Source organism: Salvelinus fontinalis, chromosome 3 (assembly GCF_029448725.1).
Source record: "Salvelinus fontinalis isolate EN_2023a chromosome 3, ASM2944872v1, whole genome shotgun sequence".
Lineage (NCBI taxonomy): Eukaryota > Metazoa > Chordata > Actinopteri > Salmoniformes > Salmonidae > Salvelinus > Salvelinus fontinalis.
In genome coordinates, this window is record NC_074667.1 from 10,434,409 (window position 1) to 10,536,408 (window position 102,000).

At 44.4% G+C, this 102,000-nt stretch overlaps 4 protein-coding genes and 4 non-coding genes across 10 annotated transcripts; 4 read left to right on the forward strand and 4 right to left on the reverse strand.

Annotated features, from left to right (window-relative positions):
* Positions 1–1,546: 1,546 nt before the first annotated feature.
* trnas-aga (transfer RNA serine (anticodon AGA)) lies at positions 1,547–1,628 on the reverse strand. The gene has a single exon. It is a non-coding gene; the product is annotated as a tRNA-Ser (tRNA).
* An 893-nt stretch (positions 1,629–2,521) lies between these two features.
* On the forward strand, positions 2,522–61,282 carry LOC129838356 (nucleosome-remodeling factor subunit BPTF-like). Of its 3 annotated transcripts, none has more exons than XM_055905296.1 (32): positions 2,522–3,407; positions 5,760–6,582; positions 15,769–15,989; positions 24,008–24,253; positions 24,786–24,977; positions 28,438–28,787; positions 29,023–29,241; positions 29,860–30,008; positions 31,263–31,394; positions 38,907–39,036; positions 39,552–39,687; positions 40,048–40,374; positions 40,622–42,524; positions 43,443–43,567; positions 45,592–45,744; positions 45,973–46,123; positions 46,373–46,412; positions 46,494–46,719; positions 47,003–47,146; positions 49,520–49,650; positions 49,984–50,098; positions 50,296–50,516; positions 50,902–51,127; positions 51,459–52,039; positions 52,757–52,839; positions 53,749–53,974; positions 54,116–54,375; positions 54,905–55,078; positions 55,874–56,066; positions 56,438–56,522; positions 57,517–57,703; positions 58,927–61,282. In XM_055905296.1, the coding sequence occupies exons 1-32, from the start codon at positions 2,891–2,893 to the stop codon at positions 58,961–58,963; spliced, it is 8,703 nt and encodes a 2,900-aa protein (XP_055761271.1). In that variant the 5' UTR covers positions 2,522–2,890; the 3' UTR covers positions 58,964–61,282. The 3 variants fall into 3 exon arrangements, with proteins under 3 accessions (XP_055761271.1, XP_055761276.1, XP_055761279.1); XM_055905301.1 differs by having other exon boundaries at positions 46,497–46,719; XM_055905304.1 differs by having other exon boundaries at positions 45,616–45,744.
* Positions 61,283–62,761: 1,479 nt separating this feature from the next.
* On the reverse strand, positions 62,762–71,654 carry LOC129838380 (UPF0450 protein C17orf58-like). Its single transcript, XM_055905308.1, has 5 exons — positions 71,567–71,654; positions 68,745–69,377; positions 68,222–68,308; positions 67,550–67,741; positions 62,762–66,282 (listed from the first exon to the last, which is right to left on the reverse strand). Exons 1-5 carry the CDS (start codon positions 71,628–71,630, stop codon positions 66,095–66,097), a joined length of 1,164 nt encoding a protein of 387 aa, XP_055761283.1. The 5' UTR covers positions 71,631–71,654; the 3' UTR covers positions 62,762–66,094.
* A 2,682-nt stretch (positions 71,655–74,336) lies between these two features.
* trnar-ccg (transfer RNA arginine (anticodon CCG)) lies at positions 74,337–74,409 on the reverse strand. The gene has a single exon. It is a non-coding gene; the product is annotated as a tRNA-Arg (tRNA).
* Positions 74,410–74,942: 533 nt separating this feature from the next.
* LOC129838388 (importin subunit alpha-1-like) lies at positions 74,943–81,194 on the forward strand. Its single transcript, XM_055905319.1, has 10 exons — positions 74,943–75,342; positions 75,458–75,598; positions 75,882–75,970; positions 76,081–76,349; positions 76,746–76,840; positions 77,100–77,363; positions 79,098–79,331; positions 79,935–80,117; positions 80,522–80,671; positions 80,973–81,194. Exons 1-10 carry the CDS (start codon positions 75,277–75,279, stop codon positions 81,060–81,062), a joined length of 1,581 nt encoding a protein of 526 aa, XP_055761294.1. The 5' UTR covers positions 74,943–75,276; the 3' UTR covers positions 81,063–81,194.
* On the forward strand, positions 76,370–76,497 carry LOC129851654 (small nucleolar RNA SNORA71). Its single transcript, XR_008759023.1, has one exon. It is a non-coding gene; the product is annotated as a small nucleolar RNA SNORA71 (small nucleolar RNA).
* LOC129851617 (small nucleolar RNA SNORA84) lies at positions 80,268–80,401 on the forward strand. Its single transcript, XR_008758993.1, has one exon. It is a non-coding gene; the product is annotated as a small nucleolar RNA SNORA84 (small nucleolar RNA).
* Positions 81,195–91,355: 10,161 nt separating the features above from the next.
* Positions 91,356–94,058, reverse strand: LOC129835156 (YTH domain-containing protein 1-like). Its single transcript, XM_055900579.1, has 4 exons — positions 93,792–94,058; positions 92,335–93,126; positions 91,722–91,782; positions 91,356–91,422 (listed from the first exon to the last, which is right to left on the reverse strand). The coding sequence occupies exons 1-4, from the start codon at positions 94,027–94,029 to the stop codon at positions 91,356–91,358; spliced, it is 1,158 nt and encodes a 385-aa protein (XP_055756554.1). The 5' UTR covers positions 94,030–94,058.
* Between the last annotated feature and the right edge of the window lie 7,942 nt (positions 94,059–102,000).

A 102,000-nucleotide genomic window follows, 5' to 3' on the forward strand; every position in this document is an offset into this window, starting at 1 on the left:
AGCGAGGCTAAACAGGGGGTACCGGTATGTTGAGGTAATTGAGGTAATATGTACATGTAGGTAGAGTTAAAGTGACTTTACATAGATAATAAACGGAGGGTAGCAGTAGCATAAAAGTCTGGGTAGCCATTTGATTAGCTGTTCAGGAGTCTTATGGCTTGGGGGTAGAAGCTGTTCAGAAGTCTTTTGGACCTAGACTTGGTGCTCCGGCACCACTTGCCGTGAGGTAGCAGAGAGAACAGTCTATAAATACAATGACATTCTAGACGATTCTGTGCTTTTCACTTTGTGGCAACAGTTTGGGGAATGGCCTTTCATTTTTCAGCACGAAAATGCCCCCGTGCACAAAACGAGGTCCATACAGAAATGGTTTGTCGAGATCGGTGGGGAAGAACTTGACTGACCTGCGCAGCACACCGACTTCAAGCCCATCGAACACCTTTGGGATGAATTGGAACGCATATTGCAAACCAGGCCTAATCTCCCAACATCAGTGCCCAACCTCATTAGTTGGATATTCAACGGATATTCGCGCTTTCAAACCTCAATAGCTTTCAAACCACTTGAGCCACAGACTCCAAATAAGTGTCATGATGTTGGAAAAAATTGCGCACAACATTGCACAGGTCTTATTTTCACAATTTGGACATTAATTCACTTTCCAAAGCTAATAAACGTGTTGAAATGTGAGCAGCATTTTGGATTCTTAGTTGAATTAGTTAGGGAGCGTAAACAAAGTACAAATGTCAAAAGCTCCTTGGTCATCTAACCTACTTGACTCAAACAAGGTTCAGAATGTCCACTCAGTGGGCCTACAAATTGTATACCCTTTAGTTTGTCCATTTTCATCTCACATGTTTTTACATACATTTTTCAAACTTTAAATTTTCAATAGCTCCTTGGTCATGTGACCTACTGACTTCGAACAAGGTTCAGAATCTACATTCAGTGGCCCTACACATTGCACACCCTTTAGTTTGTCAATTTGATGCAGTTTGTCAATTAGCTAGAACCACTTTTGAACATTTTAGGAGTAATTGAAATTTGAAAATGTTTATTTGTCACTATGTTAACGGTCCCTGACTGCTGTTGGTGGATGTAAGGAAAACTACAGGGGAATATCCGTCGAATATCCTACGTGAAACTGATTTTACCTCGGTGAGTGGAGGCTGTTATAGCAGCAAAGGGGGGACAAACTCCATATTAATGCTCATGATTTTGGATTGAGATGTTCGACGAGAAGGTGTCCACATACTTTTGGTCATGTAGTGTATGTAATTTAGATATTCACATCAATATTTTTTGCAATACTGCTAAAGTCTACTTGGAACATGCAACCAGAAAATGAAGTATTTATTTTTGAACACTTGGAGGTGCCCTTTTCCATTGTGTTGTACCACCTTTTGCATGAAGACCGTAGGTAATATAAAGACATTAACTACATTCAAATTTACGTAACAAATGTATAGTTGAATGATTTGGGGATTAGAAGTACAACCCTTTAAAGTGAAACTTCCCATTAACTAATTACATCGTCAAAAGATATCGTTGTCGGCAGGATTCGAACCTGCGCGGGAAGATCCCAATGGATTTCTAGTCCATCGCCTTAACCACTCGGCCACGACAACTTGATATTTATATATGAAATAATTCCCAATTTAACCCATATCAATTTAAACCTGCTACTATTTATCATTTTAAGACTATTAGCTACTCCTTAAACTACCATTCACTGTGCTGGCTGCTTCTATTGAAAAATGTAGCTATAACATCGAAATAATTAGACTTCTGTCTGCTAGAGTTAATAAAGCAATGTGCTTGCTTTAAAGAGAAAAGCCTTGGCATAGACATACTACAGAGAGCAGGCACCAACCAGTACACTGGACATACTAGGCCTTATCTAAATAGGCTACATTTGAGAACATAAACCACAGACTGTAATTAAACATAATGTAGCTAGGCCCTATCATAAGAGAGGTATTTAGGAAACATTGTAGCAACAAAGAGGAAAAAAAGAAACAGTGTTACACCACAACTGCTACATTGGTAGGTTATGTCACCATCATTCATTCCATGGTGATGGAACTATTCTGATGTTCTTCGTTCTGATCCAGAATGTTGAATGACCTCTTCATAATATCCACTGTGTGCATTAATAAGTCAACACAATGTTTGAATGTATAAATGCATACAATTATCCAATGCAATACACAGTATCTTATGAGTATTTTTTGGCCATTAAAATAAGTTAATCTAATAACTACATCAACATTACAATTGGAGTCTCTTTGATAACAACAAATTAACTACCAATAGCTACATTAATTAAATGTTGACACATAGTGAACTTCTGCCTAATATGTGATCATATTTGCTCTAACTCTGAAACAACAACTTGGTTTCAGTATTCTGATCTTTCCTGTGGCCGACTACGTATGCTTGCTTACATTCTGGCTAGAATGACGACGTCAGCTGCAAATTGACGACGCTGTTACATTGTAATAAATCGATATTTTCTTGATTTGTATGAATTGACATGACAAGTGAACGTAAATAAACAATCGTGGGGGCATCACGTTTGCATGGATAACACATTTTATGAACTAACTGCGTCTACTGTAGAATAGTAGTCACGTGACCTCCATACAGGGCCTGCTGTCTGTTTTCAGTGGAGGGAGATATCCGAAGAAAAATGGCGACTGCAGGCGAGCTAAAGCGGGACGCCGGCCATTCTATTTGAACATTCTACTAAAAATTGAGCCCGGGGCTTGGTGGGGCTAATTGAGACTATCGCAACGTTGGTTAGGGTTTCCGAGGTTGCCCGTTTTCTCGGGTTTGTGTGGACTAGTCGCGCGCTAAAATTGAAATTAAAAATAATACATCTGCTACAATGCGAGGGAGAAGAGGAAGGCCGCCCAAACAGACAGCGGAGATGCAGGAGGTTTCCCCTGGGCCAGTTCGCGGTTCAAGAGGGAGAGGGAGAGGTAGCCGTGGTAGGGGAAGGGGCCGAGGACGTGGCCGCGGACGGGGTTCGGTGGTGGATACCGGTGATACAGAAATTCATCGGAGAGAAAACTACCATTCGTCCAGGGGCCGGAGGAAAGTTGGAGCAACGACGACATCGCGGGGCAGAGGAAGAGGCAGGGGTTCGAGAGGTGGTCGCGGCAGCAGGGGGAGACGGCCACTGTGCAAGGTGGTCTACGATGACAACAGCGACGAGGAAGAGGATAATATTAGTTTGAGGTCGGAGGAAGACGAACTTTTACACGAGAATCCCTCAGACTACGAAGAGGAGGCCGTGGACAATGAGTCCGATTTTCTGGAAGAATTACCAGATGAGGATGATGCTAGCTACTGTACAGATAGCAGCTTTCGGAGCCATGATAGCACGCACGGCAGCACTCCAGGTACGTGCAAATGCAATTTAGAAGCATTTTTCAAATGCATGCCAAAGTGTTAGTTTTTATTTAGCACATTTGGGAAGTAAGCTGCATTGTTCAAAATGGAGATTGCACTCATAAACAGGCCTTTGTTTAGGAGCTCTGGTGATCGTTTGCTAGTTCGCGCACAGTGAACAATACTGTCACCTCGCATGTTTTCTGTTATAAAAAAAATCTGCAAAAATGAACACGAATTTGACGATGGGGATTATTGTAATGTAGAATTGTTCATTTGCATAATTGCACCATTTTGCATGCAACATATTAGGCGTTAGTTCCAGATAAACATTTACCTACTTTCCATTCATTCATTTAGCAATTATCGTCAACAAGCATGCCATGCTGCACTATCTGGCTACAAAATATCATGATAAGATGTATACCTTTTGTTTTAGAACTGCGCGTGCGTTTTTGATACTTTGTCGCCTTGCATGGCATGAATATACAGTTCCTGTAGTAGATGTAAACAATTAAGGGTCAGTTTCATCAACTAGTTGTAATTTATCCCCCCTCCCTTAGTTTAAAACATTTTTTCCTTCAGAAAATCAAGTGTTGCGATATATTTCGTGAGATTGTGGTCAAATCAGTTTGACAGGACATCATCGCGCGGCCCTTTGTTTTGAAAAGAGGCGCTCTAATTTCACCTGTTGCAGCTTGAACTCATTATAATATCACGTACTAAATTGTACGGTAACCATAGCAAAGCCAATCTATCAATGTAAACGAAGAGCACAGGTAACCTTCTTTGAAAAATAATTATTGAACTGTAAAGTCAATAGTTTTGATCTTGTATAATGTCAAAACATTAGTGAAAGTGACATTGATGTCATTCATGTACTTTGGTCTTCATGTAGTCCATTTTTAAGCCATGTATGCAATATAAGGAACCATTTTGTATTTTTCAGGATTATGTATAAGATTAGTATAAATTATTGTACATTTTCTGATATCATATGGTGGTCACTAAAATCTTAAATTATCATAATTCCACATGTTCCTGTAGACCTGGAATGGATCTGCTGATTCATAATGCAAGGCAGAATAATATTTCCATAAAATTATAGATTTATTGATATGGTATGCATCCTAAAATGTCTGTGAATGTGTTTCATAACTTGCCCCACATCTCATAAGCACAGATGTGTACAGCCTGGACAACATGGTATTTCTTGAATCATAATTCTATCTCTCCATTGCACCCCAGTGACTGATTACGCAAATAACCTCCTACCCCAAATAGGCCCGATTAACTTGTGAATATGGTTGAATTGTTCAATGAGTGGTTTATGTGCCTTTCATATGACCTATAATCACACACACTCATTTTATCACACTGAGTCACAAATACATGCTTACACATACACAGAGACTCTGTGCATAGGGCGGGAGGAATGAAGGCAGAGGTGTTTGTACACAGCCCTCACTGGGGGCACACGCTCAGGGGAGAGGTGCTTGTTGGTCATTTTTAATGTCTCCTCATCTATGCCTACACCCTGTCTAATGTTTGAAATCTAATTTAAAACTATAGTATGTTAGTTGTTATACCTACCTACTCTAGCTGATATCAGAGGGTGTGGATCCCTGGCTTTATGTTTCAGACTCTGAACTTGATCAGTGCCCATATTCATAAAAAGTGCTGATCTAAGATCAGTTAAGCCTTTTCGATCATAATGAATAAGATTACATGGACAGGGGGAGCTGACCCTAGATCAGCACCCATACTCTGGCCCAGGGTAGAGTGAGTGAAGGAAGGCCAAATTCTCCACTGCACAGTGAATACTCAAGTACCAGGTGCTAGGTCAGCTTATTTACACTTTTAAGACCTGATTTTTTTTTAAATGTACTGAGTAAATCAAAAGTTCTCTTTCCAAAGGGAGAAATTCTGTTTGTAGAAGAGATTCAGACTTTATATAAACCGTGGGATTTATGGAAGGGTAAAAAATACGAGTTGGTTATAACCAATACGCTGTGCTTAAAAGTTGATACAGCGAAAGTAATGCACACATTCACAGAGCTGTTATCAATAAACAGTAACAAAATAGTTACACACTCAAATGTGTTGAATAAGAAGCCCTGCCTGTTTGATAGAAACATCGACAGCTGTTATGGTTGATGGAAATTGTGCTGCCTGCTTTGGCTCATTCGGTATGTATCTAGTTTTGTCTTTGTTTCTTCACCTGTTTTTGTTGTGTTTCTCAGAGTCCAGCACTCAGTGTTGAAGGGCCTTTTTTTCCTGACCCCGTTTTATGTCTCTTGATTGATTTTAATTATTTACATAATTTATAGCCCTCTCTCTCTCTTCATCCCTCTCTGTCTCAGGCCGGAGGGGCAGACACCCGCACCGGCCCCGCTCACCCATCTTCGAGGCCAAGGAGGTGCCCTCCCTGGAGCTGCCCAAGTCCTCAGAGGACCTGCTGGTGCCGGCCAATCAGCTCCTCAACATCTCGGCCGTCTATGAGGTGCTGCGCAACTTCGGCTCGGTCCTGCGCCTCTCGCCGTTCCGCTTCGAGGACTTTTGTGCGGCGCTGGCGGGCCAGGAGCAGTGCACCTTGCTGGCTGAGACCCACACCGCCCTGCTCAAGGCCATCCTGCGCGAGGAGGACACGTCCAACACCACGTTCGGTCCTGCCGACCTCAAGGACAGCGTCAACTCCACACTCTACTTCATCGACGGCATGACCTGGCCCGAGATGGTGCGCGCCTACTGCGAGAGTGACCCAGAGTACCGCCAGGTGCTCCCTTTACTGGAGGGCGAGGAGTACCCCTACGAGCCCCTCGAGAGCAAAATTAAGGTCCTTCAATTCCTTGTGGACCAGTTCTTGGCCACCAACTTGGCTAGAGAAGAGTTAATGTCGGAGGGGGTGGTGGCGTACGACGACCACTGCAGGGTGTGCCACCGGCTGGGGGACCTTCTCTGCTGTGAGACGTGCTCGGCCGTCTACCACCTGGAGTGCGTGAAGCCGCCGCTGGTGGAGGTACCCGAGGACGAGTGGCAGTGTGAGGTCTGCGTGGCACACAAGGTGCCCGGCGTAGTGGACTGTGTGACGGAGGCGCAGAAGAGCCGGCCATACATCCGCCAGCTGCCAATCGGCTATGACCGCCACCGCCGCAAGTACTGGTTCCTGGACCGCCGCATCGTGGTGTAAGTAGACAACCACAAACAAACGTTCACTCACTACAAAATTATACTCAACAAAAATTTTAACGCAACATGCAATAATTTCACAGATTTTACTGAGTTACAGTTTATATAAGGAAATCAGTCATTTTAAATAAGGTCATTAGGCCCTAATCTATTGATTTCACATGACTTTGCAGGGGCGCAGCCGTGGGTGGGCCTGGCAGTGCATAGGCCCACCCACTGGGGAGCCGGGCCCAGCCAATCAAATGTGTTTTTTCCCACAAAAGGTCTTTATTACAGACAGAAATACTCCTCAGCTGTCTGGGTGACTGGTCTCAGACGATCCCGCAGGTGAAGAAGCCAGATGTGGAGGTTCTGAGGTTGGGTTGTGAGGCCTTTTGGACGTACTGCCAAATTCTCAAAAATGATGTTGGAGGTGGCTTATGGTAGAGAAATTAACATAAAATTGTCTGTCAATAGCTCTGGGGGACATTCCTGCAGTTATCATGACAATTGCACGCTCCCTCAAAACTGGAGACATCTGTTGCATTGTGTTGTGTGACACAACTTCACATTTTAGAGGCCTTTTATTGTCCCCAGCCCAAGGTGCACCTGTGTAATTACCATCCCGTTTAATCAGCTTCTTGATATGCCACACCTGTCAGGTGGATGAATTATTTTGGCAAAGGAGAAATGCTCACTTTTATTTATTTATTTTATTTCACCTTTATTTAACCAGGTAGGCAAATTGAGAACACGTTCTCATTTACAATTGCGACCTGGCCAAGATAAAGCAAAGCAGTTCGACACATACAACAACACATAGTTACACATGGAGTAGAACAAGCATACAGTCAATAATACAGTGAAAAATAAGTCTATATACAATGTGAGCAAGTGAGGTGAGATAGGGGAGGTGAAGGCAAATAAAATATATTAATAAATAAAAATATAAAAAAGGCCATGGTGGCGAAGTAAATACAATATAGCAAGTAAAAAAAACACTGGAATGGTTGGTTTGCAGTGGAAGAAGGTGCAAAGTAGAGATAGAAATAATGGGGTGCAAAGGAGCAAAATAAATAAACACAGTAGGTAAAGAGGTAGTTGTTGGGCTAAATTATAGATGGGCTATGTACAGGTCCAGTAATATATGAGCTGCTCTGACAGCTGGTGCTTAAAGCTAGTGAGGGAGATAAGTGTTTCCAGTTTCAGAGATTTTTGTAGTTCGTTCCAGTCATTGGCAGCAGAGAACTGGAAGGAGAGGCGGCCAAAGGAAGAATTGGTTTTGGGGGTGACCAGAGAGATATACCTGCTGGAGCGTGTGCTACGGGTGGGCGTTGCTATGGTGACCAGCGAGCTGAGATAAGGGGGGACTTTACCTAGCAGGGTCTTGTAGATGACCTGGAGCCAGTGGGTTTGGCGACGCGTGTGAAGCGAGGGCCAGCCAACAAGAGCGTACAGGTCGCAGTAGTGGGTAGTATATGGGGCTTTGGTGACAAAACGGATGGCACTGTGATAGACTGCATCCAATTTATTGAGTAGGGTTTTGGAGGCTATTTTGTAAATGACATCACCGAAGTCGAGGATTGGTAGGATGGTCAGTTTTACAAGGGTATGTTTGGCAGCATGAGTGAAGGATGCTTTGTTGCGGAATAGGAAGCCGATTCTAGATTTAACTTTGGATTGGAGATGCTTGATGTGAGTCTGGAAGGAGAGTTTACAGTCTAACCAGACACCTAGGTATTTGTAGTTGTCCACATATTCTAAGTCAGAGCCGTCCAGAGTAGTGATGTTGGACAGGCGGGCAGGTGCAGGCAGCGATCGGTTGAAGAGCATGCATTTCGTTTTACTTGTATTTAAGAGCAATTGGAGGCCACGGAAGGAGAGTTGTATGGCATTGAAGCTCGCCTGGAGGGTTGTTAACACAGTGTCAAAAGAAGGGCCAGAAGTATACAGAATAGTGTCGTCTGCGTAGAGGTGGATCAGAGACTCACCAGCAGCAAGAGCGACATCATTGATGTATACAGAGAAGAGAGTCGGTCCAAGAATTGAACCCTGTGGCACCCCCATAGAGACTGCCAGAGGTCCGGACAACAGACCCTCCGATTTGACACACTGAACTCGATCAGAGAAGTAGTTGGTGAACCAGGCGAGGCAATCATTAGAGAAACCAAGGCTGTCGAGTCTGCCGATGAGGATGTGGTGATTGACAGAGTCAAAAGCCTTGGCCAGGTCAATGAATATGGCTGCACAGTACTGTTTCCTATCGATAGCGGTTAAGATATCGTTTATGACCTTGAGCGTGGCTGAGGTGCACCCATGACCAGCTCTGAAACCAGATTGCATAGCGGAGAAGGTATGGTGGGATTCGAGATGGTCGGTAATCTGTTTGTTGACTTGGCTTTCGAAGACCTTAGAAAGGCAGGGTAGGATAGATATAGGTCTGTAGCAGTTTGGGTCTAGAGTGTCTCCCCCTTTGAAGAGGGGGATAACCGCAGCTGCTTTCCAATCTTTGGGAATCTCAGACGACACGAAAGAGAGGTTGAAAAGGCTGGTAATAGGGGTGGCAACAATTTCAGCAGATAGTTTTAGAAAGAAAGGGTCCAGATTATCTAGCCCGGCTGATTTGTAAGGGTCCAGATTTTGCAGCTCTTTCAGAACATCAGCTGACTGTATTTGGGAGAAAGAGAAATGGGGAAGGCTTGGGCGAGTAGCAGAGGGGAGGGCAGTGCTGTTGACCGGGGTAGGGGTAGCCAGGTGGAAAGCATGGCCAGCCGTAGAAAAATGCTTATTGAAATTCTCAATTATAATGGATTTGTCGGTGGTGACAGTATTTCCTATCTTCAGTGCAGTTGGAAGCTGGGAGGAGGTGTTCTTATTCTCCATGGACTTTACAGTGTCCCAGAACTTTTTTGAGTTTGTGTTGCAGGAAGCAAATTTCTGCTTGAAAAAGCTAGCCTTGGCTTTTCTAACTGCCTGTGTATACTGGTTTCTAGCTTCCCTGAAAAGTTGCATATCACGGGGGCTGTTCGATGCTAATGCAGAACGCCATAGGATGTTTTTCTGTTGGTTAAGGGCAGTCAGGTCAGGAGAGAACCAAGGGCTATATCTGTTCCTGGTTCTAAATTTCTTGAATGGGGCATGCTTATTCAAGATGGTGAGGAAGGCATTTAAAAAAAATATCCAGGCATCCTCTACTGACGGGATGAGATCAATATCCTTCCAGGATACCTCGGCCAGGTCGATTAGAAAGGCCTGCTTGCTGAAGTGGTTCAGGGAGCGTTTGACAGTGATGAGTGGAGGTCGTTTGATCGCTGACCCATTACGGATACAGGCAATGAGGCAGTGATCGCTGAGATCTTGGTTGAGGTGTATTTGGAGGGCAAGTTGGTTAGGATGATGTCTATGAGGGTACCCGTGTTTACGGAATTGGGGTGATACCTGGTAGGTTCATTGATAATTTGTGTGAGATTGAGGGCATCAAGCTTAGATTGTAGGATGGCTGGGGTGTTAAGCATGTTCCAATTTAGGTCGCCTAGCAGCACAAGCTCTGAAGATAGATGGGGGGCAATCAGTTCACATATGGTGTCCAGAGCACAGCTGGGGGCAGAGGGTGGTCTATAGCAGGCGGCAACAGTGAGCGACTTGTTTTTAGAGAGGTGGATTTTTAAAAGTAGGAGTTCAAATTGTTTCGGAACAGACCTGGATAGTAAAACAGAACTCTGCAGGCAATCCTTGCAGTAGATTGCAACACCGCCCCCTTTGGCCGTTCTATCTTGTCTGAAAATCTTGTAGTTAGGGATGAAAAGGTCAGAATTTTTGGTGGTCTTCCTAAGCCAGGATTCAGACACGGCTAAAACATCTGGGTTGGCAGAGTGTGCTAAAGCAGTGAACAAAACAAACTTAGGGAGGAGGCTTCTAATGTTAACATGCATGAAACCAAGGCTATTACGGTTACAGAAGTCATCAAAAAAGAGCGCCTGGGGAATAGGAGTGGAGCTAGGTACTGCAGGGCCTGGATTCACCTCTACATCACCAGAGGAACAGAGGAGGAGTAGGATAAGGGTACGGCTAAAAGCTATGAGAATTGGTCGTTTGGAACGTCTAGAACAGAGAGTAAAAGGAAGTTTCTGGGGGCGATAAAATAGCTTCAAGGAATAATGTACAGACAAACGTATGGTAGGATGTGAATACAGTGGAGGTAAACCTAGGTAATGGGTGATGATGAGAGAGATATAGTCTCTAGAAACATCATTGAAACCAGGTGATGTCATCGCATATGTGGGTGGTGGAACTGAGAGGTTGGATATATAGTGAGCAGGGCTAGAGGCTCTACAGTGAAATAAGCCAATAAACACTAACCAGAACAGCAATGGACAAGGCATATTTACATTAAGGAGAGGCATGCTTAATCGAGTGATCATAAGGGTCCAGTGAGTAGAGGTTGGTTGGGGTCACGGCGATCCAGACAGCTGGCCGGGTAGCTGGCTATCGGTAGCAAGATAACATAGGATGGAGGTCTGTTTTTTTTTTTTTGTCACCTCGTTCGTTTCCGTCGGTAGATTAGTGGGGTTCCGTGTGGTAGAGGGGATCGATCCAATTGGAAAAATAGATATAGTGACCCAAGAAAAAAAAGAAGAAGAAAAAATTGTCCGGTGTACTTATTTAGATAGCAGCCGATAAGACAGCTAATAATTAGCAGATGGGTATTCAGAAACGTCGCAATGGAAAAGCCTGTTGAAACCACCTCGGACAATTACGTCGGCAGACCAGTCGTGATGGATCGGCGGGGCTCCGTGTCGGCAATAAAGGGTCCAGTCCAATTGGCAAAAGAGGTATTGTAGCCCAAGAATTCGCTGGTAGACCTCTTCGGCTAGCCGGCTAGCACTAATAGGGATGTAAACAAATTTGTGTTCAACATTTGATAGAAATAAGCTTTTTGTGCTTATGTAAAATTTCTGGGATCTTTTATTTCAGCTCATGAAACATGAAACTAACACTTTACATATGGGAGATTTAGTTCCCAGTTTCAGCTGTACCGGGCAAATGGCAGACAGTGTGAATGTTTCAGCATGATAATGCGCGGCCTCATGTCGCAAGGATCTGTACACAATTCCTGGAAGCTGAAAATGTCCCAGCCTGCATACTCATCAGACATGTTTGGGATACTCTGGATCGACATGTACGTCATTGTGTTCCAGTTCCTACCAATATCCATCAACTTCGCACAGCTGTTGAAGAGGAGTGGTGATCACACCAGTTACTGACTGGCTTTCTGATCCACGCCTCTACCTTTTTTTGAAGGTATCTGTGACCAACAGATGCATATCTGTATTCCCAGTCATGTGAAATCTATAGATTAGGGCCTTTCAACTGCCCCGAGAGGAATCCCTTTGACAGTTATATCTGCCCTACAATCAATAGGGCCTTTCAATTGACTGATTTCCTTATGTAACGCAGTAAAATCTTTGAAATTCTTGCATGTTGCGTTTATATCTTTGTTCAGTGTAATAAATAGTTATTTCAACTTCCTATTCTACCTGGCAGATAATTGTGTCTGTTCTAGACGATACATTTATATCTGAGTATTCTGTAATGTTATATCCCCCTGGACATCCCTTCTCAAGCAATTGATTAGTTGGATCAGGTGTGATAGGACAAAAATTGCTAGGGGCCTTGGAGGAACGGATTGGGAAACACGGGGTTAGGGTGGAGGGATGGGATGATGGGCTAGGGCTGTTGTCTGACCTGGGGCTGTTGTGCAGGATTGGGCCTGGTCTATCATGTCCCTGCCTAAAACACCTCAGTCTTTGAAGGGATGCTGCTGTGTTAACCGTTTGCTGTCCTGACACTAGGAGGAACATGAAAACCGTTGTCATCACAATGTGAAATGAAGACCACGATACTAAACTGAGTAATGTCCAAACTCCTTTTTAAAAGGAAAGGATGAGTGTTGAAGGCCACTGCTAATGGCTATCCTGGTCTTTCTATAGAAAGGTCCTTTGGAGGAAGAATGTGGGGCATGTATTTGACACTTTTGTCTAAACCAGTGTTTCTTAGGTAGCCTAACGGTTAGAGGGTTGAGCCACTAACTGAAGGGTTCCTGGTTTGAATACCTGAGCCGGCAAGGTGAAAAATCTGTCTGTGCCCTTTGAGCAAGGCACTTAACCCTAATTTGGTCCAGGCGTGACGTACTACTATGGTTGACCCTTTACCTGGTTCTGGGGACATTTTTGTTTTTGGCCTTGCACTACACAGCTGATTCAAAGGATCAACTCATCAAGCTTTGATGATTTCAATCAGATGTGTAGTGCTAAGGAAAAAACTAAAATGTGCACCCCTTTGGGCCCCCAAGAACAGGGAACACTGATCTAAACATTATTTACAAATTATACATGTTGTTGTTGTTTACCTTCTGGGTATCTCAGCCTCTCGTACCTCCAACAGTGCTCTTAGGTCAGCTACAGGATAAAAACATTTTTGGAGAGAAGACGTGCAACATGTACATATATAATGGCAATATGAAGACTAATACATTTGGCAGTGCTGACAAAGATTGGGCCAGGATCGATTCGCCTTGCTACCCTATAGGCATGCAACAGTGATTTGAATTTGATGCACACTGCTCATGGGAGCCAGTGGAGAGTGTGAAGGAGATTTATACAGTCTGGTAAGGGGCCATAATGGAGTTGTTAACTGTGACAGAGGTATTGGAGCAGGCAGGCTCTTCCAGGGAGGAAGAGCAGCTTCTCTTGTCAATGTTGAGCTTTGAGGTCGTGGGCTAGCATCCAATAACTCTGTGTGATTGGGAAAGTCAGGTCTCAAACCACTCCGTACACCTCCCCTTGTCCCTAACCATTTGTTTTTGCAGATCTGTACGGTGTGAGATCCATCATTGCACTGCTTATAGCCTACCTACCCAGACCATACAGGTCTGCAAACATCGAGGGGTTAGGGCCATAGGGGACGGAGCAATTTAGGACTGGCTTTTTTACAAAGCATTTAGATCTAACTTTCTTGCCTGGTCTTTGAGATGTCAATTCAGTGGACAATGATATAATGCACATTGCTCTGACATAACTATAAAGTACATGTTAGGACTAGTCCACAAAATATGTTGACATGTAGTAAATTAACTGCTAGTTGGTAGCTACAAAGATGATCTTTAGCTGACTCAAAGGTGTCTTCATTTTAGCAAATAAATTTCCCGCTGACAAATGTAGCTGGCTAGCTAGCTAGGATCATTCTATTATCTTAGCTAACATTGCATTAATTAAATAAACTTTCTTTATCCAACTTGCAAGCTAGGTGAAAGAGTTGTTTATATGTTGGCAAAAAAACAGCTTTTACATTAGTTCATTTAGCTATACAAGCAAGCTAAAACTGCACAGCTCTGAGAATAAGCCATGTCGATCATTTCCCAATTTAATTTCCCAATAATCATGTTTTCCTTGATTGCAGCTAAGTCAATGTTAAAACTTAAAGTGCAATTCCACCGACAGCTTATTATGCTAGCTAGCTGATTCAAGGGGGAGTGAGGGTGAGCCGAGAGACATCCGCACGAGTGCAGCAGTCTACACAGGAGTGTTCACAACTAGCTAACAGGCTCGCGGCTAATGCAGCAATCGCTATGCTAACATATAAACAGCTAACTCTTGCCATTCCACCCTGTTGCTAAAGCTACCCGACACTAGCTAGCTAGCCAGCCCCGACAGAAGTGCCAAACAATCAGTAATATATTATACGTGATCATTACTTATTTATTCACGTTTACAGTGTCAATTTCAATCAGGCACTGACGTTATACACGCAATAATCACTGTTAACCCAGAATCAGAATTGAAGCAAAAGTGCAAGCAATTGACCCGTGATCATGTTCAAACTGAGCTTTTTTTACATGACAGATGGCACTCTTCAATCTTCGCTTTTATCCAGAGCGGCTTACATCACTTTTTTAGCTTCTCTGGTAAGGTATAGAAAGGCCAATGCCTCGCTTGTTTGAAGGATAATGACAATGTAAACACACAAATATTATTACGCGATAGCATATACGCCAGCTATTAAGCACTAGTCACAGATGGTGTGGTAGCAGACTCCTTTAACCTGAGAGGAGAGTGTCACACACTCATGTACACGAGCACAGACACACACACCTGAACAGAGGGATTCGGGGGTAGCCTTCACTGTCTCATTGCCGCTCCCACTCAAGAAGGTGGCCTTCACTGGGAGCAGTGTAAACGATTTTCACCATCCCCTTAGAGAGAGAGAGAGTGTGTGTGTGTCTCGAGTGGGTGGTTGCATCCTGAGAGGATGCTGACTAGATTGTTGGAATACTGCCTAAGGCTAGTGAGACCCAGGCCTAGACCCTGCTGTGCACAAAGCTGTCCATTTTGTTGATATTTGATGTGGGCCTATGTGTTATGCATGCCTAGAGCGCTCAAAGGTCTTACAACTTTAATTTCCCAATAATCATGTTTTCCTTGATTGCAGCTAAGTCAATGTTAAAACTTAAAGTGCAATTCCACCGCTTCTCAACCTCATTTTCATTGTCTCCAGCACAGTACCAGTGTCTACATACAGTGTATGTGAAAAATGCGCATTTTCTGCGTTCTACCCGATGACGTAATCAAAAGTTAAAACATTTTAAAGACGGTGATTTTTCAAACACATTGAGATTCACGGTGACGTGGAGCAATAAAATACCCTCCCTCTGGCTTGAAACTCGTTTCAGGTTTTGAAAATCCCAGTTTTTCTTACTTTTAATCCTACCTTGTGATGTCACAGAGAAGCATTTAGGACCTTCTTATCTTTGCAACCACAGATCATAGAAACACAGCCTTTTCACATATCTAGACACCCATATGGTGCTGGAGATAATGAATATGAGTTTGTAAAGTGGCTGAATGGCCCTTTTAAGGAAAACTGGCACCATAGAAGACACGTGTATTAAATAGTTGTCAGTACTATGTCCTTACAATGGACAATTTCCAATGGCAGGTGTCTGCTTAAATGTTCTTCATTCTACTGCTTGTCATTTGATGATGGCATCAATTAATCAAAGACATTGATCTCTTTCTCCATCCTCTCTCTCTTATTCTATCCCTCTCTGTCTCCCATATTCTCTCCTTCCCTGTCCCCTCCATCTCCCTCTTATCTCGCTCCCCTCCTTTTTTTCCACCGGTGTCTCGCTCACTTCCTCCACCCCAGTGAGGAGGACGGCGAGCAGGAGGACAAGACCATCTGGTACTACAGCACCAAGGTGCAGCTGGCTGAGCTGATCGACTGCCTGGACAAGGGCTACTGGGAGGCCCACCTGTATGCCACGCTGGAGGAGATCAGGGACGAGGTGCACACTCACATGGACATCACCGAGGAGCTCACCAACAAGGCCCGCGGCGTCAACAAGTGCTTCCTCACCGCTGCTAACGGTAAGAGATGTGGACACGTTCAGATAGGGCATGTTTGTTTACATTTACATTTAAGTCATTTAGCAGACGCTCTTATCCAGAGCAACTTACAAATTGGAAAGTTCATACATATTCATCCTGGTCCCCCCGTGGGGAATGAACCCACAACCCTGGCGTTGCAAGCGCCATGCTCTACCAACTGAGCCACACGGGACCACATAACCACATTGTTCTACATAACCTACATCTATCTGACATGTTGAATAAGGTAGAATAAAAATCTCTATTAATTGCATTTCTGCAACGTTTACCTACTGAACGAGGCCTAGGTTACACACACACAGGTTTTGGGATTTTTTTTCTTGTTTATTCTAGAACTAGTTTTGTCATTTCCAGTCATTTCAGAATAAAGTTTTACCAGTTGTTTGCGTAGTTATTTACTATTAAACTACCGGTATTACACACTGACAACATGCCTATTGAATACAGCTCTCTGTACGTTGTTAGATAACTAACCTTACATTCCCCATAGTACACATCCTATTGTTTCCTTCCTTTTGAAGTCTGTCATTGTGTTACTATCATTGGATGGGTGAAAGCTTTACATTGAATCTATTGAGACCCCAGTGAATTTTGAGCACAGTTTGGTAGGGTAAAGCTGTTATGTATTTGTTTTTACATTATAAAGTAAGGTTAGGCTTTTTCTTCAAATAAGACAGTTTGTTGTGTCCTAAATGGCACCCTATTCCCTATGTATTGCACTATAAAGAGAATATGATGCCATTTGGGATGCACACTTAGTCAAGAGTGGGTACTTCCAGTAATTAGCGTTTGACTCTGACAAATAAAATCAATGAATGGTTGTTTGGCTGTTGCCCGTCTGAGGGAAAGGAGCACAATTACAGCAATGCCTGCCTCAATGGAATATATTATCAGTCTCTCTGAATTGGCCCACTCTGTCATTTCCATCAGTCATTGGTTTTGCCTCTTGACAATGCTCAGTGCTTTGAAGAGAACTACTAGTCTATTACTCTATTCCCCTTTCAGTTCTCCCCCTATGGTGAATGAATGGTGTTAAGTGATGAGCAAACACTTACTCTGGCTGTGTCCCAAAATGGCAAATGTAGTGCACTACTTTTGACCGGGTGCCTTTTGGGACGCAGATACGCTCTGTCTTTTGTTGATATTCATCATTGGCATCATTTTCTCTGTTCGGTTGGTTCCAACGAGGCGGCAGATTGCCTCCTGCCCACGGCTGCACCTCTTAATGTCTCTGTGTTGGTAATGTGAGGGCGCTGATCGGCACGGCAGCATACACACACACACACACACACACACACACACACACACACACACACACACACACACACACACACACACACACACACACACACACACACACACACACACACACACACACACACACTTACTCAGTTCAGATCCATGGTATTGGGTGTGTGTGTATGGGTTTTACAGTTATAACTCATGCAAGTTGGGCACATTAGCATTGTGTGTGTGTGTGTGCATGTTTGTTAGGAGGGATGTGCACATGCCACTCATGTAAGGCTCTAGATATAGTAGTCCATATTAGAGGTCGACCGATTATGATTTTTCAACGCCGATACTGATTTATTGGAGGACCAAAAAAGCCGATACCGATTAATCTTCTTTTTTTATATATATATATATATTTTTTTTATTGCATGATGTGAAATAAGTTATTGCAAACATAATTTGTAATATATATTTTTTGTTGGATTGATGCTGTTACTGTTTAGTTTCTACAGACTTATTTTTTAACATCTCTTGGTTTGAACAGAACCGACTGTTGTCAAATTGGTAGAAAGCCATAAAACATTATTTGTTGAGGTATATATATATATATATAAAAAGAAGATTAATCGGTATCGGCTTTATATATATATATAAAGCTAATATATATATATATCATGACAATTACAACAATACTGAATGAACACTTATTTTAACTTAATATAATACATCAATAAAATCAATTTAGCCTCAAATAAATTTGGTTTAAATAATGCAAAAACAAAGTGTTGGAGAAGAAAGTAAAAGTGCAATATGTGCCATGTAAGAAAGCTAACGTTTAAGTTCCTTGCTCAGAACATGAGAACATATGAAAGCTGGTGGTTTCTTTTAACATGAATCTTCAATATTCCCAGGTAAGAAGTTTTAGGCTGTAGTTATTATAGGAATTATATGACTATTTCTCTCTATACCATTTGTATTTCATTAACCTTTGACTATTGGATGTTCTAATAGGCACTTTAGTATTGCCAGTGTAACAGTATAGCTTCCGTCCCTCTCCTCGCTTAGGGTGTAGGATGACCTGAAATATTCTGCTTTTACAAAATGTGATGCTGTTTTCAAATGAAACACAATACCTTGCTCTTGTTAAAGCTTTTAGAATTTGGGCTCGAACCAGGAACACAACGACAACAGCCACCCTCGAAGCAGCGTTACCCATGCAGAGCAAGGGGAACAACCACTCCAAGTCTCAGAGCTAGTGACGTTTGAAACGCTATTAGCGCGCACCCCGCTAACTAGCTAGCCATTTCACATCGGTTACATGAGCCTAATCTCGGGAGTTGATAGGCTTGAAGTCATAAACAGCGCAATGCCTGACGCACAACGAAGAGCTCCTGGCAAAATGCACGAAAGTGCTGTTTGAATGAATGCTTACGATCCTGCCGCTGTCTACCACCGCTCAGTCAGGCTGCTCTATCAAATCATAGACTTAGTTATAACATAATAAGACACGGAAATACGAGCCTTGGGTCGTATTAATATGGTCGAATCCAGAAACTATCATCTCGAAAACAAGACGTTTCTTCTTTCAGTGAAGAACCGTTCCGTATTTTATCTAAGGGGTGGCATCCATTAGTCTAAATATTCCTGTTACATTGCACAACCTTCAATGTTATGTCATAATTACGTACAATTCTGGCAAATTAGGCTGCCCAACTGTTGCATATACACTGACTCTGCGTGCAATGAACGCAAGAGAAGTGACACAATTTCACCTGGTTAATATTGCCTGCTAACCTGGATTTCTTTAGCTAAATATGCAGGTTTAAAAAGATATACTTCTGTGTATTGATTTTAAGAAAGGCATTGATGTTCATGGTTAGGTACACATTGGAGCAACGATACGCACCGCATCGATTATATGCATCTCGGGACACGCTAGATAAACTAGTAATATCATCAACCATGTGTAGTTAACTAGTGATTATGATTGATTGATTGATTGATTGATTGTTTTTTATAAGATAAGTTTAATGCTAGCTAGCAACTTACCTTGGCTTACTGCATTCGCGTAACAGGCAGTCTCCTCGTGGAGTGCAATGAGAGGCAAGTGGTTAGAGCTTGGGACTAGTTAACTGTAAGGTTGCAAGATTGAATCCCCCGAGCTGACAAGGTGAAAATCTGTCGTTCTGCCCCTGAACGAGGCAGTTAACCCACCGTTCCTAGGCCGTCATTGAAAATAAGAATGTGTTCTTAACTGACTTGCCTTGTTAAATAAAGATTAAATAAATACCGATTTCCGATTGTTATGAAAACTTGAAATCGGCCCTAATTAATCGGCCATTCCGATTAATTGGTCGACCTCTAGTCCATATATGGTACTGTTGTGGGTAATTATTATTTATTTTTTACAACTAATTCACCATATCAGTTCCATTATTTGAATTCCAATTTGTTCAGTTTTTTTCTGTGAGCTCAATGTGCACATTGCGCTGCAGTTTCTCTAGAGATAAATCGCATCATGCCCGAACTGTGCGATGGGGTAGGGAGTTGTAGTTTCCAACAGGCCAATGTTCTACATATTTTAGCGCAGAAAAAGTTATAATTAACTACGATGACCATAATCCATTGCACAACTACTTGTCCTGTCTGTTTCTTTTACCGCATGCTACGGAAGAGACAGAAGAAAATACATGATCTAAGTGATTGATAGTTGGTATTGAAGAACTACTCAAATAATGATTTTGTCAGACCGCATAGGTAGCAGTTTTATAGAGATGAGATGATGACTGTATTAAATAATAAAGTTGTAATATACATAACAACAGAAATATTTTATTAAAGTAAAGTAATGTGAACAGCTGATGGTTAATAAGTAATTGGCAGTCACTTGCATCGTGGGACTTTATTCGTTGTTTTATTCTGTTGTTACAGCATTTAACCCACATAGTGCATTTAATGTTTAAAAAAATAATTGAAATAAATAAATGTGATAATTGAACCGACCTCGAAATGCACTAATCACTCAGGACTAATGTATATGACTAGCATACTGCTGTCCCTCTCCCACCCGCCTCTGTCAGATTATCATAGTGGATTTTCCACTGCCGTCCCAAAGCAATATCCTAAATATGTCCAAACCCCTCCTATTTGGGTAAGTAGGCCTTAATCAGTGGGGCAGTGGCAGGTTGGCTGGCTGGTTGTGTTTGAGTGCCTCTATCTCCTCCTGTGCTGGCTTGGCCTGGCTGTAGGCTCTGGGGGCTGTGGCACTGCTCCAGCAGGCTTCACTGGGAGGAGGTCCAAGATAGCAGGACTGAATGCCTCTGAGGCAGAGAGAGAGAGAGATGGTTGGATAGAGAGGCAATAGTCATTGGTGGGGTGAGGTTGAGGAACTGTGGAAGAATATGGAGGCAAAAGGTCAAGAAAGGGGAGGAAAGAGATGGCGATAGAGGAGAGAGAAAGGTGACAAAGAAAGAGAGGGAGATGGAAGACGAGGAGGGACATGGCTGTGCTGGGTGTCCTCCTGTCTTCTATACGTAGCCAAGTTAGCCAAGACAGTCCAGCTGAGCCAAAGGTCCCTGGCTCTGAGAGTGTGAGGAGCTCCATTGTCTAACACCAGAGAGCCTGCCAATGACTCATCCTCTGCCCAGTCTGTCTCCCTTTCCATCCATCTCTCTTTATCCTGCTTGCTCTCTTTCTCTCTGCCCCTCTTTCTCTCACCTCCCATCTCTTCTCCCTCGATCTCTCTTGCTCTCTCTCTCTCTCTCTCTCTTTCCCCCCTTCCTCCCTCTCGCCCTCCCGCCAGTTACGTGAATAGTACTCAGTCATGTTGAAGGGCCATAGGAACCAGTACAGCCATTCCATGACAACTTTACTCTCCAGTCCCAGTTTGGCTGGGCTCCAAACAGTTTCCTCCTATCCTTCATGACAACTGATCTGATGAAAGAACAAATGGGATGGTTGAATGTGATATGGTGTTAAGGCTAGGACTGTGTTAGAGAGTATAAACAGATCTGGGACCAGGCTATTGTAACTGTGCAATTGTGATGGACTCGGATACAGACTGAGATCCAGTTCTCTGTTGGTGTGCCTCCCATTGAGAATCAATGGTTTGAAATCTCCCCAGTGAGTCTACTTACGACTGGCTCCTGCACTGTGGAAATCACATTATGTCTGAAAGAGCATTTTACACACTTTCTCTCTCACATGCACATAGACAAACACACCACACACACACACTCCATAAGACACTGGCATTGGGAGAGCGATCCCAGACTGGGCCCCCTAGGAAGACACTTTAGGCTGCTGTCAAGGCTTCTCCACCACCCACACATACATGCTGTCCAGTGACAATTGACAGAGAAAGTAGGCTATCATTGATGCCTGAAACAACCCGTTTTTCTTTGTCACCATTCCATCCTTCCCCCCGAAATATGAAATAACCTGCTTCATTACAGAGTACGACTTAAATTTCTCCGCATGTGGTCCTGCCATAGAGTGGAAGTCACACATTAATACAGGCTAATTTCTTTGTTTTTACCGCATTGAGCAGTTGTATAAGCCGTGACAATTTTTCGCTATGCGGCTATCATTTCAGATAAGTCTCATTTTGAGGCGGTGTTCAATTCAAAGCACAGCTGGGTGCTAATGTGCTCATTCCCAGACAGACTACATGGCCATTCTTATAGTATAACCCAGAGAAAAGCACAGTCAGTAGCAAGCTTTCAAGCATAGGTTTGAGAGTTTGATTTAGAGGTCGACCGATTAATCGGAATGGCCGATTTAATTAGGGCCAATTTCAAGTTTTCATAACAATCGGTAATCTGTATTTTTGGACACCGAATATGGCCGATTACATTGCACTCCGCGAGGAGACTGCGTGGCAGGCTGACTACCTGTTACGCGAGTGCAGCAAGAAGCCAAGGTAAGTTGCTAGCTAGCATTAAACTTATCTTATAAAAAACAATCAATCTTAACATAATCACTAGTTAACTACACATGGTTGATGATATTACTAGTTTATCTAGCTTGTCCTGCGTTGCATATAATCGATGCGGTGCCTGTTAATTTATCATCGAATCACAGCCTACTTCACAATCACAGCGCATTCACGAAAAAAGCACTGTCGTTGCACCAATATGTACCTAACCATAAACATTAATGCCTTTCTTAAAATCAATACACGAGTATATATTTTTACATCTGCATATTTAGTTAATATTGCCTGCTAACATGAATTTATTTTAACTAGGGAGATTGTGTCACTTCTCTTGCGTTCTGTGCAGCAGAGTCATGGTATATTAAGCAGTTTGGGTTGCCTGGCTCGTTGCGAACTGTGTGAAGACCATTTCTTCCTAACAAAGACCGTTATTAATTTGCCAGAATTATACATAATTATGACTTAACATTGAAGGTTGTGCAATGTAACAGCAATATTTAGACTTAGGGATGCCACCCGTTCGATAAAATACGGAACGGTTCCGTATTTCACTGAAAGAATAAACGTTTTGTTTTCGAAATGATAGTTTCCGGATTTGACCATATTAATGACCTAAGGCTCGTATTGCTGTGTGTTATTATAATTATATGATTTGATAGAGCAGTCTGACTGAGCGGTGGTAGGCAGCAGCAGGCTCGTAAGCATTCATTCAAACAGCACTTTCCTGCATTTGCCAGCAGCTCTTCGCTGTGCTTCAAGCATTGCGCTGTTTATGACTTCAAGCCTATCAACTCCCGAGATTAGGCTGGCAATACTAACGTGCCTATAAGAACATCCAATAGTCAAAGGTTATGAAATACAAATACAAATCGTATAGAGAGAAATAGTCCTATAATTCCTATAATAACTACAACCTAAAACTTCTTACCTGGGAATATTAAAGACTCATGTTAAAAGGAACCACCAGCTTTCATATGTTCTGAGCAACCACCAGCTTTCATATGTTCTCATGTTCTGAGCAAGGAACTTAAACGTTAGCTTTCTTACATGGCACATATTGCACTTTTACTTTCTTCTCCAACACTTTGTTTTTGCATTATTTAAACCAAATTAAAAATGTTTCATTATTTGTTTGAGACTAAATACATTTTATTGATGTATTATATTAAGTTAAAATAAGTGTTCATTCAGTATTGTTGTAATTGTCATTATTACAAATATATATATATATATATAGAAATCATGTGATTAATCGGTATCGGGTTTTTTTTTGGTCCTCCAATAATCGGTATCGGCGTTGAAAAATCATATTCGTTCGCCCTCTAGTTTGATTCTTATGGCAGAATTGCGCCGTGATCAAATCAGAAGATATATCGATTTTAGCGTTCTCTGTCAGTGTGGGATGAAGCTATAGCGAATGCATAGGCTGACTGACTCTACTCACTATCGCTTGCTGGCGAGAATATGAAAAATGCTTTGAGTTATAACTGTTTTATAGGCTAGTCAATAAACCGTAGTTTATGCTCAGACCGTATATGAGACCGCCAAGGTGTAGCTCAGAGGTGCATAACTCAGCGCCTTGATTTCTGCTGTTCTGCTGGTTTCAAATTCTACTTGACTGATCACCATTCTCTATAACTCAGATTTTTTTGTGTTGTTCTTGATAGTGTTTAGTCTATATACTGCTCGTTATTTGATATTTTTGGCTGAACGTTTTAAAGATGTTTAGTTTTGCTATAATTTAAAAAAAATAGACATACATAATATGTATTTTAATTATCTAATCAATTAAATGAATCAATCAATCTGTGTCCTCTCCCTTCTCCAGAGGAGATCCTGGACCGGCTGAGGGCCAAGCAGGAGGAGGAGCTGGAGGAGGTGAAGCGCCGGGCGGCCGAGGAGAGGGAGAAGGCGGAAGCTCAGAAAACTCTCCGGAAGGAGGAGGAGACGGAGGGGGGAGAGCCCAAGGAGAAGACTGATGAACTCGAGAAGAAGGGAGACGAGGAGGGAGCAAGGGAGGGTAAGGCTGAGAAGGACAATGACCAGGCGACCAAGGAGGGGACCACCATTACAGGTAAGAGACACACACACACCATCTAACTACAGCTACATCGTGGTCCTACAGGCTCTACGGTCTGTTTGATATTACTATGTCTTGATATAGAGCAACGAAGACCTAATTAATTATTGATCCGTTTCCCACAGCTCTCTTCTCTTTCTGAGCCAATTAGAAATCCCTTATGTTGCTTGTCATCACATCGGAGACCACTTTGTCATCTTAAAACAATACCTTCAGCAATACTGCTGATAACCCCTCTGTAATAAGCGTACTCACAAGTTTTACACAATGCCTGCTAGTCTTATTACAATACAGCATCTTCTATATACACACGCTGGAAGTGCTTGTTGTGCATATTCCACACAGTCTGATACATACACTTTGACCAACTCTGTTTGAAATGTGTAATTTTATTGGCCGCCATCATGGCACTAAAAGTTCAAAGATAATTACGTTCTAGTGAGAATGCACATTTGAATGGAGTTAGAATGTTTTCAACATGTAGCATAGTTTGCCAAATTCTGAATATCTGCGACTCTGATTCTAGCTGAGCTGGCTCCCTCTACTGGTGAGGGCTCCATCCCTGAGGGAAGTAAGCCTGATCTTCTGGCTCCACAACCCACCCTCCCCGCAACAGAGGCCACCAGCCCTGCCGTGGGGGGGCAAGACCTCCTTACTGGGGCCCAAGAGCCTGGGGACGAGGCCCTAACCAACATGGAGGGAATGCAGGAGGCTGAAGGTACCAAGGGGGTGGTGTCACTGTGAACTTTGAACCCCATTCATCAACCCCCTCCATTAACTTCCTGTGCTTGGGTTGTTCCTCTCCTCACATCCCGCCTTCCCCTTGTCGGACCACTCTACCATTGGTCGCTGTCCCTCTTGCATCCCTCATTTCATTGGCTGTCAATCACCTCAATAATTTATCCCGCAAACTGCAGGATTTTTCATCTCTTTCATACACCTGAATTTCAGCCTCGTTATTGAACACTTGTCGCAACTCTGCTGGATACCTGCTTTTATTTCATTCCAAAATAACGCTTAAAGCTAATTTATTTGATATGCAATCAGACTGAATAGCTTGGCATGAATCACAATGACTTTCAGACATAGCATTTGATTCTGAGCCTTGCGGGCGCTATTTAACCAGTCAGCAGAAGTGCATTGCTTCTGGCTCGCCGGCTTGTTATCATTATCATCAGTGTGCCCACTGTTGGATGCATTGTGAAGTTTAACCGTCATGGCTGCAATGATTCAATATCCATCTTCATGCGTTGCATTTGAATAAAGAGCTTTACCTTTACTGTACTACTGGTGTAAAACAGGGTGTGTTGGGTTTGGCCATATGTTGCATTCCTGTCATGTTGACACTGTACCTTCAATCTTTCATTGGATTGGTGTCTTATCTGTTGACATCCATATTCACCTCTGTGTAGACGTTGACCTTAGGCTCAGATCTACAATCAGCCTTACCCCTCCCTCACCATTTTTGGAGGGAAACTCAGAACTGACCTTGGATCAATGTCTAGGGGAAACGTCATCCTACTCCCCCATGCTCATCCCCTAAAGGGGTGATTGGTCATGCCTTTAATGCATGGGTCCAGATCATTACTTTGAATCATCATACCTCTATTCACTGTGTAAAAGGCTGTGTGTCTGCGCTACAGGAATGTCACGCATGCTGCTTCATGACACTAGAGGGAGCTATTTCATGTCATTTGAACTTTGAAGGGACTGTCTGTTGGGTCTTCTCTTGAGAAGTCCACATCCCAGGCAGACAAAAATATGTACATTTGATTACGTGCCACAATCCAAAATGAATGAGAAGGGTAGGCACCGTATAATTTCCTAATTCTCTGGTGTTTATTCGTTCGTTGGGTCGAGGCATATAGCTGGATCTATATACATTATTTTATTTTTTATTTATTTTATTTCACCTTTATTTAACCAGGTAGGCAAGTTGAGAACAAGTTCTCATTTACAATTGCGACCTGGCCAAGATAAAGCAAAGCAGTTCGACACATACAACAACACAGAGTTACACATGGAATAAAACAAACATGCAGTCAATAATACAGTAGAAAAATAAGTCTATATACAATGTGAGCAAATGAGGTGAGATAAGGGAGGTAAAGGCAATAAATAGGCCGTGGTGGCGAAGTAAATACAATATAGCAATTAAAACACTGGAATGGTAGATTTGACAGTAGATGAGTGTGCAAAGTAGAAATACTGAGGTGCAAAGGAGCAAAATAAATAAATAAATACAGTAGGGGAAGAGGTAGTTGTTTGGGCTATTTATAGATGGACTATGTACAGGTGCAGTGATCTCTGAGCTGCTGTGACAGCTGGTGCTTAAAGCTAGTGAGGGAGATAAGTGTTTCCAGTTTCAGAAATTTTTGTAGTTCGTTCCAGTCAATGGCAGCAGAGAACTGGAAGGAGAAGTGGCCAAAGGAAGAATTGGCTTTGGGGGTGAGAAGTGAGATATACCTGCTGGAACGCGTGCTACGGGTGGGTGCTGCTATGGTGACCAGCGAGCAGAGATAAGGCGGGCTTTACCTAGCAGGGTCTTGTAGATGACCTGGAGCCAGTGGGTTTGGCGACGAGTATGAAGCGAGGGCCAGCCAACGAGAGCGTACAGGTCACAGTGGTGGGTAGTATATGGGGCTTTGGTGCCAAAACGGATGGCACTGTGATAGACTGCATCAAATTAGTTGAGTTGGGTGTTGGAGGCTATTTTGTAAATGACATCGCCGAAATCGAGGATCGGTAAGATGGTCAGTTTTACGAGGGTATGTTTGGCAGCATGAGTGAAGGATGCTTTGTTGCGAAATAGGAAGCCAATTCTAGATTTAACTTTGGATTGGAGATGTTTTATGTGAGTCTGGAAGGAGAGTTTACAGTCTAACCAGACACCTAGGTATTTGTAGTTGTCCACATATTCTAAGTCAGAACTGTCCAGAGTAGTGATGCTGGGATGATTGAGTGGGATGTGGACTCATCTTGACATATGACTAACTTTGACGTCGGGAAAATATGTGTCAAACTTGGATTTTGCAGTATAACATCCCTTTAAAGCAGGGGTGTCAAACTCATTTCGCATCGTGGGCCACATACGGCCTAGGGAGATGTCAAGTGGGCCGGACCATTAAAATTATACCATACTCTGCTATAAATAACCAAAATATCATGTCTTTCCTTTGTTTTGGTGTAAAGAAGCACAAGAACATTAGAAAAATATTGAAATTTAATGAACTATCCTTTTACAAAACATTTCATGAAACACCTCATATTTCCTTAGACAAATGTGCAATTTACTTTTATCATTCACAAATATGCATTGCAACTGATCCCACTGATTGTACAAAGGCACAAAACTTTAATTGGTACTGAAAAATATAGTAATGCACTTTAAGATTAAATGAGACTTTTAAAGAAAGGAATTTTTAAACCACTTACACATACGCATATAAAATCTAAATGTAATCCCTGCGTACACCTTACAAACTAAGGAGAGTGATTTTAAATGTGTAATGAAGAAAGTGTTCGCCTGTCCTGTAAATCTGTAAACTTCATACATGAAACATACATACACATACAATACATACTGAAAATGTATGGAGTTGTATGAACAGTAGAATTCCATCACACAACTTTTGTTTTGAAGCTGCTGACTAACATTAAAGTGCACATTTTTTAAATCACCACAGTAAGGATTCATCCGCTGGCTTTTACCGCTGCTTCACTGACTTCTCGGCTCTGGATGAAAGGTGACTGCTGTTTCCTCAGACCCGCCAGCAATTCGTTAATCTTATCTCTTCTCAGTTGTCCTTGCAAGCCGTCATATTTTTCGCTGTGATGAGTCTCGTAGTGGCATCGAATATTATATTCCTTCAATACCGAAACTTGTTGCAAACACACCAAGCACGAAGGTTTTCCGTGCATCTCTGTAAATAAATAGGACGTGGTCCATTTTTCTTTGAAAATTCTACACTCCTTATCTACTTTTCTCCGTTTGGATAACGACATTTTGGCTAATGAGGGTGTAGCGGAGAGGTAGAGACCAAGGTATTAACAACGTTAATTGATCGAACCTCCTTGGGGGCCGGTTCCGGCCCGCGGGCCGTATGTTTGACACCCCTGCTTTAAAGCATGATTATAAATAGAGACTTATGTTGTGATTTTTTTTTTGTGGTTGGCAGAGAAGGGAGGTTCTGTGTCTAGCTCTCCCAGGGGAGAGGGGGTCCCCAGCCTGAGCCAGCCCTCTCAGCCCGGTGGTGAGGAGAACAGCAACAGCAGCACTATTGCCAGGGATGCCCCCAGGGTCCCGGAGGAGCCCGACCTAGCCGACAGGTCCTCTCAGTCCTCTATCAACAGCCAGGACGACCAGGGGGTGAACGGCGAGACTGGTGGCAAGCGGTCGGCAGTCACTCCGGGCGGCCGCATGGTGACCCGCCTGCGTAACCCGGAGAGTAAGCTGAGCCAGCTGAAGAGCAAGAAGGTGGAGGAAGCCGTTCACGAGGCCAACAAGGGCTACAAGGAGGGCAAAGAGGTGATCACTATTCATCTACAAAAAATACTGATTAGCCATTGCATTCCTAGCTATCCTTAGGTTGTTGCCTGGTGTACCAAACTTTGTTTGAGGTTACTTTATATTTTTCGTAATCGTGGGCCCAATTTGTTTTCTTCTAAGATTATCATGCTTTTATTTCAAGTGTCGCTCGTCTGTTATCGAAATATAACGTATTTGATTTACCTTTGATTTGACCCCCCTCTCCTCACTCCAGGTACTGGTGGTGACCCCGGCGGGCGACGTGTCGCGCCTCAGCACGCGCAGCCTAACAAGCAAGGAGGTGGTGATGAAGGGCACACTCAGCCACTTCTTCAAGCTGGGCCAGGAGGGCAAGTACCGCGTCTACCACAACCAATACAGCGGAAATACTCTGGCCCTCAACAAGCCCCAGCACCGTGAGGACCTGGACAAGCGGCGACACCTCTCGCACAAGGTAAACTTTAAGATAAAACGTATTTTAAGATAACTTTAGCTTGCACACACCTGAAGGAGTCAACAGAAACTTGAACAGATAAACACTTGCGATAAGTTTTAAGTTCAACTGTTTTGAAGGGATACTTTGAGATGTTGGCAATGAAGCCCTTTATCTACTTCCCTAGAGTCCGATAAACTCGTGGATACCTTTTATGCCTCTGCGTCCAGTATAAAGGAAGTTGGAGGTAGCTTTGCGAGCCAATGCTGACTAGCGCAAGGACTGGAAGTCTACAGGATAGCAATTGCCCTAGTTAGCAACTTTCTTCAAACCGCACGCAGAGATATAAGAATGATATCCATGAGTTTGTCTGACTGTGAGGGAAGTAGATAAAGGGCTTCATTGCCAAAAACTCTGAAGTATCCCTTTAAGTCTATGATGCCTCCTTTCAATCGTGTTTGTATCTTGTACAGTACTGGCCCTATATCTTTGTTTCATTTTAGCAGTTTTCTTTTCTTCTATCTTTCTAATTGTTGCTCCTTAAAGCATTTTTTATTTTGTTTTAGATGTACAGTGCTTTGTGATTTCCCCACGTAATGAAAAGCTCTCCACATATAAAACGGTTATTTTATTATTCAGTTTTGCATGACGCCGGCAGGCGACTTCAAGTGGAACGGCTCCATCCACGGCTCTAAAGTGCTGACCATCTCCACGCTGCGCCTCACCATCATCCAGCTGGAGACCAACGTGCCCGCACCCTTCATGCACCCCAACTGGGCCTCACACAGGTACGGATGGAATGTGGGCTCTGGGTGTTTTTGAGATCCTAGTTGGTTGATTTATATGTTTTGAAAGAATATGATCAAAATGTTCTTAACCCATAAGAGGTTAAGCCAGGGGAGGGGGGTTCTACTAAGTTATATGGAATTGTTTTAAGAAGGTCATACCAAGGATCATTTAGCTATTTGATTTAGAATTTTAAGACCCCTTGAAGTATAAAAAAAAAATTGGGAATGATTATATTCTTTTTGCTTTACTGCTGTAAGCCCATACAAATGTGTTGAATAACATATTCACTACATTGAACAACAGTCCCCCCGGAAAATCAAAGGGAAGTTTGTTTTGAAGTGTCTGTCCTATATCTGAGAGATAAAAGAAAGATCAGGAACATACATTTTTTTTAAAACATCTATTTAACCCCTCATTTTTGGCATTAAACCGTCTCCATATAAACTTCCATAAATGTTTTCAACTGGAACCGGGGGACCTTCAGACGAATCTTGTGAGGCCTGTGGGTGTCCTAGAACAAAACAATCGACATGTATATGTTCGTGAGAGTCTCACCTTTCCACAGAGGACTCATATTAGTTTTGTTGCCCAAACTGTTCAGACGCTACAGACAGAAGTTGGCAGATCGGCTGTACCGACTTCAGACGAGTCTCAAGATGCTTGTGGGGGTCGTAGAGCAAAACGGAGAACACCATCGTGTTTGTGGGAGTCATCTTTCCATAGTTTTGTAGGTCAAACCGTTTAGATGCTACAGACGATTTTGTGAGAAGACCGATTTTCGCGATGGTCTCATGGTCTGACAAACACCGCTCTAGCCCTTTCACCGCAGATCCAGAAGTGCGACATAGGCGGATGAGGTCGATTGAGACGGGTCGATTGCAAAAAACCAGACATCCCTAGCTTAAACTGTTTTTTATTTGTATTTTTTATTATGCTAGTTAGATTCATGCAGGGGGCGTGGACATCGACCTTAGGGGGTTAAGTGTTTGTTTAACCATTGTGTGCTCTTTCCTCGTTAGGGGAGGGGTGCACAGGCTATTATTCAGATACTAATTTGTGACACTATTTGGTGATAACATATTTGTTTTTACATGTTCATTGACGTTAGCGTGCTCTGCTCTTGTTCAGTTCTGACCCCAGCAGTCCCACGTGACAAATAAAGTCACACTGTCATGATTTGATGTCACCATGCTTCCATATGATGGATAACACCATTGTCTGACTCCCATTGGCTTTGTTTTGGTTTTCATCAGGAACAACTGGATTAAGGCGGTGCAGATGTGCAGTAAGGCCAGGGAGTTTGCCCTGGCCATGGCCATCTTGGAATGTGCCATCAAACCTGTGGCCCTGCTCCCTGTCTGGAAGGACTCTCTGGGACACACCAGGCGAGTAGACTCAAAGCGCACACACACACACAGTCACGTCTTTCACTTTAAATTGGCATCAAGTCATCAAGAGAACCTATTTTACCGTGTTATGTCATCCTTACATGTCATTACCACTTCAAATAACGCCTTAATACCATTTAATCGTACAAGTCTGCAGCCACTTCCAAGTCTGACTTCTTATAACAAGTGTAAACCCTAGACCAGTGGCGGCTGCTGACTACGCTGGGTGGTTAGAGATGTCAACAAAGCAGCGTGACAGAAATACAATGGCAAGTTTTTGAACGAACGGTAGTTTCTTTGAGAAGATACTGTATATAAAGCGATCTGTGTATTTGAACAGCAGCAGAAATACACCTATTTCACTTTCGCGTGTAAAAAACAAAAACAAATGACCACTGCCGAACATGCTGCCACTGTTTTGAACAAGTTAGATTATACTATTTAGAATCAGCAGCCAGCTCACAAACAAAGTGCACCAGGAAGAACGCAACAAGCATGCAGATGCAATAAGTGAAAACATATTATCTAACTGGGGATAACTAGCTAACTGGGGATAACTAGCTAACATAATGTCACAAAGAAATAAGTGAAGACACATTGTAGTTACCGGAGTTGTAACTCCAGTTCTATGAGTGGAGCGGAGCCCCATAGGTGAGCTCTGCTCTTAGTGGTTTACCCCGCTGCCTAGGCAGCAAATAGCCGGAGAAAACAATTATGCACACACCTGCAGCCAATAGGAGTACAGATCTCCCTATATAAGGGACGCTTCCCCTTCAATCAGCCATCCGAGAAATGATCTTCAGGGAGACTGGGGGTTGGCAGGGACTTAAGTCCTATGGGGCTCCGCTCCACTCATAGAACTGGAGTTACAACTCTGGTAACTATCGTTCTACATCGTGGAGCTCTGCTCCTAGTGGTTTAAGGCAACACTCTAAAATGTAATCCCTGCCTAACCTAACACTTCCCAACTTAATGAAAAGGTCTGTTCCATCAATGGCTGCGACCAAATCCCGCAATACTGTAACACACTGTGAAAACAGACTGTCACAATGTACTGCGTCATCAGTCTAATCCGCCCTACTCAGTCCCGAGGCACCGGCAATGACTAGTGGGCAGATAATACAGAATATGAGTCATACTAATCTGTACAAGCAGATAATGAACTCAACACTCTGTCGGTATTAAAGATGGGTCAAATAGTACTGTAACACCAGTTACAGAAACTATATCCCTAATCCGTCCACCCAAACACAGTCATAGACCTGTGGGCAGGGTAAAATACATGATTCTACTGTGCCACCCCAGCCAGGAGTCATGTCATGTAGTCCTTCTAATAGGAGAAAGTGGACCTAATGGAAACCCTGTCCATTGATCCTGCGTTTCCCTCCTTAATGGTAGCCTTCCCATCAGCTAAGCTGAGTACAGGCTGAACCAATTTAGAAGGCCTACTCACTGATTCCTCAGTGTAACCCGCCACACTTAATCCATAGGCAAAGCCAATGATTTGTGGGCAGATAGCAGAATATGAGCCAGCTACTCTGCCTCAGCAGATAGATAGATACCTCAATATTCCATCAATTTCAGTGACCGGTCTAATAGTAAAGCAACACTAGTAACAGCACTATTTCCCTCATCACTCTGCCCCGACACAGTGATACACTGGTGGGCAGTCTAGACATTCCCTGCCGTACTGACGGTGTCAAACAAAGGTCATGTCACACGTGTCTTACTCTCTGACAACTAAGAGAGCGGACCTAATGGGATCCCTGCCCAATAGTTCTGCATCTCTTATTAACTCAAGTTCTCCCTTCAGCCACGCTGAGTACAGTACGTGCTAGAGAGTTAGACGACAAGTCTAACAGGTAGAATCAGATAAAAGGAGATGGTGACGACCAAGACGTCGCAGTAACAAATATCCTGTACCCCTGTTCCTCTGAAAAGGGCCGTAGACGCCGCTACTCTACGAGTGCGGCCGCCTCATAAGCCGAATCAATGCCTTTGCAAAGCCAATGAGACAGCCGCTGTTTTGAAAGTTGTCTACCAAGTGTGCTAGCGCCGTGACACACAAACAACTGAGGCGATGACCTAACCATTGCCGTGCGCTGCACCGGGCACGGGCAATGAAGCCTCTCCTCTCCGCTCCACATGAGGAGGGGGGGAGAAAGCCCATAGCAGTCTGTGACCTATATGAGCTCTTATTAACCTTCGGCATAACTGCCGGGTTAAGACGTAACACCACTCTGCTCAAGTCGCCATTGTTGACAAGGCAGTCGGGTCTCGTCGAAAGAGCACACAAATCACTGACGCGCTTGGCTGTAGTCAAGGGAAGCAACAGTGACGTCTTCAGAGACAAAATCTTGAGGGGGATTTGATTCAATGGCTCGAACGGCGTCTCGCAGAGTGCCTCGAGTACCAAAGTTAAATCCCACTGGGGCAGCGTGGCTCTAGCCGCTGTCCTAAGCCGCTGCGACCCCGTGGGGTAGACACGAAGTGGGTCAGAAACAACAGAACTGTCTCCAACTCCAGGAGGTTGATGTGGCGTCCCGAGGGAGGCTACACACCACTTAGCGCCCGAGCCTGACATGTCCTTCCCCATCCAGACAGACAAGCGTCTGTAAACACTGGAATGTAGGAGGACACTGCCCATTGGGACCCCTTGCGTCAGAACGCACGAGTCTCTCCAATAGTTCAGGTCCGCTCTGAGCAAGAGGGGAACAACCAACGACGATGCCTCACTAGGTCGAGTCGTAGTTGGGCAAACCATCGCTTTGTTCTGTGCATTTGCAGAAGTCCCAGCGGAACCACAGAGTGGGATGACGACATGAGTCCCAAGAGTGTCATGACGGAATGCGCTGTCACCATGTGATTCGGATGAAACCTTCGTAGGGCTAGCAGCAAGGCAGCCTGCCGAGGATCCGAAATTCGAGCCTTCATAGTCAGTGTCTAGCTGTAATCCCAGGTAGACAATTAGATGACTGGGCCAAGGTGTGCTCTTTTCCCAATTCACAGCGAATCACTGTCTGTGTTGTGTGTGAGATTGCCAGCTCTGCTGACGGGGCGAGAACCAGTAGGTAGGCTAGTAGCCTTATCCCTTATTTGGAAAAGGTGCAAGGTGCCAGGGCGTACCCAAATGGTATACTCGTATGCCACCCCTTGGAAGGCGAAACGCAGAAACTTCCTGTGATGCGGATGCATTGGCACATGAAAGTATGAGTCATTTAGGTCTATGCTTATACAAAGTCCTTGTTGTGGATACATTCCAGTATATGTTTTGTCGTAAGCATTCGAAAGGGGGGTTTGCTACGCTCTCGTTGAGAGTGCGTAAATCCAATATCGGCCTCGTTTCCCCTGTCTTCTTTGGCACTCGGAAGTAGAGCGAATATAGCTCGCTGTTCCTTTGCTCTTGGGGAACTACTGTGGCCGCCTCCTTCGCCAAAAGTTGCGTAATCTCTTTCACAAGAGCGGCTGCTTTCTCTGGCATCTTCATCACCGTCTCCACCACGCCCGAAAACGGGGGAGGAGTTTGGTGGAATTGGATGGCATAACCCTTCACCAGTGTTCGACTTAGCCAGGAAGAGAGGGTGCAGCTTTGCTGAGTAATGCCCTGAAATCAGGAGAGCGCCAAGCTGTGGTACAGACAGAAGGAAGGATCTGTATTCCTCTATGGCCCAAGCTCCGCTGTCCCTTGACTCTGAAGTGGTGGGACAGCCCAGGGTGGGCCCCCCTCGAAAGGGGCAGTAAATATTGGCCCGTTCTGTGAGAAACGGGGGCACCAACACTTTGGTTTTATGTGTAACCTTGTGGTTCCAGCCCTCCGCGAACACAGCACTGGTCTGAGCTGCACTGACTGAGGCGCCTGCCTGAGTCGGTGCACCGTCCCCCAACAGTGATTCCGTCATCGGCCCAACATGGGGCTGTGTACGCAAGCTGTTCCTCAAACCCTTATCCACATTACTCATTAGAGTGTGTGTGGTATAGGGTTGGATTTATTAGCGCATTCTGTGAGAAACGGGGGCGCCGCCACTTTGGTTATACATGTAACCTTGTGGTTCCAGCCCTCCGTGAAGACAGCACAGGTCTGAGCTAAACTAACTGAGGTGCTCGCCTGTGTTAGTGTGCCCTCTCCCAATAGTGATTGCGTCATCGGCCCAACATGAGTCTGTGTACGAGAGCTGTTCTTTAAACCCTTAACCACATTACTCCTGAGAGTGTGGTAGAGGGTTTTTATGAGCTATAGCATGGCAGCTCATCAAGAGCATCCGCTTTTCTGCCCTCATGTAATTTTCCTTCAACATTCTCATGTGTGCTACACACAGGTTGGTGAGAGATAGAGAGAAGGAACCTGAACGGTCTTGAGTTTGTTATGGAAAAGAGGTTATCTTGTTACAAAGTCAGATGGAACACATTCTTTATTAACAAATGACACATTAGCTCCTCCATCCCTTTGCATGGGTGGGGGATGAACAGTCGGCGATGTCACTCCGGGTGCTGCGCTCTCTCCCGTCATGGTCGTCGTCTCTTTTGGCTGCCCCTAGGCCGCCAGGGCGACGAGATGAAGACTTCTACTGCCGCTGTCTTCTCTGGTGCTGCCGGAGGGGCAGGGCCCGCTCTTGGTGCACCAGACTTTCTGCGACCACCAAAGTGGCCATGGATCTCCCCGCCGCATACAGCCGACGTCTGTATGAGATGGAGGATGGCGCCGGAAATTGTCGATGCTTCCTCTATCTCCTCTCCCGATAGCTCAGTCTTACCCGTGGTGAGACGGGATAGAGAGGCCCGCCAGGAGGGCAATATTGTTAGCTGCTGCTACAGCTTACACTCCTAGAGTGAAGGACTTCCCTACCAGCTGGACTGTAATTCTGTCCGTAATGTGGGTTTCTTGGACGACGGCCAGGAGCTCGAACCTGGAGCGAGGTACACAGCCAGGACGTCCTCGAGCCTAGGGATCTCCTGAGGCTGTTCACCGTCTGTTCTGGTGAATAGGTTGTACGCCTTCATCAGCGCTCTGGCTGTTAAAGGCGATTCCCATGCACCTTCCGCAGACTTAGTGAGTGAGGGCATGGCAGGTGCCAACGGCACCACTGCCCGTCTCGGACTAGATTAAGGGCCGCCTCCGGGTTGGGGGGAATGGGGGGCAGTACAATCTCTAGGCTACTCGCGGCCCGCTCAATGAGCCCTGTAAAATCAGAGCACAGAGAGGCCTTTGCTCTAGGAGGGGGCTGCTGAAAACTCAGAGCCCGTCTCTTCCTCACCCACGGATGTGAAATTCCCCTTGCTCTCCCTAGGGAGGGGGGTCATTTCAGCATTGGTCGGTAGACTGGGCTTTTCCGGAGAAAAAACCCAGACACTTCCCAGCATCCTCGTCATCTCCGGAGACGCCGTCGTCATATGTTGCCTCAGAATCTGAGGCTAGCACAGACATGGCGTCTTCCAGAGGGAGATCACCCTTGAAAAATGCCCACCGCTGTTTCTTTTCCTTGAAAGAAAGGAGGGTGCATCTAGGGTATTCCAGGGGATCTGTGTGCTGCGAATCCAAACACACAAAACATAAGTTGTGTGGGTCCGTAGCTACCATAGTGGAGCAACGACACTGGGCTCTTAAAAATTGATTTTGGGGGTGGAAAATGCGTGCTCGTTGAAGCATAACGTTGAGACCAGGAAATCTACGGCGGGTTCGTCCTGAGTCTTCTCTCTAGGCTTCTTCAGTCCAGTCCTGTCGCTGAAGATAATGGGAGACTGATTGAGGGGAAGCGTACCCTTATATAGGGACACCTGTACTCCTATTGGCTGCAGGTGTGTGCATAATTCATTCTCAGGCTATTCACTGCCTAGGCAGCGGGGTAAACCACGAGGAGCAGAGCTTCCCTATCGGGTGGAGCGCCACGTTATAGAGCTAACTGGGGATAACTAGCTAACATAATGTCACAAAGAAATAAGTGAAGACACATTATCTAACTGGGGAGAACCAGCTAACTGGGGATAACTAGCTAACATAGTGTCACAAAGATGATCACGCAGATTGAGGCATGTTGCGGGTAGTATTGATTTATACACGGATTCTGTGAGTGTGTTTTATAAGGAAGTGCATAGGAGATGTTGTACCCACTGTGACTATTAAAACCTACCCTAACCAGAAACCATTGATAAGAAAAACTGAAAGCGTGAACCACCATATTTAACCATGGGAATATGGCCAAATATATGGCCAAATACAAACAGTGTAGTTATTCCCTCCGTAACGGAATTAAACAAGCAAAATGTCAGTATAGAGGCAAAGTTGAGTTGCAATTCAACGGCTCAGACACGAGACGCATCAAAGCTGCGACCGAGAGACTGAAAAACAGCTTTTATCTCAAGGCCATCAGATTGTTAAACAGCCACCTCTAGCACAGAGAGGCTGGGTGCCTACATACAGACTTTAAATCATTGGCCACTTTAATAAATTGATCACTAGTCGCTTTAATAATGTTTACATATCTTGCATTACTCACATGTATATACTGTATTTTATACCATCTATTGCATCTTGCCTATGCCGCTCTGTCATTGCTCATCCATATATTTATATGAGAAGGTTCTAGCTAGTGTATCCCTCTGTCCTTCGACTCTTGTTGGATGTACTTGTCCGGTTTATCAAGTCCCAGGCTCCCATGACTGTTAGTATTATTTATACAGAGGTTAATCTGTACCTCGTAGATCAGATCTAGTCTCACGTGGGGAAGTAAGCCATCTGGTGCGAGACATTTGAACCGTGTATCGGTGAATCGTTACATCCATGGTGGGCCTCCCGAGTGGCGCAGCGGTCTAAGGTGCTAGAGGCGTCACTACAGACCCGGGTCGATCCCTGGTTGTATCTCAACGAGCCGTGATCAGGAGTCCCATAGGGTGGCGCACAATTGGCCCAGCGTCGTCCGGTTTGGGGTGGGGGGGCTTTACAAGTAGGCCGTCGTGGTAAATAAGAATTTGTCCTTAGCTGGCTTGCCTAGTTAAATAAAAAGTAAAATATCTTATGAAGCAATGCATTCAGTATGCACTCAAAGTGATATGCTTGTATAAACGTTGGAATATAGTGCCTTCCAAATGGAGGGTATTGTGTGCCATATGGAACGTTACCCCACTCTAGCAGCTCCTCTGGCCCCTCCCGTCCCACTAAGACCAGTTTACCCAGAGGTGATTAGCAGCAGATCCAATGGCCCACCCCCGGCGTATAGCGCAATATTTATATGCCTGGGGGAAACACTGCTACCTGTTCTACTCCTCTTTTAAAATACTTGATTATGTTATAGTAAGGGTGGGTATGTGGGTGTGCAGAGTCAGTCATGGGGCTCACATCGTTTGTGTGTGTGTTGCTCGGAGCCTTGCCAAGAGCAACGAGGGAGTTACCCTCCTACTTTATGATCCGGGCTACCCCAGACCTTTCACTCACACCAGAGTGCATTGAAGGAAGCCGCTTTTGAACTGACTGTGTTTGCCTTTCTCTCTCGTCCCCCTTTCTGTGCCACCATGCAGGCTACACCGTATGACGTCCATGGAGCGGGAGGAGAAGGAGAAGGTGAAGAAGAGGGAGAAGAAGCTGGAGGACGAGGAGACCATGCAGCAGGCCACCTGGGTCAAGTACACCTTCCCCATCAAGCACCAGGTATTACACACAATCACAGACACCCGCACACACACACTCACTCAGACACCCACACACACAGTTAAGGGCTGCTCCACAAGCACAGACACATACACCCTTTTCATTTGGCCCTTTTTACCGAGCGAGCTCGGGCCCTTTTAAGTCGAAGCTCTACCACTCTATTTATGACTGGGCCGTTCACCACCACCCCTAATCGCCAAGACGTGTTTAATTGCAACTTCCTGCCTCCCAGAATGGCGACCGCTGCTAAAAAGCCCTTTGAGGCGTGAGTGTCAGAGCTCCGGTGCGAGTGTCATCTTTCACATAGTGGCCCTGCTAGATGTGTTTACTTAATGGTGGGTGTAAATACCCTCAGGCCCTCTCATTTCTCTCTCCCCTCCCTTCTCTCACTCCTGTCCACTTCCTTTATCTCTCCCTTTCTCTCTCTCTCTGCCCGCTTTCTTCACCCCTTTGTACCCTCTCTCTCTCTCTCCGTCACTCCGCTCTTTCCGTCTCTCTCTCTCTCCCGTGTGAAGGTGTGGAAGCAGAAGGGAGAGGAGTATCGTGTGACGGGCTGGGGCGGCTGGAGCTGGATCAGCAAGACGCACGTGCACCGCTTCCTGACCAAGCTGCCCGGCAACACCAACGCCAACTACCGCGCCGAGCTAGAAGGTCAGTAGGAGCGTTCTAGTTTGTGTCCTCTTCATAGAGATAGATAGAGCTCTCATCTTTGTATCTGTGCCTTTATTGCATCTGTGACAGTATTTGAAATGTCAGTGCAAATAAATTATTATATCCAAATAGAGATCTTTATCCATTTCTATGATTTGGTTTGAAGGAAATCAAGGAATTCAGTGGACAAATGTACACGTAGCTGTCAAACTCCTCCTCTTCGTTCTTAATTGCCGAAAGTTGTGAGAAATGTACGATTCAATTATTACGTCACATGGGATAATGTCCTCTGTGAAATTGACTCTACTAATATAACTGTGTCTATGATAACTCAAACCTGTATGTTTTCTTCTTTCACAGCTGCCAGACGTGGTGAGAAATGCAACTTGCTGGACCTGGGTCCAAGGCCAAGGTTGTTCAAAACAACTGTAGCTTCAGACCCCCAGGGAAGCAGAAGACCCGTAGAGAAAGATGGGGGTGCTATCACCACCACCACCACTACCACCCCAGAGCCCTCAGCAGACTGCCTGTCGGAAGAGAAGACGAAGGAAAAGCTAGAGGAGGGAAAGAAAGACGAGAGTGACGGGCGAGCGAAAGTGAAGATGCAAGACTCCACTGCAGAGGAGGCTGATGACAAGATGGAGGTGGACCTTAGCCTCTCAGACTCAGGACAAGATGATGAAAAAGGTGAGCGCTTTTATAGACTGTCATTGACTCCCTTATTGATTGTTAGCTTTAACTTCGCTAAATAACACATGCAATATCAGTCACACGTATTATTGAATCCATCAGATCTTATACTGCTCTACATGCCAATGTGAAGGGTGGCTCATATACTTCCATACTTGGGCACTAAGCTTCTTCACCATTGTTCTGACGAGAGAGGACAAGAAGAATGATCCAGTAACTTGTGTCCATTTTGTTTTTCTCTCAGGGACCAGCAGCAGCCCAGGGCCCGAGACGGAGACGACGTGCGTGAAGCAGGAGCCCGGTGAGGGGAATGCAAGGCCCTTCAACTACGACGTGGTGGACGTGGCCCAGGGATTCCTGACACGCGTGGCCTACAAGAAGAAGGTCAAGGCCTCCAAGCTGGACGGTCTGCTGGAGCGCCGCGTCAAGCAGCACGCCCTGGAGGAGAAGCAAAGGGCTCAGGTCTCCCTGGCCAAGCCTACCCCAGTAAAGACCATTCCGGTCCTGCCACAGACCCCACTCCAGGCCCAGAGCCCCACAGTGAAATTGGAGTTCAGCACCCCTTCGGTGCCACCTGCGCTTGCTCCATTGTCAGTTAAAGGGGAGGTGCAGGAGGACCCTTCAAAGACCGCTGAGGGGGTCCCTCAGCCAGCCCCAGCGACCCCACCCAAAGAGCCTGTAGCTGAAGCATCCCCACGAACACAAAACCAAATGACCCCCCGGAAACAGGAGGGAGACCTCCCTGAGAGGACTATAGGGCCCACAGGGGCTGGTTCAGGGCAGGAGGGCCTTAAAAGGCCCAGCAGCACAGCGGAACCAATGGAAACTTCAGGTGGGATCTACTACACTGGCAGACCATCAGAGTCTACCAGTGCCAAGCCCGCTTCCACCGAGGGTGCAGGACCTGAAGTGGCCATTTTTAAATCCCACTCCACAACGATACCTCCAAGCACTATAACCCAGGAGAGCAGCCATAGTGCAGCTACCGTTCCTAAACCCCCCCAGCAAAGCACAGAGAAGAACGGGAAGGGGCGTGAGGAGAGGCAGGACAACGGACAGAGCAGCACCGAGGCCATCGCCACTGGGTCCCAGCCCTCCTCTTTACCTCAGATCAATGGAAATGACAGTGTGGAGGCTAAAGCCTTGACCAACTCTTTACCAACTCCAAACGAGGCCTCCAATGCTCTCATTAACAGCTCTGAGGTCAAAGTGAACAGCCTAGGCAAGGCGGAGGGAGAGGGTCAAGTAGTCTCGCCCCTAAAGCCCCTGCTCAACGGCAATGTGGCCCCTGTAGCCGAGAGGACTGGGTCGGACCACACGGAACCAAGGCCAGCTCCAAGGGTAGAGTTGGAGAGCAAGGTCATAGTGTCGGAGCAGGACTACCAGCCCCAGGTGAAGGTGGCCAGGTTGGAAAACAACATGGAGGCGCTCGGGTCTACGAGCACCCAGCAGCTCAACAACACCCAGCCCATGGAAGTTAAGCCCGATGCTACCACGCCCAACAAAATGGCCCCCTCGTCGGTGCGCTCTGCGGAGGAGAGCAGCAACTGTGGGGTGGGATCCCTCTGTAACACCACACTCACCCAGGTAACCACCACAACAACCACCACCACCACGGTATTCTCAGAGTCTCGTCTAACGGCGGGGGTCTCAAGCTCTTCGGGGATGACGGCCGCGCCCATTGTCTCAACCACCGAGAGCAGCGCGGTGTCCACGCTCACCACCATGACCAAAACCACCGTGACCAAAATGCGCTCACCCACGCCCGACAGCCAATCAGACGAGAGCCAGAGCGAAACGGTGACCGAGTACAAGACCGCACTCCTTGCCACCCGCAAGGAGTCCTCTCGTTCAACCTCCTCTGTTTCGGGGGGCATTACCTCGTCGACCTCCACCAAGGGCCGCGTTCGCCTCCTCAAGTTCTCACGCACCAAGAAGACGCGCTCAGGAACCGCCTTGCCATCCTATCGCAAGTTTGTTACTAAGAGCCAGCGTAAGAGCATCTTTGTCCTGCCCAACAACGACCTGAAGAAGCTGGCACGGCGGGGTGGCATCCGTGAGGTGTCCATCTTCAGCTACAACGCCAAGCCGGCCCAGGACATCTGGCCCTACCCCTCACCCAGGCCCACCTATGGCATCACATGGAGGTGAGAACACAGTTTTTAAGATTTCTCATTGGCGACCCTGTTTTCAACGGGCTAGCGCCTTAGCTAGCTGCATTATTTGATATGATTAGGGCCCTGAGTTTTTCCAGACTACCCGGCTAGAGAAAATTCAGGGCTTTAAATATATGGGTTTTCTAATGCTCCATCTGATTTCTGATTAGCGTTAGTTTCAGCCTTGCACTCCATCAACTCTGAGCTATGATACAGTCACTGCACCACAATAACTGGAACCTCTCGAGCATTAATGCTCCGGCGAACGATATTCACGTCTTGTCCTGTTGATTTGTTGGTTATGTCTTCTGTTTGCCGTTAGTGGGTTTGGCCCCTGTGACTGTTGTGGCCCCTCAGAGAGACCTCAGGCTATTTTGACCACCGCCTTTTACTGCCCTTTTACTGCTAGACGTGAATCATATTGGCGGTCTGCAAGTGTCAGGATATTCGCGTTGCGCATTAACCGCTCCGAGGATGTTTTCCCTGCCTGTGGTTAAGTCAGTCACACTGGGAAAAGGGGAATGGCTTCCTCTGAATGTATCCCAAATGGCACCCTATTCCCTACATAGGGCCCTGGTCAAAAGTAGTGCACTATGGTTTACTATGGTATAGTAGTACACTTTATTGGGATTTGAGTGCCATTTGGGACAGACACCTAGACTGTCCCCTTTTTAAATGGCCAATAGAGCCATTTAAAGCTGTGGAAGCATACCAAAGAGTCAGGTTCATGCCAACCTCGGAAACAAGGAAGTAACACGGTCATTTTACCAGGCTGCCAGGGTTGACTTATAAACTTTGTGTGTGTGTGTATGTGCAGTCTCTTTTCCATTGGTGACCCCAGACACTTGTGTGTGTGTTCAAGCGCCTGTGCTCCTGTGTGTGTGGTAACCTATTTGTCTGTCTCTGCAGGTACCGTCTCCAGACAGTGAGGTCCCTGGCAGGGGTCAGTCTGATGCTGAGGCTACTGTGGGCCTGTCTGAGGTGGGATGACATGGCCGTCAAGCCCTCCGCCGCTGTAGGCACCACGCGCACAGGTAGACCATCCTTTCTCTTCAAGTATCTCTTCACCAACACACCCATATACACCCATACACTGTAGGGGAAGTGTACCAGTTTGATTTAGTCATTACCTGCTGAGAATATGGAACCAAATACTAAACGTTTTACCACACATATGAGTGCATTTGTACAAATAGTTATGACATAGTGTTTGAATTTCTAAACCGTAAAACGAATACAGTACCTTCAGAAAGTATTTACGCCTCTTGACTTTTTCCACCTTTTGTTGTTACACAGCCTGAATTTAAAGTGGATTCAATTTAGATGTTTGTGTCACTGGCCTACACACAATACCCCATAATGTCAAAGTGAAATTGTGTTTTTCAACATTTTTACAAATTAAACAAAAAAATTGTTGAAATGTCTTGAGTTCACCCTCTTTGTTATTGTAAGCCTAAATAAGTTCAGGAGTAAAAATGTGTTGCCCATTCGTTTGTAGCTCGAACGGTTCAGTTGCTACCAAACAAATCACACTACGGTACCGATTTCAGACGAGTCTTCTGACACTTGTGGGGGTTGTAGAGCAAAACGGGGTCTCCCCTTTCCATAGAGCGGTCATAATAGTTTTGTAGGCCAAACCTTTCGGACGCTACAGACATTTACGTAAGAAGAATGATTTTCTGGATGTCTCATGGTCTGACAAACACTGCTCTAGTTCGGGCCACCTTTCACCTCCGATGTGGAAGTGAGACACTGGCAGAAAAAAAAGCAGACATTGAATATCCCTTTGAGCATGGTGAAGTTATTAATTACACTTTGGATGGTATATCAAGACACCCAGTCACTACAAAGATACAGGCGTCCTTCCTAACTCAGTTACCGGAGAGGAAGGAAACTGCTCAGGGATTTCACCATAAAGCCAATATTGATTTTAAAACAGTTGAAGAATTTAATGGTTGTGATAGGATATAACTGAGGATGGATCAACAACATTGTAGTTACTCCACAATACTAACCTGTACAGAATAAAACATATTCCAAAGCATGCATCCTGTTTGGTAACTAGGCACTAAAGTAAAACTGCAAAAAATGAGGCAAAGTAAGGAACTTTGTGTTAATGTTAAGTTTTGGGCAAATACAATACATTACATAGTACATGCATCATGTTATAGGTATGCTTGTAATCATTAAGGACTGGGGAGTTTTTCATTATAAAAAAAATAATAAACGCAATGAGGCTAAGCACAGGCAAAATCAAAGAGGAAAACCTGATTTTCTGCTTTCCACCAGACACTGGGGGATGAATTCACCTTTCAGCAGGGCAATAACCTAAAACACAAGGCCAAATCTACACTGGAGGTGGCTTACCAAGAAGATGGGGAATATTCCTGAGTGGCCGAGTTTGAGTTTTGTCCTAAATCTGCTTAAAAATCTATGGCAAGACCTGAAACGTGTTGTTTAGCAATGATCAACAACCAATTTGACAGAGCTTAAAGAATTTTGAAAATAATAATGGCCAAATGTTGCACAATCCAGGTGTGGAAGCTCTTAGACTTACCCAGAAACACTCACAGATGTAATCGCTGCCAATGGTGCTTCTACAAGGTATTGACTCAAGGGTGTGAATATATATTTTCCATTTGAATTCAGAATTGGAATTTGAATTCAGGCTGTAACACGACAAAATGTAGAATAAGTGCAGAGGCATGAATACTTTCTGAAGGCACTGTATGTATGAAAATACCCTCAAATTAAAGGTGACATTGTGTGCTGTTGGCTCGTATTTTTACCTCAAATCCCAAATCCCGGAGTATAGAGCCAAATTAAAGGTTTTAGTTTTACTGTTCAAATAAATACGTAGGGGAGTGTATATACTAAAATATCCACTATGAAGCCTATTTCCTCTGCTACTCTTTTTTTACTCAAATGTCAGAGGCTTTTCCCATGGAATGTCATTCCTGTGTACTGTATTGAATGGCAGCATATTAAGTCGTTACTGTGTCATGTCTTGGGAGTTGTTCTCTGCATCTTCCTCCTCCTTCATCCTACACCAACCCAGCCCTATCCCCACTCATTGCCACAGAGACCTCCGAGACGGAGATCACCACCACAGAGATTATCAAGCGCCGCGAGGTGGGGCCCTACGGCATCCGCTCGGAATACTGCATCCGCAAGATTATCTGCCCCCTCGGGGCTCCCGAGACCCCGAAAGGTGAGGGAGCAGCAGCCGGCTAGATTAAAACTCCACATGGAATGTAAAAGAGAGGATGATGGTGATTGTGTTATTTTTTTTGTCAAGGTGGTTCATTTAATGCCATTGTTGACTCAGTCTCTTTCTCTCTTATTCTTCTCACTCCTTCCCCCTCTACTTTTGTTTTCTTGCTCTACCCTTACCCACCCCCCTCTCTCTCTTGCATCCATTCCACACACACACATACAGAGACCCACACGCCACAGAGGAAAGGCCTGCGCTCCAGCAACCTGCGGCCCAAGAAGCCAGAGCCCAAAAAGGAAACTGGGCCGGTGGTGATTGAGTCCTGGGTTGCCGAGGAGGAATTGGACCTCTGGGAGATCAGGGCCTTCTCCGAGAGGTCAGAGGGCAAAGGGCACGAGTTCTAGGGGGCATAGTAACTGCATATTCCATGCTATTGGATTGAACTGTCAATAGTTTCTGTTATTAACCCACTTCGACTCTCTTAGACTAATTTTTTTTTAACAATTCCCTAAATTTGCTTTACTATACTTTTTGTATAGCTAATTGCATTCATTTGGGTGGGGAAATAGTTATTTCTAACATTTTCTCTGGTTTGTGTATGTTGCATCTCTTTTTGTCTTCAAAGGGTTGAGAAAGAGAAAGCCCAGGCGGTGGAACAGGCCAAAGTGAGTAGGACCATCAGCCGTGTGAAATATAGGGATGTTTTGTTGTGTTTCCGGATTATTTCACGGTTTCTCTTGTTCTAGAAGCGTCTGGACCAGAAAACTGGCGCTGGCTCTACCATCGTCACCACCCCGGGGAGCCCAGCCACCCCCGCTTCAACCCCCAAGGTAGTGACCCTGTCGGGCCAGGCCACCCCCGGAACCAAAGTGGTACTGGCCACCAAGATGGGCACCCCCGTCACCTTCCAACAGAACAAGAACTTCCAGCAGTCGTTTGCTTCCTGGGTCAAGCAGGGGCAGCCCAGTGGAGGTATGTCATAGGTCCCTTTCTTTGTTCACAAGCCAGTAGATTGGTAAAGAGAATAACCTCATTGAATCTCAATAAAATGTGTCCTGATTTAATTTATACTCATGTGATGTTATTTTTTACTCAGTAGGGAATCCTTGCAAATAGAAAGTAGTAGTGGTTGGTGTATGAATCAACCCCTAACAAACTAAATGTAATGTTTGAGTCACCGCTAGCAGCTGTGCTTGTTTAGCAGCGGTTGTTGTTAGACTCTCGAGCGGAGCCTCATTTGCATATTTCCCTGTAGCCTCGCCGGGCACGGTGGCCACGTCGGCCGGACAGACTTTCCAGATCACGGGCACGTCCATGGGGGGCAAGGTGCTCACCGCCAAGCTGCCGCTGCCCGCCAACAGCAAGATTGTCACTGTCAACGTGCCAAACACTCAAGGAGGTACAGTAACTCCCCTGTGCCCACACCTGAGACAGCGAGCGAGAGGTTTCGCTTGAGAAATATATATTTTGACTTCAATGGGAGAACCTGGTAAAATAAGGTTAAATTAAACAAGAGAGAGGTCCCTGTTTTAATGCTGTTCAAATGCATCCTTCATTCCTCCCTTTTTCCATGATGACAAGGATGGATGACTGAAAGCAAAATGTTTCTCTACCAACCGCCGTCTTCTCCGACCACTAACCTAACTTACCGCTATTGACAGAAGCACTGTCTCACACAACTGATGTGGCACAACACTGTGGTAAGTTCTGTCCTCTTGACCAGGCCAGTGGTGCGGTGCCCACTCGATGCCAACCCCATTGTGGTGCCCCGCCACCCGCCAACCCGTGAGTCAGTGGCTCAGTCTGGAGTAGCACATGCACATCACGTCTAGTTGTGCCCTGTCGGCATGGTAATGGAATAGAACGCTGTTATTTTAGGTGGGACAGAACGGTAGACTGTGTAGTCTAAGAACTTAGCCAGACCGTCTTTGGAAGTAGCACTCTAGCTAATTTAGAAGTCAATGTTGACCCATCGGATGAGGTGATGGTTTATATTTTTAGAACCACTGTCCCGTTTGATTTCACCTTTAATCGTGGGTTGATGACGAGTGTACAACACTGTTTAAAGACGCAAACCTTCATTTGTTTATTCAGCCAAATGGCAATTCATTGAAATTCCAATTGGATATCTGTAAGTATTAGATGCTGCACGATGACTGACCTGGACTAATACTTGGTTGTTAGTGTGTGAGTGATTGTAGGTGAGGTAGTTTTCTAGTGTCGATAAAGGTCAGATACGGAAGATAAGCTCGTAGACTTATCTGTGCCGAAACGTTGTCTTACTTCAATAAGGCTTAGCTTTTTCACCATTATTACTAAAACTTATTCAATGCAAAAACATGACCTTGTCCTGAACCGGTTTGTGCCTCCCATATTTCACAAAATCTTTCCTGTTTCCAATTATCTATATAAAAGGGTGGTCAGGCTCATGGCTACACTCCTTGAATAAATATATATACACATACACACACATGCTCTCTCATTCACACACACACAACACATCCATGTTTCAAGCGGGTAGGCTAAATTACTCGGCAAACAAACAGCGCTCCTGTCTAGTGACAACTGTGTTTCATCCTGTCGACCAGGGAGGGAGAGAGAGAGAGAGCTGGTATTAAGGGGCAGTAGTATATTTTTCCAGCGTGACTGTTTTAATGCCTGTTTGTTTTGGAGCGTGCTAAGGAAGCGGAGCAGGAAAACAAGTTTACCTTGAGGTCTGGTTCGTCAGACAGGTAACCCGCTATAGAGAGGTGGAGGATGGAAGGATTTCCACCCCCCTCCTCCTTTCTGTGTCGCTTACTCGCTAGCTCACCGACTCTCCAAACAGCTACACTTATGAAGTGGGCGTTTGATGTCGGTGCCAGAACTGAAACTCCCCAGTCTTCTACTGTAGCTGATTTAACCTCCGCTATTTGAAGAGGGAAACCGTTGATGTATAGCTTTACCTGATCGGTTTTGTGGTCAGATCAAAGGCACACAAAAAAAAACACAGAGAGAGGAGATGGTGAAGAGAGAGAAAAAAAGACGGCAATTTAACGTCTTTTGAGGAAACGCGTTTTCATTTGGGTTGCCGTCCTGTGTCCACGCGAGTAAAAAAAAATATTGAAGCGCAACCAAAGTAACAAATATGAAACACTCGCTTTGTCGGAGGGAAGAAAAAAAAATATATGAATTCAAGGAAAAAAACATACATAATTTATGAGCAGGTCATACGTGATGGATTCAAACAAACATACCCCGTTTGAAGATAGTTTTGATGTTGTTTACTTGCTGGGTTAATATTTACTGTGGTCAAGATCAGAGAGGGTTGCGACTAGAAAGGAACAAAATCCACAAGTAATTTATTGAGTGACATATTGATACATCATGAACCATGCAGAATGGATAGTTTGTTTCTATACCTGATGAAGTGAAACTGGTAGCCTTGAGGGGACATTTCAGCTTTCTTCATTGCCAAAAGACAAAGGTGAATAACTAGATTAGGGATAGCGTTTTTAACAGATGTTGGTGAATGGTCTTTAAATGTGACGCATTTGATCATCAAAAGTCAGAATAACACACAAGTATAGTATTCTGAATATTGATTTTCTCCCTAATGCTAATGTAATAGGTGATATAAATCAAATCACTTTTATTTGTCACTTGCTTCATAAACAACAGGTGTAAACTGACAGTGAAATGCTTACTTACAGGTCATTTTTCAACGATGCAGAGTATTAGATAAACACCAATCCTGTTTGTTCACAGTAATAATGTCCTCTCCTCTCCCCAGGTATGATTCAGAAGCAGGTGCTGGGCATCATTCCCTCAAGCCAAGCTAGCGGCGCCCAGACCTTCGCCTCGTTCCAGCCTCGCACCACAACCATCAACATCAGGCCAGGCATGCCTGGCTCACCACAGCAGGTTACACCCCGTAGACCATCTTTCCCCATCTGTCAGTCAATCAATCACATCTATTTATAAAACCCTATTTACACCATCAGTTGTCACAAAGGGCTTTACGGTAAGCCCACCTAGATCTTCAAATTCACCCTTCCTTACTGACATCCACCCTGCCCCCTTGTCACTTCTTCTCCCCACAGCCCTCTAAAACAGGTCATTAGCAGTAACACGTGATCGACACGTTATTGAAAGAATTCCCCATGAACTATTAACAGCAACCCTTCACTGGAGTCAGTGTCGTCCCTGTGGTATAAGGGGAAGTCCCAGTGTTTCTGATCTTGGCTGTGTTTCTAGGTGCTCACCGCTGGAGGCCAGATCCGTCCGGGGATGACCGTGATCCGCACCCCCATCCATCAGACAGGCGCCATGGGTAAAACCATCCTCCGGACCCCCCTCATGGTGCAGCAAGGTAGGCTGTTTCTATTTACCCACTCAATTTTAGCTTGATAGGCCAGTTAGAATAGTCTCTTTCACTAACTTGTGTGTTCATGCAAGTTCTGACTGTGTGTGTGTGTGTGTCTGTACTTGTGTGTGTGTGTGTGTGTGTGTGTGTGTGTGTGTGTGTGTGTGTGTGTGTGTGTGTGTGTGTGTGTTTTCCTCCTCCAGGTCAGGCAGGCCAGCAGGTGGTGACTCAGATCATCCGCGGGCAGGCCGTGTCAACTGCCATCTCGGGTGCCAGCCCCGTCACCACCGTGGCCGGGCAGAGGGTGGGCAGTGCCCCCAAAACCCCGGGCCAGCCCAACACGGCCCAGACACCCCAGCAGCGAGCACAGCAGGGCCAGGGCCAGGTCAAACTCACCCTGGCACAACTCACCCAGCTCACCCAGGTAACATCAGCTACCCCATAATAACCCTTCTACTGATGTTAGGCAACAGTGGGACAATAGGCTTCTGCTCTGCGCATCTAGTGTATCATAATTCTGCACCTTTCAAAACAAGTATGTTTTGATTTTAGTCCTATTCAACGGGAAAGATCGGAATAACTCCCTTTCATGTCCCTGTTAGTATGTCTATATGTGCTAGTTTCAACATGGTCTGTTTGTTTTTTGAAAGAGTAGTACACCCTTGCCTAATCGCAGATCAGTTTGTCGAGCCAACTCCTATGGTCGTTGCTATATATTGCATGACAAACAGATCTGGGACCAGGCTACCGTTGTACCTCTAAACTACCTCCAAAAGCTTCACTCCTCCCTCATCTCCCTGTCTCTCCAGAAGCAGCAGAGCCAGGCAGTAGAGCGGCCAGGCGGCGGGGCCCAGGGCCTGACGGTGATGATCCAGGGCCAAGGCCAGGCCACGGGCCAGTTGCAGGTCATCCCTCAGGGGGTCACGGTCATCCCCGGGCCCGGTCAGCAGCTCATGCAGGCGGCCATGCCCAACGGCCAGGTCCAACGCTTCCTCTTCACCCCAATGGCCCCTGCCGCCACCCCAACCTCCACAGGTAGTCAAAGGAGCTGATAATCGTGTGTGTTATTGACACGGATACGGACACACACGGTCACCATCATCCACTGCAGGGCTGTGTTCAGTAGACACAAAAGGGGGAAATGTTTTCGAACAAACAGTGAGAGGTTACGGTCATACGTCAAAAGTGTTTTATCCTGTTTAGTGCCCACTGAACAGGACCCTGTAGCCAAATGTTATGTAGCCCACCAGCAGTCACACACACACTCGCAGATCATTGTTTTACCATTCAAATATTCACCTGTATAAAATATTCATAGCCTGTGTGTCTTCTAAAGGTCTGCCTTTCTCTCCTCTCCTCCCTTCAGCCCCCACCGCCCCGGGACAGACCACCAAGGCCCCTGCCCAGCCCGCCCAGCAGGCTGCAGCTCCCATCCAGGCTGGCGCCGCCCTGGCCACCAGCACCCCCCCATCCACCACCCCCCAGAGCCAACTCCCCTCCCAGACCCAGGCCCACATGCCCATCCAATCCCCAACCCCCCTCCAGGTCAAGTCCCTCAAACACCCCCCAGGCACCCCCATGTGCCGGCCCCAGCAGACCCTCCAGCTCCAGGGCTCCTCCCACCAGCTCATCACCGTCCCAGGCCTCCAGCAACAGGTCCAGGTCCTGGCTCAGCTCCAGGCCCAACAGGGGACCTCCGGAGGCTCTCTCCCCCAGCAGATCAAGCTCCAGCTTCCCATCCAGATCCAGCAACCCAGGGTCGGGGGAGCCCAGCCTGGAGGTCCGATCCAGAACGTGGTGACCATCCAGACGGCCAGCGTGCAGGAGCAGCTCCAGAGGATCCAGCAGCTGAGAGAACAGCAGCAGCAGAAGAAGAGGCTGGCGGCCGAGGCCAAGCGGGAGCAGGCGCTGGTGGCAGCCAGCCAGAGCCACATCATCCAGAAACAGGTGGTCAATATCAGAAATGTGTACTTACGTGTGTGTGCGCGTATGCCTGTGTGTTTGGTTGATGGGGAGGTGTGTGTGTAGCCAGCCAGCCAGACACAGGTGGTGTAACACTATAGTAGGCCCTGTCTCTCTCTGACATCAGCACATAAACAGTCCTCTCAAACAGCCTGCTCCCACGACTGGTTTATTTTCCAAGCTGTCCACCGCCACCGTCTCTGTCTGTTTTAAATGCTACCTCTGTGTGTGTGTGTGTGTGTGTGTGTGTGTGTGTGTGTGTGTGTGTGTGTGTGTGTGTGTGTAAGTTTGTGGCTTGCGTGTGCCACTAGTCTAGTGCATACACACTCTGAAATGGCACACTATTCCCTATATAGTGCACTACTTCTGACCAGAGCGCTATGAGGCCGTGTCAAAGTAATGCCCTATATAGGACATATGATTTGGAAGGTAACCTATGTATAAGGGTCTGCGTTCTACAACGCATGTATTTTACCTGTGGCGTAACAAACACCTGCTTCCTGTATATTTGACATTTCGCTGTTCTTTCTCTGTGTGAGGCCTGAGATGGAATGCTCCCTAAATGGCGCCCTATTCCCTATATAGTGCACTACATTTGACCAGAACCCTATGGAACATGGTCCAAAGTAATGCACTACAGAGGGAATCAGGTGCCATTTGGGACGGAACCGTGTGAGTTGACCTCGGTCTCCTCTGTGACAGGTGGTGATGAAGCAGAACGCGGTGATCGAGCACCTCAAGCAGAAGAAGCCCATGTCCCCTGCCGAGAGAGAGGAGAACCAGAGGTGAGGGACTTGGAGCTAGCGCTGTTGCCATGACGATCAGACCTTGTGTTGACCCGCCGTGTGTGTGGAGGTGTCATCCTCTCCCTCCCTGTGGAGAAAGCCAGGGGTTATATTTAACGTGTCTGGGTCATGGGAAAGGTTACCACAGACAGACCATGTGTTGTGTCCTCATCACTGGGTTTAAACCAGACCTACAGTCGTGTAGCAGGGCAAGTCCGGGCACTGTGGATGTGTGTCCCAAATGGCATCCTGTTCTCTATGTAGTGCACCACTTTTGACCAGAGCTCCCCAGTGTCTGGGAACCATGGTTGACCTTGACCTCCACAGCGTGTGTGTGTGTGTGTGTGTGTGTGTGTGTGTGTGTGTGTGTGTGTGTGTGTGTGTGTGTGTGTGTGTGTGTGTGTGTGTGTGTGTGTAAGAGAAAGAGCGCGAGAGAGCAGTGGCTTCCTATTGCAAGTCTATCTTTCCATCGCTCTCCGGCCCACCTCTAAATAAACACGGGGAACAAAAACACTCTTGACATCTGTCACATGTGACCTTGTGGCATGGCTACCGATTGGCTTACAGTGTTTTGTTTCGTAGTGTGAGGTAACGGGTGATGGAAGGGTTTATGATGTATGGAAACATTATACATTACATTTCCTTCAAGTCAATTCATATTTGATCATTTGAATAACCCCCCCCCCCCCCCCAAAATATATTCACTTCAAATGTCCTTAAAATTCCTTCACTGGACTATGGATGAAAATGAGTTTCATAGCTAACTCTCCTGTTAAATTGATGGGAACACTGAAATGAAGACTGTACATTGTCCCTGCAGTATAATGCTAAACTTGTTATAAGCGTATAGGAGCCTTTATAATGTCTTATAAGGCCTATAACATGTTGTCTCTCTCCCCTTCCACCCAGGATGATTGTGTGCAACCAGGTGATGAAGTTCATCCTGGACAAGATCGACAAGGACGAGAAGCAGGCAGTCAAGAAGAGGAAGAAGGAGGAAGCAGGCGAGCAGAAGAGGACCAAGGCCAACGCCACCAAGCTGTCGTCGCTGCTCTGCCGGCACAAGGAGACACTCAAGGCCGAGATCCTCAAGAAGAGAGCCCTGCTGGACAAGGAGCTGCAGCTGGAGACGCAGGTCAGACACACACACACACACACGGCATTCTCCCATGAAGATACTGTACTCACGATGGACACATGGTAGCAGAGCTGCACACAGATGTCCAACTCACACACACTTTTTGATCTTACTCTCTACCCTTATCTCCTTCCACAGGATGAGCTGAGGAGGGACCTCGCCAAGCTGCGACGGGACAAGGAAAGGGCCCAGGCCGCCGCACACACGCATCACGCCCTCACACACACCTCCCAACTCAACCCGGCGGCCTTCGTCCACAAGCGGAAGCGGGAGGAGGAGAGGGACGCGGCGTCGACGGCTAACACCAAGAAGAAGAAGATGATCACCACCACTACCTCAGACAGCAAGAAGGAGATCAAGCTCTACTGTGTCTGCAAAACGCCCTACGACGAGTCCAAGTAAGAGACCAGCTGTGTTTTAAATGGCACCCTATTCCCTAACCAGGGCCCTGGGGAAAAGCAGTACACTATACAGGAATTAGGGTGTCCATTGGGTTGTAGTCAAAAGTAGTGCACTAGGGAATATGGTGCCATTTGGGACCCAATGTTTGTAACTCAAACATGACCCTTGTCTAAAGCCCTTCTGAGGAGCCTCAATATAGTTCAAACACGTTAAATGTATAGTAAGCTACCGCCAATGCCTCTCTGAAGAGACAGTCAAAATGTATACCATTAACCATTTACGAGGAAGCTCAAAAATTATCAGAAGTGAAGATCAATTTCACCTGAAACTATTGCGGTGTGTTGGGACATTAACAGGTGACTCTCCATTATTTATCTTCCTGAAATGCCATCAACCAGGAAGTTGAAACACTATGGCAACAATTCAATACATTCCTAACAAACGCACCTGAAACCATGGTGATTACAATGACCTCATTTGACCCGATAGTGATTTGACATTCTTTCACGTCCTGTGTTCTCCCAGGTTCTACATTGGCTGTGACCTGTGCACCAACTGGTACCACGGCGAGTGTGTGGGCGTCACCGAGAAGGACGCCAAGAAGATGGACGACTACATCTGCAGCGAGTGCAAGCGGGCCCAGGAGGGAAAGACCGAGGAGCTCTACTGCATCTGTCGAACGCCCTACGACGAAGCACAGTAAGTGCATAGGAGTGTGTGTGTGTGTGTGTGTGTGTGTGTGTGTGTGTGTGTGTGTGTGTGTGTGTGTGTGTGTTTTTTTTTGTCTGTATGGTTCCTCAGTGGCGAAAACGTACAATATTGTCTATTAGATGGTGATATCGGTTGAGCTTTTGTTGTTTAGTTTCAGTTATACGTTGTATTGTTTCATATTTCCTTTGATGTCTAAGGTTGAAGGTTGTTCTATGTAACAGCTTGAATTCCTTATGCCGAGACATTGGCCGTGTCCGAAATCTGTCTTGCCCACTACTGACTAAAACTACATACTGTGTGCTAATCGTACTACGTGCTGTTTGCAACGTACTGTTTACTAAAAACAACCTTCCAAGCAAAACATATCAGCATTCCAGGCTCATCCATACTGAGACTGCATCATCTAATGCACAATTGCGTGGATTCCCGCCATTTGTTAATTTTGGTAGAGCACATCCCCTATTACCCTATACACATGGGACTCCAAAGACTATCCTCTCCTTCAATAGTGTGCAGCGAATTCTACTCGATGTAAACCTAAAATGAGTATGTCTATATCACCCTGGCTTTTAAAGCATACACATTTTCTGAAATGTTCGTTACTATAAAAAATATATTAATTTCACATACCCAAAATGCCTACTATTTAGAATGTGACTAGGGTATTCAAGACACGCCAGAGTCTATTTCTTCAATCAGACTTGCAACAGAAACCAGGGTCGTGTTCATCAAGCACAATGAACGTGACCCACCCCTGCCACCCTCCTCCTCGCCCCCGCTCAGGTTCTACATCGGCTGCGACCGCTGCCAGAACTGGTACCACGGCCGTTGCGTGGGCATCCTGCAGAGCGAGGCCAACCACATCGACCAGTACGTGTGTCCGCAGTGCCAGTCCACAGAGGACGCCATGACGGTGCTCACGCCGCTCACCGACAAGGATAACGAGGGGTTAAGGAGAATCCTGCGCTCCTTACAGGTATGTCACCCCTTCTTTCCCTCCTCCCTTCGCTCTCCTTCCCTCTCTACCTAGCGTAGCGTCGGGACGGTACGAAACAAAGCCCTCCTCTGTTCTCATCTCTTATCTGATCTGTATGCTGGTCCCCTGGGCGGCACTTGGACAACTGCCCTGGCTACAGGGGTTTTTCCACCCTCTTCCTTCTCTCCTCTCTCTTCTTCCCCTCCTCTGTGTCCGCATGGCACGGACGTAGACGGAGCACATCTGTGTTGAACCAGCTGCTTCCAATGCCATTTTCAACCTCTGTTTGTTTTCCTTCGTTTTTTTTTTTTTTTTTCTGCACGTCTCTCAAGTGTCTCCTCTCTTTCTCTCTCTCTCCCTACCTCTCTCAGGCTCACAAAATGGCGTGGCCGTTCCTGGAGCCGGTGGATCCGAACGACGCCCCAGACTACTACGGAGTCATTAAGGAACCAATGGGTGAGTGGGGGGGAGAGTTCTGCCGGTTTGCATTGATTCAACATTGTAAAAAGAGGTGCTGTTGTCATAAATGGAATAGTCATCACAAGGGACTCCTAAGTTGTTACACACAAACACACCCCCAAACGCACACACACACCCCATCGCCCTGCTCGAGAGGAAAGGCCTCCAACTCAGATCAAACTGCCCATGTAAAAGGCGGACTTGCGTCAACAGGGCCTTTTTGAACTTCCACACAAACAAACCATTAATGAGCTGGCGGAAAAACCCCAGAGACTTCTACACTTGGATACTACAGTAGCCCCCTTCTACACTACAGTGCATTCGACTTGGGCCTGGAAACTCTAGTCCACCTCCTGCAAAAAAGAAACCTTTTCACCCTGCAGAAAAAAAAGCCAAGTCTAGCCACGGCGGTCTGGACGGCGTAAGTTTGGGGTTTGTAGATGAAGTCTGATGACGGAGAAGAAGGCCCTCTTTGATATGGGCAAGGGGTTGGCCTGCTGACTGGGTGGGGGGTGAGGGAAGGTTAAGAATCGGATATGTTTGTTTAAAATGGAGCCCTGGGGCGCGACACGGGAGAAAACCACTGCTGCCCTTTGGGGAATTATGAAGGACCAGGCTTGTTGCTAGCTTACCTCGCTACCTATCGTAATAATTGAGGGTCAACTTTCAACTTCTTTCAAAGACGAATTTCATAACTGTGACAGCATGTTGCCAGAATCGACGGGTCGGCCGCTCGGTCACATCCCGTGTAATTCACTTTGAAAGGGCCGAGGCAGAGATTGAGGCTTGAACCTGGCGTTGAGCTGGGATTTCTGACAGTCAAGTTGATGTACAAGTGATGTATTGCGCTTTCAGACGCATACTTGAATATCTATCAAACATTCACACCACAAAAACTGCAATTACCTTTGAAGCAACAATGCGAGATGCTGGAGAAGAGTCGACTTGATGAGTCCGAGGTGATTCATGTTCTGTTCTTCCTCCCTTCTAGATCTTTCTACGATGGAGGAGCGGTTGCAGAAGCGCTACTACATCAAGCTGACGGAGTTCGTGGCGGACATGACCAAAGTCTTCGACAACTGCCGTTACTACAACCCCAGCGACTCGCCGTTCTACCAGAGCGCCGAGGTCCTCGAGAACTTCTTCGTCCAGAAGCTCAAAGGGTTCAAAGCCAGCAGGTAAGACCTCGTCAGTCAACTCTGACCTTTTGAACTCTGAGCTCATCCCACCCTTTTCACTTTAGAGCTGTGTAGTAGCAATGTCCAATCCATGCTCAATGTCCTTAGCATCCCATCTCCTGTCTTTTGCACGTAGTTTTGCATCTATACCTCCTCCCCTCCGCCTGCATTGCGTGTTTGTGTGCTTATGACCATGTGCTTCCACCTGCATGTGTTTATGTCATCCATTCTCTCTCCCTCTCTTACAGATTGTGATGTCATAAGTCTGGCCTTGTAGTTGGAATCTGAGCTGGGTGCCGGGGTCACTCTAAAAAAAAAAACATTAGGCTATCCTGGACCTTGCTGTTTTTATGTCTTTAAAACAGCGTCAAACTATTTGTAAAAAAGTATATTTACAGTATAAACCACACCGTAGGTGTGTTTTTTTGTATTTTTAGAAGGAAAGACACTTTAAAAACATTTCTCCATTTTGATAATGGCAGCCATGTTGGTCACAAACAGCAATCAAGGGAAACATCTGTAAGGTTTTTTTTTTACATTCACAGACGACATATATTAGATGGAAGTTGAGTTCATTTCTGTTTATCTCAATCTGGTGACGTGTGAGGCACAATATCAAGTATCGAAAAGGTTAGTTCACAACATCGTTGTGATTTAGATTTTGCTAAAATGTTGAAAGTCATTTGTCACACATGTAATGTTGTATTCAACTCAGTTCCACATGTGCAGATGACCTATCATTTAATTTAATGGAGTACATTTATTGTGTCGATGAAGTGCAAAGATTGTATCTCCTCTTAGCTGGCCATTTTTAAAAGACTAACAACATTTATCAGTTAGTCTTTTATCTGAATTATTCATGTATAATGTTATTGTTTTATGTGCATATTATATCCTTTTGTGAAGGAGTATTGTATGTTCAAAGAGAAAAATAATGGTAAGGTATAGGTCATAGTTTTTTGTGCAGCTTTGCAGTTCATTTCTGGTGCACTCGACTGTCCCACGTTTTACATGGTATGTTCTCACTGTATATACAAGCCTTCTAGAACATTACACCAACATGGCTGCGCTCTCTGCTCAAACGTCTGACCCCACTGGCATCCAATAAGTGTTTTTTTTATTCCCTCGTGCATATTTTGTGATTTGTCAAGCTTTTAATAAATAAAAAAAAAACACGTCAAACGATCACATCAACTGTTTCCCCTTCTCTCTGCGTTCTGTAGGTCTCATAACAACAAACTGCAGTCTACAGCCTCTTAGAATACACAGTCGGCACTCCTTCTAAAGCTTACTGTCAAAATGGCTGCCAATGTGGTTCCCCCTGAACACTCATACTCCAATGGGGAAGCCAGGCTACTTCTTACGTGTCCACACACACACACCACCACACCTGTCGGACTTGGGAGTGGGAGTCACACCCCTGTTTAAAACCAGCACACACTCCTCGAAGATCGTAGCCGACGCATGCTTCAGGCCGAACGGCCTTGTTACCAAACCGTATGAGCCCTCGCCGCTCCTCAACCACCTCTAAGGCCGTGGAAAGAGAAGAGACTGGCAGTGGAAGGTTCCATTATCCAAACCCTTAGTATTCATGATGGGAGATACCACATCCCCAACAGACGGGGGAGGGAGGCTCAGACTTTCAGTTCACAGCCTGTTTCCTTCCTTCAAAGCACTTCCGATCTGGTGGATGAAATGGAGGGATGGTGGGAGAAAACCCCCCTGAAGTCAATAAGCTAATGGGCCGTTCAAGGGCAGTACGAAACAAGGCAGCAGTAGACTCTTTTCAAGTTGTTTATTCCGTAACTAATCTCACATCTCTTTTGTATCAGCTATTCTTCCTTCCCTGTGGGTCAACTCCCATTTCAGACTGTGTATGTCCCAAATGTCACCCTATCCCCTATATAGTGCACTACTTTTGACCAGAGCCATATGGGCCCTGGTTCAAAAGTAGTGCTCTATAAAAGGAATAGGATTCCATTTGGGATGACAACCACTGACACTTTCCAGCTGTCTCTGCTTCCTCATCTCGTGATCCCTCATTCGAAATGGGTCTAAATAGCACACACCTGTCTGGCTGCTTGTGTTTGGAACGAGCTGATCCTAGATCACCGTGAATCCACTTGGTACCACCTTGAAGATGTATGTGCCCTGACCTCCAAACAGGCCATGGAGAGTCCAAGTTACCATTTCTATGTCATGTCTCACTGTGGAAATGCTATCCTGTTTGTAAAACCTTATTTTTTCTGACGTTGAACCTCTGTTCTCCTTTTTCTTTGTTACCACCTAAGATGGGAATATTGGTGTATATGAAACAGCCGACATAGAGAAAACAAGCTCTATTTCTCGCCTATGTAGAGGCTTCTCTAACATTTTTAATTGAAGACATTCATCCGATGAAAACAAGAAAAGCTCTCCGAAGTCCTTCCACAGGAAAATAACCGAGGATGGACTTGGAGAATGTGAAAACCGTTGAAGGGCATATTTAACCTAAGTGTACTGACCATCCACACCGCAATCTCCCCCCTCTCCCCCGATGTTTTGTCAAGAAGGTTGGATCACATGCATCTCTCAACTCATAGGCCCCCTATAAAGGATTAAGTCAAATGCTTTTGAGTTTTCCACTGCATCAAGTAAACATGTTGTGGTCTAGAACAGTAAATCATAAAGTCAACCTTCGTTGAGGAATCTTTATTCGAATTTGGGGTTTGTATGAAGATTTTTTTAGGAACTGGCATTTTTATCATATTTGGAACTCTTTTCTAATCTGTAATAATTGTGTCGAGGCAGTACTGTTTGTTGGGGGGAGAACATTTTTGGAGTTGTCGCTGGTGCTCTTAGTTAATATCTCTTAAAGAGCAACTTAATAGTAGGGGGGGAGCCTTAGGTTTGAAGAGGGGTTGGGGTAAATTTAATTTCAGTTTTGGAAGTGAACTGAAATGTCCATTTTCATTGGATTTTTAGTTTACTTCCTGAATTGAAATGGGAATAACCGAAACCCTGGTTTGAAGTGCCAACAACTTTTTCGGAGGTGGACGGAGTTGAGAGATGAGGTGACCGAAGCCTGTTTGTCAGTCCTATTCACAGACCTGTTTGTATTTCATATTGTATAATATGGCTGTCAATATACAAAGAGATTTTTGAGGTTTTTAGAGCATTAGTACTTTTATTTTTGTCCATTTTTAACCAGCAACTAAGCCTACCTGTACATTCAATAGATATTCTCTATCTTTTGTCAAAGTGAACTCTACATTTAGGTCAAATTGCCCTTTATATTAAAAGTGCTGCATATTGTGTGCATATTGATTTAAAACGGGGTGGAGAATGTTGACTCTTCTTGAAGATTTTGTTTTTTTAAGAACCAAACAGTTCTACACATCTCTTAATAACTTCATCACAATATCTGTTTTTATTTATTCATATCGCTGAAAATATTTCATTTTTTAGTAAATGTAAGAGGAAACATAACTGGGGGAAAATACTATGTTTTTAACAGATTGTGGCAACTCTTAAGAGATCCTTTTTTGTACTTGATAGGACATTTCATCCAAGATAATAAAGTCATGTTTTTGACATCAATTGTCCAATGTGCTGTCATCTTTGGTTTTGTGTACTTTGTTGTAATTAATTTGTGTTTAAGGGCCAGGAGTTTTGTCCGGACTTGTTCATCCTGTCAGGTCACGTGGTCAGGAACGTATAATATAATGAATACTAAGTAGTTTGTACCTTTTTCATTCCTTTCCACGGTGGAGTTGAATTAAGTTGCCTCAGACACTGATCTAGAGTCAGCTTCCCTGTTTCAGGTATTTTGGTATTTAGTAGGATCCCCATTAGCTGCTGAGAAAGCAGCAACTACTCTTCCTGGGGTCCACAAAAGGTAAGACATTTGTGGAGGATTAGCTGATCCTAGTTCTGTGCCTAGAGGCAACTTCTACCCAGACCAAAGCAGGGGATGATGCCTGAGGGCAGCACTTATACTTTGGGTACCCCCACACACACACACATTGTATTTCCCCTGTATAAATGAGCGTTGAACACAAGTCACCGCTGTCATTAAAGGAAAACACCCCAAAAAATGTTGGAGGCATTTGTTTCATTAGTTCATTGTTGATATAGTCCCGTATCATGCATTTTGCGTCATGTGATTCTGTGTTTTTCATCATATGATGCAAAATGCATCATACGGGCCAGATTTCTGCATTTTCAGTTACATATCTTGAAAACTTTGTTGCTGACATGCAAAACCTTTTGGGATTATTATCAACAATGGACTAATGAAACAAATACCAAAAGAGCTTTCCTTTAACCTTCCCTTCTCACCGAAGACACACACACCCCTCCCTCCCTGTCTCCCTTCTTCACGCTCCCCCTTCACTCCAAACCCCTAACTGAATCCAGAGCTTTGCATGGACACCAAATGGACTACAGATGACCACAAGTCCCATCAATTCCTCTCACTGTGGCTTGGGGGCTGGAACTCTCTCGCTCTCTCTGTCACGCAGGAAGGAACTAGGACAAATTCCCACCTCTTCCCCCATCCCAACCCCTTATCCCTATTCCTCTCCAAAAGGAATGTTGTCCCACTGTGATGGTAGCCGAGATGCGAGCGAGCTCCCGTTTCCTGCCCGACTGCATCTGTTCCCTCCAGCTCTGTTTCCAGATGGACTTCAAAGCATGGGAACGGCTTGGTTCGAAAATCATTCCCGAGGCCAGACGCAGACCCTATTACACCCTAATTATGACCCTGTTTTTGGGCACTTAATCGTCAGGGGTTATCATCAGGATTGAAACAGTATTTTTAAATATACACTCCAGTTCAAATCTGTGTGCACCATACATAGAGATCATATAATTCACTAGAGAGGCTGATGTCATAGACCCTCATAATTCCAGAATGTGTTCATTATGGCAGCCATCTTGGTCAGGAATGAATCCAAAAGGGATTATATATGTAATTCTGTGGTGCCATTCAAGAATGTGTGTTTGCAAGGCTTCGGCTGAGTGTTAGCCCCCACCGATAACACATGAATAAGACCCACAGACCACACCGACACCCAATGAGTAAAAAACAAAGACATCTTTATTAGTTCCATGTAGTATGAGATGAGATATGCGCAGTGCAAACCTTTGGCTTTTCTCTCATTTTAAGTATGATCATAGTCAAAGATGACAGGCCAGACCAAGGGTCTGTGGCCTGGATGTCTATCTTATCATCCATTCAAAGTTTTCCCTCAGGAATGGAGAGAGCCCAGGATCTCTCTTTCTCTCCCAGGGTCTCTCTCTTGATGTATGTACATACAGTGCCTTCAGAAAATATTCACACCCCTTGACTTTTTCCACATTTTGTTGTGTTACAGCCTGAATTTAAAATTGATTAAATTGAGATTTTGTGTCACTGATCTACACATAATGTAAAAGTGGAATTTTGTTCGTAGAACATTTTTTTTATTAATAAAAAATGAAAAGCTGAAATGTCTTGAGTCAATAAGTATTCAACCCCTTTGTTATGGCAAGCATAAATAAGTTCAGGAGTAAAAATGTGTTTTACAAATCACATAAGTTGCATGGACTCATTCAGTGTTCAATAATAGTGGTTAACATTCTTTTTGAATGACTACCCAATCTCTGTACCCCACACATAAAATTATCTGTAAGGTACCTCAATTGAGTAGTGAATTTCAAGCACAGATTCAACCACAAAGACCAGGGAGGTTTTCCAATGTCTCTCAAAGAAGGCCACCGTTTGGTAGATGTGTAAAAAATTATACAAAATAAAGCAGATGCTGAATATCCCTTTGAGCATGGTGAAGTTATTCATTAGGTTTTGGATGATGCATCAATACATCCAGTCACTACAAAGATGCAGCCTGTCCTTCCTAACTCAGTTGCAAGAGAGGAAGAAAACTGCTCAGGGATTTCACCATGAGGCCATTGATGATTTTAAAACAGTTACAGAGTTTAATGGTTGTGATAGGAGAAAACTGAGGATGGATCAACAACTTTTTGTCCTGAATACAAATCGTTATGTTTGGGGCAAATCCAACACAACATGTCACTGAGTACCACTCTTCATATTTTCAAGCATGGTGGTGGCTGCATCATCTAATGGGTATGTTTGTCATCAGCAAGGACTCAGGAGTTTTTTAGGATAAAAATAAACAGAGTACAGCTAAGCACAGGCAAAATCCTAGAGGAAAACCTGGTTCAGTCTGCTTTCCAACAGACACTGGGAGACACATTCACCTTTCAGCAGGACAATAACCTAAAACACAAGGCCAAATATACACTGGAGTTGCTTACCAACAAGACATTGCATATTCCTGAGTGGCCTAGTTACAGTTTTGACTTAAATCGACTTTAAAATCTATGGCAAGACTTGAAAATGGCTTTCTAACAACAATCAACAACCAACTTGACAGAGCTTGAAGAATGTTACCAAGAATAATGGGCAAATATTGTACAATCCAGGTGTGCAAAGCTCTTAGAGACTCACCTACAGACTCACAGCTGTAACCTCTTCCAAATGTGTTTGTAACATGTTTTGTCTATGATGCGATGAATACTTACCTAATCAAGATATATTAGTATTTTATTTTTCCAAACTTTGTAATAAATATTCAATTTTTTCTTCCACATTAAAAAGTATTTTGTGTTGATCGTTGACCAAAAATGACAATTAAATCCATTTTAATCCCACTTTGTAACACAACAAAGTGAGGAAAAAGTCAAGGGGTGTGAATACTTTCTGTAGGCACTATAACCTTCTTTCTCTTCTTTCTTTTTTGCCTTCCCTCCTCCTCCTTCTCTCCTTCCCTCCTCCTCCTTCTCTCCTTCCCTCCCTCCTTCCCTCCCTCCTTCCCACATCTCTCCTTGCTATGCCACTCTAAAATGTCTCCTTTGAACTTTGTTCCGCATCGGATGTGGGTGCGTGTGTTTGTGTGTGTGTGCATGAGCAAATAAGGGTCAGAGGTGGCATTAGCTTTCACCTCACCATCTCCAAAGAGAGCCGGCAAGGAGAGCCGCACTTTTCTGAATCCGTGTGTCCAGGTGCCCCGGGGATCAGATTTCCACGATTAGGTTTACAAAAACATTCACTAATACCACCAGGTTCCCTTATGAAGTCTGTTTTCTCCGTCGGATATTTCAACGTGTACACATCTTTAACATTAGAAAAATAGGTTTCTTTTTGTCTCTTTTCTCAACTTTTCCCTCCTCTGGGGTTTGTTGTTGTTGATGCTCCTTTTCTAGTCTTACATCCCACCCCCCTCTTCTCTTTCACATACAGTAAAAGTGCATTTCCTGCAATCAAATGACAGGAACAAAACAGTGTGAAGATGCGACAGCTTTTCTTACAGGCATAAATAGGAGTTTGCTGATATTGTATACTCAGTCAAGAAGAAGTCCTTTAAAGTTTCCTACCAAGTTCCAAAGGCGAAATGTAATTGGACTCTTGCCATTGGAGAAGCACCAGTGTGCAACTAGATCTGAACAGATTGTCTTTCCCATGGATGATTGGGATAACCGGGAACAAACCAATTGGAGATGCGTGTGTGTGTGTGTGTGTGTGTGTGTGTGTGTGTGTGTGTGTGTGTGTGTGTGTGTGTGTGTGTGTGTGTGTGTGTGTGTGTGTGTGTGTGTTCGCATGAATAGTGGGGCTGGAGTTGGCAGTCTTCCTCCCTCAGGGCAAATATGGGCTTCTTTCACATGCTCGGACAACATCTTCAAACGTGGACACGGGACAACCAAAACATTCTGATGAAAAGTTGTGTTACATCGAATTTGCCAATGAAAATGTCCTCTACCTAAATGATTCCATTGAACCAGAACTCTGGGTTTGCTGGCAGAATATTTAAATCGTAAAAGAAACCAATAAGAGGGAGGCACTGATCTGACTGATTCATGTACCAGACATGAATAAATGATCATTTGAAGTACTACGACATCTTAATAAATGAGTATAGAAGACTTATGAACATAGAGGTATACTAGAGAGCTCATCTTTTACCTTTGTTAAGTGTGCCCTCTATCCAACTAAATGCTCATGCACAATAATAGAGAGCAACAGTATGAGGAAATCTGATGGGGCAACACTTCAAGCAGAGGTTTAAAGACGAGAACCTTTGATATAGACTCCACTTGTGTCTTCTATCGAAGAGGACGCAAAGCTGCAAGGTAAAGACTGTACAGACAGACAAGCAAAAACATTACCACTCAACCTGGATTATGATACAAACAAGTGCAGGAGGTCCATGCCGGGAAAAACAACAGCACATTGGGCTCGTCCATCTACGTCTCTGCTGAAATGCTGTAGGGTTATAGGTCACAGTCACTTCATGTTGACGGCTGCAATGTCTTTTATACCGCTGCAGGGGGCGATAGTGTGTTTTGGTTTCACCTACACTTGGAGCGGGTAGCCTCCAGGGCTTTCTGGTGTCTCCTCTTGTTGAAGCGCTTGACGTAGTTGTTGCTGCGCAGGAGGCCGTCCCCTGGCTTCAGTTTGCCCCCCAGCAGGGCCAGAAGGTCATTGGGGAGGTGGCGCCTCCGGTGGTAGATCTGGCCCATTACAATGTACCGGCTACCTATAGAATAGCATTGGGGTAAGAGAGGGTGTCAGTGAATTTATTAGCAGTATTTGGTCTCTCTGCTCAACTGGTAGACATGAGTTCAGTACCATTGACTATAATAGTATACCACATAGCATGGAGAAATGTATTGGGAATCCATTAGAAGTAATATGCTAGTGTTGATATCGGAACGTAGCCATGGTGGCACCTTATATCCCTCAAATTCAAAACTGGACCGCAAAGCCAGTTCCACTGCTTTTTTTCCATTGTTCTCCTCTAATCAGGGACTGATTTAGACCTGGGACACCAGGTGTGTGCAATTAATGATCACATAGAACAGAAAACCAGCAGTACTTCAGACCTCCAGGATAGGATTTGAATACTCCTATGGTCTACTACTGCAACACATAGGGCAGGAGAGCTACCATCCTGTAGGTTTTCACTCCAACCCTGCTCCTGGAGAGCTACCATCCTGTAGGTTTTCACTCCAACCCTGCTCCTGGAGAGCTACCATCCTGTAGGTTTTCACTCCAACCCTGCTCCTGGAGAGCTACCATCCTGTAGGTTTTCACTCCACCCCTGCTCCTGGAGAGCTACCATCATGTAGGTTTTCACTCCAACCCTGCTCCTAGAGAGCTACCATCCTATAGGTTTTCACTCCAACCCTGCTCCTGGAGAGCTACCATCCTGTAGGTTTTCACTCCAACCCTGCTCCTGGAGAGCTACCATCCTGTAGGTTTTCACTCCAACCCTGCTCCTGGAGAGCTACCATCCTGTAGGTTTTCACTCCAACCCTGCTCCTGGAGAGCTACCATCCTGTTGGTTTTCACTCCAACCCTGCTCCTGGAGAGCTACCATCCTGTAGGTTTTCACTCCAACCCTGCTCCTGGGGAGCTACCATCCTGTAGGTTTTCACTCCAACCCCAATCTAGCGCACCTGATTCTAATAATTAGCTGGTTGATGAACTGAATCAGGTTAGTTATGTAACCTTTATTTAACTAGGCAAGTCAGTTAAGGACAAATTCTTATTTACAATGACGGCCTACCAATGACAGCCTACTGTCGTTCTGCCCCTGTTCAGGGGACGAACGACAGATTTTTACCTTGGAGATTCTGCAACCTTTTGGTTACATCCCCTACGCTCTAACCACTATCCTACCTGCCGCCCCAGTTACCACTGGGTTGGAGGGAAGCTCTCCAGGGACAGGGTTGGAGAGCCTTGATTTAGGGGATAGGGTGCTATTTGGGATGCGTTCAATGGTTCCTTAAATTGACACTTACCTAGTTTGATGTCAGGACAAGGCTTGCTACATTTGTAGGTGTCCAGGACTAGGAGACGCACTTTGAGAAAGAAGCTGTCTGGAGTGACGTAGAGACGGCTCATCTTGTAGAAGCCATCGCTGCTCACCATCAGTGTGATGAGTCTAATCCCCTTACGCACCATGTCTATGTCATGAACGATCCCATTGACGGCTGAAATGTCAAAGGTAAATGGTCAAATTAAAGTAAAGGTCATTGTTTGTAACTCTAAAGTGGATAGTAGCACAGAGCACTCATAGGTACAGATCTAGGATCAGCAAAATTGACCCAAGATCAGCGTTTGGGGGCAACTTCACCATGGTGAGAAGACTCTACATGACCAAAGGGAATGTCTGTCAATCCAGTCTAAACTTCAGCATGATTGGCGGATTGCAAATAGACTACACCAGACATTGTGTCATGCCCTTATTTTGTCCCCTTTTCCCCATCCCTTCACTTCACTTACAGTCTTATGGAGAGATCACTGGAAGATGGTTGCCAGGCCATCCATCTCACTCTCATACAATAGTCTAACCTCGTTCACACACACACACACACACACACACACACACACACACACACACACACACACACACACACACACACACACACACACACACACACACACACACACACACACACACACACACTCACCAAATTCACTGTAGCAGTAGTGCTCTCTCTCCTCCTTCTCCTTCCTGCACTCACTCATGCAGACGGCCTCGTGAGTGAAGTCAGACTCTGCGGGACAGGGAGACAAAGAGAAAGGAAGAGAGAGACGGAGATGAGAAGAAGGAGAGAGAGTGACCGACCGTGCCTTGCCTGCTTGTGTGAAGCCAGACTTCATTCCAGTGTCATTCGAAGGACCAGGGTTGTCATTACAGGACCCAGGCATCGCATTCCGCAGGAGGGGGCTCCACGTTCCCCATCCTCCCCGCTCCGGTCTCACCCCTTAATTACTGCATCATAACTGATCTCACTTAGGCATATTTAGCATTGCTATCATGACCTCTCAGCCCCCAATACTTCACACAAAGGGACATATTGAATCCAGATGTAGGCAGCAATTTGTGGCTGGAGGGGTAATCATTTAACTATCCCGAAATCGCAGCAGTCTCACTGTCACGACTCCCTTTGTACCATACATAGTGTGGGGGTGTAGTGTCACTTTCCGTACCTCGTTTCAGGATGTCGAAGTGGTAGAGCAGGCTGGAGGAGCGACGGTTGAGGAGCACAGATGAGCGGCTGTTATTCCGGTTGGCGCTGCCGGACTGGTACAGACTGGACTTCCCTCCAGGGCGGTTCTCCTCCGGGTCCATCTTTCTGGTTGGGAGGTCCCTGCGAGGGGGGGTGGCTGGGTGAATGTGGGGGTGGCCCCTGGATCTGGAGTTGGGGTGACTGTCCGGGTCAATCTGCGGGGGGTTGTTGAAGTTAGTGTGGGGGTCTCGGTAAGGGTCCACGTTTACTTTTTGTGTGCGGTTGGTAGCAGCGGTCAGTGGCGTTTTGGGAAGTGCTAGACTCGCCTCGCCGCGGTTCTTCTCGCTGTTGTGCTCGATCAGGCGGTCATTTTTAGGGCCCTTCTTGCTCTTGTTGTGGGGGCCGGGGCGAGGGTCACTGTGCTTGGGCCAGACCCCAGAGGGAAGGGGGTGGAGGGCGTACTTGGGGTCCCCGGCTTTGCTGCTCTTTTCCAGGGGCTCGTTGATGGTGAGAGAGGGGTCTTTGGCCCCTAGCCTTGTGCTCTGATTCTGGCCAGGGTCGGGTAAAACACTCTGGCCCTTCTCAGGGGGGGTGCTGATCACGGAGAACAGCTCTGGATAAAGCAGGCAAGGACAGTTACACTCAGCAGTATATTATAACATTATAATATCAATGGCCCCCATATCATACCTCCATCAAAAGGTTCTGAGTACAGTTGACTGCTTCTTAATATAAGCAATAGCTTGAGACTATCAATAATTTTTTTTTACTGTCAGAGCTGGGTAAAAAAAAGCATTTCAGTTCTCTGCCCTTTCCACTTAGAAGAAACTACCAAAGGGCATGAAATTACAGGAGCTTGTCTCCTTGAATGTGTTTAAAGCTAGGGTAAAGACTATGGTGGACAATGAAGTGGGGGGCTGTCAATGTTCTGACCCCAGGATGCACCACACCTCCCCAAAGTATCTTGCCTGCTCAATCTTTAAATTGATGTTTCTAAACTGTAATGCTCTGTGTTTTATTATGTTGTAAATGTGTGGTGATATTTGGCCAGGTCTCTTGTAGAATAGATATTTCATCTCAATAAGACTAACCTGGTAACATAAAATAAATATAAAGAGTATGGGGACTGAACTAAAGCATGCAAAATGCACTGCACATATTCTATTCAATTGTGTTTTTTTTTATGTATTCACCATATAATCTAATTTACTGATATTACATAGTCATTTATAAAGACATTTTCATCCAGATCTTATAAGAACGCCTATATAGCCTTACTGTCAGCACACAAGCCAAACACTCAAAAGTAAAGTAAAACATTCACAGGATAATCATTGTATTCTCAATGATCAAAACCGACATTATGGGGTGGCAGATAGACAGGAGGTAGCAGTTAAGCGCCTTGGTCCAGTACTTGAAAGATCATTGATTCGAATCCTCGAGCCTACTATGTGAAAAATGTGTTGATGTGCCCTTGAGCAAGGCACTTAACCCTAATTGCTCCTGTAAATCACTCTGGATAAGAGCGTCTGCTAAATATCGTAAATGTCTAGTGGCAGTATGCTTTGTAATTCGAACTAGCTGTAACTGCCTGACACCGATAGTTGTCAGATTAGGAGAATGTCATTCTTTTTGTAAACTCCAGTTTTATGATATGCACATTTCAGATTATTATATTGTTGCAAAGTAGCCTTTACAAATATTGAATTAGATATGTCGGAGATTTAATTATAGGCTTATATTTGTGAAAGATATTTTTTTTAATATCAATCATAAAATGTACTTTAATTCCAAACATAAATATACATGAAGTTATGCCATCCAGGAACTCATATTAAGCGGTGTCAAAGGAAGGCCCGAAAAATTGCCAAAGACTCCAGCCACTCAAGTCATAGACTGTTCATTATGCTACCGTCCGGCAAACGGTACCGGAACATCAGCTCTCAGACCAACAGGCCCCGAGACAGCTGCTGCCCTACGCCATAAGACTGCTAAATAGCCAGACTGCTAAAAGGTAAATTAAGGGTACCCAAACTACCTGCATTGACTCTACCATGCACTGACTGACCCTACGCACATTCGCTAGATGTTATATACACACACCATTAACACACTCACTAACACACACACTACACTGTCGCTCCCACACAAAACCCTAACATACACACATGACACACGCACGCATATCAACACAACACAAACACACACGCACACTCACAGACACTTTTACACTCATAATTTGCTGTTGCTATTATTTTCCTTATTTTACTCTTATTATTACCTATCCGGATGCCTAGTCACTTTACCCTGACTTCATGTGCAGACTGTATCTACCTCAAATACCTCGTACCTCTCTCTGCACATTGATCTGGTAGGTTACTGGTACTCACTGTATATAGCTCCATTCTTGTGTATTTTATTTTATTCCTCGTGTTAGTTAATATGTTTTATTATTATTTTTAAACTGCATCATTTGGGAAAGGTTCGTAAGCAAGCATTTAGTCATGTCTATTACATCAGTTGTATTCGACGCATGTGATAAATAAATAAAATGTCGATTTGATAAGCCAATATATCTATTTCTTTATTGCACCTCTGAGAAAATGCTTTATAAATCACCATGTCATCACATTTACAATAGATACAAAAAAAAGTTTCAAAGTATATTGGTTTTAAACCTTGCTATTTCCTAATGGATCTTCTGATCTACAATAATACTGTCACCATTCTTCTCCTTAAAATGCAACATGTAAATGTAATAAGACATAGTTGGAAAGCAGCAATAATTGTTACCCGACTTACCATTGTCCTCCGCTTCAGAAAAAGTCAACGCAAGTACCAGCAGGAGTAGAATAATCACTGTCATCCTGAAAAGTACTATTGAACCAACTTCGAAGTCTGCTGGAGTGGCTCTGAATTCCTGAGGTTTATATGCCTCGAGCCTGGAATGGAAGGCGTGTCACTCCGACGCAGAGGTAAACAGAGTGACATCAGAGACACTTCATTCATGAAGCCATAGAGGTCCTATTAAATTCCTAATTCTATGCATGAAACGCCCTTCGGTCTTTAGTAGGCTACTGTGTGTGGGACATTTAAATAAAACGTGGCCCAGATTTTAGCCTTTAATTTCACTAATTACCGATGATAGTGATTATTAGTGATTACGGATTGTGATAGGCTGTGGGCGTGGGACCAGTAATAAAAAAAAGTAACACGGCGTTAAAGTTCACAGTTAGCGATTGTTATGTAAATTACATCTGAAAAGTACCAGTGGCCTGGCTTTGGTCCTCAACACAGATTATCCATTATATTGACCAGATACTCTAGTACCCGCTCTAACAGTGAAAATAAATGTCTTCAAAAATGGGAGGGAGTCGGGAGGCGGCAAGATCAGGTGGGACAGATTCGCGTGTGAACGTTTCCACTAGTTACTTCAGCCCCAAAGTCAAAATATGTCTATAGTAAATATTCATGAAAACAAAAATTAGCTCTTTGGTCTTAATTTAAGATTAGGGTTATAGGCATAAGATTAGCAGTGGGGTTATGGTTAGGTTTAAAATAATATTTAAAAAGGAGACATTTAAAAAATTGGCGTGTTTATGACTTTCTGGCTGTAGTAACTAGTGACGACCAGGCACAACTCCGATATAAACTGTTTTTTTCTCAAAGTTGCCGGGATGTCACGTGTCCTACTTATATCAGTACACTCGTAACAACGTAATCCTTACGAAACGTATTTTCGATCAAATAATCTACACGTAGCAAATAAGACATTACATTTTTTGTTAACCGAATTCGACACGCTCATTGACCTCCATACAAAAATTCCTCGCTTGGTGAGCGAAAAAATGAAAAAAACGCCACCTGCTGGAAAAGACAGATTTTGGGCCCAATTATCCCTCTCGCTTCGCCTCTTCCTCTCTGCCCGAAATGAGAGCAGGTCCGCTAGATCCATGGCCCAGTCAGACACGGGTGCCGGCCCGCATAGATGGAAACAGAAAAGTCTGTGCCCGTTGGGTGAAACACCGGGATAAATACTGTATGAAAATGTGTCAACTAATTGTTTCTTATTTATTCTGTTAAATGCTCTTCAACAAAGCTTTCTTAGTGTCCAATAGGCTTTCTCTACCCTTAACCTTGTTCTGAACACCTCCAAAACAAAGGTCATGTGGTTTGGTAAGAAGAATGCCCCTCTCCCCACAGGTGTTATTACTACCTCTGAGGGTTTAGAGCTTGATGTAGTCACCTCATACAAGTACTTGGGAGTATGGCTAGACGGTGCACTGTCCTTCTCTCAGCACATATCAAAGCTGCAGGCGAAAGTTATATCTAGACTTGGTTTCCTCTATCGTAATCGCACCTCTTTCAGCTGCCAGCTGCCAAACTAACCCTACCCAGATGACCACCCTACCTATGCTAGATTACTGATACACAAGTTATAGATCGGCAGGTAAGGGTGCTCTCGAGCGGCTAGATGTTCTTTACCATTCGGCCATCAGATTTGCCACCAATGCTCCTTATAGGACATATCACTGCACTCTATATTCCTATATAACCTGGTCATCCTGTATACCCGTCGCAAGACCCACTGGTAATTTATAAAACCCTCTTAGGCCTCACTCCCCCCTATCTGAGATATCTACTGCAGCCCTCATCCTCCACATACAACACCCGTTCTGCCAGTCACATTCTGTTAAAGGTCCCCAAAGCACACACATCCCTGGGTCGCTCCTCATTTCAGTTTGCTGCAGCTGGCGACTGGAACGAGCTGTTAAAACACTCAAACTGGACAGCTTTATCGCAATCTCTTCATTCAAAGACTCAATCATGGACACTCTTACTGACAGTTGTGGCTGCTTTGTGTGATGTATTGTTGTCTCTACCTTCTTGCCCTTTGTGCTGTTGTCTGTGCCCAATAATGTTTTTACCATGTTTTGTGCTGCTGCAATGTTGTGTTGCTACCATGCTGTGTTGTCATGTGTTGCTGCCTTGCTATGTTGTTGTCTTAGGTCTCTCTTTATGTAGTGCTATGTTGTCTCGTTGTGATGTGTTTTTTGTCCTATATTTATATTGTATTTATTTTGTATTTTTAATCCCAGGCCCCATCCCCGCAGGAGGCCTTTTGCCTTTTGGTAGGCCGTCATTGTAAATAAGAATTTGTTCTGAACTGACTAGCCTAGTTAAATAAAGTTTAAATAAATAAATACAATTCTGTTTGCCACTGTGAATGTGTAGCCTATACCGGTAAAAGTCATAAGCGTAGAACCACTGCCCCCTTTTGGACACAATGTTTCAAACCGTGAGGCGACGCTCGGATGCTCGTGGTATTGCAAATTTCAAACATTTGTATTAAAGTCGTGATTAAACCTTATTGCTATGTATGTGATTGATTTGTATGGTACATTTTCGTGGGTCAAAGCTCCATAGCTTAGTTTAGACGTTTGCAAATGCAATCACATTTATATGAGACAAATTGTTGTCGGAGTGCATCCCTCCGATTTTATAATCCACGTAGCTATTATCAATCATTTATTATTTTCTATGTCATTTCACGTAAAACGGAAACTAAATACGACCCAGATGGGACTCGAACCCACAATCCCCAGCTCCGGAGGCTGATGCCTTATCCATTAGGCCACTGGGTCATCACGTTCCGAGTGAGCACAGGCACAATTTATAAAATTGAAAACATGACGCTAAATGCGTGAAATGTTCCATAGATTTGTGTATATTTGATTTCATGATCAACATATTTGCTACCAGGTTTAGCTAAACTACTGTGCTCTGCAAATTTTGTCACATTTTGTGAAAAACTGTAGTGTCGTCTCGCGATGACAGTGCATCACCACCAGTGACTCTTTCCGACTTTTTCAAAAAGGACCAATGAATGATCAACATATTTGCTACCCGGTTTAGCTAAACTACTGTGCTCTGCGACAAGTCGCAGGCAAATTTTGTCACATTTTGTGAAAAACTGTAGTATCGTCTCGCGATAACAGCGCTTCACCACCAGTGACTCTTTCCGACTTTTTCAAAAAGGGGCCAATGAAGAGGTGCTTTGACTCGAATGGGCCAATCACAGATCGAGAAAGCCGGAAATTTAAAGTCGGTCTCACGTTTGACGTCATTGCTAGTAAGAACAAGAACAAGGTGAGTGCGGTTCTTATGCTTTTGTTAGTTATGGTTTATTTTAATGGTTAAAATATTGTAGTTACTGGGTGCATTCGATATAAATGATATGCGGTGATATATTGTTGAATTATTACTGGTTTTCTGGTGTACTGGTTATGACAAAATTGTAAATTTAAGCGGATTCAACCGGCCACATGGTGGTCTACGTCAGATTATAGTTCGCTGGGCAGCAGGAAAGCGGAACTGTCTTGCTAGCTAGGAAAACGTTGGTTATTTTATTTAAAACGGGCACATAGCTAACATTTTTTTTTATCCCCCCATCACCTAAGTGATCAACACTACAGTGAAGTCCTCGCCTTGTTCAATAAGCAACGAGCACAATGTCGACAACTGCGAACGACGCCGATCGTATCACCCAATTCAAAAACAAGGGAAAAGATACCAACGTAAGTAGATATCGCCATTGATGCCTAATCTTGATTGATTGGTCAACCATTAACACCTAGTTTACAGTATTGCCATTTGTTTAGCACCATGCTACTTGACATTGTTCATCTGCAGGAATTGAGGCGCAGAAGAGTCGAGGTCAACGTCGAACTTCGAAAGGCAAAGAAAGATGACCAGCTTCTCAAAAGAAGGAACGTCAGTATCTGCCCAGATGAGCCTACATCTCCACTCCAAGAGAAGGACCAAAATGCACAGGTAATATTTTGTATCCATACTGTAATTACCCTTATTTGAAACTAAAACGGGCAATGGCAAGCTTTGGTTTTGACTTTGTACAGGCCACCAACAAAGGGTGAGCAAGCCAAAGATGTCCCTTTTCCCAATAGATTGATTTGGTTCCTTTATGTCCTGTACTCTGAGGCCTGTTAGCTAGTGCCTATATTCCGTCACTTTTTTTCCCATTGACACGCATGCAGACGCTCCACAGATGGCATGCCAGGTCATGTAATTAATGTGTAATCCTGCCATGTTTCCATAGCCTGCACAGCACTGGACGGTTGAGGAGATTGTGGCTGGTGTAAATAGCCAAAGCCTAGATCATCAGGTGCAGGCTACCCAGGCAGCCAGGTAAGTCACTAAGCTTTCCACTGGAAACCGGTGTTGGGTAATCACTGTTTCCGTTCTGACTGTAGGCCTGCCCCTAACCATGACTTTGACCTGGCCTTCTTCTACCACAGGAAGCTGCTGTCCAGAGAGAGGCACCCTCCCATTGATCGCATCATCGACGCCGGGCTCATCTCAAACTTTGTCCGTTTCCTGAGCCTGGCTGAGTGTCCTCCCATACAGTTCGAGGCGGCCTGGGCCCTGACCAACATCGCCTCTGGCAACTCGGACCAAACCACCGCAGTGGTGGACGGAGGAGCCATCCCAGCCTTCATCAGCCTGGTGATGTCCCCGCACCCCCACATCAGCGAGCAGGCCGTCTGGGCCCTGGGCAACATCGCTGGTATGAGAAAGCACACTTTCACCTGTATCGAAAGTGACTATGGCATGACTGTTGCCATTGTCATTGATAGTACAGGAATAGTGATCGGAAAGCTTTTCCCGTGTTTGTTGGAATACCTGTTCCTGTCAAACCCTGTGTCTTTCAAACATCTTTACGCCGGCGCAACTTTAGTGTGAAACTTCATGTTTGTTACACCAGAAATGCAGATAAAGATTGATATTGCTACCAGGCAAGTAACAATATCAATTTATCAGTATTTCTCTTTTGAAAATACTACCACTTGAACATATGTTTGTTCAATATACCTTTTGCAATAAGCCTCCTTACTCTGTGGTTGTATGCCAGGTCAACGGTCTTCTGTGACCACATTTTTGACATGGCTTGATTCCTCCTTAGGTGATGGCTCCACCTACAGGGACTTGGTCATCAAACACGGCGCCATTGAGCCCCTCCTGACTCTGCTGGCCGCCCCTGACCTGTCTGTGTTTTCTGTAAGTTTACATATAATGATTAAAAGCTCTGGGTTGTTGTGGAATTCGTTAGCAAGTGCTGTGGGAAATTCCACTCATCGGCTATTTTTCCTGGTGGTTCTTGTAAAATAGGTGTGGTTGATTTATATAAAGTTGACTGCTTTAGCTTTCTCATCTTCATCTTTGCTCATTACCTCAATTTGATGCATCCATAAATCTAAATCTAGCTGGTAACGGTGTGGCATTTTGATCTCTAACAACATCTCCCTGCTCCTTCCAGTCTGGTTACCTGAGGAACGTGACATGGACCCTGTCTAACCTCTGTCGGAACAAGAACCCTGCCCCGCCATTGGCGGCCGTGCAGCTATTGCTGCCCACGCTGGTCCGCCTGCTCCACCACGACGACAAGGAGGTGCTGGCCGACACCTGCTGGGCCGTGTCCTACCTGACGGACGGCCCTAACGAGCGCATCGAAGTGGTGGTGCAGGCCGGCCTGGTGCCCCGCCTCGTCCAGCTGCTTGGCTCCGGGGAGCTGACCATCGTGGTACGTCCCTTTGCCACGGTTACTAGGCTTTACGTGTTTGCTTGCACCTGTACAGTGGTCGACCTTGTGGTTCCTAGAGATGGCTGGACCGTGCTGATCTGTGGGTTTTGATTAACGGGCAGATGTTAACCTCTACAGAGTACCTAACCCGGATCCGGGAGCACCCCCCCCCCCCCACACACTGATTAGCATCGCTAGCATAGCGTCACAATTAAATAGTAGCATCTAAATATCATTAAATCACAAGTCCAAGACACCCAATGAAAGACACAGATCTTGTGAATAAAACCACCATTTCAGATTTTTTAAATGTTTTACAGGGAAGACAAAATATGTAAATCTATTAGCTAAACACGTTAGCAAAAGACACCATTTTCTTACTCCAACAGTTTCTTACTCCATCAGGTGCTATCACCAATTCGGCTAAACTAAGATATTGATAGCCACAAACCAACAAACAAATTTATAAGATGACAGTCTGATAACATATTTATGGTATAGCATAGTTTTTTTTTTTTAAATGTGCATTTTTCAGGTATAAATCACAGTTCTACATTGCAGCTGCAATCTGATATAGTGCTGATGCAGCTAGAACAATTACAGAGACCAACGTTATATAACTAATTACTTGTCTTAAAACATTTCAGAAAAAATACACAGCGTACAGACATTGAAAGCCCAACATCTGGTGAATCCAAACAATATTTCAGATTTTTTAAATGTTTTATAGCGAAAACAAAATGTATCGCTAATTAGCATAACCAGGCCAGCCAAAACCAGCTGGACGCGCGCGACCAGTTCACATGCACGACAGATATATGAAATAACATCGTAAATTGGGTCTTACTATTGCTGATCTTTCATCAGAATGTTGATCAAGGTGTCCTTAGTCCTGATGAGTCGTTCAATCCATTCACAATGGCAACCTCCCCTCTTCATTCAGCCTGGGTACTGGTCGACTGGCACGGTCAATTCCCAAAGTTAAAAAACTCAAAGAACGGAACACGGCAAAACTCCCGAAAAAATTCTAATAATCTGATTAAACTATATTGAAAAAACATACATTACGGTGATATGGTCACATGTAGCAAACAAACTTCGACACGGAGATAGTTTTCATCCATAACGTCAGCATAACAAAAGACAATGCCACCTCTGAAAACGCGCATCTCAGAAACCGGAAGTTGTCGGTCACGCTAAAGAAATAAGTCTTATTTCACGTCAGTACAAGATAAACAAAAAATTTCTCCTCTGACGTCTTCCAAACACCCATAGGAAGAAGTAGGAAGTGTCATTCGGGTCATAGGTGGCGTGACCATATATAGGCAGAGCTTTGAAGCGAGCATACACATCTTGCAATCTTTTTCAGGCTCAGGGAAAGTGCTGTGAAATGACCTGTGTTTGACTCAGAGACTCAATTGGAACGGTTTTAGAAACCATATCTTGTTTTCTATCCAATGCTATATGGTTATATGCATATAGTAACAGCAATAATTGAATAAGAGGCAGTTTAGTCTGTAGAGGCAATTATGCTAATGCGAAATAGCACCCCCTGTATTCTCAAGAAGTTAACATCTGCGAATAATGCATGGGAGCTACCACTCCACGTAACTTCCTTAGCCCGGTTGTTGAGACATTCCAAGTTAGTGAGGAAAGCCTGTTGTCACAGACAGCAGGCAATTGTGTAGCTTGCATCCAAATCCTGACCCCCCCCCCCCCCCCCCCCTTTTCCAGACTCCCTCTCTGCGGTCGCTGGGCAACATCGTGACTGGCACAGATGAGCAGACGCAGTGTGTGCTGAACTCAGGCGCTCTGACAATGTTCCCCGCGCTGCTCCGCCACCACAAGTCCAACATCCAAAAAGAGGCGGCCTGGACCCTGTCCAACGTCACGGCTGGCAAGGACACCCAGATCCAGGAAGTCCTCAACGCCGGCCTTGTTCCATTGCTGGTGGACATCCTCAAAAAGGTACAACATGGGTTCTTCATTAGGGGGCAAACCATTCAGGGGCTAGTATGCATCTAGGGCTGATCGACTAGATACATTTTTCCTTTTAGGACCTGATCCTAGACGATTGCTACATGCAGCCTCAGATTTGACCTACCCCGTTTGAATGTTTTCTTCCGTTTCATGCCTACTGATCTTATGCCTGGTTTCTGTTGTGCTGCTCCACAAACATCTACACTCCATGTCTGAGGGTGCCGACAGCAGAAATGCAACCTGTGAATGAGTCTATGCATGAAGCTAGCCCTGCCCATAGAGATTGATAGAGGCCTCTAGTGGCCAAAATTTTGTGTTAGCATGGGCAGTGCCGTTGAGGCCTTCCACCATGTGAATGTACTCAACTGTTTGGACTTCATTGGCTGATCTCTCCTGGTTAACCCGTTGGAGTCATGTCCAACTGGGACATCAGGAGTGATCAGCCAATCATGAAGGAAATTGACTGCTCCAAAATTGATGTTGCCTCAATGGTGTTGACAATGCCGTCATAGACACTAATGGCACAAATACAAAGATGAGTCCCCTAGCTAGCTCTATGACCTTGCCCCATTTGTCTTTTTCTTCAACCAGGGAGACTACAAGACCCAGAAGGAGGCGGTGTGGGCCATCACCAACTACACCAGCGGGGGGACAGTGGATCAGGTGATCTATTTGGTACAGGCCAATGTGCTGGAGCCCCTGCTCAACCTGCTCTCGGCCAAGGACAGCAAGACCATCCTGGTCATTCTGGACGCCATAACCAACATCTTCCTGGTAAGTTCATTTCTGGTCTGTTAGAAGAACCAATGGGTAGAGCTTAAGTCATGACACAATCATTATGACGGTCAAGATATCCCTATTACAACCCATAATTCAATCAGTAACACATTATGGTTAATGAGCACCCTGTAACACTGACAGTTTGCCTTGTGGTTCCTAGAGACAGCTGGACGTGCTGGTCTGTGGGTTTTGATTGACTGGCAAATATTAATCTCTGCGATTTATGCATGGGAGCTACCACTCTAAGTAACTTCTATAGCCCGGTTGTTGAGACATTCATGTTTTGGCATTGATTTGCTATTTTCAAATTTGATTGTATATGTAATTTTTATTGATTTTAAAATTAGAAATGGATACAGTGGATTTGCGTGTGTAAAAACCCATACTAAACGTCTTAGGCAGGAGAGAAGATCGGCGAGGTGGAGAAGCTGTGCGAGATGATCGAGGAGTGTGGCGGCCTGGACAAGATCGAGGCGCTGCAGTCCCACGAGAATGAGATGGTCTACAAAGCCTCTCTCAACCTCATCGAGAAGTACTTCTCTGGCGAGGTGAGACCTTCACCAAGCAATGACTAAGTCCAAATACACTTTTGTCCTCTTTAGCTTGTCTCGCCTCTTTCAGGTCCGTTCATGGGTGACGCGGCTGATTGTTATCAAAAGGAGACATTGACCATGAGCTGGGTTTTATTCCCCAAGTGTCTTTTCACATCTGACTTGGTGCACCTTACTGTGACTCTAAAGGGCTTTGGGTGTTATTGGTAGAGAACAGCTCTTTTGAGTGAAACTCAGCCATGGTGGATGAAGTTGCAATTTTAAACTATTCTGGTGACACCATCTGTCTTGCTTTCAGGATGAGGAGGATGAGTCTGTTGCTCCAGAAATCACGACTGACGGCTACGCCTTCCAAATTCCTGAGAACCAAAGCACTTTCAACTTTTAAATGTTCTTGTTTCCTGTATGTCTTTTTGTATGTGTACTGTAGTCCCTCACAACTTCACAAGTGTACATAGGTACAGACACTTCCTTGTTCTACTACAACCTGTAAATAAACTTTATTACAAAATGTGTCAAATTGGGTGGTTTTTGGTAAGCTTAAAGCTTGCTTCCAGTACAAAAGAGGAATTAAATAATTTTTAAAATGGAGGTTCCGGTGGTCTACACCACACTGAATTTACTACATAACATGCACATATTGTACACTTCAGTGCCCAGCATTTTAAACATGGATAAAATCATTTCACTTGGGTATTCCCAGGCTGTTCCATCAGAGCTAAATGGTGTAACTAGCACAAGCAGCTGTTGGGGAGGTGAGAACACCAGCCAGAGCCATAATTGGCTGATGTGGTATGAGAAGTTAAGTCGTGGCATTCAGAGTACATGCTAATATTATTAACAACCTTGGGAGGACCCGCAGCCTGTGTTTCACATTGGTGAAGGTGTGTATCATCCCCATTGGTGGAGGCTTCCTCTGTAAAATGGGATATTGTTTTTAAATTGCAATCAGAACAAGTGTTACATGGTCACAATTAAAATACAATGATTGCTCTGCTTTTAAAATGACAGCCTCTGACTGCGGTGCGCTCCTCCTATCCTCCCATCTATTTAGTGTCTGATCCCAGATGACATGTGTAAGAGTCAAAGATTGATTGTCATATGTCACTCTACCTATCACTTGTCAACCGTTGCCACGCAACCAACTCGGCATGCAAAATGGGCCAAGGTTCTGTGTATTCCACTAATGTTTCTAGACAGGATATGAACAGAAATCTTATAGAGTTGATGGGGTCAACTGGGAGGTGGCCTTGCGCCCAAAGCCAAGCCAACCCTCTGCCGGTCTTGGGGCTCCGCTGTTGGTCTGCCCTGGACCACAGGACTTTGAGCTGGTCTGTTGGAGACTGCAAGACATTCCGTCCCAGGGCTGGTCTTCTGTTCCTGGCCCAGTATGTTCATGTCTGCTGCATGGATCTGTGACCAGTAGGAAAGGACAACCTCTATTTAGTGCAGAACACCAGCGCAAGTAAAGCCTCAGTCTCACTCATGTTTGTTACTCTCACCCTTTACACCGGCCAGGCCTCTAGACTCACTGCTGTTAGTCTACTTTCTTCCATGTGCGTAGAAGGTTGTTGGGTCAGGTGGAGGACCACCGATAATTGGCCTTGTGGAGGTGATGATGGAGGATAGGTCTGTAATAAACCAAGCAACCAAAATGACATATCAATGATATAACACTGTTTCAAGAGTATCTTGAGGATTTACTTGTGTGAAGGTACAGTATTCACTTCAAGAATGAGCTTAAAGGCACAGTGCAGTAAACTTGTTTTATATAAACTCAGCAAAAAACAAAACGTCCTCACTGTCAACTGCGTTTATTTTCAGCAAACTTAACATGTGTAAATATTTGTATTAACATAAGATTCAACAACTGAGACATAAACTGAACAAGTTCCACAGACATGTGACTAACAGAAATGGAATAATGTAACATTCAGTATCTGGTGTGGCCACCAGCTGCATTAAAGTACTGCAGTGCATCTCCTCATGGACAGCACCAGATTTGCCAGTTCTTGCTGTGAGATGTTATCCCACTCTTCCACCAAGGCACCTGCAAGTTCCCAGACATTTCTGGGGGGAATGGCCCTAGCCCTCACCCTCCGATCCAACAGGTCCCAGAAGTGCTCAATGGGATTGAGATCCGGGCTGGCCATGGCAGAACACTGACATTCCTGTCTTGCAGGAAATCACGCACAGAACGAGCAGTATGGCTGGTGGCATTGTCATGCTGGAGGGTCATGTCAGGATGAGCCTGCAGGAAGGGTACCACATGAGGGAGGAGGATGTCTTCCCTGTAACGCACAGCGTTGAGATTGCCTGCAATGACAACAAGCTCAGTCCGATGATGCTGTGCTACACCGCCCCAGACCATGATGGACCCTCCACCTCCAAATCGATCCTGCTCCAGAGTACAGGCCTCAGTGTAACGCTGATTCCTTCGACGATAAATGCTGGTGAGGACCTGCCTTACAACAGGCCTACAAGACCTCAGTCCAGCCTCTCAGCCTATTGTGGACAGTCTGAGCACTGATGGAGGGATTGTGCGTTCCTGGTGTAACTCGGGCAGTTGTTGTTGCCATCCTGTACCTGTCCTGCAGGTGTGATGTTCGGATGTACCGATCCTGTGCAGGTGTTGTTACACGTGGTCTGCCACTGCGAGGATCAGCTGTCCGTCCTGTCTCCCTGTAGCGCTGTCTTAGGCGTCTCACAGTACGGACATTGCAATTTATTGCCCTGGCCACATCTACAGGCCTCATGCCTCATTGCAGCATGCCTAAAGCACGTTCATGCAGATGAGCAGGGACCCTGGGCATCTTTCTTCTTGTGTTTTTCAGAGTCAGTAGAAAGACCTCTTTAGTGTCCTAAGTTTTCATAACTGTGACCTTAATTGCCTACTGTCTGTAAGCTGTTAGTGTCTTAACGACCGTTCCACAGGTGTGTAACGGATGTGAAATGGCTAGCTAGTTAGCGGGTACGCGCTAATAGCGTTTCAATCAGTTACGTCACTTGCTCTGAAACCTAGAAGTAGTGTTGCCCCTTGCTCTGCAAGGGCCGCGGCTTTTGTTGAGCGATGGGTAACGATGCTTCGTGGGTGACTGTTGTTGATGTGTGCAGAGGGTCCCTGGTTCGCGCCCGTGTCGGGGCGAGGGGATGGTTTAAAGTTATACTGTTACATTGATGCTGTTGACCCGGATCACTGGTTGCTGCGGAAAAAAAGGAGGAGGTTGAAAGGGGGGTGAGTGTAACGGATGTGAAATGGCTAGCTAGTTAGCGGGTACGCGCTAATATCGTTTCAATCAGTTACGTCACTTGCTCTGAAACCTAGAAGTAGTGTTGCCCCTTGCTCTGCAAGGGCCGCGGCTTTTGTGGAGCGATGGGTAACGATGCTTCGTGGGTGACTGTTGTTGATGTGTGCAGAGGGTCCCTGGTTCGCGCCCCTGTCGGGGCGAGGGGACGGTTTAAAGTTATACTGTTACAGGTGCATGCTCATTAATAGTTTATGGTTCATTGAACAAGCATGGGAAACAGTGTTTAAACCCTTTACAATGAAGATCTGTGAAGGTATTTGGATTTTTACGAATTATCTTTGAAAGACAGGGTCCAGAAAAAGGGACTTTTCTTTTTTGCTGAGTTTATATATTTATGTTGGAATAATATTGTGAAAATTATGATAATGCCATTTTAATGTAAGAGCTGTTTGAAAAGATCACCTGAAATGTCAGCCTGTTTTGGTGGGATGGAGTTTTGGCCTGCCGGTCACCAGGCGGTAAATTGCTTAATAGACCAATAACAAAGAGAGTTCCAAACCTCCAAACCATAGTGTTCAGTTTTCCCCTCCCCACGCAGACTGCTCCTAGACAGTCCTAGCAAATTCTTTCTAGAGAAATTGCTCTTTGCTAAGAAGCTGTTTTGTTTATTTTTATCCATTTGAATTGAAAACAATCACAGTAAGGTTACCCAGAAATGATTTGATATAAGAAAAGCACAAACATTAAAATTCCCATTACAAAGGAATCCATCTTTTCACTCTAAATCATTGCCAATACTTCACATTGTGGTTTACGAGAGGTTCTTATACACCCACAAACTATAAGTCTACAGCACATTTCTCCAGCAAAACATATAATTCTACCAACTTAGCTATTATACCTACGCCAGACCATAACGGATTTAGGAAGTGGTAAGAAATAAGGGACTTTTATGAAGTCATACGCCGACCATGATCTTCAACAATAATTAAGGACAGAGCAACCAAATCTGTATTTTCTGCACATGCTTTTTTTCAGTAGCCTCCTACATGGGTTTGGGAAGTAGGGAGGCCGGAGGTGCTGCAGCACCCTCTGATAAATTGAAATATAAATTATTTTGCCTTAAATTATTTTAGGCTACCGTTGTCTGAATAGACATAGGCCTAAATAAAAGCCTTCAAAATACTACACCAGAGAGCATCATTTAGCCACCGAGGAGCAATAGCATCTAAAAAAATAGCTGTGGATTCAGCAAGCGTGGTAAATATGCAGTAGAACAGCTTGTTCTGTTGTGGCCATAGACATATAATTCATAGAAGGGTTATGGAACCTCTAACCCTGGGAATTTGACTGTTAAACTCATGGGTACATTGGCAATGGCTGCCAGTCCTGACTTGAATTGAAAATTCTATCTATGGATTATATTTCTATGGTTGGTTGCTGCTGTCAGTTTGCCTTTTGCAAATTTCAAAATACAACAGTGGGAAAAATATTCCGTTTGGAAAGCAAATGCCTACTGCTGAAAAGAGAAGATTGGGCACATGTAAATTCAACGTCTATTTTTGATTTAGATTTGGTTGAGTTTTCATCTAATATGAATTCAACATGAAATCAACAAAACATGTCACCATGTTATTGGATTTAGGTGAAAAGTTGGGTGAAAAAAAGACAAAATGCCCTTAAATTGATTACTTTTTGCAAATCCAGTCAGTTTTCCCACGTTGATTCAACATCATCAGATTGATTTTTTGGGGGGTGAAATGATGTGGAAACAACGTTGATTCAACCAGTTTTTCCAAGTGGGATCTGTCTGTAGAAGCTGACAATTTTTATTTCTCAACAACTCCTAATTTTGAGTGAACAGCAGTGTTTTCAAAGTATCTTATTTGAGATAGGCTATTGGCACGAGCACAATGGCCATCACCGGTGATTAGCCTAGGCTTCAACTTCACTGAATGGTTTGATGAGCATGAAAACGATGTAAACCATATGCCATGACGGACTTCGAATAGCCCCGCGATATGCAACTTTTTAGGGAAGTCAGGAACCAATATACTCAGTCAGTTAAGAAAGCTAAGGCTAACTTTTTCAAACAGAAATGTGTATCCTGTAGCACAAATTCCAAAACGTTTTGCGACACTGTAAAGTCAATGGAGAATAAGATCACCTCCTCCCAGCTGCCCACTGCACTGAGGCTAGGAAACACCGTCATGACCAATAAATCTACGATAATCGATCATTTCAATAAGCATTTTTCTACGGCTGGCCATGCTTTCCACCTGGCTACCCCTACCCCGGCCAACAGCTCAGCACCCCCTGCAGCAACTTGCCCAAGACCCCCCGCTTCTCCTTCACCCAAATCCAGACAGCTGATGTTCTGAAATAGCTGCAAAATCTGGATCTCTACAAATTAGCAGGGCTAGACAATCTGGACCCACTCTTTCTAAAATTATCCGCCGAAATTGTTGCAACCCCTATTACTAGCCTGTTCAACCTCTCTTTCGTATTGTCTGAAATCCCCAAAGATTGGAAAGCTGCCGTGGTCATCCCCCTCTTCAAAGGGGGAGACACTCTAGACCCAAACTGTTATAGACCTATATCCATCCTGCCCTGGCTTTCTAAAATCTTTGAAAGCCAAGTTAACAAACAGATCACCGACCATTTCTAATCCCACCGTACCTTCTCCACTATGCAATCTGGTTTCCGAGCTGGTCATGGGTGCACCTCAGCCACGCTCAAGGTCCTAAACGATATCATAACCGCCATCGATAAAAGACAGTACTGTGCAGCCGTCTTCATCGACCTGGCCAAGGCTTTCGACTCTGTCAATCTCTGCATTCTTATCGGCAGACTCAATAGCCTTGGCTTCTCAAATGACTGTCTCTCCTGGTTCACCAACTACTTCTCAGATAGAGTTCAGTGTGTAAAATTGGAGGGCCTGTTGTCCGGACCTCTGGCAGTCTCTATTGGGGTGCCATAGGGCTCAAATCTCAGGGCGACTCTTTTCTCTGTATATATCAATGATGTCGCTCTTGCTGCTGGTGATTCTCTGATCCACCTCTACGCAGACGACACCATTCTGTACACATCTGGCCCTTCTTTGGACACTGTGCTAGCAAATCTCCAAACGAGCTTCAATGCCATACAACACTCCTTCCGTGGCTTCCAACTGCTTTTAAATGCTCTTCAATCGATTGCTGCCCGCACCTGCCCACCCGCCTAGCATCACTACTCTGGACGGTTCTGACTTAGAATATGTGGTCAACTACAAATACCTAGGTGTCTGATTAGACTGTAAACTCTCCTTCCAGACTCACATTAAAATTTAAAATTAAATCTAGAATCGTCTTCCTATTTTGCAAGAAAGCCTCCTTCACTTATCCTGCCAAACATACCCTCATAAAACTGACTATCCTACCGATCCTTGACTTCGGCGATGTCATTCACAAAATAGCCTCCAACACTCTACTCAGGAAACTGGATGTAGTCTATCACAGTGCCATCTGTTTTGTCACCAAAGCACCATATACTACCCACCACCGTGAACTGTATGCTCTCGTTGGCTGGCCCTCGCTACATATTCGTTGCCAATCCTACTGGCTCCAGGTCATCTAGAAGTCTTTGCTAGGTAAAGCCTCACCTTATCCCAGCTCACTGGTCACCATAGCAACACCCACCCGTAGCACGCGCTCCAGCAGGTATATTTCACTGGTCATCCCTAAAGCCAACACTTCCTTTGGCCGCCTTTCCTTTCAGTTCTCTGCTGCCAATGACTGAAACGAATTGCAAAAATCACTGAAACTGAAGTCTTATTTCTCCCTCTCTAACTTTAAGCATCAGCTGTCAGAGCAGCTTACCAATCACTGTACCTGTACACAGCCAATCTGTAAATAGCACACCCAACTACCTCATCCCCATATTGTTATTTATCCTCTTGCTCTTTTGCACCCCAGTATCTCTACTTGCACATCATCATCTGCACATCTATCACTCCAGTGTTAATGCTAAATTGTAATTATGTCACCTCTATGGCCTATTTATTGCCTTACCTCCTTACTATTCTACATTTGCACACACTGTACATAGATTTGATTTGATTTTTAGTTTTTATTTTGTGTTATTGACTGTACGGTTGTTTGTGTGTAACTCTGCGTTCTTGTTTTTGTCACACTGCTTTGCTTTTTCTTGGCCAGGTCACAGTTGTAAATGAGAACTTGTTCTCAACTGGCCTACCTGGTTAAATAAAGGTGAAATAAAAAAATATCGTAGAGGATTTTAATAAAGTTCAGCTTTCTACAACGTTAGTCCCGCCCTGTTCAGCCCTCGCCCATGTTCATAATGCTCAATGGTCCCACCGCCCACTCTGCTTCTCTCGCATTCCTTGAGGAGAGTGCATAGTTATGAACTTGAAAATGTATTAAGAAACCAATTAGGCACATTTGGGCAGTTTTGATACAACATTTTGTCTAAAACTAAAACTTTGCACATACACTGCTGCCATCTAGTGGCCAAAATTGAAATTGCGCCTAACCTGGAATATTACATTTTTTTTTGCCCTTTCTCTTGCATCTCAAAGACGATGGGGGAAAAAACACATGTTTTTTTCTTTGTATTATCTTTTTCCAGATCTAAAGTGTTATATTCTCCTACATTACTTTCACATTTTCACAAACTTCAAAGTGTTTTCTTTCAAATGGTATCAAGAATATGCATATCCTTGCTTCAGGTCCTGAGCTACAGGCAGTTAGATTTGGGTATGTCATTTTAGGCGAAATAAAAAAATTAAAAAAAGGGTCTGATCCTTAATTAAGGCTATAGAGTGTTCAGAACAAACAGAAATGTAAATTGTGGACTTGCAACACATTTACCTGGTTCACAGCAAACCGGGAACATTCCCAGGACATTAAATAACATTCCCATTAAGTTTTAGTTAGGCTTTTATCTAACATTAGGATGATAACATCCCAAAAACATTTCAATAATGTTTTTGATGAAGAATTACCTTTGATTCTTTTCAGAAAATGTTTTAAATTAAATATCCTTAGAATGTTCTAACATTCACTCAAATGTTGTACACACCATCTGTAAAAAAACACCACAGAACATTCCACTAATGTTCTTATTGGGTTTCCAGGTAATGTAATAAGAAACTGTGTTCTGGGAACGTTCTTTTACCACCAGGCAAATGTTTTATACAAATATTGTATTATCATCAACACAACTGGACCGTTTTGTGTTATTATAACTTTTAGGGCAACCTAATGAATGTTCTGGGAACGTTCACAGAACAAATTTTGGTTTGCTGGTTAACTGTCATTTTTGTCATGTCATTGCAGTTGCTCCCATTCTCCAGCACGCCAGCCCAAGCACTCAGTGGCTTTCTTCATTATGTTTCTTTGGAGGCTGTACTGTAGTCAGTGGGATTTATAAGTAATCAGAGGCAGAATGGCCACAGCGAAATTCTGGCAAATGAGAGATGGGCTGGTCCATCTTTAGCCCAGTGGGTCTGACTACATTGGGGATTTTGTGCCGAATTAACATTATTTGGCTAATATTGGGCTGATTTCTGCTCCCAGTCAGTTTGATGAATAATCAAGTTATGCAATGTGTACAGATTACTTTGTTAATTAATCATGTTTTCAAATTGACAAAATTGTGGTTAGAGGAACCACAATATATTATTTGAATCAGTGCACAGGCTATATTTTTGGAATATACCAAGTTTGCTTAGGTATGTTTCTCATTTTTGTCATTTTTGTTATTGTTGTTACCCCCATTTTTTTTCAATGCTCCAAACATCCACTGACCCAAGGCCCATGACATGTTCTGTTAATACCCACTGGGCACTGTCACGTTCCTGACCTTATTTCCTTTGTTTAGCCTTGTTTCGTTGGTCAGGACGTGAGCTGGGTGGGCATTCTATGTTATGTGTTTCTATGTTGGGTTCATTGTATTGGCCTGATATGGTTCTGAATCAGAGGCAGGTGTTTGTCATTGTCTCTGATTGGGAACCATATTAAGGTAGACTGTTTCTCACTGTTTGTTTGTGGGTGATTGTTGCCGTGTCTGTGTTCGTTCGTTTCTGTTCGTGCGTTCATGTTTTATATGTTCTCAAGTTCAGGTCTGTTCACGTCCTTTATTGTTTTGTAGTTTGTTAGTGTTCTGTTTGTTGGATTTTGCATTCAAATTCATCATCATGAACATTTACCACGCTGCGCCTTGGTCCTCCTCTCTTCCACCTAACGACGAGCGTTACAGGCACACACTAGCTGAATCAACGTTGTTTCCACATCATTTCAACAACATTACATTGAACCAACGGGGGATAGACGTTTAAACAGTGATTTAAAGTACTACTTAAGTCATTTTCTAGGGTATCTGTACTTTACTATTATATTTTTGACTACTTTTACTTCACTAAAGAAACTAATGCGCTCTTTACTCCATACATGTTCCCTTAAACCCAAAAGTACATTCTGAATGCTTAGTAGGACAGGAAAATTGTCAAGTTCGCACACTTATCAAGAGAACGTCCCTGGTCATCTACTGCATCTGATCTGCCAGACTCACTAAACACATGCTTCATTTGTAAATTATGTCTGAATGTTGGAGTGTGCTGCTGGCTATCTGTTAAATTTTTTTTTTTTATGAAAATGGTACCTTCTGGTGTGCTTAATATAAGGAATTTGAAATGATTTATACTTTTACTTTTGATAGTTAAATATATTTTAGCAATTACATTTACTTTAGATACTTAAGTATATTTAAAACCAAATACTTTTACACAAGTAGTATTTTATTGGGTGACTTTCACATTGACTTGAGTCATTTTCTATTAAGGTATCTTTACTTTTACTCTATTGTGACAATTGGGTACTTATTCCACCACGTCGTTGAATTGATGTCTGTACCCATCTCATTTCATACCATGATCATCCCTCCAAATAATGACAACTTAATAATACATATTGGGTTTCATTTCTTTGAGAATAAAATGGAATGCTTAATTTAATAGAATTGTATTTATTTAATAGACACAAGTAATGTACAGACATTCAGATATTTGCATATAGGAAATAATACACTGGAAACCAAAAGTCTTCATGATCATTTTATGTATTTTTGTTTTTCAAAGAAGGAAATGTTACCAAGCAACAAAGGAGACATTTTCAACATAATGGCATCTGTTAAATTGAACTTCCTTACTGGTGGTAGTTGGACAGTTGGAGGAGAGAAGGAGAATGGGATACTGTTGCCTAATGTCTAGAGGAGGCACTTGTCCCAAGGAATAACGGGCTCAAATCCTTCCTAGCACACCATCTAGAGGTGATGGAAAGTAGCATATTTGCTAAGTGCCACTTATAGCAGAAGATAAGAGTTCAGAGAAAGAAGGAAAATGCCATTTTGTTGTTTGCAAAGTACTCATAGTACTGTTAAGTAAGTGGTTGGTCACACTCAAAGTACTCAGAGGCTTGCAGCTTGGCACATTTCAGAGCCTTCCTGGAATACACAAATGAAAACGGTGATTATTATTTTCTTATTGTATATTCTTGCTTCAAAGTTGTACAGCGGCTTAAAAGACGATTACCGTACAAAAGTAACCATTTATGTTATTGCATTTTGAATGTCAAATTTCTATTGAATAAGATTGCAGTAATTAAGGCCCAAACCACACCTCTTTTGTGCTGTCAAGGGGCTGCTTCACTCTAATTCATGTTTTATGGATCAACATCAGTGTGGCATCAATGTCACTGTCCTCACTATTCACTATTCACTAGTATTGGCAGGCATTAACTTACATCCAGGCATGAGACTTCACAAAGCAGGCAATGTCATCACGGATGTCATCATCAACGAAGGCTGGAAGGGCAGAAACAGTCATGCAGTCAGTACAGTTCCGGGTCAATTACCTAAGGCCTTTGTGTGCACATTGCAGGTATTTTAGCCCTGCACCTTAAAACGGTTCGCTAACGCAGGACTAAACGGAGTGAGTGTGATTACAGGGAAGTGAGGTTGATTACGAAACCCACTAGTTCTATTCTCTTGTCTTGTCTCATGACACAAGAACAATCCATCTGTTTGTTCGTTCATTCATTCATTCATTCATTTGCGCAGGACAAGGTTGGTCCCAAGGCTGGTGTTTAAGCCAGACTTTAGGTCCAAACTGCAGATAACTGGACCAACCAAGTCACAGTGAGAGCACGAAGGGAATTGAGAGAGATGATGTATTTGGACGTTTTTAAACAGCAGTACCTGGAGGTGTGTTGTTGAACACCAAAGTAAGGGTTTGACATGATCACGTTTATTATTTCATTCATTTTTTCATACATACATGTACTGTACATACATACATGCAGGCATTTGATGACATTGTGCTAAACAGGTTGTGGACGGAAAGATGTTTGTACTCACAGCTGCACTCTGTCTTACAGAGATTGAGAGAGCGAGTGGTGTTGGAGGAGACGCAGGCGAGGCGATTGCTCAGCTGGAAGAGACCAAAAAAGCTGAAGGACAGGGTCTTGATTGGCTTGAATGGCCTGAACGGCTTGCGCATCGGTTTACGTGGCGGTGGCTTGCGGCTGTGTCCGTGACCTTTGAACTGCTTTGGGATGTGTCTCTTCCTCCTGTTCCCCTTTCTCTCGTTCAGTTCCTCTCCTTCTTGCTCGTCCAGCTCCGCCTCTAACTCTTCCAGGTCCTCCTCGTCCAGCTCATCTTCGTCAACCTCGTCTTCATCACCCTCGTCCTCATAGCCGCCAAACTCTTCCTCCTCAGCCGCTTTGCTTTCTTGCGCCTCAACTTTGTCATGTTCTTCCTCATCACCCGTGGACTCCTCGGCCTCACGCTTGTTCCTTCCTCTCGCAGGATGCCCTGGTCTCGGTCTCTTCCCCTCAGGCCTCTCTGATCTTGGGCTCACTCCCTCTGTTTCCCCAGTAGGTTTTGGTTGCATTCCCCCGGGCTTTCCTATAGGTCTTGGACTCTTTCCCCCAGGCTTCCCATTAGGTCTAGGCTTGTCCTCTTCTCCCTCAGAACTGACTCCATCTTCCTTTGACTCAATATCTCTACCTGGACGTTTGCGCCCGAACAGTCTCACAGGTCTCCTGCTGATGGGGCGCCTTTTGTGTTTATGCAGGATAGGTTTGCGCAGGACAAGGTTGGTCACAAGGCTGGTGTTTAAGCCAGACTTTAGGTCCAAACTGCAGATAACTGGACCAACCAAGTCACAGTGAGAGCAGGAAGGGAATAGAGAGAGATTATATATTTGGAAGTTTTAAAACAGCAGTACCTGGAGGTGTGTTGTTGAACACCAAAGTAAGGGTTTGACATGATCAAAAGCCTGACATGATCCTCAGGGTGCCATCATTAAAGGGGAAGTTCAGTATTTTACAACTTGATGTTAGATGGTTCCTCACCCTGAAAGTAGTCTGTAAAATAAACTGTAATCCATGTTTTTTTTTTCTTTAAACAGCCACTACAAACTTCAGCTAACCTTAGGAACCGCTAGCTAGGGGCAACCGTGCAATGTTTTTTTTAATGGCCAAATCACCTTTAATGAACTTTAATCAATTATTGAGTTTATTTCACTTGATTTGGCCATTGAATTTTGTAAATTGCCCCTATCATTCCAATTGATTTTAGCTGAAGTTCACTGAAGTTTGTAGTGGCTCTTTAAATAAAAAAATTCCAGGTCCATAGACTACTAGGTTGACGAACCCCTTTAACATTAAGTTGTAAGATATTGAACTTCCCCTTTAACTAAATTTGAGATGTTGTTCAGTGACATTGATGTTTTTTGCTATCTCACACCACCTTCAAGTAATCTCTCTAAACTCGCAGAAATACAATAGGCCTACATAGAATTCATAACCCACTTTTGGCCAAGACACTGTCCAGTTCGACACCCGTTGCTGCATTTTTCTCATTCATATTGAATTGGTCAGCAGCCTCTGCCAGTTTGTCCTTCAGCTCACATTTGGAGAGGAGCAGCCCCTCAGACAGGCTGGGAACCAGGGTTGCTACAGCCAACACCACCAGCAGCTCCTGCTTCATGTTGTCTTTGGGTGATCTGTTTAGAATGGCATGGAAAGATATAGGATAACAAAAATACATGATTATCCTACAAAGAGAAGCTGTAAGGCTGTTCTACACAAAGGGCACAATTGAAGAGTTTCATTCCAAAACGCTATACTATCAGGAATCAAGGTAAGACCCAGATGCAGACTGTGTCGAAGTAACAATGTTTATTACAGCAACGGGGCAAAGGAACAGGACGGCAGGCAGGCTCAGGGTCAGGGTCAGGCAGAGGTCTGTAATCCAGAGGTGCGGCAAAGGCACAGGACGGCAGGCAGGCAGAATGGTCAGGCGCGTGGATACAAGGTCAGGACGTGCAAGGGTCAAAAACCAGGAGGACGAGAAAAGAGAGACTGGGGAAAAGCAGGAGCTGACACAAAAACACTGGTTGGCTTGACAAACAAGACAAACTGGCAACAGACAAACAGAGAACACTTGATTGGAGTCCACCTGTGGTAAATTCAATTGATTGGACATGATTTGGAAAGGCACACACCTGTCTATATAAGGTCTCACAGTTGACAGTGCATGTCAGAGCAAAAACCAAACCATGAGGTTGAAGGAATTGTCCGTAGAGCTCCGAGACAGGATTGTGTCGAGGCACAGATCTGGGGAAGGGTACCAACAAATGTCTGCAGTATTGAAGGTCCCCAAGAACAAATCGAAAAAGTTTGGAACCACCAAGACTCTTCCTAGAGCTGGCCGCCTGGCCAAACTGAGCAATCGCGGGAGAAGGGCCTTGGTCAGGGATGTGACCAATAACCTGTTGGTCACTCATACAGAGCCCCAGAGTTCCTCTGTGGAGATGGGAGAACCTTAGAGAAGGACAACCATCTCTGCAGCACACCATCAATCAGGCCGTCATGGTAGAGTGGCCAGACAGAAGCCACTCCTCAGTAAAAGGCACATGACAGCCCGCTTGATGTTTGCCAAAAGGCACCTAAAGGACTTTCAGACCATGAGAAACAAGATTATCTGGTGTGATGAAACCAAGATTTAACTTTTTAGCCTGAATGCCAAGCATCACGTCTGGAGGAAACCAGGCACCGGTCATCACCTGGCCAATACCATCCCTACGGTGAAGCTCGTGGTGGAAGCATCATGCTGTGGGGATGTTTTTCAGCAGCAGGGACTGGTGGACCAGTCAGGATCGAGGGAAAGATGAACAGAGCAAAGTACAGAGAGATCCTTGATGAAAACCTGCTCCAGAGCGCTCAGGACCTCAGATTGGGGTGAAGGTTCACCTTCCAACAGGACAATAACCCTAAGCACACAGCCAAGACAACGTTGCTCCAGGACAAGTCTCTGAATGTCCTTCAGTGGTCCAGCCAGAGCCCGGACTTGAACCCGATTGAACATCTCTGGAGAGACCTGAAAATAGCTGTGCAGTGATGCTCCCCATCCAGCCTGATAGAGCTTGAGAGGATCTGCAGAGAAGAAGGGGAAAAACTCCCCAAATACAGGTATGCCAAGCTTGTAGCGTCATACCATAGCAGCACCTACCTGTAGCACGCGCTCCAGCAGGTATATCTCTCTAGTCACCCCCAAAACCAATTCTTCCTTTGGACGCCTCTCCTTCCAGTTCTCTGCTGCCAATGACTGGAACGAACTACAAAAATCTCTGAAACTGGAAACACCTATCTCCCTCACTAGCTTTAAGCACCAGCTGTCAGAGCAGCTCATAGATTACTGCACCTGTACATAACCCATCTACAATTTAGCCCAAACAACTACCTCTTTACCTACTGTATTTATTTATTAATTTATTTTGCTCCTTTGCACCCCATTATTTCTGTCTCTACTTTGCACTTTCTTCCACTGCAAACCAACCATTCCAGTGTTTTTTTTAGTTTTTATTTGACTTGCTGTGTTGTACTCACTTCGCCTCCATGGCCTTTTATATTTTTATTTATTTATACATATATTTGTTTGCCTTCACCTCCCTTATCTCACCTCACTTGCTCACATTGTATATAGACTTATTTTTTTTTCACTGTATTTTTGACTATATGTTTGTTTTACTCCATGTGTAACTATGTGTTGTTGTATGTGTCGAACTGCTTTGCTTTATCTTGGCCAGGTCGCAATTGTAAATGAGAACGTGTTCTCAATTTGCCTACCTGGTTAAATAAAGGTTAAATAAAATAAATAAATAAATAAAATACCCAAGAAGACTCAAGGCTATAATTGCTGCCAAAGGTGCTTCAACCAAGTACTGAGTAAAATGGTCTGAATACTTATGTAAATGTGATATTTCAGTTTTCTTTTTAATGTAAATTTGCAACAATTTCTATAAACCTGTTTTTGCTTTGTCATTAAAGTAGGCTGTAACGTAACAAAACGTGGACAAAGTCAAGGGGTCTGAATACTTTCCGAAGGAACTGCATACAGCAATTCTTCACATTGTTTTTTTTCATCAGAAATTATTGCTTACACTATATCCATTTTCTGAAATGTTGGTAAATTAGCTTTTATTGTTTAAAGAACTTATGAAAGAGATGGATGTTTTTTTTCACCATCTAATCATGGCATGGTGTTCAATTACAGACGTGTATTTGTTTGAAATCTATGGTTTCATTTCAAAGAGACAAATAATCATGTTTTGTGGCAAAACGCTATATATCCTTCTCACTCTCAGAGGAATAAGTAGCACTGCTGGGTTTTACACAGTCAAATGTGATAAATAACTACATTTTTAATAAAGAACTTATAATACATGTGTGACGTCAATATATAAACCAAATTAATCAATACAGTAATATGAGATCTGTATGTAAAATATTTTCTTTTGACATTTTAGTCATTTAGCAGACGTCCTTATCCAGATTGACTTACAGTTAGTGCGTTCATCTTAAGATAACTAGGTGAGACAACCACATATCACAGTCAAATATACAGGATACAAACATTCCATTCCAGCTAAACAATATATAGCATTTTGCAACAAAACCCATTTTAATACACATCTAAAATGTATTCATAAAAAATCTGAAGACAGTAATATTTTACACAAACGAAGGTACCTAAAGAATATAATTTTGGAATGAAACTCTTCAATTCAAGTTCATGAGAGGCTTTACATTATTGTTGTAGGCAAAAAAAGATGAAACCTGAGCAGGTAATTGAAGGATTTTTCAACCAATGTTTTGTCAAGTGTACGTATAGTGTATTCACCATAACCAATATATTTCAAAGCTATCACCGTGAGGGATGAAAAATATAATATTTTATTTATTCTTGTATTTAAATATAAAAAATATATACAATTCTAAAATGTATATTTATTTATGTATTTACATTTGTATATTTCTGAGCTAGCTAGCAAATCGGTGATGTTGTGAGACCTCAATTATCAAAACATGCATTTTCTCAAAGTACATCACATTTCTCAGAAGTATCTCTACGACCATAACGATAACTTTTCACTGAACATTCAACACAGGTCAAAACAATGAGTCCGTTAAATAAAAATGTCCTTACCAGACGTTCCGACCAGGTAAGCGATGAACAGTGTTCAGTGTAAAATAGCACAGCTGATCGAGCTGTACCTACACCTCTGTGTCTGGCAGACAACACATCAGGGTTTTTATATGGGAAGGATCGGTAGCCGGACGGGTAGCCAGGTGGGCCAATTCTTCACATTTTGTTCAAAGGCCACTGGGTGATAACCCATCACGTCAGCAAAGTAATGGAAAGTACAGTATGTACACAGACACTGTAGATCTTGCAAAGGTGGGAGTGAAGCTTAGGTGTTAAAGGGCAAGTCTGCGTTAGCACAATGTAGCATGAGAACAATGATATAAAGATGACACAAACACTAACCATCACTTTAAACCAGGATTGGGCAATCTGGTCACCTGTCAGGGCTGGTGTCGGTGCAGTTTTTTGTTCCAGCCAAGCAGTAACGGGCTACACCTGACAGAATTCTTATCTAAAGGACCTCAGTGGCAGTCATAATTGACTCCTCGTTTTATCATCACTTTCATCTGTGTTTGTCGTTCAGGTTACCAACACTTTGGTCCATCTGAGACCAACTGTGACCTGTTCAAATGGACTTCACTTTATCCCAAAATCAAACATTCCACAAACACATGATCCCATGATATTACTGTGTATTATACAACTGAACACAATGAACACAATGAAAACACATGTTTGCAAGGTGTACCACACTAAGCATACATGGTTGACCGGTTAGCTGGCATTTATTTTTATTTTTGCCCAGTCACTGTGATCACCTGATTATGTCAATTACTGTGGGTGTCGAGATGAGAACTCAAGACTGAAGCTATAACAATGTGTAATATGAGCCCCATCCTGCCTACCATTTAACTCACAATACCTTGAATGAAAACCATAACCAATCAAGCAAGAACTTAAGATGCCATCATGTTTTCTTTGTCTTTCTTTGCGTTTTCTGAACAAAACGTTCAGAAATGTGGTTCTGTATTCAATAACCATACACTATGTCCCCCTACACACTCAGGTTGTACAAATGATGTATAACTCACTTGAGACAACGGTTGTGTAAACATTTTTGTGCAGACAAACTCTCCATTGTATCACAAATGTGTTGTACTGTCTCAAATGTGTTGTACAATCTATGTGTACACTGCCTATTAATCAGACAATCCAGGCTCATGTCTTCCTATCAGGTCCACTGGGTTTGCGTAATGTCCCGAGCTGTTCAGAATATGTGGGTACTGTCGCTTGGTAAAAGCACATACAGTCGGAAGTTTACATACACCTTAGCCAACTACATTTAAACTCAGTCTTTCCCAATTCCTGACACTTAATCCCTGTCTTAAGTCATTTAGGATCACCACTTTATTTTAAGAATGTGAAATGTCAGAATAATAGTAGAGAGAATTATTTATTTCAGCTTTCATTTATTTCATCACATTCCCAGTGGGTCAGAAGTTTACATAAACTCAATTAGTATTTGGTAGCATTGCCTTTAAATTGTTTAACTTGTGTCAAACGTTTCAGGTAGCCTTCCACAAGCTTCCCACAATAAGTTGGGTGAATTTTGGCCCATTCCTCCTGACAGAGCTGGTGTAACTGAGTCAGGTTTGTAGATCTCCTTGCTCGCACACACTTTTTCAGTTCTTCCCACAAATTTTCTATAGGATTGAAGTCAGGGCTTTGTGATGGCCACTCCAATACCTTGACTTTGTTGTCTTGAAACCATTTTGCCACAACTTTGGAAGTATGCTTAGGGTCATTGTCCATTTGGAAGATCCATTTGCGACCAAGCTTTAACTTCCTGACTGATGTCTTGAGATGTTGCTTCAATATATTCACATAATTTTCCTTATGCATGATGCCATCTATTTTGTGAAGTGCACCAGTCCCTCTTGCAGCAAAGCACCCCCACAACATGATGCTGCCACGTGCTTCACGGTTGGGATGGTGTTCTTCGGCTTGCAAGCCTCCCTCTTTTCCTACAAACATAACGATAGTCATTAAGGCCAAACAGTTCTATTTTTGTTTCATCAGACCAGAGGACATTTCTCCAAAAAGTACGATCTTTGTCCCCATGTGCAGTTTCAAACCGTAGTCTGGCTTTTTTAAGGCGGTTTTGGAGCAGTGGCTTCTTCCTTGCTGAGCGGCCTTTCGGGTTATTTTGATATAGGACTTGTTTTACTGTGGATATAGATACTTTTGTACCTGTTTCCTCCAGCATCTTCACAAGGTCCTTTGCTGTTCTTCTGGGATTGATTTGCACTTTTCGCACCAAAGTACGTTCATCTCTAGGAGACAGAACGCGTCTCCTTCCTGAGCGGTATGAAGGCTGCGTGGTCCCATGGTGTTTATACTTGCATACAATTGTTAGTACAGATGAACGTCATACAGGCATTTGGAAATTGCTCCAAAGTATGAACCAGACTTGTGGAGGACCACAATTTTCTTGTCTGATTTCTTTTGATTTTCCCATGATGTCAAGCAAAGAGGCACTGAGTTTGAAGGTAGGCCTTGAAATACACTGCTCAAAAAAATAAAGGGAACACTTAAACAACACAATGTAACTCCAAGTCAATCACACTTCTGTGAAATCAAACTGTCCACTTAGGAAGCAACACTGATTGACAATAAATTTCACATGCTTTTGTGCAAATGGAATTGACAAAAGGTGGAAATTATAGGCAATTAGCAAGACACCCCCCAAAACAGGAGTGATTCTGCAGGTGGTGACCACAGACCACTTCTCAGTTCCTATGCTTCCTGGCTGATGTTTTGGTCACTTTTGAATGCTGGCGGTGCTCTCACTCTAGTGGTAGCATGAGACGGAGTCTACAACCCACACAAGTGGCTCAGGTAGTGCAGTTCATCCAGGATGGCACATCAATGCGAACTGTGGCAAAAAGGTTTGCTGTGTCTGTCAGCGTAGTGTCCAGAGCATGCAGGCGCTACCAGGAGACAGGCCAGTACATCAGGAGACGTGGAGGAGGCCGTAGGAGGGCAACAACCCAGCAGCAGGACCGCTACCTCCGACTTTGTGCAAGGAGGTGCACTGCCAGCGCCCTGCAAAATGACCTCCAGCAGGCCACAAATGTGCATGTGTCTGCTCAAACGGTCAGAAACAGACTCCATGAGGGTGGTATGAGGGCCCGACGTCCACAGGTGGGGGTTGTGCTTACAGCCCAACACCGTGCAGGACGTTTGGCATTTGCCAGAGAACACCAAGATTGGCAAATTCGCCACTGGCGCCCTGTGCTCTTCACAGATGAAAGCAGGTTCACACTGAGCACATGAGCACATGTGACAGACGTGACAGAGTCTGGAGACGCCGTGGAGAACGTTCTGCTGCCTGCAACATCCTCCAGCATGACCGGTTTGGCGATGGGTCAGTCATGGTGTGGGGTGGCATTTCTTTGTGGGGCCGCACAGCCCTCCATGTGCTCGCCAGAGGTAGCCTGACTGCCATTAGGTACCGAGATGAGATCCTCAGACCCCTTGTGAGACCATATGCTGACACATGCACATTTGTGGCCTGCTGGAGGTCCTTTTGCAGGGCTCTGGCAGTGCACCTCCTTGCACAAAGTCGGAGGTAGCGGTCCTGCTGCTGGGTTGTTGGCCTCCTACGGCCTCCTCCACGTCTCCTGATGTACTGGCCTGTCTCCTGGTAGCGCCTGCATGCTCTGGACACTACGCTGACAGACACAGCAAACATTTTTGCCACAGTTCGCATTGATGTGCCATCCTGGATGAACTGCACTACCTGAGCCACTTGTGTGGGTTGTAGACTCCGTCTCATGCTACCACTAGAGTGAGAGCACCGCCAGCATTCAAAAGTGACCAAAACATCAGCCAGGAAGCATAGGAACTGAGAAGTGGTGTGTGGTCACCACCTGCAGAATCACTCCTGTTTTGGGGGGTGTCTTGCTAATTGCCTATAATTTCCACCTTTTGTCTATTCCATTTGCACAACAGCATGTGAAATGTATTGTCAATCAGTGTTGCTTCCTAAGTGGACAGTTTGATTTCACAGAAGTGTGATTGACTTGGAGTTACATTGTGTTGTTTAAGTGTTCCCTTTATTTTTTTGAGCAGTGTACATCCACAGGTACACTTCCAATTGACTCAAATGATGTCAATTAGCCTATCAGAAGCTTCTAAAGCCATGACATAATTTTTGGGAATTTTCCAAGCTGTTTAAAGGCACAGTCAACTTAGTGTATGTAAACTTCTGACCAACTGGAATTGTGATACAGTGAATTATAAGTTAAATAATCTGTCTGTAAACAATTGTTAGAAAAATTACCTGCGTCATGCACAAAGTAGATGTCCTAACCGACTTGCCAAAGCTATAGTTTGTTAACAAGACATTTATGGAGTGGTTGACAAACTAGTTTTAATGACTCCAACCTAAGTGTATGTAAACTTCCGACTTCAACTGTACGTCATGTTTGCTGTTGAACAGGTTCTGTGTCATTTTAATAAGTTTACTCCTTCTTTTGTTTTTTAAAGTCTAAATCAGCCTTCTACTGAGTTTATAAAAACTGTCAT

What these genes read in the sequence shown, in the direction of transcription:
- LOC129838356 (XM_055905296.1), top strand. Translation starts at nt 2,891, where the DNA reads ATGCGAGGGAGAAGAGGAAGGCCGCCCAAACAGACAGCGGAGATGCAG. An exon ending in TGTAGGCACCACGCGCACAG is followed by an intron (nt 43,568 to 45,591) that starts GTAGACCATCCT and finishes ACACCAACCCAG; the next exon opens with CCCTATCCCCACTCATTGCC. An exon ending in CCCCCTCATGGTGCAGCAAG is followed by an intron (nt 50,099 to 50,295) that starts GTAGGCTGTTTC and finishes TTCCTCCTCCAG; the next exon opens with GTCAGGCAGGCCAGCAGGTG.
- LOC129838380 (XM_055905308.1), bottom strand. Translation starts at nt 71,630, where the DNA reads ATGACAGTGATTATTCTACTCCTGCTGGTACTTGCGTTGACTTTTTCT. An exon ending in CTTCGACATCCTGAAACGAG is followed by an intron (nt 68,309 to 68,744) that starts GTACGGAAAGTG and finishes CCTGTCCCGCAG; the next exon opens with AGTCTGACTTCACTCACGAG. An exon ending in CTACTGCTACAGTGAATTTG is followed by an intron (nt 67,742 to 68,221) that starts GTGAGTGTGTGT and finishes TTGACATTTCAG; the next exon opens with CCGTCAATGGGATCGTTCAT.
- LOC129838388 (XM_055905319.1), top strand. Translation starts at nt 75,277, where the DNA reads ATGTCGACAACTGCGAACGACGCCGATCGTATCACCCAATTCAAAAAC. An exon ending in CAGGCTACCCAGGCAGCCAG is followed by an intron (nt 75,971 to 76,080) that starts GTAAGTCACTAA and finishes CTTCTACCACAG; the next exon opens with GAAGCTGCTGTCCAGAGAGA. An exon ending in AGAAGTACTTCTCTGGCGAG is followed by an intron (nt 80,672 to 80,972) that starts GTGAGACCTTCA and finishes TCTTGCTTTCAG; the next exon opens with GATGAGGAGGATGAGTCTGT.
- LOC129835156 (XM_055900579.1), bottom strand. Translation starts at nt 94,029, where the DNA reads ATGTATTTTTGTTATCCTATATCTTTCCATGCCATTCTAAACAGATCA. An exon ending in CTGTAAGACAGAGTGCAGCT is followed by an intron (nt 91,783 to 92,334) that starts GTGAGTACAAAC and finishes CTGCCCTTCCAG; the next exon opens with CCTTCGTTGATGATGACATC. An exon ending in GTGAAGTCTCATGCCTGGAT is followed by an intron (nt 91,423 to 91,721) that starts GTAAGTTAATGC and finishes TGTGTATTCCAG; the next exon opens with GAAGGCTCTGAAATGTGCCA.